The following is a 120,492-nucleotide window of genomic DNA, read 5'->3' on the forward strand; positions in this document are numbered from 1 at the left end:
CTTTAATCAGGCTGCAGCTCATTTGATCATCACACCGAATATGCCATCTCCTTCTGCTCAGACAGTTATACCAACAGCAGCTGGGTGATACTTCTGATCCCATTTCCACATGGCAGTCAGGTCACTGAGACAGCGAATCTGGCCTGTGTGATCCATGGAGTATCCAGCCCAGTCCACAATTCCTGGAGTGTTTCTGGGGAGCTGCAGGAACAGGGGCTGACACGCTCACTGAAAGCAAAGGATGGATCTTTAATGCTCATAAATCACATCAGCGTCCCCATGGACACCTGGACCAGTCAGAAGATTTTCACCTGTGAAGTCAAATTCAACTCTTCTGGCATCAGTGTGAAGAAAAGTACCAGGTATCCTGCAGGTGAGTGATATGATATTTGAAACCAAAGGAGACTCAGATGTGAAATAGGGGTGAAGTGGCCACAATCAAAGCTGCTTAAACATAACTTTCCATCACAGAAAGCTGGAATATTCTATATCTTAATTAAAACTTCTCTAGGGAGTTTTGGGAAAGAAAACTTGAGACATTACAGGGACCACAAGACAAAGTAGTTCTGATCTCTGCTGCAGTTTTCACCCAGATTGTACATATGAATCCCTGTAAAGAGCTAAATAATAATAAATATCAGGAGTAAAGGGGAATTGAGAGGCATTTGAGATGAGAAATGTTTTCCAGTGAAATATGCAAAGTGATGGAGAGACGATGAGGAAAGGAGAGACCAACTGGGAGGATTTTGAAGATGGCAGAAGGTGCAGAGAAGATTCTGATTACAGGAGAATAGAATTCGCCTATGGGAGAAGGGGCAACACAGAGGATGAAAGGTGCTGAAGGCTCCTGTAGCCTCACTCCTAGGGGGTTAAGGCCTGGGGTGAAACGGGGTCAGGAGAGAAGAGCTGGAAGTTGTAGCATCATGGCCCCCTTTGCTCAAGTCAGGCACATTTGTCTGTTCTTTTAGCTTCTTCCACAGCCCCTGCCAGCGAGTGCTCACATTACATCGTGCCGGTTGTGGCTGGAGCTGGTCTGCTGCTGGTGGTGTCTCTGAGCCTTGTATGGACTCTCTGCCCTTCCACGCTAGGTAAGAAACACAGCCCAGCCCAGACTCTCTCCCGCAGAGAGAAATCCTACTGCCCGGCTTGTAACTGTCCTGTCCAACACATGAACATGCTACAAATGTCACAACTACCAGCACTGATATCAGAATGTTTTTTTTCTGTATCTTGAATTTCCTGTGTCAGGAGAACAGCTTTGTTCTCCGTGACAAAGGGAGAGCTGTAGAAAGGCTTCTACTGTCCATGGCCCAGGCACCTTGTCTATAGTTCACAAAGAGCAGTAGCCTTTCTGATGAGCCTCTCTCCATGTGCCATGCAGGGTAGTGCCCTGCGCACCTACAGCTGGAGGAGTGACTGTGGAAGAGGAACTTTTACTGTTGTCTTTGTTTGTTCCAGGATTCCAGCCCAGGATCTCAGCGCCCCCAGCTTCAGAGGAGAACCAGGTACGGCTCTTTGCAAACTCTCTGTCTAAATCAATCTGTCTCAGGCATTTCTAATCCATCAACTTCATGTGTTTGGCACCTAAGCTGATTGATCTGGAAGGAGGAGGTGAAAGTGAGGTCTAGTGGTCAGAGTAGCAGGGAGGGAGGACAAAGTCCTACTGTGAGCTTTCCTACTAACTTACTGTGGGACAGTGGGCAAGACACTTACTGCTCTGTGACTCTGTTTCCCCATGTGTAAAGAGTGGATAACTAGACTTACTGTGCAAGGATGATGGGAAGTTTGCTGTTTTATTGGTTCTGACTGTGCCCTTTACTGGGGTTTTGTGCACCTGGGAACATTTTTGACACTTATAAGATAAAGAGCTGTAACAAATTATATTTGTAAAACACATGAAGGTTTTCCAGTGAAAGGTGCTATGGGCCTGATCCAAAGCTTATTGACCTTAATAGGAGACCGTCCATTTATATGGAGTGTGGATCTGGCCAAATATTTTCAGCAGGTGAGTTCTTAAAGTCAAAATCCAGCCCTGGTTTCCATTTTAAAAACACCCACAGTTTATAGGAAAAGCAGGAGAATCGGAGATGAGAGGGAATTTTTCATCAGGCTAAACTCACATGGATGTTCGGTTCTGTCTCAGCCTGTATCCCTTCATTTTACAAGGAGGGGGCTCATTTTACTATTTGTCGCCAAATAGGGTGGAATCTTATACGCTCATCTGGATTTTGAATCATGGAATCGCAACGGGCGCACGATGCAGCAATCGAACAGAAGGAAACGTGCAAAACCCTGGACTGTCTAGTGCAGGGGAATCCACACGTGGGAACTGATGTGTTGCAGACGTAGCAGCTGGAAGAAGGCTCTGTCTGTCTCCGTCTCCTTTCTTTTTTATTTTCTCCCCTTGTCTGTTTAGAATAAAAAGGTCAGAAGATCCCCACAGGGTCCAGCCTCATGAGGTGGGAAATCTCCTTTTGGGATATAAAGGCATCAGGGTGTAGATGGCTTTACCCGTCCCCTTTGTATTAGATTGGATGCTCTTTGGGGCAGGGACTGTCTCTTTGTTCTGTGTTTCTGCCGCGTCTAGTACAGAGGGACTCTGGTCCATAACTGGGGCTCCTGAATGCTAAGGTAATACAATCATCCTCCTCCCCACATCTGCAGAGGGACCTGGACGCAGCTGAACGGCTGCATCTTCCCTGCACAGAATGAGGTCGGATGGCAGGAGTCTGGAAAGGGGACGCACAGCCCCTGTATATGCCACAGCACCCAGCTCCCCTGACCCTCAGCTGTAACGTTACATGGACGTGCAATGGGATTGTGAAGGGGAAGGATGGATGCAGGAACTGGGAGGGCTGAGAATCTCTCCCCAGGCCAGGGCTGGAGCTGCTACTCCAGTGCTTCCTGTGGAGCAGTGTTTCTCAACGACTGGTCCATGGTCCAGCACTGGTCTTTGAGATTTCCCTGACACAGTTTAGGAAGGCAGGAAGCCGGTCCCTGGTATCCAAAAGGTTGAGAAATGTTTCTCTAGAGTCTGCTGCTTTTCCCCATGGGCAAGATCCACAGAGCCCCATGTGCCAGCCCCTCTGCACCATCTAACAATAACAGGATGTTACCAATGGCTGGAGCTCTCCTGGTGCCTGAGCCTGCCGGCGCTGCCTGTTTACATCACATGTCATTCTGTCCTCATTAGAAAGTGATGGAAATGCAGTTAGTGATGTCTTTTATCTGGTCACTGCATCGAGCTCTGCTTATTGTGCAATAAGAAAGGTGACGTCTTAAATGCTTTAGGCCAGATTCTGCTCTGGTTTGCAGCAGTGTAAATCTGGAGGAGCTCTGTTGCAGTCAGTGGAGTTACTCCGGATTTACACCGGTGTCTCTGAGAGTGGAATCCGGTCCTTTCTATCCCACTTTGCATCTGTGTTTCTCTTGAAGGATGATACAACAAATGCGTTAACGCACCATTTGTTACGCACACATATGATCAGGGGTGATTCACAGAGGACGGTGATCAACTGTTCATGCCCACTGGAAAAAAGACAAAAAGTAATGGGCTTAATCTGCAGCAAGGGAGATTTACGGGAGATATTAGGAAAATCTTTCTAACTCTCAGGGGAGTTCAGCTCTAGAACAGGCTTCCAAGGGAGGTTGTGGAATCCCTGTCACTGGAGGTTTTTAAGAACAGATTGGACAAACACCTGTCGGGGACAGTCTACATTTACTTGGTCTGGGACTTGATGACTTTTTAAGGTCCCTTCCAGCCTGACATTTCTGTGAATCAAAGTGCTAGTAACAACTGAATGACTAAGGGCCAGAACCTGAGCTCATGTTTCCCTACGTACTGAACCGAATGAGGCGGCACGAGGGCCCAGATTTCCACTGAGCCTTCAAACTGAGGGCTTGAATGAACAGTGACTTCCAGTCACTAAGGATGCTTTCAGCAAGATGAGAGCAGCTGGCTCCAGTTCGTTGGCCAACTTCCCATTTGGGTTATTACTTGAGCTGGTCAGGAATCTTTAGAGGAAACATTTTGTTGCCAGAAAATGCCCACTTGTTGAAATGGAGATTTTTTTTTTCCAGGAGAAAAGGGTCAGTTTTGATGACTTTTTTTTTACATAAAAAATAGTTTCAGAATTGCAAAATGAAAAATTCCAGTTCTTGAATTCAAAATGACGCCTTGCTTAGACGTTTAAGCTAATTATAGTTGAACAAAATTTTAGTTTCACATTATCTTAATTTTATATGGTCAAAATAGAAAGGAAACATCCCAAAATTATTAAACCAAAATGCATCCTTTCACTCAAACCAAAAATAGTTTTTGATTCAAGAAAATTTTGACTTTTCATCACCGTTCGAGACAGGAACATTTTTCGATCTCTTGAAAAGTTGTGTGGGGTTGGAAATCCATTTTCTGCCCCAGTCTGGTCATTAAAAGTGTAAAATTGCTGCTGTAGCTGCAGATGGCTACATTGCTCCCTTTCATTTCCTGCCCTTAGCCACTGCGCAGTGTTGCTCCACCCCCACAGTGCATGAAGACATTTCTATACACAGCTACTCCTGAGGGCATTCTGTGCCAAAAAAAAAATAAACATTCTGTGCACAATATTTTAAAATTCTGCAAATTTTATTTGTCAATAAATGTGGAGGCTCCAGCATGGCATTGTGGAGCAGAGGCCACTGGCTGCACAGAGGTGGGAGATCACTGTGAAGCTCCCCACAGGACACGGACTCAGCAGTAAGGCTGCACCCAACCCTGACACAGCGCAATGACCAGCCCTGCCCCTCCATGCCAGGTGCACCAGGAGTGGACAGGCAGGCTCAGCAAAGATCCAATTGTGGAGGGGTTTGGTGTGCAGGGATCCAGGTGGGGGTTCCAAGGGTGTGTGGGGCAATCTAGGTGCGAGCAGCTCATGGGGGATCTGAGCGAAGGGGGGGATCTGGATGCACAGGGGCTTGTTGGGGAGTTCTGGGTGCAACAGTAATGGGACTCTGCAGGGGGGTCCAGGTGAAGTTGGCTGGGGCTCAGCAGGGGGGTCTGAGTTGGGAGGGCATAGAGCTCATCAGGGGGTCTGGAGTGTGGGGGCTCAGTGGTGGGTCCAGATGCTGAGGGAGTGGGGCTCAATGAGGTAGGGAAGAGGATCCAGGTGCAGCTCATTGGGGCTCAATGAGGTGGGGATCTGGGTGCAGGTGGCTCTTCAGGGTGGTCCAGGTGCAGGGGGAGCGGGACTTGGCGAGGGGGGGTTCTGAATGTGAGGGATGAGGCTTGGTGGGATGGTCAGGGCATGATGGGGTCTGGATGCAGGGGGGTTGGGCAAATGGGGGAACAGCTCCCTATACAGGGATCCCTCCCCCCTGCAGCTGAAGAGCAGGAAGCAGGGTGGGAACTTTGCAGAGCTGGGGGATTAATCGGGGGCTGGGTCTGACCCAGCCCCGGATGCTGTGCAGGGGAAGAGGAAGTCCCATCCTCCCGAGCCCAGCTGGGTCTAGCAGCTGAGCCCAGTATAGGCTAGGAGCCACCAGCTGGGTCTTCCCCAGTCCCGCCTCCTGCCCGACAGTGATTTACCTCTCTGCCAGCTGCCCTGGGCACTCAAAACATACTGCTGGGCTGGGTCATATAACTGCTTTTGTGGCTTCCCTTTGCCTCCCTGTCAGAAAGTCATTTTTCTTCAGGGAAGTAAAGAAATCTGCGAGGGACATAAATTCTGTGCCTGCACAATGGTGCAGAATTCCCCCAGGAGTAACACAGCATAACGGCCTAATCCAGCATGGTGCTGAGGCACCTGCTGTGACATGCTGGGCGCCTCCCACACTCAGCAAAGTCAAGGGGAGTGGTGGGTGCTCAGCTGCTGTTAGGCTCAGCACCTACCTTCAGTTCCTTAAAGCACTGCACATTGCAAAGTATTACGCTGGGATCCCTAGAGCAGTAAATAGGGCTTTGTACCACTGTCAGTCAGTGTTACTGGGAGGGTTATAACAGGCCCTTACAGGACCTGGGCTGCGGAGACATTGTGCTCGAATAGTGTTATGATTTCTGTGGGCTTATCTGTAAAACCACACAAAACATTCAGCCTCCTAACAGCGACCCTGGGGACCAGATTCTCTAAGTCCCTTTCCACCATGGTAACGCACAGGGGCCTGGAAGTGGGTGTGAATGTTAATTTCTGCTCCTCTAAACTCTTCTTTACATTGATGCAAAGGAGAAGGCGTGTCATTGTGAGTAAGGCCCTTGGGCTAGAAATTGGGCAGAATCTTGGCCAGTCCAGTCGTCCTCCTTCAGGCCAAACTCCTGCTTCCACTTAACATTGCCTGAGTCAGAGACTGCGGGATTTTGCCCAGGTCGCTCCCTGGCCATGGGAGAGAGGAAGGCAGGGGAGGGTAGAAGGGAAGGAAGGAAGGACGATGGTCCCCAGCATTAGAGAGCTGCCTGGAAGGAGTTTGTGACAGATCGATCCAGGGGATCTGCAGCCATTCACTGCAGCCTCAGAAGTGGGGTGTGGTCTGAGGAGACCTGGCCAGGTCACCAGTCGCTCTAATAACTAGCCCATGTTGCCCTCTATTGTCAGCTGTTTCAGAAAGGACATTGACAGATGCACTTTACTTCTCTCTCCCTGCTTTGTGCAGCCAGATGCAGCTTTCTAACCAGCCCCATTCAGCTCATTTTTATCCAGCTTATTACTAGGTCCAAGGGGAGATGCTTAACGTCCATTGACTTCGGTAGTAATGAGGCACCTAACAGTCTTAGATATGTCTGAAAATCCTCCTAGGCACCTCTCTGCATTTATAGGCACCTAAATACCTTTGAAAATCCGGCCTGAAGTCACTTTTGAAAATTGTATCCTTCATTTTCTTATGCCTCAAACATGTCAGAGCTTTCAGTCTGATAATTTAAATTGTAATTTAAGACACCAAGACCAGATGCCAAATGGTCATTACATGCCTGCATTGTAGCACCAAGAAGTATGGAGCAACAGTGGCCCAAACATGGAAAGCTGGGTGGAGACTTAGGTTGGGGCTGTCAAAAGAACTAGGTGATTTAGGAGCATTTTCCTTTGGAAATCAATGACACTTGTGCTCCCAAGTCATGTGGGTTTGTTTATATAGATCATCCATGTTCTGGATATTTAAAATTATTCTAAATCATATAGTACACCCCTGCACCACTGGAATCCAGACAAATTCTACAAGAAATGATGTAGCCTCTGTAGATTCTTAAACCCACCCATCTTGTATCTATCACCACAGCACATCCTCCTCGGAGCTGTTCCTCACTGGACATTGTACTCAGTCACTGCAACAGAGCACTAGGCATCAGCCTTTGGGCTAGTGAGTCAGGGTTTTGTCCTACTATTTTATGAAAATGATCTTTGCGAAATACCTCATTTTATCTTCCTTAGGTAAAACTTCTGCATTAAATTTTGGAATTGAGAAAACAGGCTCTTCAGTGAGACATCAGTGTTGAATATCTGTGATATGTCTGGAAACTTTTGCTGAATTTTAATTACATTTCCATTCACTTTTATGAAGTTATAGCAGCTTTTTAAGTATTTGGGATGCAGAGCATAGATGTTATCAGATTAAGTAATTTCTATTGCTGAGCTGTCCAGTCCATCTGTGACAGTTGGAGACCTGATGGAAACCTACTATAACAATATTTTATTTCTCCAGTGCTAGGAGTGCAGTTATTTCTGCACCAGACTCAGCGGATCCAGTTTGTTGAAGTTAGTGACACTGCAAAGATCCACTGTTCTTCCACAGAAAACTTGGAAGGAGGAAGTAGCATGTTTTGGTATTTGAGAAGAGAAGGCGAGAAACCCATCTGCATTAAGCGCTGTTTGGATGATCAAAATGTTGGTAAATTTATTTGCAAACATGAGACACACAGCTCGACGCTGGAAATCAGCAACGTCCAAAAGACTGACTCTGGCATTTACTACTGTGCATATAGATACAGCAGCTACCTGATCTTCGGGAATGGATCCACACTCATTGTTGGAGGTAAGGAACCATAGCTTGTTTACGGAAACTAACAGTGATTGACAAAGCATATTTCATGTTCCCATTAAAATGTGACAAGATTCCATAGCTATAGATGAATGGTTCAAAGGAAAACGTGCTTTAAGCCAAACAGATCAGCTAAACATTAAATGCTCTGGGTGCAGAAAATATCCATAGCAGAAGAAATAAGTTTTAACTAAAAATGTTAAAACTTAAAAGTGCTGGAAAGGGCTGAAAATAAACTATGAAGTTTCTCTCTGACTGTTCAAGGCACCCAGGTTGGGAATATTTCTAACCTAAGAGCCACGATGGCATGAAACTATATTTTGAGTTAAAAAAAAGTCAATGAAATTTATAAAATTGCACAAAAATTTTCCTTCTAGGTAATGCAGCTACGTATTGCTCTATATCCTAGTTAGTGTTGGATATTTCCTTCTTCAAAATAGATTTGTTCCTTCGAATTAATGTCTTAGTGAATGATAGTATGCAGTGTTGTTGTAGTTGTCTTGGTCCCAGGATATTGGAGAGACAAGGTGGGTGAGGTAATATCTTTTCTGGGACCAACTTCTGTTGGTGAGAGAGACAAGCTTTTGAGCTTCCACAGAGCTCTTCTTCAGATCTGGGAAATATATTCAGAGTGTCATTTCCCAGACCTGAAGAAGAGCTGTGTGTCAGCTCAAAAGCTTGTCTCTCTCAGCAACAGAAGTTGGTCCCAGAAAAGATATTACCTCACCTACCTTGTCTCTTAGTGGAAGATTAACATCTTTAATCAGACTGCAGCTCATCTGATTATCACACTGAATTCGCCACCTCCTTCTGCTTAGACAGTTATACCAACAGCAGCTGGGTGATGCTTCTGGTCCCATTTCCACATGGCAGTCAGGTCACTGGGACAGCGAATCTGGCCTGTGTGATCCATAGAGTGCTCAGCCCAGTCCACGTTTCCTGGAGTGTTTCTGGGGAGCTGCAGGAACAGGGGCTGATGCGCTCACTGAAAGCAAAGGATGGATTTTTAACGCTTGTAAATCACATCAGCGTCCCCGTGGACACCTGGACCAGTGGAAAGAATTTCACCTGTGAAGTCAAATTCAACTCTTCTGGAAACAGTGTAAAGAAAAGTACCAGGTATCCCGCAGGTGAGTGATATTATATTTGAGGGTAATGGAAACTCACATGTAAAATATGGATGTGACCATGCTGAGAGCTGCTTCTATGTGATTTTCCATTAGAGAAATTTGAAATATTCCATGTCTTAATTAGAATTTCTCCAGAGAATTTGGGGTCAGGTGATTTGAGATGTTATAGGGACCACAAGATAACGTAGCTCTGATTTCTAGGGCAGGTTCCTCCCAGACTGTCCAGAAAGGGGAATTCAGAGGTATTTGAGAAGAGAGATATTTTCCAGTGAGATATGCAAAGTGATGGAGAGATAATGAGGTGAGGAGAGACCTAGAGGGAGGATTTTGTAGATGGCAGGAGGTGCAGAGAAGAATCTGATTACAGGAAAAATTATTGGCCTAATGAAAAGGGAACAACAGAGAGGGTGAAAGGTGCTGAAGGGCCTGTAGCCTCACTCTTTAGAGCGTAAAGTGGGGAACAGGAGCACAGAAAATGTCTAATTCTTACTAGTGCACCCGTCAATCTCAAAGCACTTTACAGAGGAGGTCAGTATCACTAACCTCATTCTATAGATGGGGAAACTGAGGCACAGAGAGTAGCTGCAATGTACCCATGCTCACCTAGCAGACCAATGGTAGAGCTGGGAGCAGACCCCAGGTTTCCTGAGTCCCTGTCCTCTACCCATTAGGCCACACTGATTCTTGGAAGGGTGTAGGCAGGACTGCTGAAGGAAGCCTTTCTTTTATCCACCTCCACAGCCCACGCCAGTAGTTGCCTACCTTCTATTGTGTCCCTGGCGGTGCTGAGTGCCCTGATACTGTTGATGGTGTCTCTGAGTCTCATCTGGACCTTCTGCCGTTCCACGCTAGGTAATAAACACTGCCCATCCCCAACTTTATCCTGCAGGGAGTGATCCCACTCCATCCCTCCTCCTGGGGACCACGAGTGTTATCCCATGTGTTACATGGATACACTGCACATCTCATGAACACCAAGACTGAGCTTAGAATGTGACTTTCCTGTGTCGGGAGAACGGCTTTGTTCTCCGTGACAAAGGGAGCGATGTAGAAAGGCTTCTGCTGCCCATGGCCCAGGCACCTTGTCTATACCTCACAAAGAGCACTAGCCTTTCTGATGAGCCTCTCTCCATGTGCCGTGCAGGGTGGTGCCCTGTACACCCACAGCTCGGCTGCACCATTAGTCAACGAACTACAGCTGGGGGAGCAACCATGGAAGAGGAACTTTTACCATTGTCTCTGTCTGTCTGTTCCAGGATTCCCGCCCAGGATCTCAGCGCCTCCAGCTTCACAGGAGAACCAGGTACGTCATGTTACAAACCATCTCTGTCTAAATCAATGTGTCTGTCTCAGGCATTTCTAATGGGTCCTTCCCCTTAGTGCATTAGGGGCCTACAGGTGTTATTTCCATCTTGGGTACTGTCAAAGTTAGATTCAGGACTCACAATTTGTTAGACCACTCTGTTTATTAGCACAGCGCTCTGCTAATAAATCCAGATAATGTGAGCACCATACAAGACCCACGCTACCTTATTTTATACAGATAAAAAGGGCGCGAACTTAACAAGAGGACAAAGAAAGCAGAACTGACAAATTTACATGAGGCTAGACATACATAGTTAATTTCCTTCCTAACTTTTATCAGTCTCCAGTTAATGTTCCACCATTAGCTTAAGTGGACTCATTGTTTGTGCCTTAATGTTTCTTTTACTGACGCCTGTATTTCAACATTCCTTATTTCTGCTTAAAGGTACATCCAGCATTTCTTTAATCCATTTTATTTTTACAATATAATTCATTCTACTTTCACAGTACCAACAGACTTGGCCATTCAGCAAATCACTTACCTGCTCCGTGCGTTTCCCCCACATGTACAAAAAAAGATAACAAAACCTAATTAACATGGATACTAGGAGGTTTCATTTATTATTCTGTCAGACTGTACACTCTTTCAGGGCAGTTTGTCTTCGCTTTGGCCCAGATTGTCAAAAGTATTTCGGTGCCTCCCTCCCATAGTTGGGCACCTACATACTTTGCAAATCTGAGCTTTTGTGTCTTATACAGTGCAGGGCATATTGCTGGCACTTAACGAATAAATAACAGTAATTGATAGTACTGGAAAAGAATATTAAGATGCTCGACTGAAAAGTGCTTGAGACCTGATCCAAAGCTAACGGAAATGAACCGGAGAGTTTTCGTTATTTCCGTGAGCTGCGCGTCAGCCCCGAGGAGAGCAAAATGTTAGAGCAAAATGTTATCACTGAGTTCTTAAAGTCACATGGCACTGTCCATTTTCATAAGACACACCATTTATAGGAAAAGCGGGAGAATAAGAGACGGGAGGGAATTTTTAAGGTCCATGGATGCTAAACTCACTTGCATCTTCCGTTCTGTCTCAGCTTGTATCATTTCATTTTACAAGGAGGTGGCTAATTTTATTCACTGTCGCCAAACAGGGTGGAATCTTATACGCTCATCTGGATTTTGATTCGCGGAATCGTGATGGGCGCAAGATGCAGCGACCGGCCAGAGGGAAGCGTGTAAAACTGTAAACTGTCTAGTGCAGGGGAATCCACATGTGGGAACTAACTGTTCCCCGCTGATCTCAATGAGATTAGTCAGCCTGTAATAAGGCTCTTTCTGACTGCATCTTTTTTCTCTCCTCTTCTCTGTTTAAAGTATAAATGTCAGAAAATTCCCCAAAGAATTAGCCCTGATAGGTGCTAAGGGCATCATTATACAGGTGACTTTTCAGTTGATTTGCATATTTTGAAGAACTGGTTGGAAAATGGCTGTTTTTCCCCTCATGGAACATTTTGATAAAAGCAAAAATTTTTTTCATTTTTCCTGAAATTTTCAGTAGCAAATGTTTTTTGAAGGATTTTTTTCACTGTTTGGCAACCAAACCCCATAACACATTTTCAGCTACAAACCAAACTGTGATTTTATTTCTGGCTTTTCAATCTTCAGAGCCCAAAAAATCAAAGATTTGGATTTTGTCATAAACCCAATTTTCCCTTGGGGGAGGGGAAATTTTAGATGGAAAGTTTTCAACCAGGGCTGATATTTAGTAACAAATCCCTCACCCCCCTGGGGGGGCAGAGTTGACTCCCTCAGATTCATCGACTAATAAATGTGAAGGTCAGAAGGAACTATCATGACCTCCTAAGTCATAGACCAGAGAACCTCAAGGCCACAACTTCTGTTTGAGCTGTGGTGTAGCTTTTAGAGAGACACCCAATCTGAACATAAAGCCTGCAGAATTCACCACATCCCTTGACAAGAGCACCCACTGCAGTTTTGCAATGACATGTGATGCATCGTGCATGTCAGCTGAGATTATGAATGGTAAAGAGGGATCTAGAAAGAGACAGTAGGTCAGGCTCTCTGTCTGAGCGCTGGGGCTGCTACTCCACTGATTCCTGCTTTTCTTGAAGGACCAGATCCTTAGAAGCCCACAGGCCGTGCCATGTAATAATAACAGGTAATCAATAAGAGAGACTCTCCCTAGCCACTGAGGCTGCACATGTGCCCATTTGGATCACAGCCAGCTCTTTTCAAATTCTCACAACGCTACTAATTAAAACTTCAGTCTCGTCACTAAAGCGTCCGTTGCCTTTTTCAGCTGGTGAGATGCTGCAGCTCAGCTTATTGTGTCTGAGAGGGGACTTTGCAAATCCCGCAGGCCAGGTTCTGCTCTCACTTGTGCCCGTGTAAATCTGTGGCCATCCATGGAGTTGTGCCACCTTCACAACGGTGTCTCAGGAGGAGGCATCAGAATCCGGCCCTGTACATTTCATTTACTATCTGGACTAAACTTGCTGCAAGGCACAAGTGCCAATACAAAAATGAATGAAGAAGGGCCTCAGCCTGGGCTTATTTTGCCCACGAGGCAGCAGGAGGGGGCCCTCTGTCTGATGAGACTTAAAACTGGGGTCTTGAACAGCTTCACTTCCCATCCTGAGCTGCAGGGCAGGGTTGCTGTGGGGCTGTTAACCAGCTACCACCTTCCAAGCCGTTTTGCTGATGGCCAACAGAATTCCTACATACTGTTAAAAGGCCTGGTCCTGTAGGGTGCTGAGGCCCCTGCTGTGATGTGCTGAGGGCAAACATAGGTGAGGATGCTTACCAGCTTGCAGGACCACAGCCTGAGTCCTGAGTGCTTCGGAATCCCGAAAGCACTGACAATTGGAGGTTAGTGTTGCGGGAGGGTTATGACTGGTCCTTTCTGTAGGCGAGGCCATGCTGGGGAGACACTGACCCACATCCTCAAAGGTATTTAAGCTCCTAACTTCCTTTGACATCAATGGGCGTTAGGTACCTACAGACCTTTTAGGATCTGGGCCACTGGGCTTATCTAGCTTTATGATTTCTATGGTCTTCTCTGCACTACAACATGAGCCTCTTACAATGAGTCTGGGGGGCCTGATTGCACCAAGCCCTTTTACCAGTGCTTAATTGTTCCCAGGGCTGAGCCGTGTCTCCTCTAGGCCTGGCAGTGCATCGTCCTGGCATCTCTGAGCTCTCTACATCAGGTCTGAATGTAAAAAAAGACTTTGAGTCCCGGCACCAAATTGCTAGATCCCTGGCACCTCTTTCATTGCAAATGAAGCTCTGCCCTTTACGCTGCTCTGGTGGTGTCGAGGGGCCCGTAAGTGGGCATAACTCATTCACTGCCAGAACTGTGTAACGGGACCCAAATGTAACGGAGACTAATCATACGAGATAGAGACCAGCCTGCTGTCCTGACTCAGGGAAAACTCCTGCTCATGCTGAATTTTGCCAGAATGTAGGATTTTGCCCCACAATCTCACTGTCCAGGTCTGTTTTTGAAGGCTTGATCGAAAGCACAGCCAGCCAAGGAATGACCCTAAAGGAACTGCGGGTTTAATATCAGAAGCAGAATACAGTATCACAGAGATGTTATCATTATCACAGGCAGCAGCCGCTAAACAACCCTGCCTGCTTTAAGCCAGCGGCAGGTTTGGTGTGCGTACAGAGGATGTACAGCCCAGGGGAGGGGGGTCCTGCGGGGCCAGGCTGGGCTGCAAGAGCCAGGGCTGAAAGGTCACCTAGGCCGGGACGTCTGTGCCACAGAGTGTGCAGCACCCACCTTTCGACGAGTTTTGTTTTGTTCAAAGAGCGAGGTCCATTTCATGGGAAATGCGCTGTTGCTCTTACAGTGGGGTGAGGTAGGAAACCGCATAGACGCAGGCAGTGAGCTCAGCCAGCTTGTTTACAGCTTTGAAAAACAAAATATATATAACTCGTATCTAAAAATATAACCAAGATACATTCACACCACCAACCCTACTGCCGCCAGTCCATGCAGTAGGCCTCCTCATTGCCGCAAAGTTCCTCTATGCCACTCTGGTGGCACAAAGGAAACTGAAATGAGCATATATATAACTAACCAGCATTTTAAGGCCCCTTTACATGGTCCGAGTGATGCAAAAGGACCTTGGTGTAAATGACAATCAACCCCTACACATTTAACCACGGCCCAGCATGGATATCTTGCATGGGGGGAGGGGCAAACCTTCGCCCACCCGCCCCCAGCCATGTTTTACAGCAAGCAGGAATTAATTCAGGGGCGTCCCTCCTGGCATAATGATCTTTGAATCAACGTTCTAACTTGGTTCCTTAAGCTCATTGTGGAAAGCTCAGCACAATCTTATAACCGTGCCAGTGAGAATATTTTCTGCACTTATAGCTGATTGATCAGCTATGGTGACAGGTATAAGCTACAGTTTTCACGTGTGGATTGACCACGCACCGAGCCAGATCTCCAGCGGCTGTCAACTGGTGGAGTGAGGCCAGGATCTGACCCTCCGTCATCCATCAGAATGTCTGTTGTGAAAGGCGCTATATGGTAAAGAAGTGGATTGTCCTGTCCATGTCAGTGATTCAACGTGCGTGAGGAGAGGCCTCTCCAAGTGCCATATGGCTGTGCTAGCTGTTAAGCTTGTCATTTGGCAAGGCCCTACGTAGGGAAAGTTACAGGGGGTTACCAGTGTTGGAGGTGAGGAATGCTGCAGTCAAAATGGACCAGGCTGTGACTCTGAGCAGCAAGGTCACAGGGTGACTTCCTGAGGGGCCGACTAATTAAAGAAACAGCAGATCAGCTATCCAGGACAATTTCTGCAATGTGTGAGCAGCCTGTGCCCCTCTCCGATGCAGGAGGTCAGGTCAGTAGTGGACCTAGAAGTGAAAACCAGGCAGAGGCTCTGCTGCAACTGCTGGCAACGTTCTGAGCTGTGAATGTGAAAACGCACAGCCGTCAGATGCCATGTGTCAGAGGCCACTGCACAGCCCAGCTGCAGACCTTGCATTGGCAATGACTGCTTCAGAACAGAGTCCAGACACGCACTGTGACTGCTGCACAGTCATTCTGCATATGACCAGCACACGCAGTAAGTGCTCTCGGACGGCCGCTCCCGTCCCCACGGGTAATAGGCAGGGGCTGCATCCATGCTGAGCAGGAGACAGGCAGACCCCGGAGCAGAATTCAGTATGTAGAGGAGCTCCAGCTATGAATGTCACCTGTGTGTGTGATGCCCAAACAGACTGGTCCAGGGGATACTTGCCCCCATGCATGATCTGCCAACTAACTGCAAGGAAAATGGAGCTAAAGGGCCAGACCTCCTGCTGGTGTAAATTCTCAGTGCTCCATTGACTTCCATAGGGCTATGCTGATTTACGCCAGCTGGGGATCTGGCCCCTTGACGCCAATGGAATGATGGCCATATGCACCAGCTGGGAATTTGGTCCCTTGACTACAGTGGAGCGGCACCGATTTTCACCAACTGGGGATCTAGCCCCATTGATTTCAGTGGAGCAATGCCAATTTACATTTGCTGGGGGTCTGGCCCATTGACTCCAAAGGAGCTCTGGCTGATTTTCACCAGCTAAGGGTCCGTTCCAGTCTCTATTCCTGACCAAGTACATTAGTGAAAAACTGCAGCAAACCAAACGTATGTTGCTAGTTGGAAAAGCTACACTCAGAAGCTAAGAGTCTGTGGGTTAAACAAACCACAAATACGTTACAGCCAAAGTCTCAGTAAACAACAAACTTCTGGCTGCTTTGACCTTTCTGACCACTGCTGCTTTCTCATGCTTTGCAGAGAGAGCTCTGCAGCCTGGTTTAGTCTTTTCGATCACTCAGCTGAGAATTTAAATCTTGAGGGGAGGAGAGATTCTGCTATCTATTTTCACAAACGCTGCAGCCCCCCTTAAGAGCACAAATCATATTTGCTCCTTTTATTTTACATAATGTGAAACATGCAATTCCCCAGCCGAAACAAAGACCAAATCCTAACTCAGGGGCTGGCAACCTATCAGAAGTGCTGTGCCGAGTCTTCATTTATTCACTCTAATTTAAGGTTTTGCGTGTCAGTAATACATTTTAATGTTTTTAGAAGGTCTCTTTCTAGAAGTCTATAATATATAACTAAACTATTGTTGTATATAAAGTAAATAAGGTTTTTTAAATGCTTAAGAAGCTTCATTTAAAATTAAATTAAAATACAGAGCCCCCCAGACCAGTGGCCAGGACCCAGGCAGTGTGAGTGACACTGAAAATCAGCTCGCGTGCTGCCTTTGGCACGCATGCCATAGGTTGTCTACCCCTGTCCTAAGTCAACAGATTTCCCAAAGACACCATCCGACCCTGCTCTTTCTGGCTGGCTCAACCCGGACAAACGCCGCCAGCTTCTAGTCTCAAGAAAATGTTCCCATAAACCTGTCAAGAGGAAATGGAGTTAAAAATTAACTTGAATTTAGCGTTGGGCCTGAACTCAAACCTTAGATCTGAATTTTTGTGAGCAGTTAATTGAGGAAGTTCTGATTTAGATCCTGGCTTGTGTGATACTGCCTTCACCTGAGTGGGTTGTCGGCAGCAAGAATCAAACCTCGGGACCTCTGGCATTAAAAGCAGGAGCTGAAAGATAGTTTTATTGCTGAAAGGTGGAGTAGGGCCATCAACCTCTATATGTGGCCCAACCCCCACTAGAGGGTGGAAGAGCACACTTACGTGTAGTCCAGTGATTCTCAAACTTCTGTACTGGTGACCCCTTTCATACAGCAAGCCTCTGAGTGAGAGCCCCCTCTCATCAATTAAAAACACTTGTTAATAGATTTAACACCATTATAAATGCTGGAAGCAAAGCGGGGTTTGGGATGGAGGCTGAGAGCTCACGACCCGCCATGTAAGAGCCTCACAACCTCCTGAGGGGTCCTGACCCCTAGTCTGAGAACCCCTGCAGTAGTCGGACCCATTTCTACATACAGTATTGTATTATCTAAATTAGGATGTCCTTTAACTGGACCAGTGTAGCATCGTGATAGAGAATGCAACGTCAGGTGCTGACATGGGACAGTTTTAGCAACACTTCTGCTTACTGGGCATGCAGTTAGAATCATAGAATATCAGGGTTGGAAGGGACCTCAGGAGGTATCTAGTCCAACCCCCTGCTCAAAGCAGGACCAATCCCCAACGAAATCATCCCAGACAGGGCTTTGTCAAGCCTGACCTTAAAGACCTCTAAAGAAGGAGATTCCACCACCTCCCTAGGGAACCCATTCCAGTGCTTCACCACCCTCTCAGTGAAAAACTTTTTCCTAATATCCAACCTAAACCTCTCCCACTGCAACTTGAGACCATTACTCAAGTTAGCTAGAGAGGCCAATTCTAAATCCCAGTGATGTAACACAGACAAAGATATAAAGAATAAGAAGAAAGACAAAGGGCCGAGAATAGCATTTTTGTTCAGTCTGGTGTTTCATTTCGTGACAAGTCTTTCCAGAATGTTTCTCTCCCCCAACAGCTTCTTCTCCTGGGGCCTGTTTCACCATCATCCTGCAGCTTGTGCTGTCAGAGTGTGTGAAAACTCTTTGATTGCGCTCACTTTGCACTGGGATATCTGATTGCACCAGGGGCAGGGCAACTGTACATCGGATCCTTACTGGGGAAAGCTGGTCAGTTGGTGCAAGAGGCCTGTCCTCCAGCTGTCCGAGCTGAGAAGCCTGGGCTGTATTATATTCCCCTCTACTCCAAGGCTGAGTCCAGTCTAGGTTTAAATATTCGCACTTCCCAGGACAGCCCATAAAACGGATTAGCATTCGATAGGAGTTCAGCGTTCCCTCACTGAAAGGGGCCCATATGAACTGATAGGTGACTTCCAGTCAGGGAATAGGTAGATGGCAAGGACAGGCAGCCACATAGGGGAATTGTGAGAAGACATTGGAGGACTAGGGGCCCTCAGGAATTGAGTCGCAGCCCTAGCCTGTGTCCACACTACGGAGCGGTCATGTTAGCAGATGACAGAATTGTGCTCAGTCAGGCATTAGCCCGTACCCCCAACTGGGCCAGCCAGTGCATCTCACTAGCACCGCCACACATGAGAAAGGGTTCTCTGTGTGTGGACGGGGGTTGAGTTAACAATCAATTTATAACACAAGTGAACTTTGCAGTGAAGACAGGCATGGCGGGGTGCACTACCCATTGAAGGAACTGTCTGGAGAGGACTGCTGAAGTCAGGCTGGATACAACAAGGATCCCCCTACCTTACCTTGCCCCGGGGGTGGGCTATTTAAACAGGAAATGGAAACTGAGCAGGAAGGTGGGAACAAGAAGTTATGCAAGATGTGGCTTCTCTTAGCTCCTGGGGACTAGCCTGGATGGGCCCAGCGACTTCATTTGCTGACTCCTATGTTTAGAAGCGGTGAACCAAGGCCTTGTGAAATGTGTTAAGGCTGTGCCTTCCCTGACACCTTCTTAAAGAGGGCGTGTTTGTTTTGGCTTCCCCTAGCTTGGATCCTTTACAACAAGGCTGAGACTTTGCAGCACAGATTTAAAATTAATCTAATCCCAGTCATTATGCTTAAGGCTACTATTATGTCACGGAATCCATGATTTCCAGAGACCTTCGTGAGTGACATTTTCTGCCCCGGGGCTGGAGCGGTCAGCGGGTCCTAGCCAGTGGACAGCAGGGGGACCCCGGAGCTCCCAGTCGCCATGGGCAGTGGGACTCTGCAGTGGACCAGCTGTCACAGACGGGAAGGGGACCCCACAGCTGCCCAGCCATGGTGGGCAGCCAGGGGACCCTGCAGCATCTCAGATGCAGTGGGTGGCAGGGGTTCCAGAGGCTGCAGGTGCTGGCCCCTCCTCCCTCCCCATTTTTGAGGGATATTTTTAGTAAAAATCACGGACAGGTCACAGGCTTCCGTGAATTTACTAAAAATATCTGCGACCAAATCTGAGCCTTAATTACGATGAGATTATCTCAATTAACGTGAAGGGAAGATGTGTGGCCAAATCCCAGCCATGCTTTTGAAGCAACCATTGATAAAACTCAAGGTCACAATGATATGCGACACATATAGCTCCTATGCCAGTACTTCTGTGGCTTTGCATGCACATGCTGTATATGACACACCACCACATGGCAAACCCATGGGCATTGCTAATGGTATAGCAGGAGGTAGTGGTGAAGGTTGGTTGGCTGAGTTCCCAGCACTGGTTCAAGAATGAAAGAAAAAGAGGCTAGTTTACAGGCAGGGCCAGATCCCCAGCCGGTGTGAACTGAGAGCAGTGGAGCTATGACAGCTTCTACCGGCTGGGTATCTAACCATCCCATTTTTGAACCAGTTTAACTAAATCAGGGGGAAAGAATTGTGTTAAATCTATGCAAGCCCCCGTGTGTACCCAGTTACAAATGGTGTTTATTGGCATTGCTTGTACAGGAACAATATAACTAACCCAAATACCTTTTAATTAGCTGCAAAGCCGTGTCCCTACAAGGGGCTTACACTAACGTAACTCACTTGGTTTTGCTCGATCGGTGCAGAGATTGATCTTAGACAAGCCCTGGGAACCAGGAAGATCCAGCTCATCCCATTTGGATCAGCAGTCAATTTGCCAGTTCAGATCCCCCTGTACCAGGTAGGTCAGGATTTTTCACTCTTCTCTCTCGCTGGTCGCTCCTTTGTGCTCTGGCCACGCTGCCTCGACTCATAATCCAGCTGACAGTATACGATCCCATCCTGAATGGTGACAGTTAGTAAAATTAACCCCCCTCCTGTATTGTTATCAACTGTGGCAGGACTGAGCATCAAAGTGAGCTTGCCCTCCCCAGGCCTTACTAAAATTTCCTTCTTCCACCTCTGTCTTCCCTATCGATGGTGTTTTGTCTAACTGAAACCGTCCCTGGAGTCTGACTTTAAGAAGTTGGTTAGTGACAATTTTTGCTCTTACAGGGCCTTTCCTTTGCAAATTTCAAGGAGCTTTAAAATATTATTTCTCTCTCTTTATGGTCCTTATCTCCTCCCCCATTATTCTAGTATCTGAGCACCTTGATTATTAATGTCTTTATTCCTGCCCCCATGTGGGGCAGGGTTATTTTCCCCATTTTACAAAGGGGAACTGAGCCACACCGAGGCTAAGTGACTTGCCCAATGTCACATGGGAAATCTGTAGCAGAATTGACACCGACTGGGTCTCCCAAGTCCCAGGTTAGTACCCTAACCATTGGACCATCTTTCCTCTCTCTGTTAAGGGCTAATAATCTGCTCATACCATGAGACAGACTCTGCCCTGAAGATCTTACAACTGGAACCAATGAATGAAACCTCCCAGAATTCTCCTGCTTCTCCCTATTTTGCATATGGGGAAACTGAGGCATGGAGCCATTTGGGGACTTGCCCAACATCACACACAGAGTTGAGATAGAGCCCAGTTCCCTCCCCCACCCCCGTTCTGCTACTTTTGCCATTAAACCCTCTTCATGGATCAATCCATCTAGGCCCCTAAGTGAATGGGAGTATTTGAAACGTCTGGGACAGACAACGACAGAGAAAGTTGGTAAAGCGCCGTACCTGGTGCTCTTCTGGGGCTGGCGGTGCTGAGCTGCAGGCCTGGAACCCTGACACAAACAGAGACATTTGTAAGGTCCTGTTCCATTGGCATTTCCCCAAAAGGAGCATATAGACTAATGGGGCCCCTGCACAGTGAGTGGGCATTGCTCCGCCGTGCCCAGCGCAGGGCAAACAGACAGATAGTTGTATTCAGAGATTTAGCACCCACAAACTTGCTAAAATATGGACCAGGAATAACTTGATCAAAAGCATCTAAGGGATCAGGGACCGGATCCTCAAAAAGATTTAGATGCCTAATTCCCATTGGGACCTATGTCCTTTAGGTGCTTTTGAAAACGTTGCCCTGGGGAAAGCTGGTCTCATTGAAAGTCACTGGTACTTGGGCAGGTCTACTCTACAGACTACAGTCCGGCAGGGGTACAAAGAGGAGTAAGGCCTGCCTGACGCAGCTGTGCTGGCAGATGACCCAGTGTAGACTCAGTTGTATCAGCAAAACTGCACTTTTGCCGGTGTAGGTTTTCTCGCGTGGGGGAGCTGGAATAATTGGTCCCGGTAAAAGCACAGCTTTGCTGGTATTAGCTGTGTCCCCACTAGGGACCCTTTGCCATAGGGATGTGACTGCACCAGTAAAGACTTCCAAGTGGAGACCTGGACAAAGTCTCATTGAAAGTCAGTGCTCACAAGGGCTAGATTTTCAAAGGTGTTTATGCAGCTAGGCGCCTATTGGGATTTCTGAAAGCACCACAGCAGGTGAGGTGCCAAACTCCCATGGGTGTCAATGGGATTTAGGTGCCTGGGTGCTTTTGCAAATCCCACGAGGTGCCTCTCTGTGTCTCTAGGTGCTTAAAGACCTTTGAAAATCTGGCCCCCAGTCACTTTTGAAAACGTTCCCCTCCACCTACAGCAGCTGGGTCCATTGCCTCCCTTCATCACCAAAATCAAACCTTTTTCCAGAGGCAGGGGAAACAAGTCACAGAGGTAGGGCCTGATTCGGTCTGCCCTGCACCTCGTGCAGTCAGCGGCACTGATCAGAGTCAATCAGGACTGCTCTGATCCGGTAGCGTTTCAAACCCACCTTGCCCAAGGTTACATGACCATCCCAGGGGCCCAAATCCTCTCCCCTTTACACCAGTTTGGCACGCATGTAATTTCATTGACTTTAGTGGGGTTGCCTGGATTCACAGCAGGTGAGTGAGAGGAGAATCAGACCCTTGGAAAACAAAGCTACTAAGATCAGGCAACGTGACAAATAGAATCACAGAACTGTAGGCCTGGAAGGGATCTTGAGTCCCCTGCACTCGTGGCAGGACTGAGTATTATCTAGACCATCCTTGACAGGTGTTTGTCTAATATACAGTGTGTTCAGTCACCTCAGGAGCTGCTAATGCCCTGGGGTGAAGCATGGGAATGGGATTTCATTCTGCAGACGTTTCTGGGATGAGCTGTGTTCATTACCTTGAGTGGAAGGGCAGCAAATCCAAACAAGGCTCAGAGACACCATCAACAGCACCAGGGCTCCCCCCACGGCCAGGGGAACAACGTACTGAAAGCATCCATTGTCAAAGCCTGGGGAGGAAGCAGACACAACTGGCTCACTTGAGTAGAGATGGTCATGAGTGCACAGCGTGTAAGGAGCTGGGCAGGACACGGTTTGCCAGTCCCCTGAATATTCTCCAGACACTGAAAAATGTTCCCGTCCCAAATCGGGAGAAAAAAGTCGATATCTCAAACTTCTGTGACCCAAAAATCCAAAACAAACAAAGGAACAAACACTGGGTTTGGGTCTCTGAAAATATTTTGTTTCAATTTTTACCTTTTCTTCTCAACGTATTTTTAGTCTTAATTTACTAAAAAGTCTCCATGAAAAGGTTTCACCTGAAAAACTGAAACTTTCTGGTTCAGCAACGTAGAAAGGGACATTTCCACCATTTTGAAGCTTTTCTCCAAAAGTTTGTCAAGACGAGAGGTTTGTCCAGACTGACCCTGTCTCCTGAACTGTTTAGGTTTTGACAAATTGACACTTCTTGGCACAAGAAGGTTAATTGAAAAATTCCCCACCAGCTTTACCGTGTAACATTTCACCCTGAGTTTTTAGCTCTGCAGAAGAAGCCAGCCGGAGCCTTCGATCCATTTCTCTCCCCCTTTTCATTAGGCCAATGAATAATATTCCCTTGGGTCAGTGATTTAGCCTATTACCAGAACCTACTCAGCGGCTTCTGCCGCTCCTCTCCCTTCTGTGCCCCGTGAGAGCCCCTTTCCCAGGGATATTTGGTACTATTTCCCCGTGGAACATACTTCACACGTGGGCTTTTGTGCACATTGGTTCAGGCCAGTATAGTCTTTTCCCGACCTAACTATTCCCATCACAATGTGAAGAGGTGTGATCCCTCACTGACAGGTGCTCCTACTATAGGCTTTTACTACTGCTGCCCGTTTCCCTCGTGGGAGTGGCTTTGCTAAACCAGTACAAAGCACAGCTTTCCTGGTGTAGCTGCATCCACACCGGAAGCACTTTGCCAGTAGAGCATACTGGGATTGCGACACCAGCAAAGCACTCCTAGTGTAGACACGGCCTCAGAAAGAAGAATGGCATTTTCTTGCACTGCCTCTTCTTTCCCCTCTCAAAGTTCCTTGCACGTCTCTCTGCACCTAATTAACTAAGAGTTTCATACATTCCAGCTTTCTGTGATGACAAATTATTTATTTTTTTAATTTATAATTTCAAAGCAGCCTTGACTGAGGGCACTTCCTGCTGTTATAGCTTAGATCTTACTCCCCTCTAACTCCAGAAGCAAAGATAAAATCACTCACGTGCAATATACCTGGCACTTTTCTTAACACTGTTGCCAGAAGAGTTGAATTTGACTTCACAGGTGAGAATTTTTGCACTGGTCCAGGTGTCCTTCGGGATGCTAATGTAACTTATGAGCATTAAGGATCCATCCTTTGCTTTCAGTGATCACATTAGTGCCTGTTCCTGGTGATCCCCAGAAATATTCCAGGAAATTTGGACTGGGTTGTAAACTCCATGGACAATGCAAGCCAGATCAACCGTCCCAGTGGAGATGAGACCAGGGAGAGATGGAGCAAGAAGCAAAACCCAGCTGCTGGTGGTGTAGCTATCTGAGCAGAATAGAGCAGAGAATTTATTGTTCCATCCTGTGTCTGACTCACAACAGACCTGCCGGCTGTTTATTATCTAATTAAGAGCATCAATTTTACCTTGTTACAATGGTACACTTCCACTGAAGTCAATACAATTACACTGGTGTAACAGACGGGCTCTTAGGAATGTTAATATCATGAGATGGGGATTGACTCAAAGTAAAAAATGCTGCGAAAAGAAAAGGATGAATTTGGCTAAATGCATTCATGGCTGTTAGGTTAAAAACATCCCCAGTCTGGCAGCAATAGTGATGAGAATAAAACTAAAACGCTTTGAGATCTACTGGTGGAAAGCACTAGGTATGTGCTAGGTGGGTTTATTATTATTATTCAGGAGCTCTTTAAAATAAAGCCTGTCACCCCTGACCATTAATTAATTTTTAATTGAAAACCCCCAAAACTGCAAAATCAGCTGCTTAGCAGCTCTGTTTAGTTGTCATTTTTCAGCTTAGTTTCCCCTTTTCAGCTGTTTCAGCTTTGAAAATTGTACTATGTTGTTCCATTTTCCTGTTGTTTTTTTAACATCTCGGCATTGTGGATCACTTTTCCCCTTGAGTTACACCATTATCTTTCCTTACCTCCAACAATCAGTGTGGATCCATTGTCAAAAATCAGATAGCTGCTGGATTTAACTGCACAGTAATAGTCACCAGAGTCCTTCTGCCGGACATTGTAGATTTCCAGTATCACGCCATGTGTCTCGGGTTTGCAAGCAAACTTACTTACATTTTCATCATTTAAGCATTTCTTGATGCAGGTAGGCCCCTCACCTTCTCTTCTTCTGTACCAATAAACCGAAATGCCACCTCCTTCCAGTTTTTCTTTGGAAGAACAGGGGATCTTTGCCGAAGCACTAATTTTGACAAACAGGAATCGCTGAGTGGGGTACAGAGATAACTGTGCTCCCAACCCTGCAGAGACAAAACCGGGTATAGTGATTAACCTCCATTCGTCCTCGGCTACAAAATAAACTGGACACTTAGAATCCAAATGAATTAATCTTCATAACGTTCATGCCTTGTTAGAGATCATGCTAAGACTATATCAAAGCATGTGGATCTTTTAAGCTTTCTGAGCCTATAATAGAAGATGTTCAGTTTTCTCAATTCTAAAGGTAAATGCTCTAAGAAATGCTGAAGGATTTTACCCATGGAAGACAAGAGCAGGTATCTGACAAGCAGCATGTCTGTAGGAGTAAATAATGACCATCCTGCAACCCCGGCTCAAGGACTGCTGTCTACTATACTGCAAAAAAGTCCAACAGCATGAGCAGTGAATGCCTCCCTGGGGGATGGGCTGTGGCAAGTATTTGCACAGAAATCACGCTGGACGGGGCATGTCTGGTATTTCCAAGAGTAAATCGCCCCATTACTTGAAGGTGCTGGATTATTTCTGCTAGCCCCAAATTGCCCTCCTGGTTTTTGATAACGATCAGCAACAACTGGGACCTTACTAGGGTGACCAGACAGCAAGCATGAAAAATCAGGACATTGTGGGGGTAATAGGAACCCATATAAAAAAGCCCCAAATATCAGGACTGTCCCTATAAAATCAGGACATCTGGTCACCCTAGAGCTAGCACACGATGTCTTTCTAACACTGCAGCATGTTGATTCTCCCAGACAGACAGAGACACGCACACACGCACCACTCATTACAAATATGTCCTTTGCTCACATCAGATCTATACCTTCAAAGTGCCTAAAACTGAACACAACTCTGGGAGAAGGCAGGCGGTGGGGGCTGCAGACCCAAAGAGACGGACTATCCCATTGGAACTGTCACCCACCTTGTCTGGTTCTCATTGGTGTTAAATGAGCAGAAGCTGTGATGGCCCTGTGCTGCTGTCTGCTCGTTTTAGGCCCTGAACCTGCACTGAGAGTTGTCTGGGTAAATTTCTGTTTGCACAGAACCACATTAAAATCACGGGAGTCCACTTGGGTGCAGGAGTCTGACCAAGCAATTTTCAGGGCAGGGTCAGGGCCTTAGCTTGTATGTCCAGCATGAAGTTATTGCTTGTGTTATGCTGAAGTAAGGTCAGAGGATCCTGGTTCCTGCAGACTCAAGGAATATCCATCACCACACTGACTGACCTGCTCCCAGTGCCATCACTTATGCCAATGTGAAATGGTTGCCCAGCTTTCTTTAACTGGAATGCTAGCGTTCTGCACCCACATCACCTGGGGGCAAAGGACTGCACATGCTGGGAGTGAGGCCCAAGAGTGGGGTGTCGTGAGCCAGGCTGGGCGAAATTTTTCATCCAAAACTTCTGGCTGATGAACAATGCTGATTCAGTGATACCGAACGTTTGGCAAATTTGTGTCCGTTTTGCCAAATGGTTTTAATTGAAAACAAAGACAGACATTTGGAGAAACTCAAAATGTTTTGCTTTTTCGGTTCAAAAATGACTTTTCCTCCCTAACATTTGTGTGAATTTTATTTTTAAAAAAAAAAAAAAGTATAAAGGTGATCAGAAACAAAACATTTGATTCCACCCACAATGTTGTGGGTTTTTTTAACATTTTGATTCTCAGAAAATGTTGAAACATTTTGTGTTTAGTTTGGCTTGAAATAATTTTTCCCCCCATATTTGCCAGTGAACTAGGAAATCCATTAGACTTCCCACTCTGGTTCCAAGCTTATTCCACCGAGCGAATAGCTGAAAATGAACCGGCTTTGCAAAAGTGCCTAGCTCAGGCCCAGAACTGCTTGGATTGCTTCGACTATGATAGAGATGAAAAAAGGAATGACATTTTACTCATCCATCAAAAAATAATGACTGACTTCTGCTGAAAAGTGGGGTGGAATTTTGCCAGGCTGTAATAAACAAAGAAACAGTAGTGACTATCGTAGTAACACACAGGGGCTCCTATCATGCCAGGCATAGCACAGAGACACAATGAAAGATAGTACCTGTCTTAGGGCTGGTCCACACCACGGGGGGGGGGGGAGAATCGATCTTAGATACGCAACTTCAGCTACGTGAATAACGTAGCTGAAGTCGAATATCTAAGATCGGATTACTCACCCATCCTCACCGCGCGGGATCGATGTCTGCGGCTCCCCCTGTCGATTCCGCAACTCCGTTGGGGTTGGTGGAGTTCCAGAATCGATATAAGCGTGCTCGGGGATCGATATATCACGTCTAGATTAGACGCGATATATCGATCCCCAAGCAATCGATTTTAACCCGCCAATACGGCGGGTAGTCTGGACGTGGCCTTAGATACTCGTCTGGCCCCAATTGCCATAGTATCTGAGCAGCTCACAGTTCTTCATGGTATGGATCTTTACAACCTGCTTGTGAGGGAGGGCAGTGCTATGATCCCCACTGTACAGATGGGGAAACTGAGGCATGGCACGACTAAGTGATTTTTCCAAGGACACCCAGCAGGTCAGTAGCAGAGCTTGGAATAGATCCCAGGTCCCCTGAGTCCTCATACAGTGCCTGGCCTACTAGACAATGCTGCTGGTCCACGTGATGCTTTCTGAAGGAACAGAGGGAACAAGGAAGCATAGCCGTCCTTATCTGGTTTGTTTGCATCATCTGGCATTTTATGCCCCCAGTTCCACAGGCTGCATTATTTCAGAAGTGGAAATGGAAAGAATGCGTATTGTCTTGAATTGGATTTCAGAACAATTTGACGATGCAGGCTATAAAAAACCCTGAGGGTGCAGTGGTGCTTTTTACTGGCCTCATTTTAAATAAAAGTGCAACAAGCGAAGCCACATCACAGAGTCTGTGGTCTTGGACAAAAGGGTGAGTCAGAGACCCAGCAAGATGGCCAAGGTGAGAATTCAAAGAGCTCATGTCTCTGCACGCTGAATGGAAAAAAAGATGTGGCCGGTTCTGTATCATTTCCTTCCTGGTCTCACCTTCAGTGAGAACACAAAATAGGATGCCCAAAGTTGGGGGAGTTTTTGAAATACCGCAGGCTGGGTCTGCACTGATGGGGGAACTTAAAGGAAATGGAAGAGAAGAGAGTGAGCCCTGCAGAGCTGGGCTGGTGTCACCTATACGACAGGATGTGTTTGTACAGCATCCCTCAGCATGGTCTCAGAAGGCTTTGCAAAATGATCTGCAAATGAGAGCCAACGGGGAGTGTACAGTCTCAGAGGGCAAGGAACAGGCTCCAGAGCCTTTCCCTTCGAAGGCCTTGTCTAGTACCGGCTGGGGATTTTCCAACGAAAACATTTTTCTATGGAAAATGCTGATTTGTCCAAACCGAAGCTGTTCACGGGAAAAGTTTGGTTTCAACGAATCTCCCAGTTAGAAACATGGGAGGAAAGAATAATTTTGACATTGTCCAACCATTTTGACGTTTTCGAAATAGTTTCATTTTTCAGTTCAAAGTCACTTTTTGTTTCAAAATTTCAGTTGATTTATACGAGAAAAAAGGTCAAAATGGGGGGGGAAAGAACAAAATTGAAATTTCTACTGACCCAATATGAAAAAAAAATCAGATATTACTCTGCAATTTTTTTTCGAGATTTCATGTTTTCATCCCAATTCCAAGTGGGGGAAAAAATGTCAAAAATCTCGAAAATTCTCACAGAATGGGAAAACCATTTCCCATCCAGCTCTAACCTTGTCTACAGACCAAAGCTGTCTTGCTTTAACTGTACCAGTATAGTTAGATTAGTACAACTCCCCATATCTCGATGTAGTTATACTAATAGAAAACTGTTGATCACACTACAGCTCTTTTCCATATGGAAAGGGAAATTAGCTATCCTGATATAAGGCGTCTTTATACTGGTAAACTTATCCACACTATACTGTACTGGCATAACTATTCTGGTAAGAAATCACACTGCTAACCAACATATTTATACCAGTGTAACTTTTCAGTGTAGACCAGTTCACTGCAGACCAGTGTCACGGGTTCAAATCCACTTGTCATTTTGATGGCCTACGTGAAATATTGTAGGACTCAAACTAAAACTGCTCAGAGCCTGCACCTGTCCACATGGCATTTACTTGTTTGCAGTCAGGACAAGACATGGAAACAGCACTCCCATCTCCCCCCAGCTATGGGCCCTGCAGCTCAGGGTTGAGACTGAGGGGGGGAAGTTTGCCATGCTGTTGTCCGGACTGACAATCAGAAGACTCCAGTCTCCAGGACTGTCAACTTCTCTCTTCTTAGTGACACTAAAGTCACTTTTTAAATTAAAAATGGAAAACAGCAGAGAGTAAATGCACCTTGAATTCAATTCTAAAAGCTGCAATGCACTGACAGCTCAGAGGGAGCTGGCAACTGCAATGCAAAGGTCTCCTGCTGCCCCATTGATCCATTCCGGTATAGAGTTGGGGCACATTAATGGTCAAAGACAGCCTCAGCTCTGGGCATGAAACGCCCTTTGACATTAATGGGATCTGGGTTATAGAAGTACAGGTATTTGATCCTACAGACAGTAGGGCAAAGGTATTCCATTGAACTCAATGGTGTTAGACACACAAAACCCTTTGGAGGAGCTGGGCCTACGAACATATAATGATGAATTAATAAACCAGGCTGTGAATATTAACAAAGGCTGATTTTTAGAAATGCTTTTCAGCTCACGTTCACTTCATTTGCAGACATGGATGCTCTGAAAATCAGGTCCTAAGGAGTTTAAAACCAGAAAGAACTAATACTTCGCTTTACTGCTCCTGGGGCTTTCATTTTTAAAGTTTATTCCCTTTCATCTTCTATTAGATTGTTTCACTTTTTGCCCCCTGCCTTTTACATATGTGTTGTTTTTTAATTCAGTAGGAAGGTTGCTATCTCAGCTGGTGTTTAAGCAAGGCTGGAGCTCAGCCCCTGAAATGTTTGTTCGTTTCAACCACAAGTTGTGATCGTTGGTGGTTAGTTATTTTTTATTCAGAGGGTTAACTGGATAGCCAATTCTGGGTGCTGCAATGAAATGTGATTCTACCACAGTGACACCTTGTGGCTGAATGGAAATTTAAGCCGGGCGACTGCTAACAAAAAATCCAGGGAGCCATACAGACCCCATTAAAAATGGTATTGCCAGTCCCAAGCATTCAAAAATCATGTCAGGTTAGGCCCCTCAAAATCATTCACCGGCTTACAAATCATGAGATTTTTAAAAAGAACCACTGTGGGGTTCTTTTCATTTGCTTTCTGGGGTCATAGCCTTTAGGGGTCACATTTTCACAGTTTAGACACGAGAGTGAGAAACTTATTTTGGGGGGAAAAAAATGAAAGCTGAAATTCTCACATAGTAACTTGACTCTAGGAGCTGTGGCTTTAAGAAAAGCACCCATTAGGCTCTGTAAGAAATATAATAAATAATCACACATTATTAGTTATTATTTGTGTAGTGGCAGCACCTAGGGGCTCCAATCTGGGGTCAGGATGCCACTGTGCTAGGTGCTGTACAAACAGAACAAAAAAAAAGAGCCCTAGCAGGCTCTTTAGATAGATTTTGTCTCACATCCATTTGTCTCCATGCTGTGCCTGGAGCTGGTGGATATTGTTTAAGGGTGTGTGGATTTTTGGGGGGGAGGGAGGAATGACTCCCCCCAAAACCCTGGACTTGGGGGGAGTTCAGCCCCAGATCCAAACTTTGCAACTTCAGTTTTCTGTGCATTTTTCACTAAGACCTTAGCAAAGCAAAACCCCTGCCCAGCCCTGCCCGGAGCAGGCAGCATTCTGCTCCCTCCGCTCTGAGCATCCGAGCATCCACCCTGCCTCTGGCTTCTGGCCGTGGCCTCGCCCAGAAAACTACAATTCCCGCCATGCCGTGGGGCGGGGCGGTTGAGCTGTGCCGGCGACAACCTAACACGGGGGCATGCGTCCCGCCTCCGCCCCCGCCACGGCCATTGGCCAGCCAGGCCACGTCAATCCGCTGGGGGTGGGGCCCACTGTCGGGCTTTGTCGTCCCCTGCTCGGCTTCCGTAGCGGGCGGGAGCGCAGGTGCGGCAGCTCCCAGCCAGGGGCAGCGGTGGGGCGGCCTGACCCCGGGCCCCAGAGCCTGAGCCCCCCCCAGTCCTGGACCCCAGAGCCTGAGTCCCCCCCTCGGCCCCTCCCCCCAGTCCCGGGTCCCAGAGCCTGAGTCCCACCCCTCCGCCCCTCCCCCCCAGTCCTGGACCCCAGAACTTGACCCTCCACCGCCCCTCCCCCCAGTCCTGACCCGGCCCCTCCCCGTCCCGCCCCTCCAGCCCCAAAACCTGACCCCCCCCCCTCGCTCTGAGCCTGCCCCGCCAGCCCCAGATCTTGACCCCCCCCCGTCGTGGGCCCCGGAACCTGACGCCCCACCCCCACCCCCTGCAGCCATGGGGGCCACCGTGTTCTTCGGCTGCACGTTCGTGGCCTTCGGCCCGGCCTTCTCCCTCTTCCTGCTCACTGTGGCCGGGGACCCGCTCCGGGTCATCATCCTGGTGGCGGGGTGAGTTTGGGCCTGGGGACAGCCTGCCCCTGGGGGAGAGCTGCCTGCCCCCGGGAGGTTGGTAATGGGGATTTCTCCTGTGGTGTCTGGAGAGGCTGGGTACGAGGGGCGGAGCTGGGGGCTGAGGGGGCGCCCCCATGGAAGTCATGCTAGGGCTGGGTACGGGGGGTGGGGGTGGAGCTGAGGGCTGAGGGGGCTCCCCCATGGAAGTCATGCTAGGGCTGGGTACAGGGGGTGGGGGTGGGGCTGAGGGGGCTCCCCCATGGAAGTCATGCTAGGGCTGGGTACGGGGGGTGGGGGTGGAGCTGGGGGCTGAGGGGGCTCCCCCATGGAAGTCATGCTAGGGCTGGGTACAGGGGGTGGGGGTGGAGCTGAGGGCTGAGGGGGCTCCCCCATGGAAGTCATGCTAGGGCTGGGTACGGGGGGTGGAGCTGGGGGCTGAGGGGGCTCCCCCATGGAAGTCATGCTAGGGCTGGGTACGGGAGGTGGAGCTGGGGGCTGAGGGGGCTCCCCCATGGAAGTCATGCTAGGGCTGGGTACGGGGGGTGGGGGTGGAGCTGGGGGCTGAGGGGGCTCCCCCATGGAAGTCATGCTAGGGCTGGGTACGGGGGGCAGAGCTGGGGGCTGAGGGGGCTCCCCCATGGAAGTCATGCTAGGGCTGGGTACAGGGGGTGGAGCTGGGGGCTGAGGGGGCTCCCCCATGGAAGTCATGCTAGGGCTGGGTATGGGGGGTGGAGCTGAGGGGGCTCCCCCATGGAAGTCATGCTAGGGCTGAGTGAATCAAGGGGAGATCCTTGGTGAGGAGGTGCAGGGAACACCCCCCTTGCCCCGTGCGTGCATGATCCGCCTGGTGGTGGGGTGGGTCCATACTGGGCATCCCCTCTAGGGCAGGGGCTGGACTTGTCTGGGGTCCTAGTCAGGGTATGTGTTGAGGTGGAGGTGCTAGAGACCCCTGTGGGGGAGCTGGGTCCTCGGGAGTTGGAGGGGGAACACTTGGATGATCATACTGGCAGCTGGAGGTGGGGACTCATTGGATAGGGGGTTGCTAGGGACCCCATCAAGTTGATTGTCACATGGGGGAGGTCTGGGATGAGATGAAGGTTGCCCCTGTCTCTGGGTGACAGACCTGGACTAGGCTGAGTCTCCCCCATTCCAGGCAGAGTGAGACTTTAACTTTCTAGCATTGTTTGGAAAGTGGGAAACTAACCCTGCGTTTCCTGGCTTCTCGCCTTTTGTTTTCTGCCTTTCGGACGGAACTCTGAACATTCTTGGGACGATTAAGTTGCCCCCCACGTCTCCTGGTTTCCCAGTAATTGAGTTCCCAGACTTCAACTCTCATGTTCCAGAAGGGACACAATGGCCATATGGCTGCACCCATGTAATCTGTGTACCAACGGTACAGGCTGGGTGAGACATCTCCAGCTGGCACCAAACAGCAGCTCCGGAGCAAGCGTGGTCTGGATTTAAACCACCTTTGCTACTCTGAAATCCACGTAGTGCTCAGTGTTTGCACTGTCCTGTTGTGCAGGATCTTTTTGGAATGGGGGTTCGGATTGCTTGGCTGCTTTAGCTGCTGTGCGGTGTTGTATGTTGTGCTCTTAAAGAGCCGGTTACGCGTGTCTCTTGGCTGCAGGCTTACCCTGTAATACAATATCCCTCAGTGAATCTCTGGCAGCCGAGACTGAACATTGGACCTCTGGGTAGAAAATCATGAGGCTCTACTGCCTGAACTAAAAGACCCACATTGGAGCAGGCTCATGAATGGCCCTGCCACCACTGGGGGGTGATAGAGCACCCCACCAAGTGGGCGGGGGTTACAGGCTCCTTGTGACAAATGGACATTTATTATTTGCAAAACCTATATTGAAACCTTTCTTAAGACCGCCCAGTATTTGCTCCTCTGTGTTGACTATTGCAGGAGCTGACAGTCAATCAGTAACAACAGCTGGTGATGCTTATGAGTCAGCAGCAGCATGAGATGTTTGCTGCTTATGGAAGGGAGTCGGAGCAGCCCAGATCAATGGTTGCAGTGGTCTGTTTCTCACCGCAGGGATGGGCCTGGGAGGGAGACCCATGTTCTTGAATCTTCCCAATTTTACAGAGAGGAAGTGCTTTGCCTCGAGTTGCTGAGTGAGTCAGTGTCAGCTCTAGGAGTAGAGCCTAGGCCAAACACTTCCTCCTTGCCCCCTGCCTGGGAGAAGCATGGCTCACACAAGCAGGATCATGTGTGGTATGAGAAGATAAAAGTTCCCTTATTAAGCGCATGACCCACAGGGAAACTGCTGCAGTGACAACATACATCTTAGCGTGTTTCCCATTTCTCTCTCTCTCTCTCTCTGACAGGGCGTTTTTCTGGCTAGTTTCCCTGCTGCTGGCCTCTTTGATCTGGTTCATTTCAGTGCAGCTCAGCAATCGGGAGGACTCCAGGCTGCAGTATGGCCTCCTGGTCTTTGGGGCCGCGGTGTCGGTGCTGCTGCAGGAGGCGTTTCGATTTGCCTACTTCAAGCTACTCAAGTAAGAGCCACCCCTCTAGGAGCAGCCTGTTTCCCCCTGTGTGAAATGGGGCCCGTGAGGCTTCCCTCCTGGGGAAGGTGCTGTGAGATCTGCTGATGAAAAGCACTAGATCAGAGCTAGGCGTTATTATTAGAAACCGCGGGTGGCACCTGATCATTGATTCTGCTCCGAAGTGTGCTGCCCCCGCGTCTTGTAGATATGATCAATTAGCTGCTCTTTTTCTCTGCCACTTGTTTGATCAATACCACCTCCCCCTGTATGCCGCCAGCCCCCCTTTCGGTGCATATCCTGCTTCAAACCCATCAGCCACTCTCTTCTTTCTCTGACCCCCAGGAAAGCCGACGAAGGCTTGGCGACGCTCACTGAGGATGGGCAGTCTCCCATCTCCCTCAAGCAGATGGCCTATGGTGAGTAAGCTGCTGGGCTAGACCCTGTGCTTCCCCTCCTCCCGCGTAAATGACTGACCCCTCCACACACCGTTTTGGCCATGCTGTGCAGCAGGTCTAGGGTGCCCGGACACCACGGTGATGGGGTGATGTAAGAGTTGGAACAGAGCAGCCAGGCACTGCTGGCTCTGTGTTGCAGTCGCTGGCTGGCAGTCATGCTCCCCTCTGTTAACTTCTGCCACCTGCCAGTAGCCTTGGTGCATGCTTAAGATGCATCTTCCTCCCCTTGCTGGCCCCATCCCCTCCGTACTCCAGAACACATCGGACACAGCCCTGCGATGCACTGAATTCTCCAGGCATCTCCGGATGTAAGTCTGACTCCTTGCCTCCTGGAAGAGCAGGGGTAACATGGAAGAGGCTGGGGAACTCCCCTGCGCTTGTCAAAGGAGTCCAAAGCTCATTGTGGTGCTTCGCGCAGCCACTGGTAACTTCAGTGCTGTTTGGTCAATATCCTCTTCCTCCTCCTAGTATCGGGGCTGTCCTTCGGGATCATCAGTGGGGTCTTCTCAGTCATTAACATCCTGGCGGACTCCATAGGGCCGGGCATCGTAGGAATCCACGGGGATTCGCCTTATTATTTCATCACGTCAGGTAAGGCAGGAGCCTCTGTGTGCTTGGGAATGATGGAGCCGCTCCTGGCCTGATGCCGTTTATTGGGCTGGGCTTGGCTCAGAGCTCAGGTCAAACGCAGCTGGAGGAACCAGCTTTCCCTCCGGCTGCAGAAGGTCAGGTACACCCAGAACCAGATGAGATTGTTGGGGTGTGATGCCAGGCTGCCCCGTCCCTCCCTGTCAGCCAACAGCTAAATAGATCATCGCAGCAACATCCATCTTGGGAGGCAGTGCTGTCTACTGGTTAGAGCAGGAAACCGGGAGTCTAGGGAGCCATTGTTAATCGTGGCCCCGTTGATGTAAACAGTAAACCTCATTTTGGCTTCAGTGGGGTTCCAGTCCCAGCTCTGCCACTGATCGTTGTGTGACCTTGCACCCTCACTAAAAAGGTGGCTCCCTGCTGGTGAGGCTCTGAATCTTGATGACTAGCACATGTCTTGAGAGCCCGGGATGAAAGGGACTAGAAGAGGGTTATTGTTATGTAGCCTAGAGGAACCGCTTGTAGCTACAGCTGTGAATCCTTCTTCCAAATGAGATATGACACCTAGGACCTCATTGATTAGGGTCGCTAATGATTCACATAAAGACTGGGATGTTAGCCTCAAATTTATCCCCTTTACCAACTTCAGATTCCACTGGAGAAATGATTCCCACCTCCTCCTATAAAAGCTTATTGTGTGGGATGGCTGCTGGCTCCACTCCAGAGGTGGCTGCATTTCAGTAGCCATGCACAAAGCTGTCTGCAAAATGCTTTGGGATCCTCCAGCTGGAAAGGTGGTATAGAAGTAGGGAGACAGTGGTAACATGTTGCTGTTGTGAAGGTTTGGGGTGCTGACACTGCACTGGTCTGACCCTCTATCTCTCTCTCAGCATTCCTGACCATGGCCGTCGTCTTCCTACACACATTCTGGGGAGTGATCTTCTTTGATGCCTGCGAGAGGCGGCAGTATTGGTCCCTGGCCCTGGTGGTGGCCAGTCACCTCATCACGTCCGGGTTGGTGAGTGGGGCTGAAGTCATTGCTGGATAGAGAGAGGTGATCGGATCTGACGGAGCTGGCCGGCAGTGCGGGGATGGCTGGTTGGCGCTGTCCTGGGCTTTGAGAGGAGGATGGGAGCCCAGGGGGAGTGGGAAATGGGATAGTCCGTGCTGCAGCAACAGTGCTACACAGTACGCTTGTTTTCTGAAATGTCACAAAAGCTCATTCAGGGCTAGTCACTCCCTGTTCTGCCCTTCCCACTGCGGCAGCTGATCCTGACGTGCTTGTGAGGAGATGGGGCTGGAGGGGGCTTAAGCAGTGTTAATAAAGGACTTATGGATCCCGAAAGCCCCTTGCAAGGGGCTCTGTATTATCCACTAAGCTCCTCATGGTGAAACTGCCGGGCAGAAGTTGCAGCAGGGATCAGCATTGCTCTGCTCAGAGTGGAGGGGGTGGGGGATGGAGGGAATGCTGCCAGTCTCCCCCGCCCCCAAAGACTTAGATGTGTCGGTGTGGAACAGACTGCCTGGACCTGGGGCAGTCGCTGGGACCGGGTGCCAGGGCTCTGCAGGGAGACGGAAGGCGGCAGCACTTTTGACCTCGCTCCCCCTCCATCTCTTCTAGACATTCCTGAATCCCTGGTACCAGGCCAGCCTCATCCCCATTTACATCATCACCGTCTCCATGGGCATTTGGGCCTTCTTCACAGCCGGAGGCTCCTTGCGCAACATCCTCTCCTGCCTCTCCTGTAAGGATCTAGCCAGCCCCCTTGGGATGGGGGGAGCCATACCACATTCGCTGAAAGTGCTGGATAGTGGCACTAATCCACTCAGGAGACTCCCTTGGCCTAAGGGTGCTGTGGGGGGCACTGGCACATGGACAGCGGCCGCCTAATGATCCGCTCCAGAACGATTGGCTTGAAATGATGCAAGCTAGGAAGGCCTCTGTGACCCAGATCCTGCTCGGCCTGCAGGGGGAGGGGGAAGCAAGTGGGATGGGATTAGCCAGGGATTTCCACTAGATCGGGACTGCTCCACCCCTGATGTCTAGTTGGGGAGGGCTGTTCCTCGGAGCACAGGCTCTCTTGTGGTAGACACTCCCAACCAGGCACTGGGGCTGGAATTGCACAGACGCTGCTCCATCGCTAACCGGCTGAACGCAGCAATGGGGAAACAGCCCTAGTAAGTCCTAGTCATCTCCCAGCCCCACGAGCCGCAGCCCTGGCCCTGCGAGACATTCGCTCGCCATTGGCCTGCTCAATCCTTGCTCTCGCAGCTGAGCCCCTCAGCAAGGAGACTGGTGTGGACCACGTAGTGCCGGTGATGTCCACCCTGGAGCAGCCTCCCCTGCTAGGGCACAGGCTGCGGATGATCTCAAGCCTCCTGCAGAAGCTGGATTCAAACCCGTGCGCCAGAGGTAGAAGAGTATGAAACCTTTAAGCCACCCAAGCTGCCTCTTGTGTTCTCCATTGCTGTTTGGCTCAGCCAGGCCCCCTGCTGCCAGGGACTGCCTGAGCTGCTGACCTTGGTCCTTCCCTTGCAGGTAAACAGGAGGAAGACAACCGAGTGATGGTGTACTCTGCGCTGCAGGTCCCCGTCGAGGACTGAGTGCCTCCTCAGGCCGCCGCCTGCCTGCCAGAGACAGCCGGGGAAGACCAATACCCCAAGTGCCCTGTTCTCTGCAGCTGGGAGCAGCCTGGGACACCCCCTCCCCGTGGCAGGAGCTGGGGCATGGGACTCTGAGCCTGTCAGAGCAGCTCGCCCTGCTCATGGGGCTGGGCTGCTGCGCTGGTGGAGACATGGCTGGAATTGCGAGGTTGAGTCCTGTGGGGCCCTGGCGGTCTCTGTGCTGTGCATTCAGGGGCCTGGGGCATCGCCAGACTTTCTTTCCTTTTGTCAGCTGCAAAGGACTGAAGCTCTGACTGGGCCTCTTGAACTGAAACCTGCCCGGAATCGGGCTCATGGCGGGTCTTGCGAACTCCGGTGCCCCCTCCCTGTACGAATGTGCTGCCCGTTTTGGAGGTGAATTGTCCCGCAGTTCCTCTATCTGACTGGGGCTGCAGCAGAGGATGCTGGAAAGTCCTGTCCGGTAGCACTGACGCGTGTCACTTTTGAAATGGTCTTTGATTGGCATCTATTTCTCTGTATCTCTACGGATACCATAGGGTCTGGGTTAGCGCCTCGGCTGGTGGAGCAGGGAGCCTGTCTGGCCGCCTGCCCTGGGGCCATGAAGGAGCCTCTGAACTCTGAGCCTTGCCCCAGGGTTTGTGTTATTGAGGACAGCTGTGGCTTTTCTGTGTTTACCCCAGTGCCAGTGTGACCGGCTCAGCTGGGAACTCACCCACCAGCAAAGGTTGGCCTGTTTTGGGAAGGGCTCAGCTGGAACGGAACTCTAAAAGGATGGGGTTTGCCTTCCCCCTGAGGTGCAACCAATCCTGCTAACTTGCGTCCAGTGACAGCTGGCTGAGGGCACTCCCTGCAGGGTTAGTGAGCCCAAGATCTCTGAGTAATGTCTAGAAACTCTACGACATTCTGTCCTTGGACTCCTCCCCAGCAACGCACGCATGTGTCTCAGCCTGAGGGACCTGCCCCATTGCAGGCTGAGCTCCCAGCTATGCGTGGGAAGCATCTGGGGAAAAGGTAGGCATGCATCCTGTGTTGCTCCCAGGCACCCCATACTGGGAGGTCATGCAGCAGCCATGGGGGGTGCAGCATGTAAGTCATGCCCCAGAATGGAGGGGAAGGATCTGATGTAGGGGGTGCTGCTGCAGAACGGTTTGCAGTATTGCTGGCTCTGCAAGGGCTAATCTGCAGTAGCAGGCACTGCCCAGCTATCAGCAACGCCATGCGGCAGCTCGTCTCCAGAGAACGAGATGCTTCCGGTGCTGTGAAAGAGGGCCAAATGGTGCTGCTTTGTTCAGAGGCTAAAAGGGTTGCCTTGCAAACCTCATCCCGGAGACTCCCTGAGGGTGAAGAGCAGTGACAGGCCAGTCGCTGTCTGCTACAAGAAGCTGAAAATCTCAGTGTGTGTTTGTTTTTCCCCCTAAGTTTGGGAGAAGATTCACTACATGTCTGTAAAATTGGGATTTTTTTAAAATATTTTTTTGATTCAGAGTAAAATCCTTTTAATAGAGACGCTGTGATGACTAATAAAGTCTTCTTTTGTAATGGGGCAGGAGTGAGACCTGGTGTTTCCTTCTGGCCATGTCTGGGGTAAATCCACTTATTTTAGGGGGGCAGGGGGAGATTGTATCCCTGCCTAGGGAATCTCCATTAGGGGCCACCCACTGTCATCGCAGTGGGGATCAGGGCCCTGCACAGCCACTCTGTGAGATATAGGGTGTCCCGATATTTTGCGGCATGCCGCTTTTCTTTTCTTTTTTTTGGCTTCGCTGGCAACCTCCCCTCCATGTGTCCCGATATTTTCTTCCTCCCATCTGGTCACCCTAGTGAGATAGGACCTGCCCTGAAGAGCTCCGAGTCTAAATAGACATGGAGGAGGAGAGGAAACTGAGGCACAGAGTTGAATTGACTTGCCCAAGATCAGGTGGCAGGTTGGTGGCAGAGTTGGGAATAGAACCCAACTTTCCTGCACCCCTGTCTAGCGCCCTACCCCTCTGGGCCACACTGCACTTGCTGAGCGACCCCTTGCAACATGCTCAGCTGAGCCTCGGAGAGTTGCGAAAACGCACTTTCATTGTGAAATCTCTCCCATCAGCCTGGCTACTTCTTCAGTCCAGTAGCTTGGAACCAGCCTACTTGTGATTCTTACCAAGTTCCTTTTCTCACCTCTTCCAGCTAAGCCTTACATGCTGAACTCCTTAACCCTTGAACCATCCCTGGGCAGAAAATATTACTCCAAATGTAGGTGCTGCTGAGTGAGCAGCCCAGCTGGATAGGGGGTGGGAGTAGAACTCTCTAACTAGCTTTCTGTGGCACAGACTTGCTCTTTATTCTCGCTTCCTGTGATGCAGAACTTACCCATCGAATAGCTGAGAAGCAGGGTTTGGAAGTGCCTAGCCACCAACAGGGGGAGCACGGGGCTTTGGCAAGTTCACACCAGTCCTACAATGCAGGAGGCAGCTGCCTCTCCTGAGTAACAGGCCGTGGTTTGTCTATGCAGCAGTGTTTCTGCCATGGTGACTGGGTTCTGGGTATCTGCCTCTAAATGTGCATTCTGGGTTGTTGGCAGCTGTTAGCAAGAACTAATGGGTGATGTTTCCCTGCCTCTGTTTCCCTGTCACCGAAATAAAGACTCATCACGCTGTCAGGGTCGATGGTTCAGATCTCAGGACTGAGGGTGCTAGAAAAACAGCAAGGCAATGAATGAGGGCTCGTCTGCACAGTGTGTTCATGAAACCAGGTGTGGCGTAAATTCTAGTGCGCACCAGCTTGTCCCTTGTGGCCCCTGCTGGCATGCACTAAACATTCCCTAGAACCCGCTAATGTAGGCCCCTTTCAAACGGTCCTACCTTAACATGCACTAGGGAACTTTTAGTGCGCGGAAGCCTGGCCCAAACGGCCTAGTTTAGGTGTGAAATGCTGGTGTACATTGGAATTTACACCCCAGCTGGGGTGGATTAATGCACTGTATAGACAAGTCCAGAGAGATGCAAAGCAGTCCTGGCTCCAGCTGGCACTGCGGGGTGGGTGCAAGTTCCATTTCACAAAGGATTTTTGAGATTTCTAAATCTGGCTTTGTGCCACGTTGGAACAAAAACTGAAACTTCCAAATTCTCCAGGGAACTTCGGTGCTCAAAACCTCTTGATTTTTGACTCCTTGATTTTTATGTTGGGTTAGAGAACATAAGGCAACATTTTAAAAAACTATGGCAAGTTGTTTCCCAAAACAAAATTAAACGTTTTGTTCCCAAAATGTCACCCTGGGCCACTTCACTGTTGGTCCTACCTGCTTTGTCTGAAACAAAATTCTGGCAGAATGGCCGGATTTTGCAGAGGGTTCAGGTTTTGATAGACGTGCATCTTCCCCCTGCAATATGGTTTGTCACAGCTTCTCCAGCTAGCTCAATGTCTGACCCTGTTTCCCTGGCTTAGCTGGGTCATAGCAGTCCAGCAAGCGACCCCTCTGAGAAATCGGGACTGAATTCTAGGGTGAGCGATGTAGGTCTGCACCCCTGACAGTTCAGCTATACCCAAAAACCTCCCTCAGAGGGGGCTGGAGTGGGGGTGATGGAAAGTGGGCTGTGCCCCAAGTGAGGGAAGGGGGCTGCAGGGACCTCCTGGCCAAACACCCTGTGCTGCTGGACAGGGCAGCACTTAGGGACAATGGGTAAATAGACAGGCCTGACTGGAGCAGCTGGGAGAGGAGAGACTTCCCCGTATGCTGAAAAGGGAGTAATTCCTCCTCCCTCCCTGGGGATCTTTAAGCACCTTGCAGCTTTAAGGGATGAACACTGGGATGTGGGTTAGTTTTAACCCTTTCTTGGAGAGGGGGAAGCTCTGACAGCAACAGCTGGAGAGACTTGGCCAGGCATTTTATTTCCAGTTAGAACCACTGTGTCCAGACCAGCATCGGGGGAACAACCCTGCCTGCCCTGAACTGCTGTGTTTGCTAGCAGCCTGCAAAGCTCCAGAGATGCTACCTCTCCCCAGTGCATTGACAGCCCGGGGGCAGGGACATAGACAGGACCGGCGCAGGGCCAGGGATGCTGGATTCGCTCTTGCATCTTGGAGCTGTGTAGCCTGCCTGAACACTGCAAAATGGCAACCAGGCCTTCACGGGAGAGAGTTATCGGAGGGAAGGGACCCTCGGCCTGGGGAGGTTAGATCCGCGAGCTGCAGTGTCAGGGAAGACAGCGTCCTTGTGCCATGCACCACACCCGCTCTGCAGTGTAACACGACAGCATCAGGGAGAGTGGCAGTGTGTCACGCACCGTGCCCCCACGCCGCATTGCTGCTTACCCAGGCTGTTCTGGGGGTTTCATTGCGGGCAAGAGAGGTATGGTTGACACCCAGTTATACCACAGAGCAGGTACACTCCAGGTAAACAGCACAGCAAACTTCCCCTCCCCGGTCCCCACAGCCCTGCTCGTGGGCCTTGGCCTTTGGCAGAGGTGCACTGGGGTGGGGGGGTTAGTATGCAAGACCCCTGGGCTGCTGGCAGTACCAGCCCTGCTGGTGGGTTCGTGTGACGGGGCCATATGTTGTGCTGTGTGACGGGGACTGGGCTGAGACCCACTGACTCGTCTCACAGATGCCACCCAGCAGGCAGCTGATGGGAACGGCTATGAGCCACTCCCAGCCCCAGGCTGGATGGGCCCTGGTGCCTGGGGGGGTGGCTCTGTGTGCCCTCCCCAGGCTGGGTGGGAAGTAACCCCTGAAGGGGAACCTCCTGGGGCTGCATGGGCATTACTTCTACAGCTAGACTGCCTAGCGCGTCTCCAGGCCTGCCGACCCTTGGGGTGTCTGTGTCGTTGCCCCACAGAGGCTGAGGCAGAGGAGTTGGGGCAAGTCTTGGGGTTCAGGGGCGGTGGCTGTCGCCTGATACTGCACGGATGGAAGAGGATTTGAACACAACATCCTTTTGCTCCCGGATCCTCTTCATTCTGGCGCGAGAGGAAGAGACGAGCAGAAATGGTAAGGTAACCCCCAAATCCTATAGGGGCTGTGTGCCTGTTCCACCCCCACAGCAACCCCAAATCCTATAGGGGCTGTGTGCCCGCTCCATCTCTGGCTACCCTGTTCTTGCAGCTGGTCACCTAGGCTGCACCCTTGCTGCGATCAGCTCTGGTTAATAACTGGGGAGATGGGTGGGAGGGGATCCAAGTTGTGGGATGTCTGCACAGCCTGGGAACATGGGGTGCCAGACACACCGCTAGTGTAAATCAGCATCACTGCATTGGCCCCAGTGGAGCTACAGCTGATTTGTCCCAGCTGGGGTTCTGCCCCCATTAACTAAGATGGAGTGACACCCATTTACACCAGCTGGGGCTCTGGCCTGGCCTGAGGTCTTTGCCAGGCACTGCCCGGCTCTGCTGACAGAGGCTGCTGGAGCCTGGCTGGGATCTGGAAGCTACAGGTGTTTGAGTCTCTGCCCTTTGTCAGCTCCAGCCCCCTCCCCGCAGCCCCCCACCACACACACCCATGTGGGGCAGGGGAGCTGAAACAGCACAATCCAGGACAGGGCTATAACTGGGCTCAGGCCCCTCCACTCACCGTATTCTCTTCATCCCAAAGTGGATGGTGAGAAAGATGCTGAGGCAGCCGAAGAGGGTCCCAGAAACGATGGCAACGATTTCGCCTGCCCGAGGAAGGAAAGGGGAAGGTAAGGGCTGCACTCAGGGAGGGGGGCTCTCTGAGGCAAGAGTGTGATCGGGGGATGGAGCGACCCATGGGGGAGGGAGGGTCCCAGTCATTCCCGGTGACAGCACACTCCAGTGGCTCCCAGCTGCTCTTTCCTGGATCCCCAGGCTTTTGCCCACCCGAGAGAGTCGCTGTTCCCCATTGCTGATAAGTGGCAGACATGCTCTGCTGAGGACTGTGTTGGAATTGCATGCTATCCCTTTAAGAAGGGGGGGGCAGGAGTGTGTATGGGGGGGAGGCTTCTGGATGGAGCCAGCTTAAAGAGAGGGGTTGTCACGCCTCAAGGAACAGCCTGTTTTCTGTCTCTCTGTTTTGGGGTTCTTGCGTGTTATTCAAAGTCTCTGTGCATCTGCCATGAACATAACACAATGGGCCCCTCCTAGCCCCACTGTGCATAACAGAGAGGGCCATACCTGCAGAGTAGGCTGAGGGACCTGCAAGAGAAGAGAGAGGCAGATGTTGATGATCTCTAACGCCCCATGTGGGCGCAGGCCAGGCTCGGGCCCTGTGCTAGATTCTGACACAAACGTGGCCTCCTGGGACCTCCCAGTTGTCGTTCTGCTGCCACAGCATGGTGACAATGGGGCTAGAACTCAGACCCTCCTGATCCAAAAGCCCAGCCCTGCTGTCTCTAGGGGAGAATCCCCAGTCGCTGTGTGCAGTACAGGGCTCATGACATGCAGGTGAGTAACTCTAATTCTCTCCAGCAGAGGGCAGCAGTGCCACACAGCTAGTCCATTAGTGTGTTCTTCAGTGTGGCACAGTCTGGTCGAACGACTCTAGCCAGGAAGATAGAAGCCCTGATGCCACCACCAGCCCTTTGGCTCTGAAGTTAGAGCCCTGTGTGTTTTGGAGCTGGATTCTACCTGGATATAGGTTGGGGCATCGCTCCATAAACTGGTTGCTGCAATTGGGCTGGGGTCTGTGGGGGTAGGTAGCAGCTGAAGGCTTAATGAGAAAGTTACGTCCTGTGGAGAGAAACAGGAGTCAGATCCCCCAGACCAGCTGAAATGTAAGGGGGGCCCTGTTCTCCTCTCGCCAGGCTCTGCAGCCACCCCCCATCTGTGCCAGCTAGGCCCGATGCACTCACCCACGGGGAAGGAGGAGAACACCACCCTTTGGTTCAGCGGCTGAGGGGCTCGGTAATTGTCCACCAGAGGCACGGAGTTCGCAGCTTTGGTGGAGTACAGCCCCTCCAGCTGGAAGAGAATGGAGCTGTGAGGAGATGCCCCCCACAAGTCCTGGGGTGCCCCCACACATGCACAGGATGGGGAAGAGATGCCCCCCAAGTCCTGGGTTGACTCCCCACATGCAGCATGGGGAAGAGATGCCTCCCCAAGTCCTGGATTGCCCCTCATACACAGCATGGTGAGATGCCCCCCAAGTCCTGGGACCACCTTTCACACTCTCCACAGCTCAGTGAAGAGACGATCCCAACCCACTTAGCCCTAGACTCTGGGGTGTCCCTCCTCCCCCACCAGCTGTCTGTGACTCATGGCATTGTGGCAATCTGAATGCTAACGGGGCAGCTGTTTTAGAACCCCTGAGCCCCACAGGCATCCTGCCCAAATGACTGCGAGTACCTGGGAGCTGGAAATCTGCACCCGCTGCTGGAAGACGGTCCAGAGCACGTTCTGGGAACAGGGCGGCGTGGTCAGGGAGCCGTTATAGCGGAAATAGTGGCCCAGCTTCCTGGGCAGCAGCTCATGAACGTCGAAGGGCGGGATGGAGACATTCTGACCTGCAGGGGGTGCCGGAGGGGACAGTGTTAGGGACGCAAATTTGCTTCCACCGAGCCAGTCTGACGTTTTGCAGAGGAGCCCCTTGGGTCTGGCCACGAATGGGCCCTGGGCAATCAGCTGCTATTTATTTACAGTTGCTCTCTCACACTTTTCAGCCAGTCGAGGGCCAACATTTGGAGCTTTGTTGTCCGTGCTCCTCTCCCTCCCCTCCCCCCCTCCGTACCCACTTGGTGCAGATGCCAACGGCCACACGAAGACGCAGGGAGGGTAGAGTCTCTGCTCCTGGCCACCGAAGTCCCAAGGGGTCACATCTGCTGCCTGACTGAGTGCCTAGGATGCAGATCCTGGTGCTCATCCTCCATCCCCTGATCAGAACCTTGCCCAGCGTGAAGAGCGAATAATGAGGGGCATTAAATCCCACCCAGTTGCACACGCTGCTTTCAGCCAGAGCTCCTTCTGTGCAGCAGTAGCCCAGCGCTGGGTCTAGCGCACGGGTCGGCAACCTTTCAGAAGTGCTGTGCTCGGTCTTCATTTATTCACTCTGATTTAAGGTTCGCGTGCCAGTCATACATTTTAACGTTTTTAGAAGGTCTCTCCCTCTCTCTGTCTATATTATATAACTAAACTATTGTTGCATGTAAATGAAACGAGGTTTTTAAAATGTTTGAGAAGCTTCATTTAAAATTAAATTAAAACACAGATCTTATCAGTTTAATGCAGTGGTTCTTAACGTGGGGTGCATGCACCCCCTGGGGTGCGAGAGATGCCCTTTCTGGGGGTGCGAGATCTGTGAGATTTTTTTAGAAAAAGCATCGAAAACACAAATTAAGCACAGGCATGTAAGTACAACTACTTTTGTTTCATCAAACCGATGTATTTATTAACATTATACATTTTTAAACAATTACTGTAATATACAAAGTTTTCAAGTTTTTAAGCTGATTGTGGTGTAATTTTTGACAAGGTGGTGCGAGAACATATTTTGAGAACTCCAGTGGGCTGAGTGGGGCTGGGCGTAGTGTATTAAATTGCTCCCCATAGAAATGTGCTACTTACGCTGTACTACGTACTGCTGCCAGTCCTGATGCTCTGAGTGGCATGGTAAGGGGACGGGGAACTGGGGTGGTTGGATAGGCATGGGAGTCCTGAGGGGCCTGTCGGGGGGTGGATAGGGGTTGGGGCAGTCGGGACAGGGAGCAAGGGGGTTTGGATGGGGGGGTGGGATCCCAAGGGGGAAGATAGAGGTGGGGGTTCCTGGGAGGGGGTGGTCAGAAGCCAAGGAGCAGGAGGGGTTGGATGGGTGGGGGGGTTTTAAGGAGGGCAGTTGGGGGGGTCCCGGGAGGGGTCGGTCAGGGGACAAGGAGCGGGGGGGGGTTGGATGGGTCAGGGATTATGAGGGGGGCAGTCAGGGGGTGGGAAGTTGGAGGGGGCCGGCTGTTTGGGGAGGCACAGCCTTCCCTACCTGGGTGTAGTGTATTAAATTTCTCCCCATAGGAATGTACTACTTAGGGCTGGCAGCCCTGGTGCTCTGCAAGTAGCACATTCCCACGGGGAGAAATTTAACACACTACACCTGCAGACAGAACCTAAGACTGGCAGCGAGTTGTGTGGCTCAGCCTGCCGCCGGCCTGGGGTTCCATTCCCCATCTCCTGCCAGCCGGGGTCCCGGCCGCCAGCCCCGCTCAGCCCACTGCCGGCCTGGGGTTCCATTCGGGGCGGCCGGGGCCCCGGCTGGCAGCAGCATGCCAGTGAAAATCGGCACATGTGCTGCAGGTTGGGGACCCATGGTCTAGACCCATTCCTAGACTCAAGGTATTACCCTTAGAGCCGGGCGGCTGGTTAAAGCAGCAGCCGCGTTTCAGCGCAGAGAATATCCTGTGTAGGCTTGTTGGATTGTTCCCGATGGGGATATACAGACCCCCACGTTAGCTGGGAAAGGTTAATGAGAGACTGTGAGCTTGGTCAGCCCCACCTGTGACACCTGGGCGAGGTATCAAGCCTGGAGGGAGGGGCTGGAAGAGGGAAAAACCCAGCTCAGGAATGGCTGACTGGAGCAGCATCTCTTGCACTAGCCCCTTGAAAGAAGATCTGGAGCTACTCAGAGGTTGCTAGACACCAGCAGGGCCTTCCTTGGGCAGGTAGGCCTGGCATGGGACTGCTAGTGTGCTTTGTTCCTTGGGACTGCTGCGTTTTCCTTTTGGGGTCTGCGGAGGGGCGCGCCCGGAGGCTAGTGGAAAGGCCGAGAGGCAGGCTGGGCTAGGACGTAGGCCAGGGAGGAAGCCAAGAGTCTGAGCAGACAGACCGTAGCTGTTGATTACAGGGTCCCTGGGCTGGAAGGGAACCAGGTGGAGAAGGAGTGCCTGGGTTTCCAAGGGAGATGGCATGGAGGCGCTGGTGGGAAGGGATGCAAAGGACTGTTAAGTCTGAAGACCCAACACACTGCAGCTGGACTATCTATATGGTGAATCAGCTCACTCTGGAAAGGCTGGGACCATGTGCGACCAGGCCAGAGGGCCAAGTCAGGAGGGGTGGGGTGGTATCAGCTGGAGACACCAGAGGAAAAGACTGCTACGCCATGCCCACCTGTGAGGGGGTGCGCTGGCAGTGAGTTACCCTTCTACACAGTTTGGGCTCTGGGACTTTGTCCGGTTTAGCCGAAAGACCAGGGCTGGCATTATCAAAGGCACCTAGAGGAGTTGGGCACCCAGCTCTCGTCTCAACCTAGCCACGGATCTCACGCCTTGTCCCAGGGGAGGCTATCCGCTTGTCAAAAACAAGCTGGAGAGGTGAATTATTACGACTTACAGGTGCCTCTGCGGGGAGAAAATACCAGGCAACAGTGGGCTCTTTAATCTAGCAGAGAAAGGCGTCCTTGGCTGGAAACTGACGCCGGACAAATTCAAAGCCGAAATAAGGCACAAATCTTTACTAGTGCGGATGGTTAACCGTTGGAACAAACTGCCCCAGGAAGCGGGGAATTCTCCATCTCTTGATGTCTGCAGCCAAAGACTAAATGCTCCTCTGGAGCAGACCAGAAGTGTGTTTAGCCCAATATCAGGGATAACGGGGGAGATTCTCTGACCTGTGTGATACAGGAACTCAGCCTGGATGGTCTCATGGGCCCTTCTGGTCATAAAATCTAGGAGTCTGTGCCAGGATCTAATGACTCTCACTGCTAGGAAATGTGTCCTGATATGTACCCTGTACTGTCTACTGCTCAGTCTCATCCCATCCTCTTAGCTTCACCCCTGGCCCCCCAAACAATTCCTCTCCCTGTACCACAGCCAGGCCCCACACCCACCTGGGAACTGATGGCCTCACCTGCATACTGGATGTTCTTTAGCTGATTGAAGATGTTGTCATAGGCAGGGTTGGCCACGTCACCAACCTGATGGAGGGAATGGAGAACAAGAGGCTGTGGGTTAGCACTGAGCTCCTGGGGGAAGCTCACAATAGACACCCAGGCTGGATGGCCCACTTATAGGGCTGGTTGAGTGGGGGCCTGCCCCGTTCTGTTCTAGGGGGGGTCTTAGAACCTCCTCAGCACAGCAGTCTCCGAGCACCTTCCAGTCCTGCACTGAGCCACGTGACTCACGTGGCCCAAGGGGGTCTTTCTCTCGCACGCTCTGTCCAGGGGAAGAGGTGTATATGCAGTGGAGTGCTTTGATTTGGTAGGGTTGCTGTTTTAAATGGCCAGCGCTGGTTGCTGGGTGCCTACATTACATCAGGTAGGAGGAGCGCACCTTGTACTTGGAGCAGGGGCTGAGGAAGTTGGTGACGGTCTGTAGCCTACAGGGGACCATCCTCTGAGAAAGCTTGGCTGTCGCCTGCACAAGCTTTACCCCCTTCCCCCAAGGCTGGCTGCGTTGTAGAACCCACCCGGGCTGCCCCGCCTAAGTGGGTCATGGGCAGGGCGCTCACCTCGATGAAGATGCCGAGCACGGCCAGGCCGTCTGCCTGCTGCTTGGCCTCGGTGATGTTGGCGTAGCTCTCCGAGTTGTAATGCACGATGTGCAGCTGCGGCGAAAGGGGGGGCAGTCTCTTAAAGGCGCAGTCGCTCGGGGCCCCCTTCCGTCTCTCAGCCATTAGTGAAGTATCCACGCACCATCCGCTCATGGGGTGAACAGAGGCGCAGGCCTATGGTTGCCCCAGGGGGCTCAGTGGCAGATCTGGGAATGCAATCCAGGGCTCCCCAGTGTTCTGACCACTGGACCAAGCTGCCCTTTGGCAAGTCAGGGCCAGCGGGAAATGGCTACTGGGTTTTACACCCCACCTTTTTACACCCCGCCTGCTAGTCAGCCTCCCCCTTCCCTTTTCCTACAGCCAACGTTTCACTCCCAATCCCGGGCCCGCGCTGCTCTCTGCAAACCTGCCAGCCCCAACAGGCCCGATCCCGAGAGGGGACGAGCAGCCACACCTTCCGCTGCAGAAGCCATCAGCACTCCGCCAGCTCCTGAGCCCGAAAGGCCATGCTCACACTTTCCCTTCCTGGGACTCAGGACCCATTCGGATGAGGAACAGCTGCAGGATCGGGGCCCTAGCAGCGCTGTTCTCTGTCACGGGGCTGGATCTCAATCGGTGACCTTGGGGCCCCAGCCCAGGACTGACCCCACCCCTGGGTGGCTGCATTGATTGCTAAGACGTGCTGGCCTGTTCCCCACACAAACATAGACTGCACCTGAGATGCAAACCCTCCCAGGGAGAGGAGGATGGGGGGGAGCAGGGTAAATGCACTGTGGTAGCCCCACCAGGGCTGATCGTATTGGAAGCTGGAGGCTGGATTCAGACTCACGTTGTATCAGACTCTTCCACAAGAGTTAAGCAGTTTAGTGCTGAGCACTGGTGGCTTCCAGGGGGTAGAACAGGACCTTTCTTCTCCTAATCCCCACCACCTCCACCGGCCCCTCTAATCCCCCAGCCCCAGTGCGGCATTTCCAGGCACAATCTTCCCTGCCACGACTCCAACTGGAGACCTGGCAGGGTGAGGATTATCCACCAGATGGTACCAGCACGGAGGGAGTAACTGGTTCCTCCTCCATCCCCAATTAAAACTCTTTGGCTTTAGGGGAGGTCTTGTGGCCTGGGGGGAGGATGGGTCCCGGTAACCCCATAGATTTCAGTGGAGCTGCACCCAGGGTAGCTTTGGCCCCAATTGCCCAGCTGATCTGGCTAAGAAGGGAGAGGATAAGGTGCTGGTGGTTCCCAGTGCAATGAGAAAACTGCCCTCTGGCCCCCAACCTTGAGGCAGGAGCACACTCACCTCAGCAGGGCAACTCTCCCCGTTCACCTGATGCTCCGACCCCTCGTCCTGATCGTTGCCCCAGTGGAAGTGCAGCTGGACAGCCGCATAGGTCTGTGGAAGCCCCCGGAGGAACATGGACGGGGGCAAGGACATCTCCACTGCGGGGACATACGCCAAGGGGGTGTTAGTGCACAGCACGGAGTCTCCCAACCCCGTACATCCTAGGGCCCTTGCTGCCGATGCCTGCTGGGAGGCTCAGGCCCAGGGGGAGCAGAGATGAGGCCATGCTGGGCCATCTGCCTCCCACTGGGAATGCTAGAGGGTGCAGTGCAGGGAAAGGTGTCCCTCATGGGGATCTGGGCAAGGGACCTTTGGGATCTGGGCAAGGAGCCAGAAGGTGCAGGAGAGGCCCCTGGCATGCATCCCGCATCACCAACCCCCAGCGTTCAAACAGGAAGAGTCCTGGCCTCAGAATGCCAAAGCTGGCCCCACGACAGCAAGAGATGTGACCCAAAGAATCAGGGGCAGGGTCTTTTCCTGCCTTCTGGTCCCTGGGAGCGCTCGGATCAGGTTTTCAAGCTGTTCTCCAGAACCAGGTGGGCTAGAAACTATTCTCCAAAGCTGAGAGTTTCGCATCTCACCCTGCCTCCAATGCTAAATAACTCAATATTTGCCAGACAGGTACAAGTGCTGGCAATGCTGAGACACCCCTTCCACCCTTCCTGACCCCCTATATTGCTATACCCCAGCACACCTCCCTACGCACACACAAAACGTACTCCACTTTCCCCAACACTCCACACAAACACATGCATCTCCCCACACTCGCATGTCACACACACACACCACCCTGTCACCAACACACCCCCTCCACACAAACACCCTGTCACACAAGCACACCCCCTCCCATGGACCCACTCCACACTAACACACACCCTACATATACGCTGCCCTTTCTATATAAACACCCTGCCAGACAAACACACAACCTCTACATATGCACATACACACCCCCTCTGTTCACACACACTCCCCTCCTTACACACACATCACACAAACATCCTGTCATACCCCACACATACACACACTCCCCTTTCCACATACCCCCGCCCCAGTCACAACTGCAAGCCAACACCCCCCTCCAACACAGCACCTCACTCACTCTCCCCTGCTCCAGGCTGGGGGTGATGCATTGGGCTGGGAGGTCTGAGCAGCGAGTCTGGGAGTCCCTGCCATGCCTTGTGTGCACTGATTTGGGTTCCTCTTTCTCCAGAGGGCTGTCTCTCCCCGCTGCCCACCCTGGAGGGGCAGGGAAAGCTCTGCCAAGGGGCCTCGCTGCACTGGGCTCTGAAGTCTAGTGCCTGGCAGGCGAGCTTGCCCCACTTTGGGACTGAGGCTGGCTGGTCTGCAGTGCATGACCCTCACCCAGCACTCCCAGCTCTCAGGAGGGTCCCAGTGTGAGACCTTTCCAGGGGGTGGGACCGGCTGGATCTGATTATAATTCCCAAGGGAAACTCCTGGGGAAGGAGACTGACTTCTCCCCAAATGGCATGTCCCTGGGACCCCAACAAGACTGAGAGCCAGGGGTCAGCAACAGGGCAATGGCTGACCAGTCTGTGGTGCCAAAGCAACAGGGCAATCATTGGCAGCTCCCCACCCGGTGCCACAGCAATGGGGCAATGGCTGACCAGTCTGTGGTGCCAAAGCAACAGGGCAATCATTGGCAGCTCCCCACCTGGTGCCACAGCAATGGGGCAATGGCTGACCAGTCTGTGGTGCCATGGCAATGGCTGATAGCTCCCCGGTGCCACAGCAATGGGGCAATGGCTGACAGCTTCCCGGTGCCACGCAGGAAGCTGGGGGGCCAGAGTCAGCAATGGGGCATTACCTGCATGTCCTAGTGAGGTTTAACTGGATGAGCAGCTGCCGAGAGAGGGGGATACAGAGAGGCTGTAGCAGAGGAGGGGGCTCTCATGCCAGCAGCAGGGACGGGGATGGAAAAGGCCAGCGAGGGGAGGGCGCAGGCAGGCCTGGGGGTGCGAAGGAGAAGACTGTTGCTTTGAGCATTGAGATTTTGCGGAGGGACACGGAAAAGGCACGGACAGTGCTCTCAAGGCTCCTAGATTAAAACAGGAGGGTCCCAGCCCACCTGGAGATGCCCCTCCATTCCTGGGGTAATGCCCGCTCCACCCCAACTGCAGCCTCACCTGTGTGCCCGTTGTTGTGGAGGGTGAAGGCCCCAACCCCAGGGCTCCGGTATCCCTGGGGCTCAATAGGCGGTAGGGCTGGGTCGTGCTGCACGGACTTGGTCCGGATATCAATGGGGGACTGGGCCTGTCCCCCGCAGTCCGGGTAGTCATTTGACCAGTGCTCCTGGCCGTGGGGGCCTGAAAACAGAGAGTGCAAGGGGGGGGGGGGGTCAAGCCCCTTGGGAAGGGGGCGGGGAGGTGTCTCTACCAGCTAGATTTGTGTGGGGACCAGTTCTGGCCCCCGCAGCGTGATTTCACATGATGCGCCACACACAGCTGTGGCCATGACAATGCTCAGCATTTCACCAGCGCCTCTCAGCTAGGGATCTCAAAGCCCCCCAGGAGCTGCAGCTGGAAGGGACAATCCCTGTTCCATAAGGGAAGAACGAGGGCACGCAGAGGGGAGGTGACTTGCCCCTTGGGTCACGCAGCAGCAGTAAGTTGGACACCCCAGCAGTCCTGACGCCCAGTCCCCTACTGTAATCACCAGATCCCTTTCCCACCACCGCCCCTGAGCTGGGCCTTGAAGCCAGGAGTCCTGGCTCCCATTTTCCTGCCGTAACCACTGAATCACGCAATTTCCCTTGCATAGCACCAAGCTTTTCACAGCTATGCCTCACTTCACTCGTGCAAGGACCAGTCCTCTGTCAGGAGAAAGGCTGGGTTCAGACCTGGCTGCCACAGAGTGTAACATGGGGAGAATGATGCTTTCCAAAGGGGGGTGCCAGGAGGATCAGTCTATAAATGCTTGGCAGGTGCTCGGACAGGAGACAGATAAAACCCTCAGTAGAGACAAACTCTAGCCAGGGTTTCTAGAGGCAGTTTGGATTTAGACATGCTCTTTGGTGAAGCTTGGTTTGGCACCAAGACCATTTCTAGTGGCTGCATCAGTCACAATAATCTGCTTTGTATGGCTGCATTTTTCCCGATGGGCCAGATTTTCCTAGGAGCTCCAGAGCAGAATTTCAGAACTGCTCAGCACCCTCCGTTGGAGATGGATTTCCAGGAGCTTTCAGCTCCCACCATGACATGCCCTGCTGGGTTTTCAAAGACCTCAACAGCTGATAAGCACCCTGATCACTTAGGAAAATCTGGTCTCATTATGGGTGCTGAGCACTTACAAATGCTGGCCTGTGTGGCAAAGTCACCTGGATTCAGCTATTCACCAGGGGAATTAGGCGCCTAAAGACCTTTGAGGAGCTGGACGCAAGAGCCCTGGTTAGAGGTTCTCTTTCTGTTCAGGAAAATGCCAAAAATCAAAATAACTGTGAATAAGTGGTTATAATAACACGTCACTGTCTAGGCTATGCCTGTTTCACTTTTCCCTTGAGTGTCCCTATCTGGCAGGGCTGGAACCAGCCTAATTATGCCGCTTTTAAAAGGCGACTCTGCCTCGCCAAGGCCACTACAAGGCAAATTGGGTTTTCTCCAGCTCTGGCTGAATGAGGAGGCTTTTGTATGAAGGACCCAGCTTGGGAAGGGAGGCCAGAGCCCCACTGTTATTTGCATCTGAATGTAATCTCTGCTATGGTAATTAGTTTGCTGAAAACATTTTCCAACCGGGGAAGCACAGATAAAGCTGTTTGCTTTTCCTGCCACTGTGCCATTGTTCTTCCGTTGGCCCTGGACCTGAAGTTACCCAGAAAACAAAGAACCTCCAAATCAGATATACCCACAAAATACAGGCATTCTTGGTGCCCCATCTGGCAGTTGCTAGGAGCTCCCAGAAGCTTCTGGGCCTAGGGCACCCAACATCCATGTCTGCCACGTAAATGCACAGGCGTCTCATATGTGGCTTGGGTCTGCTGGGGCAAATGGGCTTGCCTGCTCAGCCAAAGTCCCCTCCCTGCCTCCCTCTCCCCCAGCGTCGGGTAGGGTCAAACGAGTCCCCGCTGCTGGCTTTTCCAGGTTCCTGCACAATGCTGTGCTTTCAGGGCCCAAGCTTAGGTGAGGATTACGTCTGACCCCCGTGCAGTGGGATCAGCCGTGCCCAGCTAGTGCAGGATTGCACTTTCAGATATGCGCTGGCTCTGTGCTAATTGGATTTGTTAGGTTTGCAGGCAGTTAGCTGGCGATCTGGATGGTGGATCTAGCATTGTTACATAAGGGCCCCGGGAACACAATGGGGCCATTCTAGCATGGGAACTAGTTGGGGGAGAATCCAGGAGGCCCAAAATTCCTGCAAAGCCAGGGACCAAGGGCTAAAGCAATGGGTAAGGACTGGGGTTTGGGGTGCAGTGGTTAGACCAGGGGACTAGGAGTCAGGACCCCTGGAAACCTGTCCTGCTGTGGAAGAGATGAATCACTCCCCTGCTGTAACTATGCCATACTCCTTTCTAAAGCCTGGGATAGAGTCCAGGAGTTCTGAGTCACTGTGCACCTGCTCTAACCACTAGACCATATTGTCCTCCCAAAGCTGGGGACAGAACTCGGGAGTCCTGAAACCCCAGGCCTCCCTGCTCCAACCCTCCCCTTCCCAATGCTGAGGAAAAAAACAAGGACTCCTGACTCCCAGACACCCTGCTCTAACCACTAGACAACATTGTCCTCTCAGAACTGGGGACAGAACCCAGGAGGCCAGTTCTCCCCCTGCAGGACATGAGTAACACCCACAGAGGCCAGTGGGAATCAGACTGCTGAGTTCTGTTCCTGGGTCTGGGAAATGGTGAGGTCTATTGGTTAGAGCAGGATCTAGGAGCCATGACTCCTCAGTTCTTTTCTCAGCTGTGGAAGGGGGCTGGGGTCTAGCACGAGACAGTGAGCCAGGATCCCTGAGCTCTAGTCTCTGCTCTGGAAGAGAGTGGTGCATAGTGGTTAGAGAAGGAGGCTGGGAGCAAGGATCTCTGGGTTCTATTCCTTGGTCTACCGCTAAGTCATTCCCTTTCCCCCTGTGTAAATGGGAGTAGTGTGCCCCCCTGCATGAGGTGCTGGGTTTAATCACTGAGGCCTTGCAAAGCACTCGAAGCTCCTTGGCTGGAAAAGACCAGGGTCAGGCCAAGAGCCGCTCTGCAGTGCCCCCTGAATGGTCCGGCCTCTTTGGTCTGAGCATCTCACGAGCAGGAGGCGTCTGTGGGGAGACCCCTAGCTCTCTGCCAGGCAGCACAAATAGTGCACTCAATCCCCAGTAGGAGGGGCAACATCAATCACCGTCCATTGCCACCTGCTAGCCAGCATGGGCATGGTGTTGGCAGGAAGGCATTGCATCCTGCCCCGCTGAGCTAGCAGAACGGAACTGGGGCCTGGCAGAGCAGGAACTGAATGGGAGAAAGCCCAGAATAAAATCCTCTTCCAGCCTTACCTCTGTATGTCCAGTGGGAACCTGCAAAGCAAGCAAACAAAGCACTTACTCAGCATAACTAACGCTGAGTCTGCCTCAATATCCCCTCCCACCTGTAAGCCTTAAAGACCCCCGAGCATTTTCCCCAGGATCCACGACAAATCCAACCCCTTGCCCTTACATCCTGCCACCCTTGTGGTCTCAGTCAGTATCCTCCTTCTCTCTCTTCTCTCTTGAATAAGATTTCATGCAGCTGTTAAAGAGCTGCCAGGTTCCACCCCAGAAGTGGCTGCCTTTCCGCGTTGGGAAATAATTCCCCCCAAAAGCTTTGGGATCAAACATGTTGAGCCAACATCCATTGACATCAAAAGAGAGTGGCTTTCAGTGGGGTGATGGACCAGACCCTATTGTTGTCCAGGTTTTATTTTCCTTTTCTCTTTGAAGTGCCCTGCCTTGCTTAACTGCTTAACTGCTCCTCTAACAGCAGGCTGGGAGGAGGTCACCCTGCTCCCAGTGCAGGATGAGCAAACAGTCAAACCCTGGCTAGCACGTTCGGCCCTGCTGCTGTGACGGCCGCTCTTTTTGGCCAACGTATCGGGGATCGAAAGGGGCATAGGCAGCGACTCCGTGGGCTGGAGCACCCATGGGGAAAAATTAGCAGGTGCTCCGCACCCACCGGCAGCCAAGCTCCCCCCATCCTCGCCTCCTTCCCCCCTGCAGCGCGCCGCATCCCCGCTCCTCCCCTTCCCTCCCAGCGCTTCCCACCCCCTGCCGCCTAACAGCTGTTTGGCGGCGTTTAGGACTTTCCAGGAGGGAGGGGGAGGAGCGGGGACATGGTGCGCTCAGGAGAGGAGGCAGAGAAGAGGCAGGGCAGGGGCAGGGACTTGGGGAAAGAAGTTGGAATGGGGGCGGGAAGGGGCGGGGACTTTGAAGAAGGGGTGGAATGGGGCAGTGTGAGGGTGGTGCAGGGCCGGGACTAGGGGCGGGAGGGGGGGTCGAGCACTCACTGAGCAGAGGGGAAGTCGGCACCTATGGAACGGGGCACCTCTGGAGCTAAAGCATGAGTGCAAATCCTCAACCTTTCCTAGCTGGGGCTATAATCGAGTCCTGTCCTCTGGGGCTTGGTCACAGATCGGGCTCTCGTAAGACACACTCACCAGGGGCTTGCATTTGCCTTCAGTCCCATCTCTGCGCCGCTTTCTCCCACTACCCCTAAAACTCTTGCCCCCAACCGAAAAGGACATGGGCAGAAAAGGAGAAACTGAAGCCGAGGCTGGGCCGGAGCGGGGCGAGATTAGCAGCTCTCTGTTAAAAGGGCAGCCGGTCTCGGTGGCAGAGACTTGAGCTCCACTGAGGCCTCCCTGACCCGAGCTAAAATTAACCTCCCAGCTAGGTAAACACATTTAAAGAGGCATTTGGGGGCAGAGAGAACCATGGGGTCATTTGTGCTTTTCCACCCCAGGGCCAGAGATTCAAAGGGACCCATTCTCTGCCTGCCCTGCACCTTGAGGCAGTCTCTGCCAGCAACCCCCAGCTGCTCAGTCTAATTCAGTAGCACTTTGCACTGGTGCAAAGGCCAGTGTGAGGGGCAGGACAACGGAGAACCGGGCTCAGCGTCTGCGCTACGCTCTCTAAGCTGCTTGTACTGGCCACTGTTGGAAACAAACTTTATGGGGCTGATTCAATTCCTAATCCTTTCTTAATGCTAACCAGGGACAGCTGGGCCCCTTTGCTGCCCAGTCAAACCACACGCATGTCTTCTCATTGGGGTGAATCTTCACCTCCCAGACAGAGGCCTCTCCCAGAAATACCCACCTAAATTATAAGGATCAGAGCCAGAAACTGTGAAGGCAGAAGGGCCCATTAGATCACCTGGTCTGACCTCCTGTGTATACCAGGCCAGCCAGTTCCCATGTTAAGCCCAGTAATTTGTGTTTGACTCAAGGTCTTCTAGAGAGGCCTCCAGTTGTTCTATAAAGACCTCAAGACCTGGAGAATCCACCACTTCCCCAAGTGATTTGTTCCACTGGTTAAACCCCCTCTCTGATAAAAAATAAGTCTGCCCTGCTTTGAATTGGAATTGGTCTGACTTCAGCTTCCAGCCGTTGGTTCTTGGGCTGCATTTCTCTGCTACATTAAGAGTATCCAGTGTTTTCTCCCCGTGAAAGTACTTACACACCGTAATCAAGTCACTTCTTGATTTTCTTTCTGATACACTCAACAGATCGAGCTGCTGAAGTCTCTTGCTGTCAGACATTTTTTTCCAGCCCTCAAATTTTTTTGTGTGTGGTTCTTCTCTGCCCCTGCTCCAGTGTTTCAACATCCTTTCTAAAGTGCAGACCCCAGAGCTGGACGCAGCGTTCCAGCATCGGTCTCACCAGGAAGGCATAAAGCAGTGCAATCACCTCTCCTTCTTCCATCATGACTAGCATTGCCTACTGCCTTACACCCCAAGCAGCCTGGCTGATTTCAGTGGGCTCACTTGTGGGTAAGGGAGCATTTGGTTCAAATAAGAGGGGCGGCGGCTGGCCTGGTGAGCTGATGAGATGACATTTCTTCGCAGAAATTAGCAGGTTGCAGCCCTTTCACGCCCAGCCGTGACGGTGCAGTGCTGATGTTTATGTGCATCTCAAGCATTGCACAGCTATCAGAGCAGCTTGTTTGCAGAGCCCAGCTCTGGGACTAGAGGTGGGAATGCTTCGCAAGCCTATTACTTTTGTTTGGTGCGTCTCCTTTTGTGCATAATGGGTTAAATTCTGCTCCTGTTTACATGAGTGTAAATCCAGAGTAATGCTACTGAAGATGGTGGAGTAACTCCAGCTTTGAACTGGGGTAATTTAGAGCAGAATCTGGCCTAAGTTTGAAAGCAGTCAAATGAAACAAACGATACGTCTCTGCTGTGTTAGGTGTTTTGCCTGTAATGTCAGTGAGAGCAGGATCGGGCCCTATGTGGCTCTCTATGTGTCATTTATTTGCCTTATTGCTATTTTGCTACAGACCTGTCAGGAGCGTTTCATTGCACAAACCCAACGCTCCCAAGGCTTAGAATCATAGTCAGGCCATTAGAGAAAGGGGTTCCCAGTCTGTTCCCAGGCTTGGGCTAATGAGACAGGTTTGGGGCCTGATCCGAAGTCCATGGAAATCTTTTCATTGGCTTACAGCAAATTTTGAATCAGGCGCTTGATGAGAAGATTCCAGTGGGAACCGTGTAAATGAAAAACAGAGTCACAGGACACAGTCGCTGGGAACAGTCCCGTCCTCTGGGACTTGGCGAGTTACTTTTCATGCTAAAATCAGGTTTATTTAAAGGTCTGGCTGAAAATTGGGGTATGAGTAAATGAAAATGATTGTAGAACGTGTCTGCTTTCCCTTGACGTTTTTTTATTTTTCTTCAGAAAACTGAAAATATTTGGCCAAAACCCAATGGGTTGTTTTTTTCTCAGCACTCTCCCCCTTACACACACACTTACTTTTGGGGCAATTTTCAGCTGAAATTTTTCAACGAAAAATCAAAATTTTCCATGGAAAAATCCCAAGTATTTTCTGTCCAGCTGTCCTTATTACCTGTTTTCAGAAAACCTACTATTCTGCCCACTTGCTGCATCTGCCCTGGCACCGTTTTAGCTACTGATCACCGGTGATCAAAGAATAGAATTCATCTACCCAACATATCACTTCTACTTGCCATGCTATAATCACAGGGTTAGCTCCACCCAGCAGAGAAAAATCCTCAGGATCCAAATCCATTGAGATACGAAGTGATTTCAGCATTGAAACAGCCTTATATTTTTTAATAATATCTTAAAATCTTTACGCAGCCCACTGAGCTTTGCCTGAGTCAGGACCGCTGCACAGTGTTCGATGTTACCGTTTATGGCCCGCTTTGCTAAATAAACAAATAATCCAGACTGCAGATTGAAAGGTGAATTGCGGAGCCCAGGAAATGACCATATCACAGGAATTTTGGATTCACACGACTTCCCTTTAGGGTCAGTTTTCTAAAGACTCCACCATTTCAAGCATCAAAGAGCAGCCCCCGAACACCCATAAATCCAGGTGAATTACACATACGGTGCACACTCAACCTCACCAGCACCAAAATGGGTCACAGCCCTGGATGCATATTAATTACAGCGAACATCCCCTGGACCATGCAGAACTCCAGTCACCCCAAGCCCATGCAGCATCCCCCATGACATTTAGGCCCTGGTATTGACCACTGGCCCCAATCCTGGAAAGTGCTGAGTCCAGGATATTCAGCTCTTATCCAGATGGGGATATTCTGCTGGAATAAGGGACTGCGATTTCCTAAAGGGCCTTGGGGTGTATATATAAATATGTAGCCGATATTTACATTTTTGGTGGCATTTTACAGCTCACCGACTCTGGGTTATATTTTTAAAGCACAATCAGCGAGGATCAATCAACGGGCTCCTGCAGTGTCCATGTAAGTCAACGGGAGTCAGGCACAAATATTGAAGGAGATTCAGAGCTGTCGACAGCCAGCAAAGAAATCCACAATAGATAACCTCGGAAGAAATGCCCCTGCGAAATGCATTAGGATTAAGGAGAGGCCTCAAATTCTGCCTGTAAAGAGAGCTTTGGCATGCCAATGATTAGCCAGCTTGTTGAACACTTTCTCTCAACACCTTCTAGGCTTTAACCCCTGCTCTGAAGGCTACTCACTTCAATTTAGCGCACAACTCAATCGGATCCCAGCATAGGTGCTGGAACTAGGGATGCTGTCACACCCCCTGGCTTGCAGGGGTTTCCATTATATCCAGAGTTTACAGTTTGGTTCAAGGGCTCTCAGCACCCCCATTATAAAAATTGCTCCAGCGCCCCTGATCCCAGTGTAATGTCTTTGGAGCAAGGAGCGGAGGGCTCGATCCTGCGCCCACTGATGTTGAGGATGCAGGATCAGGCCTGGAGGGAATAACTAGTAACCCAGGCTCTTTGCAGAAATTCTGCGGGGTACATGTAAGCGGAGTTTGTTCACGTCTGTGACTGGCTGGAAAGCATCACAACGCAGTTGGTGTGCCATTTGTTTAGGAAATTGGTTTCTAAAGCAGACAAAAGAAAAGGCTGAGTGGCACGTAGGAGTTGGAACAGTAGCTCCATTGTGGACATAAGAAAGGAACAGAGTGCTACACGCTTTGGGGGTTCAAAAAAAATCCAGCCCCCCCCCCCCCACATCCCCTCCGCAGTAGCACCCAGAGCTGTGGCAAGGCTGAGTTGAGCCCAACATCCATGTCTTTAAAGGAATGCAACTTACCTTGATTTGCAGCCAGGGCATGGGAAAAACCCTGCAGGAGGATTAAAGCAAGAAGCATCTTCCAAAGCACAGAGTCGTGGCAGGTGATTTGGCGGGGGGAGTTGATTTTTTTGGGGGGGGGGATAATAAATATGCCCCAGAGAGGATCCCACTCTTCTCTGCCTCAGCTGGAGGGGAAAGGCACAGACTGCTGCCCCAGCAGCTCTGAAGTCTGGTGACCAATGCGATATTCTCCACTTTCCCCTTGACTTCAGAACACAGACCTCATGCCACTCACGATTGCCATTCAGGCAGTGCGACAGCCGCCAGCAGGTTTTAAGGTGGCTCCCGGCGGCAGCTCCATTCCAGCCCTGGGTGATGTTCTCAGCTCCTTAAATACTTTGTCCCAACAATGTTTGAGTTGTGGCACTTCACACGAGCAATCTGGCCAGGCTCAGAGCCCAGGCCAGGCACATCGCTTTGCAAATTTGTTTTCCTTCAGCTGGATTAAAAACAAAACAAAAGAACCCACCCCACGACTTCAGAAGCAGATTTATCAAGGTAGGAAGGGCACATGCAGCATTGGGATACAAGTGGGATACAAGTGGCTCCTGTGTAAAAGATTCTAGCTAGGAAGGATCTTTACAGGGCATCCTGCAGCCAACATATTTTACAGCTGGCAGGCCCAGTTCTCCATTCTACAGCACCGAGTGGTCACATAGGGACAAGAATGCAGTCGTCTCTAGAAAGGAAAGCTGGAGCAGTGACTAGGATGCTAGTTTAGGGACTTGGAAAACCCAGGTCCAATTCCCTGGTCTGCTGCATTCTCCCTGGGTGACCTAGAGCAAGTCACAGTCATGCTGGGCCTCAGTTTCCCCACCTGTACAATGGGGATAGCAGCCCTGCCCTGCCTCCCAAATGGCTAACAGCCTTATAAGACTGTGATGGGATCAGATCTTACAGTGTTGGGGTGTAAGCCCCACCCATGTAAACAAAGGGTTAACAAGAGTCTTTAAGCTCAGTTAGCCCACCTGGTTGTCCCAGGAGGGTGTGGTAAGACTGGATTTGTTATCACAGCCAGCTGGGCCTTCTTCAGGATGGAAGGGAGTGAAAGCTACAGAGGCAGGACTCTGAGCGGCTTAGGGTTCCCTCACTCTGGGAAAGGGACAATAAGGTAGCTGGATGAGAGAAGACAGGCCCTGGGAAAGGACCCAGGCTCCAGGGATGTTATCCTGTAACGGGAGCTGAGGGGAGCCCAGCAGGACCCAGTGCTCAAGGCCAGACGGACAGAGGTTGGTTTGTTTTGTTTGGGGTTTTGACATGGGAAACCCGTTGCTCTGAGAGAAGGGTGGGATTGCAGAGGAGCCGAGGCCGGGTGGAAGGTGCAGTGTTGATAACTGGAGCTGTGCGGCACACTCTTCGTACACGACATCAACACCCTGCAAGGGGCGAGACTTTAGAGAGATGGGCTGGAGGGCAGAGTCAAAGAAGAGGCAGAACACCACAGGGCTGGACTGGCTGGGGGCAGGGGGTGGATATAGATGAGGAGAGCCTGCCATGTGATGCCCAGCCACAAGGAGGTGCACCAGCAGTGAGCCCACTCAATGCAGGGCCATATAAAGTACCATACAGACAGATCATTTACTTTACCCATCGCTGAAATGCAGCCTCCTCTGGGTGGAGTGTTATAGTTTAGCAGTACACAGCAATAGGACACAGCAGCTCAGGAGGCAAAGATAAGCCATAAGAAGCTGCCTGAGGGAAGTTTCAAGTGGGCAGGGTGGAATGACCAGAGTTGACCTAGAATTTTGTCCTAGTCTATTTAAATTAATGCAGGCTGAGCAGGTTGGAGTGTCTGTGTGGGAAGCTGCACACTCCTGTGGGGCTCAATATCATCTGGAAGGGTAGGGTGCTGTGATGGCTGTGGGGGTGGGTTGTGACATTGCTCAAAGAGGGGCAGACTTAAGGGCATGGGGTGGAGTGAACCTTACTTCTGAATTTCCTGGTTTTCAGTGGTTTGAGTGTAGGTGAACTCAGCATGCTAGAAGGACACAATGCAGCAAGGGGCAGCCTTAACTCTGCATTCATGAATCCTTTCGGCAGTGAATTTTGAGTTCTCCTTCCACACTCAGCTCTGCAGTGAGGAAGAGGGGACAGGAGAGGACCATAGAAAGGAGCCCAGCCACTGATGCCCTGGAACATGCCTGTTACTGAGCAATAGGTCAGGGGGCCAAGGCAAGGGCCCAGCCTTTCACTTCTGACTCTGGTCCCCAGTGGATTCACGCTAGAAAAAATAAGGTGTGCACACAAAAGTGTTGGTTCTATCCCTGCCTCTGCCCAGGCAGACCAGCAGGGGGCACTGCAAGTCAGGATAAAGTAAGGAGCTGGCTGACTAGAGGGCTTGGGAATGGGAGATGGAGCTTGGTCACTGAAACCAATTCTGCCCATGAGTGACAGATGGTCGATATTGTCTGATCTCTGTTCCCTGGCTCACCGGAAATGGTTCATTGGGCTCACTTCAGTTTCCTGCTGGATCGGAACCCATCTCTCACCAACTGCTGTCAGGGGTCAGAGACGGAAACTGGGAACCAGGACTGCTGGGTTCTCTTCCCAGGGTAACCCCATGGCAGCCTCACTTTTCTGTGCCTCAGTGGACTGATCTACTGAATGGGTCCACTCACAATACTAGGACTGCAGGGCGTCTCAATGAATTCACCTTTGCCAATCGCTGTTACAGCAACGGGTAACTGCAGCTTCCAGATAAGGTGAGGCTATTTTAGTAAGTAAAACCCTCACTCCAGGGAATCAAGACAATGTCCCTAGACACAAAGCAAAGGACACAGTGCGTGCTAGTATTACTGCCAGGCTTTACGCTCCTGTTCACTTCCCGCTGAGTTCTCGGCCTGGCTGCAGCTCATAGAAACTCCGACGTGCAGAATCTGCTGGGGAGCTGATATTTTCTCAGGCCGTTTCAAGACGACAGAAGTGAGGGCGTCATGCTCCTGTGTAATGCTGGCGCAGTACTTGCTCCTGGAGCACCGTGCCAATTTGGCTTAAGATTTACTGTGTGGTTCCTTGGGGAGCCATTGGGCAGGAGTCGCGGGGCAGCAAGGGGAGTCCTGCCCTGCTAAGCAGACCAGTAAACAGTTCGCTAGGTAAAACTGGCTTGGGTACGTGCAGTTCTCCGAACGATTTAGTGCTGGAATGTGCGGACACAACCATCCAGCCCCTAGGAGCCACGGTAGGGCGACCAGAAAGCAAGTGTGCAAAATCGACAGGGGCTGGGGCGTAATAAGAACAAGACCCAAAAATCAGGACTGTCCCTATAAAATCAGGACATCTGGTCACCCTAAGCCACGGTGACTGGTGCTCAGGAGAGTGGATGGGTGGATACAATATATGTAGGGCTCCCAAACCTTTTCATAACATGGACCATATTCGAATAGCAAGATTATCTCTTGGGCACTCTCACTGGCCATCTGTCACCGGGAGACGGCCTCTTCGAGAAGGAAAGGGACCAGTGCACCTGGGACTAGTTAGTTGCCTCTTGATGGAGTCTGATAGAAGGCGCCTGGTAAGACTTGGGCAGTAGATGAGAACGGGAGCAGGAAGGAACAGCCGGGAGCTGATGAGGGCTGCTGGAGTCCCGAGAAAGACCTAGCCCAGATAGCTGATGAGAGAGCGCTGTGGCAGCAGAAGAGAGCTCCTGGAGAGCTGTCCAGAGCGAGGCAGCCCTGGCAAGGAGACGGCTGGTGCAAAGGGGGAACCAGTGCAGGCTGAGCTCACGAACAAGAGGGTTGACTCTAGAGAGAGGTTCCCGTGAACAGGGCGGTGATCTGCAGGCAGAGGGACCCGGGGAGTGGAAGCCCCGAGTTGAGGGCTTCAGGAGAAGAGCAGCAAGAATCCCAGAGAATTGTCAGAGGTGTGGAGACCTTGGAGTAGGGGCACAGGAGTGGGAGAAGAGGGATTATGGGCTCTCGGGTGGGCAGCCTGGAGATGGGCCCTGGAGGACTGCTCCATCCCAACCTGCCTTATTCCTGAGGGGTTGGAGAATTGGCTTCCTGAAGGTCGAAACTACAGTAATTATGCCTGGAAGAGCTTGAATTAGACTCCACAAGGCTGGGGGATGGGGATGACCGTTGGTCTGATCCGCGGTGGAGAAAATGGGCGACTCGGCCTAGAGGGGATGTAGGGGAAACTGAGGCAGAACTTGACTGGACTGCTGTGATCAGTCACAGGAACGCACCTGATGGGATGAGCCCAGCCTTCCCACTGGCCATCACGATTCCACTTCCCACCCCATTGGTCTTTTATTAGATGCTTATTTGGGCCAGACTGAGCCATCATAATGCATTTATCCTCACAACCCCTCTGGGAGGCAGGGCGGGGTTGTTATCCCCACTGTATGGACGGGCAAGAAAGCTTCAGAGAGACCCTTCATGGGAGTGTAATTCCCAGCACGGGCCATGTTCAACCCCTGCCCAGTCCCCTGGGTATGTAGCCCATGCAGCTGCCCAAGCCACACTGCTGTCTTGCTAGGTCCAGTGGAGCTGGCACACGTCCGTCTACCCCTGCTGGAAATTACACCAACTGACTGCTGTGTAGACGTACCTCATGGGATCTTTGGGGAGAAGCAGGAGCTGACCCAGCATCTCCATCTCCATAGCCAACCCTAGTGCCCTAACCGCTGGAGCATGCTTCCGAGAACGTCTCTCCCTTTCTATTCACCACCACGTAGACCCACCTCAGCCTGTTTCATTCCAACACATAGACACTTTCCGTCTAGAAAAGAAGATCAGATGCTTTAATCAGTGCCGAGGAGCAGCAGCCCTGAAGGATTTAAAAAATAATAATCATAGAGTAGAAAAGAACATGTGGGTAGCCACGATGGATGATCGGCATGATGGCTGCTGAGATGTCATGAAATCACGGGGAACCATTTTTAAATCATATGTAACATAGCCAATGAGTCACCTTGGCTCTCCTTACCAACTGTGTCTTAGGGAAGGAACTTTCCCAATCCCACGTTGATTGCAACAGCTGCATTTTGATTTAAATTGGACTGTATTGCCTCCTGTTGGTCAGTGGACTGGACGTAGCAATACTAAAAGATGTAGGGGGAGAAATGGGATTTGGAGTCTAAATACAACGGAGACCAAATTCCTTTCCATGGCTTATTAAAGGGGGAAAATATGGGCTTGTGGGCAAACGACAGGTGGAGGAGACAGAAGAGCGGGCCTGGACGTTTGGCTATGGACACAGTGTGGATGGGGCAGTGCTGACCTGCGCTTCCAAAGGGCTGTGAGGTCAACAGAAGCGTGACTGCTCAGCTTCCCTGCAGGGCAGGCGCTGAGCCTAGGGAGATCAGATGTTCCAATTTTATAGGGACAGTCCTGATTTTTGGGTCTTTTTCTTATATAGGCTCCTATTAGCCCCCACCTCCTGTCCCGATTTTTCACACTTTCTGTCTGGTCACCCTAGCTGAGCTCCAGTTGCCCCTGCTGCAGAAAGGGGGATCTCCATTTGGAAAGGGCTAAGGGTGCCATAAATCATTACTAGTCATACACCCAGTCACCTGGGTACTGCTTGTAAACGTGAAATTGCCATTGAATGGGTGTCTGTCTAGTGCGGTCCCCCAGGGACCAGTCCCAGGGGTTCTTGGCCCTCCGCTGCTTCACATTTTCATTATTGACACATAAAATCCTCCCTTATAAAGTTTGCAAATGACACCAACATTGGGGGAGCAGGGAATAACGAGGACAGGACAGGTCATTGATTCAGAGCAAGTGAGTGGTAAACTGGGTGCACGTAAACAATGAGCATTTGAATTCAGCTAAATGTAAATGCGTGCATGCAGGAACAGAGCATCCAACCCATGATCGAGGCTGGGTGACTGTGTCCTGGGAAGCAGGGACTTTGAAAAGGATTTAGGGGTTGTGAGGGAGATGCTGTGACCGAAGGACTAATGCTATTCTGGGATATGTAAACAGGGGAATCTTGAGTAGGAGCGGAGAGGTTATTTTACGGCTGTATTGGGCACTGGTGCGACCGCTGCTGGGATCCTGCATCCAGTTCTGGTGCCCGCAGTTCAGGGAGAACGCTGCTACATTGGAGAGGGGTCAGAGAAGAGCCACGGGAATGCTTAAAGCATTAAAAATCCTGCCTGACGTGATTGACTCAAAGAGCTCAATCTATCAAGCTTAACAAAGAGACGGTTAACGGAGGAGCTGATCACAGTCTAGAAGAATCTACATGAGGAACAGATACTTAGTAATGGGCTCGTCAGTCTAGCAGAGAAAGGTCTGACACAAGCCAGTGGCTGGGAGCTGAAGCTCGACAAATTCAGACTGGAAATGAGGGGTACATTTTTAACACTCGGGGTAACTGACCACTGGAACAGTTTCCCAAGAGTCCCATCGAATTCTCCATCACAGGCCAATTTTAAATCATGACTGGATGTTTTTCTGCAAGACCTGCTCTAGGAATTCTTTTGGAGCAATCCTCTGGCCTGTGTTATGGGGGGATTGAGGGATCAGATTAAATGATCCCAATGGTCCTGTCTGGCCTTGGAATCTATGAATCTACTCCAGCTCTGCCACTGACCTGCTGAGTGACTTGAGCACGTCACTTCCTCTCCATGTTCCAGTTTCCCCCTCCTCCTCTTTGCCTGTCCTGTCTATTCAGGCTGGAAGCACTTTGGGGCAGGGCCTGCCTCTCACTCTGTGACTGTGCGGTGCCTGGCAGAACCAGTCTCAGGACTTTGAAGGGCCAGTACAATAATTATAAGAGCATTAATAGGCCATCTCCTGCTAGCACTGGCCAGGCTCAACCCTGCTTTGCTTTTTGAGTCGTGAAATCCCTTCTCTGGAAATAACGGAAAGCTGTATGTTCCCTGTTGGGGGAGGGGACTTCCTTCCCACTCTCTACCAGCCCCCACTTGGTGGGTCTAACCCCAGTTATCACTACCTCAGGTGGCAATGGGACCTAGTGTTTAGAGCACTGAACTAAACAAACCACTTGGGTTCTGTCCCCAGCTCTGACACTAGCCTGCTAGGTGATCTCAGGCAAGTCACTTCCTCTGCCTCAGTTTCCCCATCTCTAAAATGGGGTGATGATACTGACCTCCTTTGTAAAGCACTTTGAGATCTGCTGATGCAAAGAGGTGGCATTACCACACGTGCACAAAGTGGGCCATCATCTCCCTCAGCTTCTGGGATTCACTCACCTGTCCACCCTGCATTGACATCATAACACGCCCGACTGTAAACCTAGATTCCCCGCAGCCTGGCTCATGCTCCAAACGTTCCCTCCTCCCTGCTGCAGAGGTGGCACTTTCACTAGCACAAGCCGCAGTCTCTCAGAGATGCTGATTTTTAATTTGGTTTCCACCCCTGTGAATTTAGTGCTGGAAAAAGCTGCTGGTTAAGATCCCTAGTGCCTGACAGCTTAGCCAGCTAGCAGGTACTGGTGCAGCTGCAGTCAGGCAAGAAACCCCTATCAACTGCCCCTTCCCAATGGGACTCAACCCGCCTCTGAAGAGATGCCCTCTAGGGGTGAGGAGGAGAGCTCTATCTCATTGGCCTCTTTTCTGAGGCTGCCAATTAGAGCTAATTGTGGTGGCATCATTAAGAACTGGGTCGAGACCTACTAAACTCATTCCAGACAAATCACCAACCCGCTGCTACCGACAGGACCTTGGGTGTGAACTGGGCACTCGGCATCCATCTTGTTCATAGTCACCAAAGGTACCAGAGCCACCACCCAAGGCTGGGGCCCCAATGCACTGGGCATAGCCCCCTCACAGCAAGCGACTGCTCCTGCCCCCAGAGAGCTCACCATTGAAATAGACAAAGAAAGGGAGGCAGAGGGGAAGTGATTTGCCCAAGGTCCCCCAGTGGGTCAGTAGCAGAACCCAGGTTTCCCAGCTCCTAGTCCAGCATCCTAGCCACTAGACCATGCTGTCTCCTGCCCACCTGTCTCCTCTCTCCCCAGTCATCTAGTCCCCATGTTCCACCCTAATGGGCGTACCACATGTTCCAGCCAAGGGATGGGGACACTACTACTCTGAGTCTGGGATGGGGGCCTCCTGGAAGAGTGGGTAAGCCAATGCCATGCTTCAGGGCCTACAGGGGCCAGGAAGGAATCTCCTCTCCTTGTGGCATGCCGTGGCTGGAGGGAGTGGGATTCTTTGCTCTATGATTGTGCAGCGCCTAGCACATGGGGTTCTGGTCCGTAACTGGGGCTCCTAGGTGCTCTGGCAATACACATAATAAGGAAGTATCAGGTACTGACCACTGTCAAAGCCAAACTGTTGGGCTTACTGGACCACAGGTCTGCTCCAGTAGGGCAGATCGTACTGCCTTTTCACCTTCAATCAGATGCAGGATTCGTCTTCACTTCCTGTCCTAAACTGTTGTGGGACATTGCTCTGAGTGGTTGAGCAACTACCTCAGTTCCACCCCAGAGACAGCTGCATTTTGACCACCCATGGGATGTAGCAGCACGACTGTAGATACAGACTGTCCAGGGCTTTGGGAGCCTTTAGAAAGGTACTTCATAAAAGGCAAGACTCTTCTTTGAGTCCTTCCTTGGCTTTGTTTCTACACATTTTCTCCACAGCTCTGAATATCCTTTTAAATTTGCAATCAAACCCAGGCAGCTCCGCCTCTGCCCCTCACCCGGCATTGGCCTCAGTTCCCAGTGACTCTGAGCCTGGGCTTGGGATGCCATCATGTCTCCTTCACAAGCTCCCTGTGTTAAGCAGTTCAGCAAGTTAGAGCAGCTTCAGGGCTGCTCTAATTTCCATTCCGCTCCCTATGCCTCCTGGGAGGCAGAGAACAGTGCAGAGCGCTCCAGCCACACCCCACGTCCAGGGTTGTGAGCAGGGTAGGTGCAGAGTAAAGAGGTTTTAGGGAATGTCTTCACTGGCAACGTTAACATGACTCCCTGAGGGGCATAGCTCCCAGTGCCGGTGCACTGTCTATACCGGCGCATTACAGCGCTGAAATTTGCAGCACTCGGGGGGGGGGGTGTTTTGTACCCCCTTGAGCGAGAAAGTTGCAGCGCTGTAAAGTGCCAGTTTAGACAAGCCCTTAGAATTGGGCCCTTTTCCTTAGCTGGATTTGGTGTGCCCGAAGCACTATCCATGCTAAGCAGACACATAAAGAAATAATAATAATAATAATACAATGAATAACAATTAATAACATCACTAATCCTCATGAATAATGGCCAACGATCCCCAGAACATCGCTTTATCACGCTGATGCCGAGTTAATCCAGTGCCCTAATGCCTAGGACCTGTCAGATCTGTGGTGCTTTGCTCCTACCGTCCCTCTTCCAAACTCAGGGCCTCTAGGCAGAGCGGGGCACCCTAGGGCTCGCCCAGCCTTTGATCTGGCCCCTTGCTTCTGCAGCAGCCAGGAACTCCTCCACCCCCACCAGGGCCCATGGGTGAGGTCAGAGCAGTGAGGATCCATGACTGCAGCAGGCGGGAGGCAGCAGGCCCAGGGCTGAGCTAAACACGCTGGATTCTCTGTCACTTGGAGTCTTTTCAGCCATGATTTGAGGCCGTCAGTAAGTCAGCCGGAGGCCAGGGGTCTGTTACAGGAGCTGAGTGGGGGAGGTTCTGCAGTTTGTGACACGCAGAAGGTCAGACTAGATGATCACGATGGTCCCTTCTGGCCGTAAAGTCTAGGAGTCTATGTGAGCGGCACAGACCTGCCGCGGGGCGAGCCCAAGCGCGCCCAGGCTCGCGCTCCCGCTCGCTGTTATGTAACCAGCAGGCCGGGCTGGCTGGGGGACAGAGCACGCCGCTCCATCTGCCAATCCCACGCCGCTGGAGGAGGCGTCTCCACTGGGCCCCGCAGCCCAGTGGGCGGGGGAGAGAGCCCATTCAAGGCTTGCGCTCTGGTTACTCACGCTGTCTGCTGACAGCCCTGCCGCATGCCAGGCCATGTGAGCGTCTTGCCATTGCTCCCCCTCCCCCCAAGGCCTTCTTTGAAAAAATCTGCTCCGTGTTTGCGTTAAAAAAACCCCCCAGGCCTCAGACACTTCCACCCCACTCCCACACACACTTTTTGCAAGGATTCCTGCCCTTGTCCCTGGGACAATCGCCACCTCGGTCCATCAGGATTGAGCTTGCCTGGAGTTTTCTCACCGAATGCGCTGCAGGGAGGGGGAGGGGAGCGCTGACTCTGGGGAGAGGCATCACAGCTCAGGGGTGCTGCGAGGTAACTGGGAAGGAATCCTTAGGGAAAGGCTGGCAGCTGGGAGAAACATCGGATCCTTTCATGCCTTCTGGGGCAGTTTGCTTTCGATTTCTTCCCTGGCAGGGGTCTTTGTCTAACTCCTCTGGGGTCTGTGCGGAGGGCGCAAAGCGAGTGTAAAATCCTCCCGGTCTGATCTGCTCGGTGTAAAGGAAGGCATCCGGTGAGAGGGAATTGGGATCCCGGGCACTTGTGGCGTCTGGAAAAGAAGCAGATTTTTCCCAGCAATTTCCTTTGCTCTAGCAAGTCTCATCTGACCATCAATTGGACCTCTGAGAGGTGCCACTAACTGTTGGGGGTTTGGGGCACAGACACCCCCAAACTTATCTGCAGCAAACTCCATTAAACTCTGACCAGGTTAGCGGAGCCATAGCTCAGGCCTGATGAGGGATGCTCAGCTCCTCAAACGTCAGCTGAAGTGAAGTGGAGCAGCCAGTGTTCATAGACTGGTGCAGTGGTTAGAGCACCAGTGCAGGAGTTAAGAGACCTTGTTTCAAATCCCTGCTCTGCCACAGGCTGCCTGGGTGACCCTGGGCATATCACTTAGCCTTCCTTTGCCTCAGTTTCCCCCACAGGGACAATGGAGATAATAGCACTGCCCTGCCCCGCAGGCTGTGGTGAGGGTATACCTTAACGATTATGAAGTGCTCCGATACTACAGTGGTGAGGTAAGAAAAGACCCTCAGACAGAGAGAGCCTGCAAAATCAGGCCCTTAGTAACTAACACACATGGCTGAGTCAGGACTCCTGGGTTCCATGGGACCTGAGTAAGCTCCTAAGTCCTGCAGCCCTTGCTCCCCTAATTTAGTGCCATGGGAGTTAGATTTGTGAAAAGCACAGGATCACCCTAGCAAGGCTTAGTGCCTCAGTTTCCCCATTTTGTAAATGCGGAGAACGGTACCCACTGTTGGGAGGCTTCGCTGCTGTTCATAAAAGTCTCTAAGATCCTAATAAAAAGCAAAGGACTAGGCACTTCTGGGAGGGTGAGTGCTACAAACCCTCTTACCGTGACCCCCACACTTTAGAAGGTGGGATGGGGCAGCCCTCCAGTTCTTTTCTGCCTCTTTCCCATGCACTCCTCCCCCACCCCCACACAGCCAGAAGTAGGGGGCTGTGTGTGACACAGGGCAGCAAGGACGCAACTCAGAGCCTTGGGCTGGCTCAGAACCAGCAGCCCCCAAGAGACACCCAGGCTTTGCGTCCCATTCCCAGTCCCTGCAAGCCACCCACTCAAAAAGGAGCCAGCTCCCCTGACGCAGCAGCCCAGCCAGGCATGCTCTTCCCCCAGTTGGCTGGCAGCCACCAACCTGGCTCTGTGTTTATTTATTTACGCCTGTGCTGACTAAACCACCTTGTTCCCAGCAGCTGGGGAGGGGCCGAGGCAACAGAGCTGGGAGAACGCTATGTCCTCTTCTCAGATTTTTGATTAAACTCGCAACTGCTCCTTATGTAACAGACTCGAGGAGGGATCAGCGCACGTTTCCAGCACTGCTCTCTTGGTGCAGATTTTCCTGGCATCCGCCTGCTGCTGGGGCTCAGATCCCTCTTCCCACTCTGGAACCTGCCTGTCTGTCCTGGGTCAGGGACTGAGTATTATTGGTGGTGCGGAGGGCAGGGTCAGCTCCCTTCATTACAAACAACTGATAGCATGGGGGTGCGCTAGCTTTGTTCCTCTCCCGAGGAATGCAGGGGAGGGCTAAAGCCAAGAAGCAACTACTATATTGACATGAGAGAAATCATCCGTATTACAAACTGTTCCAGTTCTTATGCTGCCAGCTTTGACATGGATCTGTTTCATAATACTCAGCACTTATATAGCACATTGGCCAGGCATGTTGCTGTGCAGGCATCAGCCCGACTTTCCAGCCTGCCTTGCTCCTTTGGGGTCATTCATTATTATACTCAATTTACAGGTTGGGGAAACTGAGGCACAAAGACTTGAAGAGACTTTATTAAGATCACATAGCTGTCAGTGGACAGTTGGGCCTAACACCCAGGAGTCCTGACTTACAGTTTCCCTGTTCTAACCAGTAGTCTGCACTCTCTTCCATTGCCAGGAATAGAACCCAGGACAGCCATTCCCTTCCTCTAACCACATACCCTCTCTGAAATACTTGCTGTCTATAGTGTGCCCTTATATAACCGCTCGTACGTCTCCTTGGGTGTGGACTAGGTAACCCTTTGCTGACCAAAAACTGCAATGGTAACATTATTTATTTGGTGAGAGGTTTCAGAGTGGTAGCCATGTTAGTCTGTATCAGCAAAAACAACGAGGAGTCCTTGTGGCACCTTAGAGACTAATACATTTATTTGGGCGTAAGCTTTTGTGGGCTAAAACTCACTTCATCGGATGCATGGAGTGGAAAATACAGCAGCAGATATATATACACAGTACATGAAAAGATGGGAGTTGCCTTACCAAGTGGGGGGGTCGGAAAAATCACTATTGTAGTGGTAATGAAGGTGGCCCATTTCAAACAGTTGAAAAGAAGGTGGGAGTAACAGTATGGGGAAATTAGTTTTTGTAATGACCCATCCACTCCAAGTCTTTATTCAGGCCTAATTTGATGGTGTCCCGCTTACAAATTAATTCCAGGTCTTCAGTTTCTCGTTAGAGTCTGTTTTTGAAGTTGTTTTGTTGAAGAATTGCCACTTTTAAGTCTGTTATTGAGTGACCAGGGAGATTGAAGTGTTCTCCTATTGGTTTTTGAAGGTTATAATTCCTGATGTCAGATTTGTGTCCATTTATTCTTTTGAGTAGAGACTGTCCAGTCTGGCCAATGTACATGGCAGAGTGGCACTGCTGGCACATGATGGCATATATCACATTGGTAGATGTGCAGGTGAACAAGTCCCTGATGATGTGGCTGATGTGGTTAGGTCCTATGATGGTGTCGTAGACGCCAACTCCAGGGCTGGAGCACCCAGGGGAAAAAATTGGTGGGTGCTTTGCACCCACCGGCAGTGCCCTGCCCCACCCTTCCACCCCAGCTCACTTCTACCTCTGCTCCGTCTCCACCTCCTCCCCTGAGCGTGCCGCCTTGTCCTGCTTCTCCCCACTCCCTCCCAGCACTTGCGCTGCGAAACAGCGGATTCACAGGGCAAGTGCTGGGAGGGATGGGGGAGGAGGAGGAACGTGGTACCCTCAGGGAAGAGGAGGGGCCGGGGCAGGGATTTGGGGAGGGGTTCAATAGGGGCAGGAAGGGGATGGAGTTGGAGCGGGGCCAGGGGCGTGAGCACCCACCAGAGCCAAAGAAAGCTGGCCCCTGTGGATGGTGTCCCTTGAACAGATATGCAGACAGAGTTGGCACCGGGTTTGTTGCAGGGTTTGGTTCCTGGGTTAGTGTTTTTCTTGTGTGGTGTGTAGCTGCTGGTGAGTGTTTGTTTCAGGTTGGGGGGCTGCCTGTAAGCGAGGCCTGGCCTGAAGGATGATCCCTCACTCTCACAGAGCTTGGAAAGAAACAGCACGCTGCACGACAGTTTGGGCTGAGAAGTAAAGAAAACCCCCATACCTGCAGAGGGAATCCACAGGGAGACTTAACCAGGGGGAACTCCAGGGGAACAGCCCTTCCTTTGCTAAATGGAATCTTTAATGGCCAAAAGAACAGGAGTACTTGTGGTACCTTAGAGACTAACATGTCATGAATTCAGGTCTTTGTCTCACCTGAGAGGAACAGAAAATGGTTTGCAAAGAGACGCCTTGTCTCTTGCTCTTGATAGCAGCTAGCCTCACCGCAGGCCTGTGTTAGACATTTCGAGTCCAAGGCTTGGAAATGGCTCCACAGAGACACTGTTTAAGATTTTGCCTGGATCTGTTTTGTGCTCAAGAGTCCACGTTATAAGAAAAAGCACAGGGTTAGTTCCCCTCTAATTAACAAGCTGTACCCTGCCCCCCAATAGCACCACAAGCTGCAGAAGTCATTGGCCAGGGTTTGACTCTCTTCAGCTTTCTGGACATGGATGGAGCATTGGTGACATCAGACCATGAGCCGTCACTGCTCTGCCAGCGGATTTTGAACACGGAGGCTGCTGGAGAATCACGGTTCCACTGCGAAGGAACGGGCTGGAAATCCAGAGGGGAGGCTGAGTTTGCAACAGTAAAAAGAAATTGAGACCTCCAACTCTGCTAGATTCTGCACAGCCCTACAAGATGCTCAAGAGAAAAACATAAACAGCACTAGATCCCATAGTGATAGGCACAGTATAAAAGATATCTAGATAGATGGGCGTATATGGCAATGGATGAATAGATACACAGAAGGGTGTGAATGTGGATGGATGGATGGATTCATATGGTGAGGGAGGATGTGTTGTTTTTCCTTTGATTTTAATCAGTTTTGTTTTCAGGGATGCTGTCGAGGTAACAGAAAAATTGTTTATGTTCCAGATTTTAACCTCATTCATACTGGCTTTCCTCTGATGTAGTATACATTGGAGAGGATGAAGTTCTTCTTGATGAAGTTCTCCCTGGGGAGCAGAATCAGACCCTTGCCTGTGTTATCACTAACTCCATCTTAGAGTCTTAAAAGAGAGTGGTCAAAGAAAATCCAGCTGGCTTTCGGCACCAATGAGGTTGGTTTCCTGTTTGCATTTCACTCAGGTTGGACAGGAAAGGTAAGCTGGTCAATATCACTTGTCCGTTGCAGTCAGGTTCAGTGCAGGGCTCTAACGCACAAGGCTGCCATCACTGCCCGAGAAGCATGGAATGAACCAAGCTCTCATTGAATAAATCACAGTGACATCCCTATTCATGTTCAGTTTTGTAGCATCTCTCTCTCTCTCTCTCGCTCGCTTTTTGTGTGTGTTGGTTTCCATACATAAATCTCTGCTGGGGACCCTAAACACTGTCCCTTTAATATTGTGTGCGTTGGATAAACAGAGTGGACTATTTGAATCACTTACAGAGAATAATAATCAGAGAACAAATCCTACTCCAAAGAGGCTGCATGCATACTAATCAAAGCATCAAATTCGTCCATGGTGTAAATCCTCAGAAGTGAGTAGATTCACTCTACAGTGAATCTGACCCCCAAATCTACTTATGCCCAGAATATTCAAATTTCCCAGCATTGTACTTAGGCACGTATTTCAGTTTATAAATATCAAACAAGGACTTCCAGCCACAGAGCAGGGAGAAAGAACAGCCATTTTCCTCTTAGAATTGTTCTTTAATTGAAGATAGTTACAAAACACAAATGAACCCCCCTTCCATTCATATTACAGCAACAGCCAAGGGATCCACTCTGGATTGGGGCTGAACAGTTTCAGGCATCTTCTACTTTGCAGGTCTGGAGGAAAGTGAGGTCTGGTTTTTAGAGCAAGGAGAACACCTGGGTTCTATTCCCAGATCTGTCACTGACTCAGTGTGTGGTGAGATGCAAGCACTTCAACCTCCCTGGCCACACTATAGCAGACCTTAAGGTGGCCATCCTGCAGCAAAAAAACTTCAGCACCAGACTTCAAAGAGAAACTGCTGAGCTTCAGTTCATCTGCAAATTTGACACCATCAGCTCAGGATTGAACAAAGACTGTGAATGGCTTCCCAATTACAGAACCAGTTTCTCCTCTCTTGGTTTTCACACCTCAACTGCTAGAACAGGGCCTCATCCCTCCTGATTGAACTGACCTCGTTATCTCTAGCTTGCTTGCTAGCACACATATATATACCTGCCCCTGGATATTTCCATTACATGCATCTGAGGAAGTGGGTATTCACTCACGAAAGCTCATGCTCCAAAACGTCTGTTAGTCTATAAGGTGCCACAGGATTCTTTGCTGCTTTTACAGATCCAGACTAACACGGCTACCCTCTGATACAAGTCACTTCCTGTATCTTTGGCTCAGTTTCCCCCCCTGGAAAGTGAGGACGGAGTAACTGATTACAAATTACTGGATGGGAACATTAATAGGAATTCAACCCAGAGATGGAACAGACCTATTGGAACTAGATGTACGATCTCCCTTCCAGTGCAGGATCATTCCCTACAGTATGTTTTAGCCCATTTAGGCCAGCTTAGTACGTGCTGAACATCACAGCCTGTAGAGGGGGAACAGATCGGCAGTCACAGATCACAGGTTACTTTTACATTATATGCACAACTGATTCTGATGTCAGCAGCCGGGAACACAGAATAATAGACCTCTGCCAACCTGCAGCATATAACAGCACTTTAAAATAAAAGCCACTTTGCTGACGCTTTGGCCACATCCCAGGGCCATAAAAGAGCTGGCTATATGCCCCCGCATGCAGTCATAGTGGCATGACACTAGAGGTCATGAGCATGCACGCAGCAGTAAGGTTTGTTATGCCCATTAAGGCCCTAATTCAGCAAAGCATTTAAGCACGTACATTACCTTTACCTCTGAAGTCAAGGGGACTTAAGCGTGCGCTTAAGGGCTTTGATGTATAGAGATAAGGGCTGTTTTGGGGCACTAAGGGCTCCAGGCTTTGCAGTGTTGTGTGCCCTTTATTCCTACTAACTCATTACCAGGACAATAGTGTCTGCAGCACCCAGCCCCTTACAGAGCTGAACTTGCGTGTAGGACAACACTGGGCCCCTGGCCAGCACCCACCTTTACCACGTAACCTCAGCAGGCAGCACAAGAGGAGTCATTGTTCATTTAAAAAAGCCATCAGACCAAAGAGACTTTGGGGAGCGTCATCTTTTGAGGCAAATAGGTTCATGTGCCTGGCCCGGGCACAGGGAACGGGCTTCTTGTACCATCAGGTCAAGGCAACTGCAGGGCAGGTTAAGCCTTAACCAGCTCCTCTCCACAACTCCCACCCCCTCCTCCCCTATCTCTTCTGCTCGTCCCTTTCTTCCCTTCTCTTTCCCCAACCACCTGTCTCCTTCCCCTTTATGCTCCCTGTCCCTGCTGCTGTCCCCTTAGCAGCCCCCATGTACATACCCTGCCATATCCTCCTCCCCATCTCCCTCCCACCCATGAACTTCTCCCATCCCATTTCTCTTGCTTCCCTGCAGCATCCCCTGGCCACTCCACTGACTGTGCTTCCCCAGCCATAACCCCCTCCTATCCCTGCTGGGGACCGCAGCCCACTATCCCCTCTCCTGTCTCCCCGGTCCTTCTAGTCCCTCTCCTCTCTGTGTCCTCCAACTGCTTCCTCTTCTGAGCCCCACCTCCATTGCCTCCTAACCCCCAGTGGTCCTCTAGTCCTGCCATTTCTCTTCCCGCCCTAGCCCTATGGTCTCCTCCTGTGCCTTCACCAGCTTCCCCTCCTCTGCCCCATTATCCCCTATGGGTCCCCTATCACACCCTCTCCTCTGCCCCATTGTCCTCTATGGGTCTCCTATCACGCCCTCTCCTCCGCCCCATTGTCCTCTATGGATCCCCTACCATGCCCCCTCCTCTGCCCCATTACCCCCTATGGGTCCCCTATCACGCCCCCTCCTTTGCCCCATTACCCCCATGGGTCTCCTATCACCCCACCTCCTCTGCCCCATTACCCTATATGGGTCCCCTATCACGCCCTCTCCTCCGCCCCATTGTCCTCTATGGATCCCCTACCACACCTCCTCCTCTGCCCCATTACCCCCATGGGTCTCCTATCACCCCACCTCCTCTGCCCCATTATCCTATATGGGTCCCCTATCACGCCCTCTCCTCCGCCCCATTGTCCTCTATGGATCCCCTACCACGCCCCCTCCTCTGCCCCATTACCCCCATGGGTCCCCTGTCACCCCTCCCCCTCTGCCCCATTACCCCCTATGGGTCCCCTATCACGTCCCCCTCCCCCCCGCCGAGCCCCCTTCGATGCGGCAGGCTGACACAAAGGGGCGTGTCCTTCTCCATTGCCCCACCCCCCAGACCCCTGCGTCAAGCTCCCGCAGCCACATGTAGGGGCGTGGCCTCGAGCCAGCCCCACCCTCCCGGCCAATCGGTTCAGCGCTGCTCCGCCATTGGGCTGCGGGGGAGTAGCCGAGCTCCAATAAGGGGCACGGGGCGGGGCTCTAGGGCGGAGGCCGGCCACCCTGAGTGGGCTTGGGGAGCCAATGGGAGCGGGGCGGGCGGGGCCCAGCGGGAGGCACGTGCCGGGCCGCACGTGGCCGCGTGGCGCCCGCACTGAGCCGGGGGCGGGGACCGGGGCGCGCTGGGTGTGGAGCTGAGACTGAGCCGCCCCTGGGACAGAGCAGAGGGAGCGGAGCTGGGTACGAGACCAGGTGAGGAGCTGGGGGCTCGCTGGGATCCAGGGGGCCGGACGGACGGACCCGGGGCTCGGGTGGGGAGCTGGGAGCCGCTGCGGTGTGAGAACCCCTGACCAGGGGTCGGACACCAGGTACCGGGACCCCCCGTTCGTCCCCGGCCGGGATCGGGATTCTCCCTCCCCAGCCCAAGACTTGGAGGCATCAGGGATCGGGCTCCTCTCCCCCCCCCGCCCCCTCAGCCTGCGACCTGCTGGCATCAGGGATCGGGCTCCTTCCCCCCCGCCCCCCAGCCCAGGAGCCGCCGGCATCAGGGATCGGGCTCCTCCCCCCGAGCCCAGGAGCCGCCGGCATCAGGGATCGGGCTCCTTCCCCCCGCCCCCCAGCCTAGGACCCGCCGGCATCAGGGATCGGGCTCCTCCCCCCCAGCCCAGGAGCCGCCGGCATCAGGGATCGGGCTTCTTCCCCCCCGACCCCCAGTCTAGGACCCGCTGGCATCAGGGATCGGGCTCCTTCCCCGCCGCCCCCCAGCCCAGCAGCCGCCGGCATCAGGGATCGGGCTCCTTCCCCGCCGCCCCCCAGCCCAGGACCCGCCGGCATCAGGGATCGGTCTCCTCCCCTCCAGCCCAGGACCCGCCAGCATCAGGGATCGGGCTCCTTCCCCGCCGCCCCCCAGCCCAGGACCCGCCGGCATCAGGGATCGGTCTCCTCCCCTCCAGCCCAGGACCCGCCGGCATCAGGGATCGGGGCCTCCTCTCGCGCGCCCCCCAACCCTGCGATCCGCTGGTAGCCGGGATCGTCCCCCCCACCCTGGGACCGGCTGGTATCCGGCCTCTCCCCGCCCAGCCTAGGACCCGCAGGCATCAGGGATCGGGCTCGTCCCCTGTACCCCTGGCCAGGATCAGGTGAAAGGAGCCTGCGCCCTTGGGGGGATCAGGATTCCTCCCCCCCCCCCCCCGCCGCATGTGCGCCCCCTGGGAGGATTCTCTTTTCTGACTGGAACGTGGGGATCCAGACATGCACTCCTATGCTTTTCTGTGGAGGGTCTGGATCCTGGCATTGTCGCTGGGCACAGAGGTGTCCGGTTAAGATCCCGTGGGGGGGCAAGCATTGCAGCTCCCCATCAATTCCAGGAGCAGCCCTGCCCCTGGGAGCACGGATGGGGCTTAGAGCCGTGGAGTAGGGAAGGGATTAACCTGCCCTGTGTCTGAAGGGTGGTGACCTGAGTGTGGAAGGGAGGGGGGCTGTGGTGACCAGATGTCCTGATTTTATAGAGACAGTCCTGATATTTGGGGCTTTGTCTTACATAGGTGCCTATTACCCCACCACCACCACCCGATTTTTCACATTTGCTGTCTGGTCGCCCTAGTGTGCAGGAGGTTCTGCACGAGGGGTGCAAGGACTGTGTGTGCCTGAATGGCAGGGAGGGGCGGGCTGTGAATGGCAGGGAGGAGTGTGTAACACGTGAGTAGTGCGTGTGCTGGGATGAGTGCGTGAATGGGGGGTCATGCAGGGTGTGTGTGTGTGTGTGTGTGTGTGTGTGTGTGTGTGTGTGTGTGTGTGTGTGTGTGTGTTGGAGAGGGAAGGGCCAGGGGGAGTGTGCTCCTCCTTGCAGAAGGAGAGGTGGGGGCTGCGTGTGTGAGAATTCCACCAGCGTGCAGAGCTCATTGTATCGCCTGGCATGGGGACAGCCGTGTCCATGATTGCAGCAGCCATCCAGACAGCACGACTCTTGGTGTCGGATGCGTGTTCAATCTAGGTCAGCAACGTGCTGTGGTGGCTGAATGTGTTGCAGGCAAGGTGCTTGCTAGGCTCTGGATGCAGTAGGGAAGGAGGAACGACTCTGATTCTCACGGTGGTGAACCTGAGCGGGTTTAGTGGAAGGAGGTTTGCTGGGGAGGAAGGAGCTGCCGTGTGGGCTCCTACTTGAGATCTCCTGCTGAGTTCCAAGAATAGCAGGTTGGTTTCTTTAGCAAAGGGACTGGAGGGTGTTGCTGTCTCTAAAGTTAGACTAACACGGCTACCCCTCTGATATTAGAGGGGTGATGGGTCTTGTAAGACCAATGTAACTTGTTTTGTCGAAGCAGGGATGCGGCTGAGGCTGGCGCGTGGCACCAGGGGTTTGATTACTTCGGGAAGAGACACGGGGTATAGGGAGAAGGGAATGTTCAGTAGCAAAGAGAGTGGGACCCACACCTCTCCATTGAGTCACCGCCAAGTCACTCTGAACCGTAAAAACAGCTGATGGCAGCTTGTAGGTTAACTTGCCCTGTTACTCCCCAGCCTTCTTGGATGAAACACCTGCTGCGCTTGGAAACCTCTCCCTTTGCCTGTGCCGCTGCAGAGAGAGCCCAGCACCAGACCAGGAAACACCCAGGCAGATTGAATTCCCAGCAAGGTGGACACGGTCCTTCATCCATTTATTGAGTCCCGGAGGGCTACCTGTGTAGGTGCGTTGGGCTAGACATAAAAAACCAACAAGACGTGTGTATACCAAAAATCGTGTGTGTGTGCGCGCGCCTAGGAAGTGGGTGCCGGATGGCAGGGATCTTAGCGATGCTATGTATCTTGTGGGTGGTTTGGGATCTTTGGGGGTGGAAGCCTCTTGTGACTGTTTTATGACATTGGCTCCGTGAAGCATGCCCTTAGAAACAGCCTCTCCAAGACTTCTCCCTGCCTGCCATTCTGTTGGCCAATTTACGGGTGAAATGCCACATTTCTCACTTGGGGGTTGTTGATTTCTCTCCAGCCGTTTGGTTGGCAGCAGGGTAGCTGCTCTGGGTTGGCAGTTGGCATCTGTATAAAACAGGGCAGGAGCATAATGTGTAGAAGCTTCTCATCTTTGTCTGCCTCTGCACGGAGGAAAGGGTTACAGATTTTTGTCTGCCTGTAGTGATGGGGAGCGTGGGAAGGCTGGAGTCCTGCCTTCCCTAAGTTTATGATCCTGTGTCGCCCAGTAGCTGGGGCCAGTGCTCTGTTACAGAGACTGCAGGTGCTGACTGCATTGAGTCAGCCAGACAGTCCCTTTCAAATCAGACTGACACACCCTGTTCTTATCCCTAGTGTACTAGAGAAACCTTTTATCATGTAGATGTGTCGTTTGTCCTCTGCTTATTTTACCTTCAAGGGCCAGGTTTAACTCTTGCATTGAACAGCTCCAAGATTCTCTGACTTTTTAAAATTCACTTGTTTCCTGTCTGGTGGGCACTTGCGTTTAGTATATTGGCTTACGAGCAGTCCAAGTCGAAAGGACACGGACTAATATCATTCTAGTGTTACATTGTTAGTGGTCACTTTTGTACCCTAGGGTTGCTAACATTTTTGCTGAGTAAACATTTTCTCGATGCACCACAGAAGTGGTTTAATGGGTCGATTTGGTTCTGCAGAAAAGAGAGATTACTAAGAAACTAAGACTGATCAGAGAGAGAGTGTTTAATGCCAGGTTTTGGTTTGTTTGAAACCTTTCTCCTCTTGTGTTTGCAATCCAGACCTTGCAGAACCTGTACTCATGAGCCAGAAAATGAAACACCAAGTTCTATGTTTCAGTTTGTCCAAGTGGAAGCAAACCCTCTCCCTTCTCCAAGGGGGAAGGCCTTGGTCTCTGAATAAGGTTCCTACTGCTGCCTTAATACACATAAGAATTGTGTTCCCCCTTCTTAATATTTAGCAGACTGTGCTGTAAAACCAGGCAGGAAATGTAGCCTTTTCCCAACTGATTTTGAAACTGCCTGTGTCCGTGGCAATGAGGTTGCTAGGATCTTTTTGTTGTCCATATCCTGTAATGCTTCTGCATGGAGTAATGCCACCGATGGTGGCCAGGGAAGCCTGTTGTGAACTTTGCACCCTCTCCCCCTCACTAGTCCAGGCTCCATGCATGTCACTCCACCTCACGCTCCCATCAAGTGTCTGGGAGCTGACTTGTGCACCGCCCGCTGCAGGGCCGCTCTGTGGACCCTTCTGGCTGCCCCTGACAATTAAACCTAGTGGGTGCCTTGTCCGGGTGCAGCCCCTGATGGGAACAGATTGGTCGCATCTGGACCAGCTTCTGCTGGCAAGCTCTATCCAGAAACTGCACCTGCACAGGGTCCATTTGGCTCCCTTTGTCTTTACCCCTTTGCTTTCAGCTACCTCCCCCCAGTAAACCACCAGAGAGCTTGATTTTTAGCTGTCCCAGAGGACATTATTCCAAAGCCTCCTTCTATAAACTTGGCTCAGCAGCAGTGCTAAGAGATGCTGGGCTGTAGGGTCTGGGGATGCCAGGGAGGCAACTGGTAGGATCTCGAAGGCATCTTTTGTTGCTGTTACTGGCACCTTCTTCATTGTCTGCCTGTTTTTGGTCCTGACAGGTTCCCGCAGTCATGGAGTCCCCCAACAGCGTGTCGTCCTGCGAGTCTCTGTATTCGGTCGACAGTGCCACGAGCGACGAAGAGGACAAGTGTTACGACTTTGGTGTCTTCCTGTCGGACAGTGAGAGCGAGGTGGAGAAAGAGGCAGGCGGTTTGAGCCGCCGGAGAGGCGCCCGCTCCGGAGGGGAGAGGAATCGCTTTTCTCCCAAGTCGGCATGGACTAGCCCCAGCCTGCCGGGTCGGGACTGCAAACGCAGGACAGTGAAACCCACTTTGCAGAGCTCTGCTAGACAACGGCCGTCGAGTCAGTGCAGCCGGTTTTCCGGGGCGCTGGAAGGCAGATACCCCTCCGCCTGCGCATGCTTGATGGACGGGGATGGCAGCCTGGCCGGGAGGATTCTGAGCCAGAAGAGGGTGGAGAGCGGACGGAAGCGTCTGATCCGTCCCGCGGGGGAGAGGGAATACTCCGAGTATGCTGAAAAGCCTGCTGTCCGCGGGTTAAAACGGCACAGGAACGAGGAAACAGAGATGAGGGAAGCTCCGACGTTGCCCTTGACCGACGGTGACCGGCTGTTTGCCCAGAAGGTGAGTTCCATGGGACTATCTGGGGGAAGTGGGTGTCAGCAGGGAGGGAGTTACCTGGGAAGGGGTGAAGCATGCAATCAAATGGGACATGAGCCCTGATCCAGGCTGGGATTCCTCACGAGCCAGCTTGGTGCTCCAATGTCATTGGCAAAGCCCTGCCCTCTTTGCACCTTTGCTTGCACCAAATAGTGAAGGCCCTGTAGACGCTGAAGCTGCTGGGTGGAATACGTGGTGTGAGCCTCCTGGACGTCTGTCCGTCTGTGTTATTAGTGTCAGGGTGGTCGTGCCTTAGTTTCCCACTGCCACGGCCAGTGCAGACTCAGATGTGAGCTGGGCACCCTATGGACTGGAAAAAATTGAGGGCAGTGGGGAAGGACTAGGATTGGGAAGGAAAACGGGTGGTCAGCTTCATCGTAATAGTAAAAGGATGGGAATTGGAATTCTTGCAGTCACCTGCATTAGGAACATGAGCCCTTCAGGGTTAGTGATGTTAAGTATTCATACTGCAGCAACGTGTAAGAGCCCCAGTCGTGGACCAGACTCTGGTGCTAGGAGCTGTATGGACTCTGGTGCTAGGGGCTGTACAGACTCAGAACAAAGACTGTCTCTGTCTCTGCTCCCAAAAGCTTACAGTCTGAGGAGGGTCATGAACTAAGCTGTAGTAAGTGCATTACTGGGGATTAAAGCGAGTGCTTTAGAGCCCACCTCATTGTATTCACACCACGCCGCTCTGCACAGCTGCACAGGGGTCCTGTGTCAGGTGCAAATCTCGCCCCAGGGATGTGCCAGGGAGAGGTGCGAGCGAGGGGGTTGGGGGAAGTCCAGACGGGGGATCGTCCCGGACGGGCTGGCTCACATTCTGTGCCCCTTGTCTGCAGTGCCGGGAACTCCAGGGCTTCATCCGGCCTCTCGCGGAGCTTCTGAATGGGCTGAAGAAAGGTCGCTACGAACGAGGTAAGTGCTGTTCCTCGTGCTTCTCCTTCCCCAGAGCGTCTGACGCCACCACGCGGCTATTGAACGCGGGGAATTAGTTCCCTTCTCTCCCGGGTTTGATCCCTAAATCAGAGGCCAATGGCCATCTCCAGGCTTCTTGCTGGAGTGACATTCAGAGTGGGAGAATTGGGGACCAGTGAGAAACAGCCGCTGCCTGGCGCCGGGAGTCGCCCGCTGCATGGTTTCCTCTGTGTGAGCTCTTTGTGTGGCTGGTGCAGGGTTTTTTATTTCCTCACCTCCTTTTCTTCTGAATCTCGCCCTCTTTCAATCACCCCTTTGTTCCTTCTGGGGCCCCAAACGGAGCAGGGCAGACAGCTTTACCCAGCGCTTGTCTGCACCGAGACATAAACGGCCTCAGGACGGGGCTGGGTTGGAAGCAAAGGAAGGAGTGGCGGGGATGGGTATGATCCTCCGGCCGGGGAGGGGGATGGGATTGGCAATTAGAGCTGCCCACGCTGCAGTTGCCACTTTAGAGACAGAACAGAAAACCCCAAAGGGCTCGATCTGCTCTCAGCCCAGTGCCACAGTGAGAGGCCAGGGGGGGCCGTAAGAGCTGGGCAAGTTGGGTGCTGAAAACCCAGCCATAAGTGTCACATTGGGAGCTGAGCATGTTGGGTGATCTGGATCCAGGTGTGGCACTGCGCGCTTGGCAGTCTGGTTCTGAGATCCCATCCCCGAGGAAAGCGGTGGCATCTCTCATTCGTTTTCCATGCTTCCCTGCGCATATAGATTAAGGACCTGTAATCACCATGGGGAGGAAGAGGACTGCTGCCTCGTATAACATGCATGTGTTGGACTGCAGAATTTCTCACTCTCTATAAGAGTGTACCCAGTGCTAAAGATGCCTTGTCCCAGGACCAGATTCTGAGCTCTGTTACGCTACGATAACTCCTTTGACTTCCATGAATTTACTCTTCATTGATGGGATTGAGATCAGAATCTGGCCCTTCATTATGGATTCATTAACACTTGTAAAGTGCTCTGCAAGTGGTAAGGATCTTTCAGCCTGAATGCTGTTGAGAGAATGGGCCAGATCCCCCGCTGGTATAAATCAGTGTCGCTCCGCTGAAGTCAGCAGGTCTGTGCTAAGGATCTGGCCCAATCCCTCTGACTTCTTTTTCCCAGCGTGGGGTTGTTATTTCATCATCTTGGCGCTATGGCTCAATCACCTGTTGTAATCAGATTAATGTGTAAACACATCTGCTAGCAGGCGGCTGCCCTGCCCTGGAATGGGAATGGATTTGTGGATCTAATGGGTGTCGCAGCTCTGAGATCCTGTACGTTCTAGGATACTAGATACGGGTGCTTTACTATTGCTCAGTACTTAAGAGACCAGTGTGTTAGATACCCAACACTCATTGTTTTCCCCTTATTCCTCTGCCCCCGAAAAGAAGTGAATGGCCAGATGTGTTCTAATGTGTAGTCCATTAGCACTAGCTTATTCCCCTTACAAGATCTTCTTCCCTAAATTCCTTCTTTCTGTTTATAGCACTCTCCTGAGCCCTCATCTTAACTGCTGCTCCTGGGTTGACTGTGCTAAATTGCCTAGTAAAGAAGGCCATTGTAAGCTGCATTGATCGCAGCCTGAGCTGAGAAATTCCCAGGGCACTGCTTGCTCTTTGTATCGCTGCTTTCCTGCCCTAATAACACGTTGTCGGAAATATGAAAGAGCAGGCTTTCATTGACGCTCCCGCTCGGCGCTGGGAGCCTGCTCTCTTTTCTCTCTCTGAGGGCTGTGTACACGTGTCTCCGTGCGTGCGAGTTTCCATCAGCCGGACACGTGTCGTGCTGCCTGCTTGTGTCACGCCCACTCTTGGCTGTGAAGAAATGATTATGGCTTGGGATAACGTGCAAGAAGGCAGCTGGTGTGGCGTGATACCTGCCCTTCAGAAAGTCATCACATGGTGCTCCTAGAGCCCCGGGGGCACCTGCTTCTGCAGCATACAAACCTTTTCCATGCTGGCTGCTTTTCGAGTACAGCAGCCTCCGCTGCAGGGAGCAGAGGCTGCAATTCACTGTATCTGCAGTGGGAGAGCAATGACATGACAATGTCTCAAACCCCCCCACCCACCCCCGCATTGAGCTGGCTTTTTCCTTCAGCTAATCTGAGGGCTAGGTTCTCGCGTCTGTCCATGCTGCATGTAATTGGCATGATCTCTCCATAATCTCCCCTGGGTGATCAGAGTCTGAGCAGTGTGGAGGCTGAATCAGCCTGGCCCTGGCTTCCCAAGTGACTGCCTTCTCTCCAGGTGCCCTAGCGCAGTAAAGTTGGACCGGTTTGTCTGTAAACTAATAGCCGGGCCTTGTTCTGTTTCTCCCCCGCAGGGTTAAGCAGCTTCCAGCGGAGCGTGGCCATGGACAGGATTCAGAGAATAGTTGGAGTCCTGCAGAAGCCAGAAATGGGGTAAGAGTCTCCTCTGCAAAATCATTATAAGAGCTCAGCAGAGGCTGATGTGTGACTGGCTGCGGGAGGGAGAGCCAGACAGTGCACAGATTCTGTCCAGCGTTTCTAGCATCAGAAAACTTGCCGCTGAACTCCTGTGCTGTTTCCTTGAGAACGTCAGTGCCCCAGGTCGCTTGCAGTTTGACCCGCAGGCGCCCCAGGTTAAAGACCCCGGGGCTGAGGTCTGCCTTGGATGTCTTCCTGGCAATATCTCTCTGCTGCTACTCCTGGTGATTGATTCCCCCACTGGCAGCAATCACTCATGACTGGTAGTGCTGGACTGCACCATCACACACAGCCTAGGAAATGCCTCTGGGCTTTCGAACTGAGCCAAGTCCTGGTGCACGCTGAAACCGCAAATCACTTGCTACCCTCGTCCCTTTTCTTCACTGAAATCTCTAATCCTGTGACAGAGGGAAACCCTGGAGAGGGAGGGAGACGTTCCTTTTGGGCAAAGGGGAGGGAGGCGTCAAAGTACTGAATTTCTGCTATTCTGTAACTTGAAATTCAAAGCCCAGATCTTAAAAGTTGAGGCCCATCTTTGTGTTGGGGGAACTTGGTCTGTTTTGGAGGTGTCTCTTAAAAAGAGGCAGCTGTACCGAATAACAGGGCAGTCTGCTCGCTGCGGGATCCTGACTGTCTGTTCTTTCTCACGTTAATTGTGAGATACCCGTGCGAAGCGCCAGCTTGTGACCGATCCGTCTGGGCTCAGCAGGGTAAAACTGCACAACGATCTCTCCTAGCTTGAGAGGAACCCCCTATTTCTTTTCTCATCTTGCAGGGAGCGATACCTGGGCACCCTGCTGCAGGTAGAAATGATGCTGAAGGTTTGGTTCCCTCATGTCGCCTTGAACAGTTCCTGTCATGATTCCAATCCAGCAGAGCATGCACGCAAGCTGGCGAAGGTAAGAGGCCTTCCTTGTTGGGTAACTGGACTATTCAATCCCTTCCATCTGTATATGGATTAAAGGCCACAGATGAGGCTCCCCTAGGCCTGTTCTTGTCTGAGCGATGTGCTGTTTGGCAGGATTGGAGGTACTGGCCATTGGGAGAGAGGTGGGAATTACTAGTAGAACTGCAGCATGTAAAAGCTTTGGTCCAGCAGAATGGAGATGGAGCTGGGTCTGCGGCAGGCGGGATGCTGGCTGGGGGGAGGAACTTCTGTGGCACATGCTGCACTGGGGACAAGGGTGAAGTGGGTCCTATAGGGGCTTGCCTGGTGTTCATGAGGGCCATGTGTTGCTGAGAGGTCTGTCTGGTCGTCCCATGGAAGCTATGGACTCCTCCTCACCTGCTCTTGCCACATCTGTTGGCCTTACGGGGAGCTCCAGCAGGTCAGCCGTACTGGCTGTAGCACCCAAGGATCTTGCAAGTCAATGCCCTCTCAGCCTGAGGTGTCCTCTTTCTCCCCTCTCCTCCAGCAGTCCCACCTCAAGCCTTCAGCAGTGGACGGCTATGGAGGAAAGCCCGGAGTGCCCAGTGAAGACTCTGCCCAAAACCCCGCTGTGGAGAAGCTGCACCTCATGGACCCGGCCGCAGCCAATGGCAAAGCTGACGTGGTGTGGAGGGAGCAGGCCTGCTTTCTGGCCGACTGGTCTGCCATGAACTTGACCTGGATGCACACCTCACCCATCTGCAACCCGCCACTGGGGCTGGCGAACCTAGGGCACTTGAATGCTGCTTTCAGCCAGGCCCTGCTTGGACCAAACGCTTGCGGGGTCATTCTCTTCCTCCACAACAACCTGATGGCCCCTGCGCCCTTCTTCCGCTCCACCTCCGTCACTCCCGACAAGAGCTCGCCCGCCTTCTGCCATCCCAAGCAAGCTCCGGGTACGGGAGACCCCCCAAGATGCCAGAGTCTGCCTGGGGCCATGGCAGCAGGGAGCTACGTGCTTAGCCAGCATCCAGGCAGCCACTCCAAATCTTTGCCTCACTTGCCCAGCTCCAGCAAAGAACCCAAGCCAGCAGCCGCTTGGACTGGGAATCGAGAGTCAGAACTGCTGGCTAGGAAAGGGCCCGTGTATTCCTCTTGATGCTCGGCCTGAGGCACTTCCCAAAATGTGTGAATTTTATTTCTTTTTTTATTTCTGCCTTTTTTGTTTTTTAAAGTAAAACATTTCATGCCTGTGTAAAAGTCTGATAAACTTCCAGGAGGAAAAAAATTAATGCTATTAAAAGGTTTTAACCAGAGAAGTTTCCAGACGAATGTGATCTTTGTTGATAAATGCTTGATGGTGGAAATACACTTCCCCTGCCCGCGCCTCCGTTAATACCTGGTTGGTCCTGCAGCACTAATGCTTTGTGCTTCTCTAGGGCCTTTCAGGTCAATGTGAACTCCCTTAACTAAGACTCGCAGCCTCCCCTGGGAGGTAGATAAATTGTCATGCATATTTTGGGCATAGGATTGAGAGCCCAAACTCCTGGGTTCTAATTTCAGTTCTCACACCCATGGCTGTGGGACAAGTCCACTCTCTTTGTGACTCAGTTTCTCCATCTGTAAAACAAGGAGAATACTTGTGTACAACGCAGTTAACCTAGCTAGTCGGTACTGTCGACTGCAGAGTAAGCTGAGACCAGTCCCACAGCTCGTAGCATCTCTTTCACCAATACATATCTAACTAGATGATACAGCACCTGGCACAACTCTAGAAGGCTGAGGGGAGAGACAGAAAGTGTGAACTGCTAACAGTTAGCATGCTTAAATATATTATTAACACCATCTCCCAGGAGAATGGGCTGCTCTTGTATAAGACAGGAGTGGCTGTGCATCATTGGATCACGTTCCCTGGCATAACACACCCTCCTTGCACGTTTCTAAACCGGCTCACACAATTCACATGCATAGTTGAACAAAGCTTTTGCCTTAACACCTTATGTTATGGTGCCTTTTGGGCTGATGAATCCCGTGACATCAGGCAAACTAAAGGCTCTCCTCACCTGCTACCAAAATGCACCTAGTTCTGGAGTGGAACATGTCGCCACTGTTGGCAGGCAGCAACACTACTACACATGTTCCAGGGCAGGAAGTGGAAAAACAATGCTAGAAATGAGAAGGGGATTGAGGCAGGCGAGGATGGGTATTTGGGTTGGATGCCAGAACTCTTGCAATAATTGGCATGGGATCTTTAGTGATGACAAGGGGTCAGACTGTGTCTGTCTTGTCACCCAAGAAACCGACTGCACCAGCAGCGCCTCCCATCCCCAAGCTACAGCACGGCCTCAGGACAGACTTGGAGGTGAGAGCCGCATTTTTTATTATTTGTGTTACCATAGCCCAGACGTGCCTGGTGCTAGGAGCTGTACAAACACAGGACAAAAACAGTCCCTGCCCCAAGGGACTTACAATGTAAGTATGCAACTGAATTGCAAATGTGTTCTCCGGCATCTTGAATTTTCCACGTCTCCCACTCAAGTACTGACCCAGCTTAGGCCACCTGAGAGAATGGGATTCCAGCAACAGTTGCAGTGGAGCGGGTAAGAACAGCATTTGCTGTTACACTGAAATCCTAAACCAGTTCAGACTGAGTAAATGAAAGATGCTCAATTACTTGCTAACCAATGGTCCTGATTACTTGGGTCTTGGGCTCCAGAAGGCTCCTATTGTCAAAGCAAAAAGCCGCCTTGTGTTTTGAAAGGCATCTGTGCGAGGCAGAACACGCTGCAGGCTGGATGTTGCCCTTAAAGCTGTTTGATTTTAAGGGGCGGTGGGAAGGCTCAAAGCTACCTGCACTGTGCTTGAAGAACATGGTGCGATGTGGCTTTCTCAAGTGTTACACTGCATGACAATCTGCTGCTGGTTTTTTGTTGGGTTTTTTTTTTTTAAGAGAGTTAAAGATGAAACCTTTAAAGTTGGCTTTAATCCTACCTTTCTTATTTAAGCAATGGCATATGCTGATCGGTTAGGTGCCTTCCGATGTATGTTGACCATACAGGGGTAGGGGGTTGAAACTCTAAACTAAGCCTTGATAAAATGGCTCTTCATATCTTTTTGGAATAAACTGTGGAGCAAAACATGGATTGGAACTCAGTAAACGCAAGTCGGAGATTTTGTGAAAAAGATTCAGTTTACATGGTGGGGCACTTTTTAAGAGGGTGAGTGGGAAATGCATATTATTTGGCACTAGAAGGAAAAGCTACAGCAGAAGAAAATGATGCTGGACGGCCGATGTGGTATCCTGGGTAGATCTAAAGGCCTATTCATCCACCAAGAGATTAGCAGAGGATCCTGCAGAATGGGCTGCCATGGTTCCAAACCTCCAGGAATGGAGAAGCCACCGAAGAAGACAGTAATCTGTCCACGTAAAGCAGGCAGTTATTCTCGCTAATAACAAGTTGGAAAGTTTTCATTAACCCCAACATGATTTTTTTTTTCCTACTGTCAGTTTTCCAAAAACACAAAAACCCTTGTGGATGACGGAAGCATCCATTCCCGCCACAAAGCTGTGGGGTGAAAAAGCATTTTGAATGAAATTTCAGCCAGGTCTGCACACGAGCCTTCTGGATAAACAGGCACCATTCAGCCTTTGCACTGCAGTTGTGGCTGGTCACCCCAGTCATCGAGCAGGCAGCCATTGTGCAAGGTGCTGTATGTTTCAGTGCTATTAGGAGTATTATGGTAGCACCTAGGCACCCCAGTCATGGACCAAGACCCCGCTGAGCTCGGCGCTCTATAAACAACTGAGAGAGAAGCCTCACCCCAAATGAGAGCTGATCATTTAAATGTGATAATGAGAGAAGGGAAAACGAGCCACTCCCACAAAACAGGGACGAGCCCACAAATCCCACAGGCTCCCCTGTAACACTTGGGTGTTGTCTCTGCACCCAATCTGCAGGGGTAGCAGCAGGTCTGGCCCCTGGGAAGGGAGCCTCACTGCAGCCTCAGTGCTCAGCTGTCTCTCCTGGAAAGGAGGGTATTAGCTATGCTGCTTTGGGGGAGAGGGCACGAGCTGCCCAGAGGAGGCATTGCCCCTACTTTGTTTGGCCAGCTGCCTCCGAAGCATAAAGACGTGAAGGTGAGGGCTCCATTAGGATCAGCTGTTGGTCTCCTCTTCCATTGTTTGTGCTTGGGGATTAAACCTAGGCAGGCGCGTGGTATCACGTGGCAGAGGGCATGCAGCTGGGAAGGATCCACGCCAGCACCACGGGCTGCGCTCTGCACTGACGCACCCACACAACTGGTTCCTTGCCCGGTGGTGTGCTTTGCGCAATGTGGGAGAACTGGATTCAGCTGAGCAGTTGTGCTTTAGACACCCTGTCAATGGCCGGGCCTCGGCATGTGCCCCAACTTGCAGAGCTAAGCACAAGCCTAGCCAGAGCATGGATCAAAGCTCCTGCGTCTTTATTACCTCCAGGGAAGCCAAGCTCAGAAGTTTAGCCAGGGCTTGGCGTTATTTATATCACTGGGGAGTGTAAAGAACAAGGAGACACTGACATTTGGGGTTTGCAGCACCCTCAAATCAGCAGCAATGCCAGAAGCAGAGAGGGAAGGCTGAGTGCTCAAAACCTCTGAGCTGAAATACCAGACTCCAGAACCATTCAAGTCCCAGCATGGGCCATTCTGCCCTTCCAAAATAGATCAGAAGAGTGCCATGCAGTTTACACTCTATGGGTCCTTTGGACGAGACCTTAAGACACGGCCATCCTGTCTGCTCTGCGTCAGCTACCAAGCCTCCCTCTTTTCCTCAGCGTAGGGGTTTGTTTTGGAGTCCTTGGCCCAAATTTCCCACCTGCCCATGCGATATGTCTGTAAGTTGCTGCCCTCCGCTCAGAAGTGAGCTCTGTTTCTTTGGCACTGTATGTATTATAAATTAAATGCTAGTGAAAGGTGCCCGTCTATGTGACCTTAGTACTAAAGGCCTCACAGGGTGAACGCTGAAGACTGAAATCCACTTTTCAGCTACAGAATGACACAGGTTTGCATGGCCAGCTTCCTGTGCCAACATGCTGCAGCCCTGCCCAGGAAGGACAGCAATGGGAGGTAAGAAAGAGGCGCCATCATGACGCTATGGGGTTGGGCCCATACAAAACGTGTAGCTAGTTCAGTCTCGGTGCCAACTCAGCCTGTGGACCTTTTGCTGAGCCAGCCACCCAGGGGTCAATCAGTGCCATGTGTCGTGATGGTTTCTCTGACCCCTGTCCATCAACTAGTTTCAGCCAAGCAATCAGACAGTAATGCCTTTCAACTAAAGCTAGATTCAAACTGGGCAACTAGAGGGAAAAGCCAGTCAGTCCCCCCGCTACACACAGCTACAGAATATTGCAATCCCTTTCCTCTTCTCGGTGGCCTCTGGTCAGTGCACGGGGGTGGAAGGAAGAAAACCAATTCATTTGAAGTGTGACCTTGGAATCAGATCTGGTCATGTCCAGTGCCAAGCAGTGGCATGGCCATGTCCGCGTCACCACACCCCACCAGCATGTATCATGAGCCAGCTGCTCTCTGCTATTAGGCAGGATTTTATTCTCTGTACAAGCTATAGTTTTAGGCAAGATGACCCCACATGGGCCTCGGCCTTCATTCCCCAAGAGGTGCTTGAAACAGCCATGAAGGGTCCCAAGCAATCAACAACTGTCAAAGGCCCAGAATTTCTTGTGTTCAAAGGACTCCAAGACATTTGGTGGCCCCTACCATGGTGGCTCTGCCGTGGTTTTGTCACGCGGCTTGTCCGCTCTATATCAGGTGATTGCTGATTCATTGAGTGAGTTGCAGAGCCTGGCCAAAGTCCCTGCGTTGATTTCACCTTGATTTCGGTCATGGGGGAATTCGGCCCTTTTGTCTTGGGCAATGATGGGTGAACCTAGGTTTAGATTAACGCCCAGACATTTGGCTGATGATATGAATGATCCAAACCGCTTGGTTCAGAGCCAATCATTGACAAGGAAGCTCCTGCCTATGCGATTTGTGCCATTCGTGATTCCCTGTTGGAACTGGGCAGTGCCAAAGGGTGGGGGGGAAATCATTTTTAAATCATGAGTGAACTGGATGTTTCCAAGGTTTGGGGCTTGAGTTCGAGGGTTGGACAAAGAGTTCTTAAATAATACACATCTGCTCCTGCAAGTGTCCTGTGAGCTGCTCTATGCTGGCAAATCCCAGTGCTCATGCAGAGCGATGGGGCTGCATGTGGCCTCAGAGACTTGTTGGCATGGAGCAGCTGGGCATAGCATGGCCTACACGATTGTATAGAAGGCCACTTGCTCCCTACTCTTGGCTTTTTTCACCTTCCCTTGGCTTGTGATTAAGCTTGTCTTCAGATGCCTGGTGCTGTCCTGAAGGTGAAGATCAAGGGGACGGGGGTGGGATGGTAGGACACTGTTAGCAAACCAAATTAACCCCCAGTTCAAACCAGCTGAATGTCTGCTTTGCCCACAGCATTGGGGAGCTCGCTGGAGGCTGACTGCAGAGAGCACCCTGCCTGGATCCTTGACAGGGCATGACACTTTCCTGGTGCTGGATGCCAAGTCCGTACACACCTTTGTGTCAATGTAGCCTCACCAGTCTCCAAGGCCACCAACCTCCGCAAAGCGCCTGGGTGTTGTAGAAGGGACAGGAGCATGTGATGGAACCAGGGCGGCCTTTGCTTAGCTACCGCTCCTCCAAAAATTAAACAGACAACACTGATCTGATCCTGCGCCGAGCATCCCCATGTCTCACGGAAATCTGTGAGAGTTTCCAGTGCTCAGCACCCCCGAGCAAGCTGTACAAGAAAACATTCCCCCTGAAAAGGCAAGCAATTCCTTGACGACGGACGGCTTAAGAGGGACATGTTTGCATGGCCCCAGTCTCCAAAGGGTTGAATTAAACCCATGGGCAGGTAAGTTTGTGGGAAGAGGAATGGAAACTGACAGCCCTCTTGGACTGAAGTTTTTTAAAAAAGGCTTTTAAAGTCCAAAGTGGAAAATGGAGTTGTTTTCCTTGTCGAGACACGACTTCTGCACTGGCTAGGCTGTGCGGGGCTCTTTTCCCAACCCCCGTGCTGGGCTTGGGGACTGCTGATGTGAATTATTGCAGATGAATGCATGTGGAGCAAGGGAAACGAGGAGGCAGGAATTAGACTGAATGGCCGTTGCCCTGGAGACCCAGCAGGGGGGATACTATCCTTCAAGGAACATCAAACTCTTCTGCTTTTAAGGAATGCTACTGCCTGGCTTAGCCGTCCTCTCGGGTGCCCTGGGCTAAGTGGGATGCAGAGATGGCAGGGTCAGAGTCCCTCTAGGACCCGGGAGTGGAGACCACCAAATGTTTACAGCTGTCTGGTCCAATTAGTCTCACGGTGGACTTAAAATCCTACATATGACCTCCACCAGAGTCCAGGATCACAATGAGAGAGGGAAGGCGCTTGGGAACAAGCGAGTGTGGTTGGTATGTGTATGTGGCCATGGGACGAGCGTGAGAGAGAGTGCAGGTGCTTGGGGTGGATGGCACATGCAAGCAAGGCCAAATGGTGGCCCCCCCCCATTTGTTAAACTTTTGAATACCTTATTTTTTTATGGCATTTGTAGTCCATTTCATGACTTTGCATGCATGATTTAGCCCTGTCATATAAGAGGATAAATTTGCACACCAAGATCTGTAAATGGGAATTTATTCGTGCCATATATAAGCAAATTAAAAAAAAAATTCATTTCCTCTAAGCTTATAGAAACTTTTTAATGTTAAGAAGAACTGAAATGTACTATCATCAATACTGGAAACATGTTACTTCCAACATTTTATTTTCCCTTTTGTTGCTAACAACAAAAACAGCACCCAGAGCCTCCCAAAGCCTGGCACCCCAGGCAGTCACCTGCCCCTAAATCCAGTCCTGCATGTGGGCAAGGCTCCATGACATTGGTGCTAACTGGCCCCTCCTTGGCCATCTTAGCAGAGCGGCCAAGGCATCAATGGGCTATGGACACAGCTCTCCTTGGCCTCCTGGTCAGGATTGAGACACGCTGATCAGCTCACAGTGGGCATCTTGCCTTGTTCCGCCGATGCCCACAGCCCTGGAGACCCAAATCCTCTGTGTATCACCTTAAATTCACACCCACACTCATAAAAATGTGGGTCTTCTCTGACAAGTAACGTAAAACTGGCCCCTCCATACTCCCCAACTGTTCCCTGTGAGTTTGAGTCACTTCTGCCACCAGGATCTGCCTGAAGGCGCTTCACCCCACTGGCTCTGTGACAGACGCCCCAGTTCCTGGTAAGCAAACTGGAGTCCATTCTGCCTGGCACCTCCTCAGCTAAGTTCTGACTGAAGGATCTTTATTACTGCTGATGAGGTGAGAGGCAGAAAGAGGCCCGGCTACCAATTCAGACCCCACAGGTTTGATTCGAAGAGCTGCCTGGCCAACTAGAAAAATATCTTTTGGCTTGTGAACTGAGCTGCTATGAGGAAAGATGGAGAAGGAATAAATGGGGGAGCCCCATGAGGTCACTTTCCTGGCTAGAATGTAAAGGTAAGTGATGACTGAGGTGAGACTGTGTCCTTTTAATGGGAGTTTTTAAAAAAGCCCCAAACCAAAAGACCATTTATGGAAGGTTGTAAAGCACCAATTTTTTCAATCAAAGGCCCCCTACTGAGGTCTTCCGGTCTGCTGAGCAAATCTGGATGGAGGCGTTTTTTAAAATGTGGATTTTAACCCAACAGAGTGGAATGCCTCATAGGGAGCCATTCTAATTTGTGTGTTGTGCAAACTCATCTTAGTCCATAGATTGTTGACCTGGTAATAATAGTCATACTTAGTATGTTGCCTTTCTGCAGTGCTTTGCAAGCATGACCCAATTTAATCCTAACTACCTCTACTGCCAGACTGGGAAATGTTACCTTCTCTGTCTTACACGCTGTGTAGGGGAGACGGGGAAGTGAAGTGACTTGGCCTAGGTCACAGAGCAAGTCAATGGTAGAGCCAAGATTAGCTCTTGTAAAAGCTACTGCTGGCCCCCCTTAATAGCTTACAAGCAGCGAGTAAGGGGGGGGCAAAAGCCTCACAAACACAGTAGCCTAAACTTTTAAACTATTTATTTTCTTCTGCCTCAAAGCAAAAAAAACTTGCTTCAAACCAGTTTTCACTAAACAAATAACAAAGTTTAAAATTTAACAACAAAGTATAAAATTTAACAACTACCAATCAAGTGTTAACATGCAAGGATCTTTGTCTAAATGTATATAAAAGGTTTGTAAAATTTGTGTAAAACAAAGTATTTTGTACCAAGGTACAGGCTCTCCTTTCTTCTGCAAAATAAAGCTTTTTTCCTTATCCCTGTCAGGCTGTTATTGGCTCTCAGCTAGGCAAACCCGATATTTTGGTAACTGTTTCTGGCACCCCAGATGGGACTCTCCTAGCTCGGACATTGAATTCCGGACGGCTGCAACAAACTAGGAGCGATGCCACTGGGATGCTTAACCCCTCTTCGTCACTTCATGCAGCCCCTGGGGTTCGTGCTCCAATAAGGTGAGCCCTAATAAAATAAAAAAACACTATCTGGTTCTGGTTTGTTATCTGGTTCTGGTTCTGGTTAAATATAAAATTTAACAACTACCAATCAAATATTAACACGCAAAAGTCTTTATCTAAATATATATACAAAATTTATAAAATTTGTGTAAAACAAAATTTTTGTACCAAAATACAGGCTCTCCTTTCTTCTGCAAAATAAAGCATTTTTCCTTATCCCTGTCAGGCTGTTATTGGCTCTCAGCTAAGCAAACCCAATATTTCGGTAACAATTTCCAGAATCCTGGCTTTTACGCCTAGTCTCAGACCATGCACTGACTCCCACCATCATCCCTCTTCAGATATTGTTTCTAAATAATCACCCCTGGTAATATTCACCCGAGAGAATTTCTGTGTCAAATGTTATTGAATTTATACACCCCACTTGTAAACTCCCCTAGCAATGGGTTTGTAATTGAAAAGCTGCTATAGCATTAATGTGATATTGATCAGACTCAGCATGAATCTGAAAGCCAGCAGATGTGACAAAAATCTTTGCCCTCCCCAGCCTGCTCTTTCCCTTTCTCACCCACTCAGCAACGAACAGATGTATGTTTAAAGTTCGCTTAAGTTTTAATAACTAAGGCCCTGATCCTGGAAGCCGCTCTGTGCTGGCAACCCCCTGCGTTCATGTACAACCATGGGGTCTCCACATGGCCTCAGAGATTTCTCTGCATGGAGCAGCTGGGAATATTGGGGCCTGCAGACAGAGTCTGATCTACAGCCCATTGAAGTCATTGCTTTTCGAATGAATATGATTGGAATGTCCTGAAATGTGTGATTAATCCATATCTTATTATTGTTCATTGCTGAGCCCTAGGGTGGGCTGGATCATAAGGGGACACTGAAGCACCAGCGTATGGCCAAGAAAGTCTGTTTTCATGGTATCTGTGGTTCCTTCTGATTCCAGAAATCTCATGTGTGGGCCTGACATCATGAGATTTCCAGCCCAATTTTGCTGACACAAAGTTTTGGATCAGCCAGAGAACAGGGTGTTGATCTGAACCAAACCCAAACTAGGAACCTTTCTGAGATTCACCTAACACTTTTAATGAAGTGGGATTGGAGAACAGAACCCTGAATGATTTAGGGTTTCACTGCATGACAGGCTGCCTCTCTCCTTGTGTGATCCAATGGCTGTTGTGATCGGTGGTGGTGCCTGAAGTGAAGTGTCCTTGGTTTAAACTGGAAAGGGACTAGTGGCTGAGTTATTTCTGTGCAGGCAACTCTCTCCTTGCCTCAGTCCATCAGATCGTGGCCTTGTTAACCTCCTTTGCATATTACAAGGCTTATATTTTCTCCCAGGCATTTGATGAGGCTAGGAAGGCAGGTGGAAATCTGTGCAAACCATGCTGACTGGGGGTGGGTGTGGGAGGGAAACAGTGACACCCTTTATTGTGGTTACACTGAAAACATGTAAGGGCTTGCCTACACAGGGAAATTGACTGGCATAGCTATTGCAGAATATGCTCAATAAGACTAAGGAATGAACTCCTTTCTCGCCACAAGCAATGGGACTTCTAGGGTGCAGGTGACACCCACTGGTGAGATGGTGTATGGGTAACTTGCCCAGCATGCTGTACCGTTCCATGGATAAACAGAGGACTTCAGTTCCTGGGGGGTGTGGGGGAGTCTATCTGGAACATATTGCTAGCACTTGTTTTTCTACAGGTCCCTGCCAGTTTTGACACTTGTCCCTTAAGAGGGACATTGTGCTCCAGTGCTGCTCCATAGAACAATGACTTTCCCCATATGTTAATGTGATATTGACCAAACTCTGCATGAGCTCACAGAGGAGCCCAAAGAGTATGTATGACAAACATTAGCCTCAGTGATGGCCTAGTGCTTCTGCTAGCCCTCCCCCAGTTTATAAAACACAGTTTATAAAAGCAAGCTATCTCACAAGTAATGGTTTGGTGGAGTTTGATGAACAGACAGGGGCAGATAATTTGCCCTTTCAGAGCTTGCTCACCAGAAATGCATCTCTCATTGGAGGATCTCAAAGCATTTTACAAACTGTAATGGAGTCAGTTCCTAGGCCCCAAGGTAGGGTTAGTACTATTTACCCTAGTTGACTCATAGCTCCAAAGAGAATAAGGCCAGATGGGACCACTGTATTCATCCAGGCTGACCTCCCGTATAACAGAGGCCACAGAACTTCCCCAAAATAATTCCTGTCTGAACTACAGCAGGTCTTTTAGGAAAACATATGCTCTTGATTTAAACATCGCTCGTGATGGAGAATCCACCAACACCCTTTGTTCCAATGATGAATTGCCCTCAATGTTAAAAGTATGCGCCTTATTTCCAGTCTGAATTTATCAATGGGAATACTGAGGCACAGAGATACACAGTGACTTGCCCCAGGGCCACACCATGGCTCAGTGCCAGAGTTGGGAATGGAACTTGTCACAGGAGATGGCAATTTTCTGCAATATCTTTAGGAGAGCTCATTGAATGAAGTTGAAATGGTATTGGAGTCCATCGTATTATAAATGCAAAATTTATGTCATATTGTGGATTGTAACTTCTCTGGGGGGAGATGTGACCACTCTAAATCCTGAGCAATGTTATGAGTTTTAAAGGAAGCTCTGAAACAATTTGCCAGACAAAGATTAACTTTTGGGGCAACCAAAGGTAAGAGGGTTTCCCGGGAAATCTTTAGGGGGTAGTGTATGCACATATACCACCTTTGGCTATGCAAGAACTCGGCCTTTTGAAGCTTTGCCCAGAGGAAGGGACCTTTGACTGATGATCAGCTATTACATAAGGACAAGCTCAAAGGCCCTAATGAAAAAAAGGAAAGAACAAACCATTTCTGGGCATGCTTGTTCTGTGCTAACAGCTGTTATGAAGTTGTAATCACAGACAAACCCCTTGCTGGGGTTTGAAGAACTGATCACTGGCCACAGCCCTTATGGAGTAGGAGGTGATCTCTGGTAAGCTTCTTAGCATGTGTAGGTTACTTTATTATTTTAATATGTGCTTGCTTAAAAAGGGCTGTGCAGTAACAGCTTATACTTGTGGGCAATTGCACTGTTTATAGCCCCCAAGAAGAAAGCATAGTAGGCCTGCTTAGGCAGTCTGACTTGCTGGGGAACTCACAGCATAGGAAAGGAACTGCGCAGCCTGGAAAACCCTGGTCAGAAGGAAGAGAGATGCGGGTCTTTACCCAAGAAAGATGACAGCTGAGGAGCCTGGAGAGGGTGCCTTTGCTGGATCACAAAGGGGGAATACAGATGCAGTTGCCATGAACTGTTACAGAACTCAGAAATCCTGGTTCCAGTCCTCTCTCCTAACCACAAACACTTCCTAGGAGGGTGATCACCTCTCCTGTGTTCCAAAGCATGCATTCATTCAGTGCCTAATGTCCTGCATCCCTTATCAATAAACACACTTCTATATCAACAAAGGATCATACATTAGAGTACTGTTCTGTTTGATTTTGTACCACAAATTAAACATCTGGTAAGAAATGAGCTTTGTTCCATATTTTGCATACATTCATTTTATTGAACTCTAATTTATCCTTCTCTAGGGACTGCTCCTTGCCATAGTGGAAAGAGTTGTGTGTTCCAGTGACCCTGAGAGCTATGCCAGTGGGAGTTTTAACTCCTTGTAGGGCCACCCAAGCCAGACAAGTCAAAGGGTATTGGTCTTCCAGGTTGGGGAACTGAACAATAGACCAGTCTAGCCTCACAAAAAAAATTAAGTTACAGAAACACAATGAAGTAGCCATTCCATAAAACAGCAGGATAGACAGGGATGGCAGAACATTGTCCCTTAAGCTAGTGGTTCTCAACCTTTCCAGACTACTGTACCCCTTTCAGGAGTCTGATTTGTCTTGCATACCCCAAGTTTCATTGCCCTTAAAAACTACTTGCTTACAAATTCAGACATAAAAATACAAAAGTGTTACAGCACACTATTACTGAAACATTGCTTACCTTCTCATTTTATCTGTATGAAATTTTAATTTGCTTTTTATGTGGCCTGTTGTAAAACTAGGCAAATATCTAGATGAGTTGATGTACTCCCTGGGAGACCTCTGCATAGCCCCAGGGATATATGTACTCCTGGTTGAGAACCACTGCCCTAAGTGATGTCGGACATAATAGGAAGAATTCTGAATCTATTAATCACCTATCTTTCTGTTTGTCTCTACCTAGCACACTCATCGGTGTGTCACATTATCTACTTCTCTTTTCTTACTGTATCCATCTCTGTGATAGTTCTAGCTAATTTATTTTATTTATGGCATTATAACCTTGGCACTGAAAGATAGCTGGTTGCCTGACTTTCTCATAATAAGGGTTTGATTTAAACCAACACAGTTTAGGCTTTCTCTTAAATTTCTGTGGTATTGCTCACTATGCTATTGTGCACTATTGCAACACTATGAGTTTTCCCAAGATCCCACCCCAAACCATACACCCATGAAATCCACGTTTCGTTTCTTGGGAGAATAAGTGGAGGAGAGGTCTGCCCTGAAAATATGGGAACTGCTTACCCCGCCCTGTGCCCCAACATCTCCCTGCCCTGTGCCCCAACACCTCCCCCATGCCCTGTGCCCCCCAAACCTCCCAATGCCCAGCCCCCAACACCTCCCCCTGCCCTGCGCCCCAACATCCTCCTGCCTTGAACTCCAACATTTCCCCCTGCCCTGCGCCCCAACATCCTCCTGCCTTGAACTCCAACATTTCCCCCTGCCCTGCACCCCAACACCCTCCCACCGTGTTCCCAAACCTCCCAGTGCCCAGCCCCCAACACCTCCCTCTGCCCTGTGCCCCAACATCCTCCTGCCTTGAACTCCAACCCCCCCGCCCTGCACCCCAACACCCCGCCGCCCTGTGCCCCCAAACCTCCCAGTGCCCAGCCCCCAACACGTCCCCCTGCCCTGCACCCCAACACCCCCCGCCCTGTGCCCCCAAACCTCCCAATGCCCAGCCCCCAACACCTCCCCCTGCCCTGCGCCCCAACATCCTCCTGCCTTGAACTCCAACATTTCCCCCTGCCCTGCACCCCAACACCCTCCCACCGTGTTCCCAAACCTCCCAGTGCCCAGCACCCAACACCTCCCTCTGCCCTGTGCCCCAACATCCTCCTGCCTTGAACTCCAACACCCCCCTGCACCCCAACACCCCGCCGCCCTGTGCCCCCAAACCTCCCAGTGCCCAGCCCCCAACACGTCCCCCTGCCCTGCACCCCAACACCCCCCGCCCTGTGCCCCCAAACCTCCCAATGCCCAGCCCCCAACACCTCCCCCTGCCCTGCGCCCCAACATCCTCCTGCCTTGAACTCCAACATTTCCCCCTGCCCTGCACCCCAACACCCTCCCACCGTGTTCCCAAACCTCCCAGTGCCCAGCACCCAACACCTCCCTCTGCCCTGCGCCCCAACATCCTCCTGCCTTGAACTCCAACACCCCCCTGCACCCCAACATCCCCCACCCTGTGTTCCCAAAACCTCCCAGTGCCCAGCCGCCAACACCTCCCTCTGCCCTGTGCCCCAACATCCTCCTGCCTTGAACTCCAACCCCCCCGCCCTGCACCCCAACACCCCGCCGCCCTGTGCCCCCAAACCTCCCAGTGCCCAGCCCCCAACACGTCCCCCTGCCCTGCGCCCCAACATCCTCCTGCCTTGAACTCCAACCCCCCCGCCCTGCACCCCAACATCCCCCATCCCTGTGTTCCCAAAACCTCCCAGTGCCCAGCCCCCAACACCTCCCCCTGCCCTGCGCCCCAACATCCTCCTCCTACCCCCCGCAGTAGGCGGGCCTGGTTGCCATGGTTTCCCAGGCGGGATGGGGGGGCGGTGCTACGTTCCCGTTCCGGTTCCGGTTCCGGTGTGTGTGGCTGGCCCGCCCGCGGGGCGCTCAGGTGAGTACCTCGCAGGGCCTGGGCCCCCCGTGGAGGCGGCGACCAGGCCGCGGTTATCCCCGGGCTCGCGTGGAAGCTGGGCCCGGCTGGGATCGGCCTGCCCGGGGCGAAGGGGGGCCCAAGCCCTGGAGGGGGATGGGGGATGCCCCCCCCGCAGCCCGAGGAGGGGTGAGGGACACCCCCGCCCCGCCATGGGTGCCCCCTCCCAGCTATGAGGGGGTTTATGGCACCCCCCAGCCGGGGGAGGGGCGGCAGAGGAGGGGTGGGGGTATGACATCCCCCCCCCAGCCGAGGAAGGGTGGGGGGGCGGAGGAAGAGGGGTAGAAGGATCCCTCAATGAGAGGGTGTTGCTGAGATGCACCTTGTGCAATTAATTAACAGTACTTAATACATGTGGGATTTTGGCAAACGTTTTCACAAACGTTTCCTTGCCATTGGAGAGCAAATGCTCAAACTAGCCCAAATCCCCCAGGTACTTTATAATTATTATCTTTTAGAGCATGTCTTCAAAGGGATAGTAATGAAAAATGTGATCAGTGCAGCACAGGACAAGCAAGGCCTGACCAGAGGAAATCTGGGCACATCTGGTAGCATTTTCAAGAGTTCTGCTGGTGTGCGGTAGTTTGCTGTTAACAGGGTCAAAAGAGAGCTGATTAAAATTTACTAAAGAAAAGGACCTTGGGATAGAAACAGATGGATTGCTCTTCACCATACACATCAATTGGAAAAGGCACAAGAAATGTCTGTTTAGAAATCTGTTACTTATGCTTAAGTTTCGGGGCTTCTTTCCCCCTCAGATCTCAGACTTCACTTCAGTGGCCTCCCCGGAGAGCGGGTTATCTGTGTGGCAGCCACAAACCCAGCACAGAGCTCTCTGACTCTGTGATTTAAGCTTCTTCAGGAACAGCTACGCCCAAAATGTCACATCACTTGAAATTTATTGCCAGAACAGTGATGGTCCAGAATGGGAATGTGGATGCTGCTTACAGGACGCTAAACAGGTAAATGTTAACAGCTGTCAGACTCCACTCCTGAAGTGGCTGCATTTTACTGATGAGCAAAGAGTCCTCTGTATTTGTTTGGGGCAAATACTGTTAGGTTTGTCTCTGGTTGGTTACTACAATCAGATAAATTGTGATTTGTATTTCTTTGCATACTGTTAGAGCAAAGAAACACTTCAGCAAATCACATTCTCAACCCCTACTGGGGAAGGGAGATTTCTAACAAGTAGTAATAGTTTTAATTGTATGTGGTCTAGTGGTTAGAGCAGTGGCCTGGGAGGTCTGGAGTCTGGATTCTATTCTTGCTTCTGTCAGTTGAATGATTGTGACCGAAGTGGGTGGTGACACTTGAGAACACAGAAGAATCAGGGGTGGAGGGGCTTTAACAAGTTCTGGTAAGTGTGCATTTTCTGTTCCCTGACTTTAAACTGCAGTGAAGAGAATCCTAAGTGGCTTTACAGGGCCTATGATCCTGTTAGGTTGTTCTATCTAGTCTGAAACAAGCTGGCTGGTCCTATGCATTGCAAAGGGTCCTGGTCCCAAGCAAAGGGAAGAACTCATTAGTCCTAATTAATAATAACTGAGCTTCAGTGAAATGGAGTTCAGCAAACCTGGGTTCATCATGTATGTGAAATGCCCAGGGCAACCACAGTCTCTCAGCTTCACTTAACATTTTCATTTTGTCACATGAAAATGAGTGTCCCAATTCTGTGTTAATTAAAATCATTAAATTTAAATCTGTATTACTTTACATTTCAAGGGGAAAAGGTAACATTTAGCATAGATTAAAGCCAGTAGACCTGTGAAAGGATGAATATTTCACATTGATCATTTCAGGGGGGACGGACACAGAAAACATGTGCATGTATTTAAAAGGTGTAGATGCCAGTGAGTGGAAGGACTAGTTTAGAACAGCACAAAAGGGTTATAACTAGAAAATTGGGGTGATAATTTAAGGAAAAGGAAAATATTGGCTAAATACTAGGAAGTATTTGCTAATATCAAGATTTTGGACTGTGACATTCTGTAGGATTTGAGTGAAGCTCATTCGTTTCAATTAGAAGGGACAGTCCACTAAAAACTGGACTGGAGAGAGTAATCCTGCATTGGCATTGGGGTGTACTAGATCAGAGTTTTTCAACAACCAGTCCATGAGATCTCCCTGGCACAGTTTAGGAAGGCAGTAAGCCAGTCCCCTGGTATCAAAAAGGTTGAGAAACATTGTACAAAATGGCCCAGTAAGCCTTTTCCATATTGTATGAAAGAAGGATGATTTTGTGGACTAGAAACATGGCTTCATTTTCCTAATCAGCTGCCGATATATCATCTGGATAAACCTGTCCTGCCTGGCCTTGGTAAAATCACTTCTCTCTGCACCTCAGCTTCCCACCTTGCAGATGATGTGTTGGGAAGCTTTGAGATGCTAAGATGGAAAGCATCAGAGAAGGATAAAATATGATTGTTGTTCATGCCTATGAAGGATGGCACAGAGGTGGGAGGCTTAATTTAGAGCAAAGAGAAATGAAGTGTGGAAATTCAGCTGAACTTTTAATTCTTGAGGAAATTGCTGTTATGCAAATTTAAATGATGTAACTTGTGTGATGGCTTATGGCTTGGTCCTGCATTCCTTGTGCACCCCAAACTGCCACTAACTGAATTCAAGGTAAGACCTTCAGCTTACAGTATCTGTGGTAGAAACAAAGGTCTCCAGTGTGTAGGGACAGTAAACTTCTTGCTGTGTTTTTAACCCCCTTTACTTGTTCCTGAGAAGAAACAGACTAAAATGCTTCAGTGTTTTATCATACAGTATTTGATCACTGGGCAGTGTCTGTACATTGGACTGTGATACTTGCTTTCTTATTCCGAATGATACTGTGAAGGGACATTTGTCTGACCATGAGGTCTGGCATACGTGTGGTAGGATGCCTTTGTTTGGAACACTGGAAGGCGTTAAGGATAATGCTCATCAGATCTGGATGAGGTCTTAGTTGAGTGGGGAACTCTGTTTTTGGGAAAGAAATATTAATTTATGCCAGGCCTTTTCATTTCAAGATAAATTGTCAAGCCTCGTGGCTGGACCATGGTTAGACTGTAAGGTCTTTTTCACTGCCTTTCCCTTATTGTTCTCTGGCGATCTTTTGATTCTTCCAGGTTAATGTGAGTTCCTTGGGCAGTGCTCTACAGTGAGGGTATGTAGCTCTCCATCCATCAGAGAGGAGGCATAGCCTGGTGTATGTGACTTACAGTGTAAGCTGCTAGGGAATTTTCCTGTCTTTATGCATTGCCAAGTATATTGTCAGAGCTCAGTAAATAATGGGCCTGAACATAGGAGCCAGGGTTCTGTGATCGATTTCTGGCTTTGACAAGAACTCTCTCACTGCTTGTGAGACAAGATCTGTGTTTCTCCATCTGCAAAATGTAAATACTGTAATTCCCTTCTGTAGATTAACCAATGTCTGCAAATGTAACATGCTGTATAATAATAATACTTTGTCTTTCTCTAGCACCTTGCATCTGAGGAACTAACATTAACTCTTACAGTTCTTTTTCTTGCCCCATGAGATGGGTAGTTTATCCCTATTTTACAGATGGGAAAACAGTGTGTGGGGTGTGTGTGAAGTGACTTGCTTGAGGAGAGAGTCAGAGGGTCAGTGGTGGAGCTGAGACTAGTATGACAATTTGATCTACACTAACCACTACACCACTTTGCCTCTGGGGATTCCCCTGAGTCCATGTTTGTGTATTTGAGGATCCCTCATTGCAGGCATATGGCTATATAGACTGCACTAGAATAATGGGACCAGGGCTCTTGCTAGCATGGGCATTGTATCTTCTACTACAGCTGAATGAGTGAGCCACAAATATAGTGAAGCTTGTCTAAAGCTTTGTCTGCACTGCCAACTGAACGACAAAACTTTTGTGATTCATAGGTGCTTAAAAAAGCCCTCCATCCCAAAAGATACAACTTTTATCGCGGCAAGTGGCAGTGTAAATGGCTTGTTTCGGCAGGAGTGCGCTCCTGTCCACAATGCGTCCCCTGCTCGTAGGGAGTAGAAGCATTTTGTCCGCAAAAGTGTTTACGCTACCCGACTTTTAGCAGCATGGCCAAGCTGTGTAGTATAGACAAATCACTAATGTCCCATAAGCCCAGCACATATATTTTAATATTGCCTTGCTTTGGGATTTTACCTTCTTTACTAGCATGTATGTTTGTATTTTCATTCGGATATCTACTAATCTGCGGTAACTGGTAGACAATGTTTTGTGCTGTGTGCCAATGTTATACTTACTCTTCAGTCTCGTGATCATACTGACCTCTGCTGGCCTCAGTGCTAAAAATCCAGAAGGGCAATATGTTTTCTTGGTTAGCTCTCACTTTCATTGTGGCATTGATTCAGACACTGGCAACAGGCTTCAGCCTGTTAAGTGCTTTGATCTCCTGGGTTAGTGTTTTGAGGCCAGGAGTTATGACTAAAATTGTGATTTCCTGCACATGGTTATGTGTGTGTTAGGGTCCTCTGTTTGTGTTGTTCCCACCCTGTCTGATAATGAGACTGTCTTTGGAAAAGATTGGACTTTGAGCCTGGGGTTTGTTTAGCATAAAACCTCTTTTCTGCCGTGTAAGGCAAATACTTCATTTACCTGGGGGTGGTTTTGAGATCAGCTCTGCATCGTCATAAAGAAATTTAGAAGAGACAGCTGCTTTTATTTCAAAGGCAGAGTATAATCTTTATTCTCCCTTGCTATGCCCTGTTCTGTAGTATGCCATGTATCCGTTGGTCAGCCCCCTTCACCCCAGAGCTGGCTGCCTTTCAGCGATGCTATATGCATGTAGTTTGTGATGTGCATTTATATCCTGTGGATTTGAAAGGTGCTGTAAACATGTAAAAGGTTATTAATTGTAGGATTATGTTCCTAAATATTAAAGCCTTTTATTTAAATCTCCTCCATAGTCCTGATTTTCTCTCTAGCTACCACTCCCAGGTGATGTGAAACTGAGAACTTTGCTGAAATGCAGAGCTGGATTACACTAGAGTCCAGGAAGTGGTGTTTAAGAACATGGTATGGCTCTGCAAAGTCACGTACTTCTGTATCCAAAGGCTCCCTTTATGTAACAAGTTTTGCAAAGCTATGCCCTGAACTTCAAACCAGTGTATACATGATGCCCTGTAGGCTGGCTCCATGCTACACTGGGCTTCTTTGATTGCTGTGCTATTGCAGCACGGTGCATGCCAGGTCATAACCGGGTTGGAGCTGGCTGACCAGGGGTCCTGCTTACCAGCTGCAGTTGGAACCATTCAGCACTGATTAGCTCATTTAAAAAAAACATATTTGCAGGTCAGTTTCTGGCCCTCAGATCCTTGGCTGCATCCCTTTTTAACAGCAGTATACACAGTGTGTGGCTTGGTATTTCTTCTCTCGTTTCTGTGCCCAGCAGATTTGCAGATCATGGTTGTTGGTTTAAATATAGATTGGACTGCAATTACACCATAAGTGTTTGTTCAGAACCGTACAAAGGGCAACACGTTTTTAAAATGCCTGTGCAGCTGGTGAGCTGAACATGTGTATTGCTCAGCCCTTGCTCGTGGGACTAACTAAGCACACGATGTTACATAACAAGTGCTTGATGCAGAAAAACTTGCTGCCTTCCGATTGGCTGCCCTTTTGTGACAAGGAGGGGAACTGGAGACAACTGAGCTGTATCTTATTGGATGCTGGACACTTGTGGGTGGGTTTTTCAGTCCATTGAAGACTATTTATCTTACACACGTTATCTGCTGACATACAGGCTGCGTGCATTGCCATGTGAATGCTTTCGTCTCTAAAAAGGCTTCTATTCAAATCTGAACTTTGTTAAAGGGAAACTGGCAGTTTAAAAAAATATTTTTTTAAAAAGCAGATTTCTTTATTTGTGATGCCAGCAGTACTTTACACTCTGTTACCTCAAAAATCTGGGGGTAGCTGTGTTAGTCTGTATCCACAAAAACAAGGAGTCCAGTGGCACCTTAAAGACTAACAGATTTATTTGGGCATAAGATTTCATGAGTAAAAAAACCACTCTTCTTCAGATGCATGGAGTGAAAGTTACTTGTGAAAGCTTATGCCCAAATAAATCTGTTAGTCTTTAAGGTGCCACCAGACTCCTTGTTGTTTTTGTTACCTCAAGAGTAATGTTGTTTTAAAATCTAACTTATGTCATTATTTTTGTTACTGATGGGTTTTTTATTGGGTTTATTTTGTTTGGGCGACGAAAACTAACTAACCAATCAATTTCACGTTTTTCTGGTCAGTTTCACTTTCTGATTCACATGCCCTGTCAGAGATGTTGCAGTGTTGGAGTTCTCAACACCGAAGGGAAATTTTTAAATCTCAACAAAAAACAGTTTTCATTGATTTTTTTTTTTAAATAATGTAATTAAAACTCAGTTGTTGTTAATCAGGTTTGTAAAACCTTTTCTTTACATGCCTAAATTGCTGGCCTAAATTACTGTAATTGACATGCATCCGACGAAGTGGGTATTCACCCATGAAAACTCATGCTCCAACATGTCTGTTAGTCTATAAGGTGCCACAGGACTCTTTGCTGCTGTAATTGACAGTGTCCCTTTAAAATCTGTAACAGGTTTGATCAAGGCTGTATTACTGGATAGGTCAAGCATCAGTACAGCAGGTTGCTCAATCTGTATAAGCTGTGTCTGAATTAGCCCTTGACGTGCTCTTTACTGATAAGAGATTCACAAGCAGATGCATCAAGTACTTTATATGAAAGGAAGCTAAACAGCAGTTTTCTCTAGGTAGTGGTGAAATCCCCCTATTGTGCATTCTGATTTTCTTCAATCCTGAAGAATAAAGAGCAACAAAAGATGATCAAGCAGGTGGTGGGATCAATTTCAGAGGAAAGATTAAGGCCCTGTCTGTGCTTTTAAAAATAGCCATGTCTAAGCTTGGCTGTCAGTGAACAGTGTTAGAACAGGATTTATTCTTGCCTGCGTAGATAAGAACATGTTGTCATATAGATGTTGGGAAACCATGTTTAAACTCTTTAAGATACTTAGGCTAAAGCATGGTTCCTATACATGTCTTTTTCTGCCTACACAAGCAAGAGAAAAAGTTTCGTGTTTGTAGTGTAAGTGATCTTAAGTGTAGTTTGGCTAAAAGGGGAATAAGGTGTAAGTTGAAAGATGTAACTACCCAGGAAGGAGAGGAGTTAAGTAGGGTGGAATAACTAGAGGTAATGGTTTGAAATTAAGAAAAGGAAAATCCTGGCTGAATTTCAAGGAAAACTTTCCAGTAGTGTGATATTAGGCTATGGATTCCTCTCCTTTGGGAAGCGGTAAAAGCCTCCTTACGCAGTACATTGTAAAACTGAACATCACAAACCACAAGTGGTTGGGCCTCAGTGTAGAGATGGACTGGGTGGCTTAATAGGTCCTTCTCTTACTTCTGTTATTCTATGACTGCTCTGACAGAGGAGGAAGGATGGTTTTGCACATGTGTGGGAGCTAGAAGGTCTGGGTTATCATCTTGGCTTTGCCAGATTTACTCTATGACCTGGGGCAAGTCAGTTCCCCTATCTCTCTGCTTCTGTTTCCCTTCTCTGTAAAATTCCTCTCGATGTCCAGTGTGTGCAGGAGAAAGCAAAGGAAGCAACTATTCCTGATCTTACTTTGGAAAAGCTGCAGAGTCTGATGCGACAAGATCTAAGCCTGTCGTTGACTGACAGCTGTGACAGATAAATTTCTCTAGTGCCTGAAGGAGGAGATACACTCCTATGCTACAGTTATTGTCAGTGTCCTAAGCCACGGGCAAAATGGATCTCGGGCAATTTTATGTGAACTGAATTCTTATGCAGCATATGTATTTACACAGTTTAGCAGCTGGACTGGCTGAGATCCAAGGGTCTTGTTAAAGGTTATCCAGTGAAGTCAGTAACTTGGCCTTTGCATCAAGGCCTTTCAGCAACCACTAAATCACCCTGCTCCTCATCTGAAGCTGTTAAATATGCCTGTAGTCTGACATGGCATATCGGAAAGCCCACTATAGTTCTGCAAGTGCAATCTGTGGTTAGGAGTTTTTCTCTGACTAGCAGGCAAGGGGTGAATGCATGAAACAACTCTTTCCACTTGGTGGTGGTTTTTCATGTAAACGTAGGGCTGGAAGGGACCTTGAAGTCATTAAGTTCAGCCCCCTGTGCTGAGACAGAACCTGATAAATCTAGACTATCCCTGACAGGTTTGTCCAACCTGGTCTTAAAAACTGCCAGTGATGGGATTCCACAACCTCCTTTGAAGCCTATTCCAGAGCTTAGCTATCCTTATAGCTAAGTTTTTTTTGAGTATCTAACCTCAATATCCTTTGCTGCAGATTAGGCCTATTTGTCCCACCTTCAGTGGGCATGGAAAACAAGTGATCACGGTCCTCTTTATAACAGGTCTTAACACATTTGAAGATTATCAGGTCCTCCTCAATCATCTTTCTCTCAAGACTAAACGTCTCCCGTTTTTTTAACCTTTCCTCACAGATCAGGCTTTCTAAACCTTTTATCATTTTTGTTGCCCTCCTTTGGATTCTCTCCAATTTGCCACATCTTTCCTAAAGTGTGGCACCCAGAACTGGACACTGGACTCCAACTGAGGTCTCACCAGCACCGAGTAGAACGGGACAAGTACCTCTCATGTCTTACATATGACATTCCTGTTAATGATATTAGCCTTTTTTTGCAACTTCATCACATTGTTGACTCTCATTCAGTATGTGATCCACTATAAGCTCTAGATCAGGCGTAGGCAACCTATGGCACAGGTGCTGAAGGTGGCACACAAGCTGATTTTCAGCAGCACTCACACTGCATGGGTCCTGGCCTCTGGTCCAGGGGCCTCTGCATTTTAATTTAATTTTAAATGAAGCTTCTTAAATGTTTTAAAAACCTTATTTACTTTACATACAACAATAGTTTAGCTACATATTATAGACTTATAGAGAGAGACCTTCTAAAAAACATTAAAATATAATACTGGCACGCGAAACCTTAAATTAGAGTGACTAAATGAAGACTCGGCACACCTCTTCTGAAAGGTTGCCGACCCCTGCTCTAGATCCTTTTCTGCAGTACTACCACCCAGCCACTTATTCCCCATTTTGTAGCTGTGCATTTGATTTTTCCTTCCTAAGTGAAGTACTTTGCATTTGTCTTTATTTAATTTCATCTTGTCGAATTCAGACCAATTCTCCAAATTGTCAGGATTCTAATCCTGGCCTCCAAAGTGCCTGCAACTCTTCCCAGCTTGGTGTCATCTGCAAATTTTACAAGCATACACTGCACTTCATTATCAAAGTTATTAATGAAAATATTGACTAATACCTGCCTCAAGATGGACCTTTGTGGTACCGCACTGGATATGCCTTCCCAGTTTGACAGCGAACAATTAACTATTCTTTGAGTATGGTCTTTCAAACTATTGTGGACCCACCTTATAGTAATTTCATCTACTGCGTGTCCTTAGTTTGCTTATGAGAATGTGATTTGGGATTATCAAAAGCCTTACTAAAATCAAGATATAGCACATCTACTGCTTCTCCCCTAACTACTAGGCCAGTAACCCTGACAAAGAAGGAAATTAAGTAGGTTTGGCATGATTTGTTTTTGGCAAATTCATGCTGGCTGTTCCTTATAACTTGGCTATCCTTCAGATGCTCACAGATTGGTTGTTTAATAATTTGTTCCAATATCTTTCCAGGTATTGAAGTCTGTCTGACTGGTCTATAATTCCTCAGGTCCTCTTTATTCCCTTTTTTAAAGACACTATGTTTCCCCTTCTCTAGTCTTCTGGGACTTCACCCATCCTCCATGTGTTCTCAAAGACAATTGCAAACAGTTCCAAGATTGCATATGCTAAACAAAACTAAGAACAAAAGCTTAGGGAAACCAAGCTTAGCCTAGTCCGCTTGGAACTTAGAAAGTTTGATTAAAACCAACTACAGCCTACTAATAGTAGTAGTCGTCGTAGATAGAGCCCCCTAGCAAGGTGGATCACCTCTTTTATAGGGCACAAGTGCCTGAAATCCTTCCTCCTATGCCCAAACTTCATTCCTCACCCACAAAAAATGTTAGGGTACACATACTTCATAGGCTAGTATGTTTGTACATGTTGAGGACATGTACGTACATATTAATGACATTAGATCATATGCACACATGTTATTTTTGTTCTTCGGTTATTTTGGTTCTTTCCTTGTGGTATACACAGACTTAGAAACCCCCTATGCCATTCTTCCATTATTTATCTATCTAGGTGAAAGATCTCAGACAGATATGTGGGTGTTGACTTGCTATCTGGGTGAAAGGTCCCAGACATAGATATGCTAACTTTGTCTTAGTTCAACGTATAGGATATGGCCTGTAGGTCCCTTGCATTACAGCCAAACTTACTTTAATATAAATCTATAAACCTATTACAATAAACCAAATACTTAAACTGTAAGAAAAGAGATAGATAGATAAAATAAAATAAGCAAGCAGGTTAATCCTATAGGCTACACAGTCAGGAACCTTTTAGCTACAAGTTTTTAACCCTTATTCTGTTAAAATATATGAGAAATGGTTGAGAGCCACTACCGGAACTCTGGTAGCAGTCCTACTGTGAGAGAAGGGAACGAGTGTTGACATGGCAAGGAAAACTTTGGTAGGGCAAGGCTCACCTATTCAGTTACAGAATGGGGAAGGACACAGTCCTGCTTGCTTATAATGGATAGCTTGGCAGCAGTAATGCTGTTGAGACCATTTCTCTGAATAACTTAGCACAGGAATGCAGCTGAAACAAACTTGCCGCATTCAGTGGAATGTATGTAAGCTAGCCTTATTGAGAAGGCCTTTGTGTAGCTGAGTCTGTTCTCTTACAAAATGTGTCGTGTTGTGGATAAAAGGTTCCTCATCTCTGTGGTGAGGCACTGGGGAGGCCTAATCCAAAGCCCCTTCAAGTCAATGGGAGTCTTTCTATTGCCTGCAGCAATGTCTGGCTCAGACTATATGTGGCCATCTCTAATCTCTCTGCACCAGTACCCTCTGCTGAATAGCGCATGAATGAGCCTGCAGCCTAGAGAAAAGAGACTCTAAAATCTAGCAATGGAGGTAGCTGCCACAGTCCCACTAGTCCATGATTTTTTCACAGCTACCAGATAGTTTGATAACAAAGTTTTATAACAAAGTTTTAAAGGGATTTTATTTTCCTCCGTACAGTTCTCAGTGAGGCCAGTGACCCCAAAATGAGGCCCAGGAAATACTGATTAATACAGGAGATTTGAAAATTGTGTGGGGTCCTTTTCTCTAGCTGAAATCACCTTTTTTTTCTGATTTGACATTTCTGATGTTGTTAATCTATAAACAGTTTAGAAAACCTCAGGGTTGTGGACAAATTTGAATCTGCAAAACAGGATATCATTTGTAATGAGAGGCAGCTGGGAGTGTTCATTATTTTTGCTGCGTAATAAATTATGCCAGTTGTGCTGAAGTCGCCTGTTGATGCCATTGACTGGGAGGGAGTGTGGATTGATGGTGAGAGCAGGGGGCTGAGAGATTCTAGATTCTGTTCCCCTGATTTTCTGCGTGGACAGCTGACTTCACTGTGCTTTAGACTTAACAAATGTATGCTTGTAAACCTCTTGATTATGCTCAACTGTAAGGCCCTTGAGAAATGCAAAATCTGACACTTGATTAATTTCCTCAGAATTCTAACAGTGGATGGGATCATTGAGGATGCCAAACGGCGCCGGTACTATGAGAAACCATGCCGCAAGAGGCAGCGGGAGACCTACGAGATGTGCCGGCGGATTTATAACGCAGAGATGGCCAGGAAGATTGCATTTCTAATGAGGAAGAATCGACCGGACCCCTGGCTAGGCTGTTAAATCCAAAGAATTACAATACCTGCAGAAACAGCCCAGTGACTTTGGTTTAAAAAAACAAAACAAAAAAGACAAGACAAACCCAGAATACACCACTGTCAGATCTGATCGCCTCATTGCTAGTCTGAGCCGAGAGGCCAATGGCTGAATGGGCCATGGAGACTGATCTCCCTTCTCCACCAGGGCATGACTGAAGGACATCATACTATAGAATCTCTGTTTCTGAGCAGTTGCCATGTTGTGTCTTTCTATCTGTTAATAAAGTGACCATTTTAGCATGTTGTCCTGCTGTTCTTGCATGACACAAACATAAGCAAACTATATTAATTCAGAGTTTAGAATTAGCTTTCCCTTTTATGAACAATTCCTTTAAATAGTGCCTACTGCTCATTTTAATTAGAGCCCTGCACATCCGTGGATATCGGCAGAAATCTGCATCTGTGAATGCAGACAACCATGGACCATTTTTGCAGATCGCAGGGGGATGTGGATCCACATTTTGTATCCGTGCCGGGCTCTAATTATAATCTCCTAGTTGGCAGTGCTTGTGAAAATAGGGAAAAACCTTAGGTCTGATTTATTCCAGAATAAAGTTGCTGCTGCAAGTATTTTCATTCTCCTTCCCTTTATTTTACTCTCTGTTGATTAGCAGCAAAGGATGTGGATTATGGAATTCATATACATCATTTGTAGATTATTTTGAAAACAGTAGAGGTTCAGAACCTTATCCACATTTATACTGTGGTCCCATTATTCAGCTCTGGTAGTGTAAAGGGGCCTTAAAATGAGTGTAAACATATCTCCACCCACTTCCAGGCCTCTTTACACTGACAAAATAAGAGTAAAAAATAAAAACAAGTCCTCAGAGTCTTGGGAGCGTACAGCTGCTTCTGCTGTGTTTGCTGTGTCAAAAACTTAGGTTTTTTTGATGGAGTTTCCATTTAATTTTCTCCAGTTTTTTTTAAGGTTCCTCTTAAGCAATCATGTTGGGAAATGTAGAAATTAAGTTTGCAGATATAATTTTCACATCCTCCTTTCCCTGCTTCTGCAAATGCTTACCTGAATGTGATCAATCCTGTTTTTCTCATTATACTTTTTCTGACAATCTTACACATGTAGTATCTTGTAACACCCTTTATTGTGTGTTGTGTGCCAGAGTCCACAAAAGTGATTGGTATAAAAATACAGAGTAGTTGGACAACATAATATTGGCTGCCCCTAATGGAAAAATAAAATAAAATTTAGCACTCGGAGCAAGAAACAAAACAAAAGGGTTGTTTCCAAGATCCCATCTCAGAGGTCATCAAAGTCTTTCAGTGGGGAAAGTGTTTAGTGTATTTTTAGATATCTTCCTGTGATTTGGCAGCTAGAAATGATGAGCCAATCCCATGTGATTAGGAAGTCCTTTGTGACAAGCAGTGTGAGAACCTTTATACAAGGGGATGCGTTTGGATGGGTGTACACTATAACCAAGGGGTAGGCAACCTATGGCACGTGTGCCGAAGGCGGCACGCAAGCTGATTTTCAGTGGCACACACTACCCGGGTCCTGGCCACTGGTCCAGGGGGCTCTACATTTAAAATTTAAATGAAGCTTCTTAAACATTTTAAAAACCTTATTTACTTTACATACAACAATAGTTTAGTTATATATTATAGACTTATAGAGACCTAAAAACATTAAAATGTATTACTGGCATGCGAAACCTTAAATTAGAGTGAATAAATGAAGGCTCGGCACAGCACTTCTGAAAGGTTGCTGACCCCTGCTATAACCGTAACTTGCCTTGCTAAACTCATGAGCCACTATAAGGAAACTCTGGCATAGAATTGCAATGCTGTGATGCGGTAACTGCTGGTGTCAGCTTTACAGTGCTTTGTATTCGCTTTCTTGCATGGTGCAATGACATTCTCACCTGCTGCTGCCTACAGAGCAGCATGGCCAGGACCATGGGAGGAACAGGAAGGTGATTTGATAGCATAACACAGCAAGGCATTGCCATGATTTTACCATGGCCCATATATGACATGTCCCATGGGGGCAGGCTTCTGCCAAGCTGACAGCCCTCTCTCCTATGCCCTTCCTGGGCCTCGGGGAAGCTGGGGACCAAGAACTAAAACCAGTCCCGCTTCACATTGCCCCTCTCCCTTAGCCCTTGCAAAAGCTGGGTGCCAGCACCTGAGCCCCTCTGGGTCCCCTGCCCTCCAGCTCCTGAAACTGGTCCCTGTGCATGATGGGGCCATGACCCCAGCTCCTCTAGATCCCCTGCCCCTGTCGGTGGTGGGGCCAGGACCCCAGCTCCTCTGGATCCCCTGCCCCTGTCGGTTGTGGAACCAGGACCCCAGCTCCTCTAGATCCCCTGCCCCTGTCGGTGGTGGAACCAGGACCCCAGCTCCTCTAGATCCCCCGCCCCTGTCGGTGGTGGGGCCAGGACCCCAGCTCCTCTGGATCCCCCGCCCCTGTCGGTGGTGGAACCAGGACCCCAGCTCCTCTAGATCCCCTGCCCCTGTCGGTGGTGGAACCAGGACCCCAGCTCCTCTAGATCCCCCGCCCCTGTCGGTGGTGGAACCAGGACCCCAGCTCCTCTGGATCCCCCGCCCCTGTCGGTGGTGGAACCAGGACCCCAGCTCCTCTAGATCCCCTGCCCGTCGGTGGTGGAACCAGGACCCCAGCTCCTCTGGATCCCCCGCCCCTGTCGGTGGTGGAACCAGGACCCCAGCTCCTCTAGATCCCCTGCCCCTGTCGGTTGTGGAACCAGGACCCCAGCTCCTCTAGATCCCCTGCCCCTGTCGGTGGTGGAACCAGGACCCCAGCTCCTCTAGATCCCCTGCCCCTGTCGGTGGTGGGGCCAGGACCCCAGCTCCTCTGGATCCCCCGCCCCTGTCGGTGGTGGAACCAGGACCCCAGCTCCTCTAGATCCCCTGCCCCTGTCGGTGGTGGAACCAGGACCCCAGCTCCTCTAGATCCCCTGCCCCTGTCGGTGGTGGAACCAGGACCCCAGCTCCTCTAGATCCCCCGCCCCTGTCGGTGGTGGAACCAGGACCCCAGCTCCTCTGGATCCCCCGCCCCTGTCGGTGGTGGAACCAGGACCCCAGCTCCTCTGGATCCCCCGCCCCTGTCGGTGGTGGAACCAGGACCCCAGCTCCTCTAGATCCCCCGCCCCTGTCGGTGGTGGAACCAGGACCCCAGCTCCTCTGGATCCCCCGCCCCTGTCGGTGGTGGAACCAGGACCCCAGCTCCTCTAGATCCCCTGCCCCTGTCGGTTGTGGAACCAGGACCCCAGCTCCTCTAGATCCCATGCCCCTGTCGGTGGTGGAACCAGGACCCCAGCTCCTCTAGATCCCCCGCCCCTGTCGGTGGTGGGGCCAGGACCCCAGCTCCTCTGGATCCCCCGCCCCTGTCGGTGGTGGAACCAGGACCCCAGCTCCTCTAGATCCCCTGCCCCTGTCGGTGGTGGAACCAGGACCCCAGCTCCTCTAGATCCCCTGCCCGTCGGTGGTGGAACCAGGACCCCAGCTCCTCTGGATCCCCCGCCCCTGTCGGTGGTGGAACCAGGACCCCAGCTCCTCTAGATCCCCTGCCCCTGTCGGTTGTGGAACCAGGACCCCAGCTCCTCCAGATCCCCTGCCCCTGTCGGTGGTGGAACCAGGACCCCAGCTCCTCTAGATCCCCTGCCCCTGTCGGTGGTGGGGCCAGGACCCCAGCTCCTCTGGATCCCCCGCCCCTGTCGGTGGTGGAACCAGGACCCCAGCTCCTCTAGATTCCCTGCCCCTGTCGGTGGTGGAACCAGGACCCCAGCTCCTCTAGATCCCCTGCCCCTGTCGGTGGTGGAACCAGGACCCCAGCTCCTCTGGATCCCCCGCCCCTGTCGGTGGTGGAACCAGGACCCCAGCTCCTCTAGATCCCCTGCCCGTCGGTGGTGGAACCAGGACCCCAGCTCCTCTGGATCCCCCACCCCTGTCGGTGGTGGAACCAGGACCCCAGCTCCTCTGGATCCCCTGCCCCTGTCGGTTGTGGAACCAGGACCCCAGCTCCTCTAGATCCCCTGCCCCTGTCGGTGGTGGAACCAGGACCCCAGCTCCTCTAGATCCCCTGCCCCTGTCGGTGGAGGGGGCCAGGACCCCAGCTCCTCTGGATCCCCCGCCCCTGTCGGTGGTGGAACCAGGACCCCAGCTCCTCTAGATCCCCTGCCCCTGTCGGTGGTGGAACCAGGACCCCAGCTCCTCTAGATCCCCCGCCCC

At 50.4% G+C, this 120,492-nt stretch overlaps 6 protein-coding genes and 1 pseudogene across 13 annotated transcripts in view; 5 read left to right on the plus strand and 2 right to left on the minus strand.

Moving 5' to 3' along the window:
- LOC115639508 (immunoglobulin alpha-2 heavy chain-like) overlaps positions 1-2,775 on the plus strand; it is a 4,209-nt gene extending 1,434 nt beyond the window's left edge. Inside the window, exons 3-6 of the mRNA XM_030542370.1 lie at positions 62-373; positions 969-1,088; positions 1,459-1,505; positions 2,201-2,775. Of these exons, the coding sequence (XP_030398230.1) occupies positions 62-373; positions 969-1,088; positions 1,459-1,505; positions 2,201-2,305 (584 nt within the window). The 3' untranslated portion in view covers positions 2,306-2,775. The remainder of the gene's footprint in view (positions 1-61; positions 374-968; positions 1,089-1,458; positions 1,506-2,200) is intronic.
- Positions 2,776-7,339: 4,564 nt separating this feature from the next.
- On the plus strand, positions 7,340-12,725 carry LOC115639509 (immunoglobulin kappa light chain-like). The gene is made up of 6 exons (XM_030542371.1): positions 7,340-7,394; positions 7,666-7,995; positions 8,820-9,131; positions 9,873-9,983; positions 10,388-10,434; positions 11,588-12,725. The coding sequence occupies exons 1-6, from the start codon at positions 7,352-7,354 to the stop codon at positions 11,681-11,683; spliced, it is 939 nt and encodes a 312-aa protein (XP_030398231.1). The 5' UTR covers positions 7,340-7,351; the 3' UTR covers positions 11,684-12,725.
- Positions 12,726-19,884: 7,159 nt separating this feature from the next.
- On the minus strand, positions 19,885-25,354 carry LOC115639557 (annotated as a pseudogene).
- A 5,992-nt stretch (positions 25,355-31,346) lies between these two features.
- On the plus strand, positions 31,347-39,284 carry APH1A (aph-1 homolog A, gamma-secretase subunit). Of its 2 annotated transcripts, XM_030542124.1 has the most exons (7): positions 31,347-31,565; positions 33,909-34,079; positions 34,413-34,486; positions 34,994-35,116; positions 36,007-36,134; positions 36,738-36,861; positions 37,656-39,284. In XM_030542124.1, the coding sequence occupies exons 1-7, from the start codon at positions 31,453-31,455 to the stop codon at positions 37,718-37,720; spliced, it is 798 nt and encodes a 265-aa protein (XP_030397984.1). In that variant the 5' UTR covers positions 31,347-31,452; the 3' UTR covers positions 37,721-39,284. The 2 variants fall into 2 exon arrangements, with proteins under 2 accessions (XP_030397984.1, XP_030397986.1); XM_030542126.1 differs by lacking the exon at positions 34,994-35,116.
- A 339-nt stretch (positions 39,285-39,623) lies between these two features.
- On the minus strand, positions 39,624-61,487 carry CA14 (carbonic anhydrase 14). Of its 5 annotated transcripts, XM_030542531.1 has the most exons (11): positions 61,221-61,487; positions 55,967-55,987; positions 52,627-52,806; positions 50,438-50,577; positions 49,099-49,194; positions 48,499-48,565; positions 45,019-45,176; positions 44,526-44,634; positions 43,849-43,869; positions 43,289-43,373; positions 39,624-42,678 (listed from the first exon to the last, which is right to left on the minus strand). In XM_030542531.1, the coding sequence occupies exons 1-11, from the start codon at positions 61,276-61,278 to the stop codon at positions 42,594-42,596; spliced, it is 1,020 nt and encodes a 339-aa protein (XP_030398391.1). In that variant the 5' UTR covers positions 61,279-61,487; the 3' UTR covers positions 39,624-42,593. The 5 variants fall into 5 exon arrangements, with proteins under 5 accessions (XP_030398391.1, XP_030398393.1, XP_030398390.1 ...); XM_030542530.1 differs by lacking the exons at positions 39,624-42,678; positions 43,289-43,373 and having other exon boundaries at positions 43,819-44,403; XM_030542533.1 differs by lacking the exons at positions 39,624-42,678; positions 43,289-43,373; positions 44,526-44,634 and having other exon boundaries at positions 43,763-43,869.
- Positions 61,488-79,561: 18,074 nt separating this feature from the next.
- Positions 79,562-90,189, plus strand: CIART (circadian associated repressor of transcription). Of its 2 annotated transcripts, XM_030542437.1 has the most exons (7): positions 79,571-79,647; positions 81,913-82,079; positions 83,976-84,560; positions 85,439-85,514; positions 87,879-87,957; positions 88,778-88,901; positions 89,418-90,189. In XM_030542437.1, the coding sequence occupies exons 3-7, from the start codon at positions 83,988-83,990 to the stop codon at positions 90,027-90,029; spliced, it is 1,464 nt and encodes a 487-aa protein (XP_030398297.1). In that variant the 5' UTR covers positions 79,571-79,647; positions 81,913-82,079; positions 83,976-83,987; the 3' UTR covers positions 90,030-90,189. The 2 variants fall into 2 exon arrangements, with proteins under 2 accessions (XP_030398298.1, XP_030398297.1); XM_030542438.1 differs by lacking the exon at positions 81,913-82,079 and having other exon boundaries at positions 79,562-79,647.
- Positions 90,190-104,265: 14,076 nt separating this feature from the next.
- MRPS21 (mitochondrial ribosomal protein S21) lies at positions 104,266-116,529 on the plus strand. 2 transcript variants are annotated; one of them, XM_030541819.1, is made up of 3 exons: positions 104,266-104,348; positions 105,250-105,349; positions 116,074-116,529. In XM_030541819.1, the coding sequence occupies exons 1-3, from the start codon at positions 104,273-104,275 to the stop codon at positions 116,252-116,254; spliced, it is 357 nt and encodes a 118-aa protein (XP_030397679.1). In that variant the 5' UTR covers positions 104,266-104,272; the 3' UTR covers positions 116,255-116,529. The 2 variants fall into 2 exon arrangements, with proteins under 2 accessions (XP_030397679.1, XP_030397680.1); XM_030541820.1 differs by having other exon boundaries at positions 104,274-104,348; positions 105,146-105,349.
- The last annotated feature ends 3,963 nt before the right edge of the window (positions 116,530-120,492 follow it).

The sequence above is a fragment of the Gopherus evgoodei genome, chromosome 24 (assembly GCF_007399415.2).
Source record: "Gopherus evgoodei ecotype Sinaloan lineage chromosome 24, rGopEvg1_v1.p, whole genome shotgun sequence".
NCBI classification, from domain to species: Eukaryota; Metazoa; Chordata; order Testudines; family Testudinidae; genus Gopherus; species Gopherus evgoodei.

Coding starts and splice junctions, on each gene's coding strand:
- MRPS21 (XM_030541819.1), top strand. CDS start 104,273: ATGGGGGGGCGGTGCTACGTTCCCGTTCCGGTTCCGGTTCCGGTGTGT. Junction 104,349..105,249: donor CCCGCCCGCGGGGCGCTCAG/GTGAGTACCTCG, acceptor AAGCTTCTTCAG/GAACAGCTACGCCCAAAATG. Junction 105,350..116,073: donor GCTTACAGGACGCTAAACAG/GTAAATGTTAAC, acceptor TAATTTCCTCAG/AATTCTAACAGTGGATGGGA.
- CA14 (XM_030542529.1), bottom strand. CDS start 61,278: ATGCTTCTTGCTTTAATCCTCCTGCAGGGTTTTTCCCATGCCCTGGCT. Junction 49,195..50,437: donor GGGAGAGTTGCCCTGCTGAG/GTGAGTGTGCTC, acceptor CTTTCGCCGCAG/CTGCACATCGTGCATTACAA. Junction 44,635..45,018: donor TGCAGATTTCCAGCTCCCAG/GTACTCGCAGTC, acceptor ATTCTCTTCCAG/CTGGAGGGGCTGTACTCCAC.
- LOC115639509 (XM_030542371.1), top strand. CDS start 7,352: ATGAAAATGATCTTTGCGAAATACCTCATTTTATCTTCCTTAG. Junction 9,132..9,872: donor AAGTACCAGGTATCCCGCAG/GTGAGTGATATT, acceptor CCACCTCCACAG/CCCACGCCAGTAGTTGCCTA. Junction 10,435..11,587: donor CAGCTTCACAGGAGAACCAG/GTACGTCATGTT, acceptor GTCGCCAAACAG/GGTGGAATCTTATACGCTCA.
- CIART (XM_030542438.1), top strand. CDS start 83,988: ATGGAGTCCCCCAACAGCGTGTCGTCCTGCGAGTCTCTGTATTCGGTC. Junction 84,561..85,438: donor ACCGGCTGTTTGCCCAGAAG/GTGAGTTCCATG, acceptor CCTTGTCTGCAG/TGCCGGGAACTCCAGGGCTT. Junction 87,958..88,777: donor CTGCAGAAGCCAGAAATGGG/GTAAGAGTCTCC, acceptor CTCATCTTGCAG/GGAGCGATACCTGGGCACCC.
- APH1A (XM_030542124.1), top strand. CDS start 31,453: ATGGGGGCCACCGTGTTCTTCGGCTGCACGTTCGTGGCCTTCGGCCCG. Junction 34,080..34,412: donor GCCTACTTCAAGCTACTCAA/GTAAGAGCCACC, acceptor TCTGACCCCCAG/GAAAGCCGACGAAGGCTTGG. Junction 35,117..36,006: donor TTATTATTTCATCACGTCAG/GTAAGGCAGGAG, acceptor TCTCTCTCTCAG/CATTCCTGACCATGGCCGTC.